This window comes from Lygodium microphyllum, chromosome 1 (genome assembly GCF_053477565.2).
Source record: "Lygodium microphyllum isolate KBCC chromosome 1, Lygodium_microphyllum_v1.1.10, whole genome shotgun sequence".
NCBI classification, from domain to species: Eukaryota; Viridiplantae; Streptophyta; class Polypodiopsida; order Schizaeales; family Lygodiaceae; genus Lygodium; species Lygodium microphyllum.
In genome coordinates this window covers 84,258,048-84,402,226 of record NC_141135.1, presented here as the reverse complement: position 1 = coordinate 84,402,226, position 144,179 = coordinate 84,258,048, and the positions used below count along the sequence as shown (strand labels likewise).

Below are 144,179 nucleotides of genomic sequence, written 5' to 3'. Positions count from 1 at the left end.
TTGATGAACTTGATTCTCAACACTCCCCCTCTCAAGCTCAAGTCAACTACTATACTCCAAGTAGCTCCTTGAAGTAAAAAAACTTATCTCTACCAAGTGATTTGGTAAATATGTTAGCTACCTAGTCTTCAATCTTCACATGAAGCAAATCTATATTTCCTACAAGTACCATTTCCCTGAGATGAAGTGATAATGAACTTCTATATACTTTGATCTAGCATGATAAAATGGGTTGCTAGCCAACATCACACTACTCATGTTGTCACAGTGCAATGTGACCTTCCTGTCCATCTATATACCCCAAGTCATGTAATAGTTTCAAGAGCCAAACTACTTCACATGCAGCTAAGGGTGTACCTTTGTACTTTGTCTCTATGCTAGTAGAGAGAGAAACTCTAGGCTACTTTTTACTACTCTAGTTGACCATACTACTTCCAAGACTAAAAGGATAACCAGTAGTTGATCATCTATCATATGCACAGCTAGCCCAATCAGCATCTATATATCTTATCAACTCAAGTGGCTTTCCCAACTCATAAAATAGCCCATAATTAGAATTAGCCTTTACATACTTCATAATCCTCTTGACTACATCCAAGTGAGGTTCTCTTGCTTCTGCACAAACTCACTAATTAGCCCTATTGGGGATATCTAAGATCAAGATGAGTAATGCTAAGATAGAGCAGTCTATCCCCCAACTACCTATACATTGTAACATTTTCTATCTCACTACCAACGTCAACTCCAAGCTTTACATTTTGATCTAACAGTGTTTCCATGGGCTTACAATCCATCATTCCTTCCATACTTGATCAGCATATCCTATGCATAATGTTTTTGTAGTAGCCAAATTCCTTGAGGTGCAGTCACTACCTGAGTGCTAAGAAAATATTTCAACTCTCTCAAGTCTTTTGCTTTAAACTATGCTTGTAACATGGATTTAATTTCAATAATACCGTATGGTCATCATCTTCTATAATGATCAAGTCATCTACATAAATAACCAAGACCACATACCCTGTCTCTATTTGCTTAATGAATAGACTATGATCTACATTTCCTATCTAAAATCCAAGTCACTATAAAGACAAGCTAATGTAAGCATTCCATGCTCTCGATGCTTGTCTAAATCCATAAAGTGCATTTTTCAACCTATGGGTAACCAAGGTGTACATAACCCTTAGGCTATTCTATATACACTTCCTCACCAAATCTCCATTCAGAAATAGATTTTTGACATTCATTTGCCAAAAGCTTCCATCCCTTAGATACCACTAAAGTAATGACACTTCTCATAGTTGCAATTTTTGTAACTTGGCTAAAAGTCTCCTCATAACCAAGATCATACTACTCTACATATCCTACCTGTTCTTTGTATCTCTCCGGGGATCCATCTACTTTGCATTTCACTTTCTAAGTCCATTTACAACTAATGGGTGTTTTGCCTTCCCAAAATCTAACCAAATCCCAAGTTTCATTTTCAGCCAATGATGCATATTCCTCATCCATGGTTGTACACCAATTCTCATCACCAATTGCTTCATTGAACTTCGTAGGCTCTTTGTGACCCATCACTTTAGTCATGCAAGCAAAGTGTTTGGCTAAAAACCCATTGTGAGTCAGTATATCAATAGGCTTTTAACTCTCCTTGACCTTCTTAACTATGATGCACTATGTGATTCCCTCTCATGAGGTGGTACATACCGGCTTTGCCTAACTCTAGGTGTAGTAACATATGGTATACCAAGTTCATTGTCAAGACTATCACTGCTAGGTGATGTTGAGGATCAAGCTGTTACAAGACATTTCACAGACATAAACCACGCAGCCAAAAGGAAGCACAGAAAGACCAAGGAAGCCCAAGTCAAAAAGTGAATGAAGAAGCTCATTTTTTCCATGCAAGAAAAGTGGAGGAGAAGGCAAGCTCAGAACAAACATGGGAGACCTTTGAATATTCTAGCAAAGACGATCAAATATTCTAGCAAGGTCCTCTCAAGGATGAAGAAGAACCTCCGAGGGCTCTCGCAAAGAAAGTGCGGGGCGTAATGTAATTCATTTTATGAGAGTGCCAAGCTCTCTCAGCTACTCAAGGATGAAGAAGAACCTCCGAGGGCTCTCACAAGGAAAGTGCAAGGTGTAATGTAATTCATTTTATAAGAGCGCCAAGCTCCCTCCTATGCAAGTTGTAAAGTCTAAACAGACATAGGTGAAGGGATAAGGCAACTAGAAGGGAGTAGGGAAAGAGGACCTTGGCAAGATGTCTAGTCATGTAAAAAAGGGGACGAGTGCCCAAGGGATTTAGGGCTTGTATATAAACCTGAAAAGTGAATGAGGAGCTCATTCTTTGGTGTATGGCAAAAGTGGTCTCTTCTTCTTCTCTCCTTCTTGTTTGCTTATGTGTGCTCGAGAGAGGGAGTATGAGGGAGTGAGTGTGTGAGGGTGAGGGATCTTGGAGAAGAAGCTCTCCATTATCTCCTCTCTTTTTCTTCTCTTCTCTTGTCTCGCACCATGTGGCTATAAAGGATGGAGCTTGAAGGAGGAGGCTTGAGCTTGCTTGAGCTTGCATCTCGAATCATGGAGCTACCAGCTTGCTTGAGGGAGGAGCTCATTTGAGCATCAAGATAAGCTCACTACACCCTCATAGGATTGAAGGTGCATCGGTAAGTGAGAGATAGCCATTTGTGCTCACTTGAAATGCTTGAAGTAATAAGCACTCCGTGGGTCTTGACGGTTGAGCATGAGCTGCCACTACATTTTGGTTTTCAAGCTTGAGTACTTGTGTGCCTCGAATTAAGTGTCAAAGTAGGGCTTCATCCCCGAACCAGTGTTTGAGATAGGTAGGAGATTTGGGGCTTTTAATCTTTAAAACAAGTATTGATTTTTTATGAATAGACAAGTAAGAAAATCATTTCAGTATTTGGGTTTTTTTATTTTTGTTGCATTTAGAATAGGATAGGATCAAGAAATTGAAGCGAAATGCTTTAGGGTTTCTATTATAAAACAGGCACAAACAAGGAAAAATGGGAAAAAAGAGCGCTTAAATGTGTTAATGCCACAAGGGGAGTGATCGAAGAGGTCAAGGCTGAGCAAAACAAGGGTTTGAGATCCCAAAGAGCAAGGGGAAAGCTCATTTTTACCTTTAGCAGTGAAAGAGAGAGCTTGTGTGAGAGAGAGAGACTTTGAGCTTCGAGCAAATTGATTGGCTTCCACGAAAGTTTTTTGCACTTATCAGGGTATGTGGAAACCTTCATGTGTATCTATGATGCTGGGAGGCATATCTCACGGTGGATTCCATGCCACGGTGGATTCCGTGAGGTTTTATGGTGGATTCCGTAAACTTTGTTGACCAAGTCTCATACACAAAGTGGATTCTTTGTGCGAGAAGTTGATGGGGACGCCTATCCTTTTCGGGCGTTTCATTAATTTAATGTATACATGGGTGATTCCATAGCGGGTGATTCCGTAAAATACATATTAAATTAATAAACGTTTATGAGTTTAGAGTGCGCACTCGTAATAAATTAAGGTTAGGATTGATTTCTAACAAGTTGATTTATTTATGTAGCTGAAGACTGCTAGGTATTCACTTTTGTCGGTTTAATTGTATTATTTTACTAACGATTGTGAATGCTTTAGTTGATGGTAGAGATAGCAGCAATGGCGGAGGAAAGCATTGGAGGATAGCATGTATTCGAGTTATCACTTATGTTTTGATGGGCGCATACTTTAGGCATGGCGCCTATATTTTGTCGCGCCTATTTATTGAGGTGTTGGATATTTATTTATTATTTTGTATGTGCATGGGCGCACGACTATGATATTTATATTTGGACATTGTATTGGGTACGCCTGACTCTTTGGGCGCCTGCCCATTAGCTTTATTTCTATTTTGTGCTAAAGCAAATTCAAAAGCCAAAAGCGTGCTATTTTGTAATTTGGGCTATTATTTGAGCTTGAAGATGATTAATACATAAAACACATACTTTGTGGAGCGCTCACATAAGGCATGGGGGGAGATTGCACCCAATTGGTCTCTTGTTCATGTCGTGCGTGCTTTTTACCTTGAGTTTTGTGCAAAAAACAGAGTTCTTTTGTTCTTGGGGACCTTCCGGACATTCACTATGCGAGCATATGGTATTCGATCTGCGCACCAGCGGTATCAGAGCGAAGCTGAGATCTAGAGCTTCCAATCGCTACCCATCTTGTGCGAAGGCGGAGCTCCTAGAACGATCGAGTTCTACGGTCAATCTCATCGCGAACGGTCGATACGGGTGGATTCCTGGCGGTCAAGAACCTCTATTTCCAGCCTCTGATCATGAAGGACCGGCCTGCAACAGCAGAGGACCACTCCTACATCCTCTTCTCCAAGTCGTGGATAAACAGAGATAAGTCTCCAAATTTCATAAGCTTAAAAGCTTAAGTAAGCTTAATAAGCTTAGTTTAAGCTTAGAAAAGCTTATATTTTAAAAATTGTCAACAAAATGGCGGCGGCAAGACATGCAAGGTGGCGAAAATTCCGCCGAGGACATATTCATGTCCTAAAAATCATCGACTGGGTGAGAAGCTAAAAGCTTCTTAGTAAACTAAGTTTACTAAGGCTCTCCAACTCTTCAAGTTCAAAGTTACCTATCCTGCAAGTTTTGTTAGTCATCAATCACGTAAATCTACCAAGTTGATCAAGTTTCGTAAGTCTGCAACTCTGCAAGTCTGGCAAGTAACCTGAAGTCAAAACTAACTTGTGCCCAAAACTCCTATAAGGACTGTTCCTGCGCAGAAGTTTCGAATTGCAAAGTTGTTCCTTGGAAGGTATTGTTCGCATACGCAGACTTGCTGAACCAGTTTCAGCACACGCAGAAGGTCAAAATGCAAATTTTTCAAAGATTACAAATTCGCAATAGCCAAAGACGAAGATTGTGAAAGCCACACACAAAAATATATAAGACTTGTACACCCGATCTTGACCTATGCTCATCCCGCTAATTGGATTTTGAGAGTGTGAGGTTGTTTGAAGTTTTGCAGGATGACGGAATAAAATATGGATGATTTGATGGGGCTGAAAGCGATCTTCTTGAACCTATGATGGAGCAAAAGTTGGATTTAATTATGTTGCAGTTGGACGAAGAATGAAGAGCCTGGCAAGCATTACAAGTTCAATTGGCCAATTTACAAAGATCGACTACCGACAAAGAGGAACCACAATCTGAAGATCTTATCCAACTTACCATCGATGCGACTCTCGAAGCTCAATCCATCCGCAAAGAAACAAAGATAAGTAAAAGAAATTTCAAATTCTATATTTTCAATGGCACTTGAGATGGAAAAACTGTTCTTGCATTCACTAGTTAGTTTGATGATTACTTTCATGAGGAAACATACACAGAAAAAGATAAAATCAAGTGTGTCACCAATCATTTAGTGGATAGAGCATCTCTTTGGTGGACTGTGGTTCGTAAAAGTATAGATTGTCCCACTACCTGGGAGAGTTTCAAGAAGAAGTTTATGCAGAATTTCCTTTCTCCACAATTCCATGAAAAAGCCATAAAGCAATGGGACCTTCTTCAGCAAAGAGATCGTGAGCCTATTCCTCAGTACATCGAACGCTTTTGGAATGCATTACTCCAGTTACGCATGCTTGAAGACGTACCTAAAGCGACTCACAAGCGTAAGTATATGTCTGGATTACTTGGGCATTACTACGCTGAAGTCAATATGTTCAAGCCTGCAACTCGTGAAGATGCAATTTATTTAGCTCATGACACTGAAGACAAGCTTCGAGGAAGAGACAAGCGTCCACAACAATTTCAAGCCAATGGTAACTATGGATCTAAGCAATTCAATTCAAATTTTAGAAGATTTAATCAAGGTCGATTTCCTTCATCATCTTTCCGTAAGTCTTGGGCAAAACCATCTACTTTACCATCGAATACCAATCAAAACCCTAAGCCAACTTCACAGCCAAATCCTAATATTCCTAGACTTCCTGCCATTGCAAACAATGTATCTAAAGCCAAACCTATAGTGTGTTACAAATGCCACTAACCTGGACATCTAGCAGCCAATTTCCAATCGAAGAAGCCACCTGTCCATATCAATTATCTTGGAGCAATGGAAGATGAAGAACATGAAGAAATGCCTAACTTTACGGAAGATGAAGACGACATTCCTACTCCTTCGGATACTTTACCAAGTATATCAACTCCACATTCTTTATTGACAATGAAATGTTTAGTGATGCATGGAAAAGAAAAGATTATTTTGCATGATGATGGTAGTACTCATGATTTTATTTCTGCAAAGTTAGTGAAAGAATTGAAATTACAAACTATTCCTATGCATTATCGCATTAAAGCAGCATTCTTAAGCACAAGGTATAATGGAACACAAGAGGTGCACGATTTAGAAATTCAAATTGGTGAATATACTGAAAGAATGAATTTTCTAGTTGTACCATTACAGTCCAGTGATATTATTTCAGGTATGCCTTGGCGTCATCAGCATAATCCTGATATAGATTATTCCACGCATTCAATTAATATTCATTTTCAAAGAAAACATATTACATTGTATGGTATGCATGCATCTAATGCTTTTCCACTGCTTTCTCATACTCAAGCTAAACGTGCATTATGCAAAAGTAGTAAATCTTATCTAATTTGGGTGAATGAATTGCAAGTTAAAAGAAAACATATGCACCCTAGGCATAAAAAATTTCTTGCACAATTTAAAGACTATTTTGCAGAAGATCTACCACCTGGTTTACCTCCTTCACGTCTTGAAGACCACAAAATAGATTTAATTACTGGTACACAACCACCTTGTAAAGCACCATATAGGCATAACTAGATAGAGCAAAAAGAAATTCAAAATCAAGTTGAGGAATTACTAAATAGAGGATTGATTAGACCTAGTAGTTCTCCATTTGATGCACCTGTTTTGTTGGTAAATAATAATAATAATACTTATCGTATGTGCATTGACTATCGTGCTTTAAATAAGATTACTGTAAATAATAGATATCCAATTCCTAGAGTCGATGATCTTATGGATAAACTGCAAGGTTCTGCTATATTTAGTAAAATAGATCTTAAATCTGGTTATCATCAGGTGAGATTAGATAAGTCTGACATATTCAAGATTGCATTTAGAACACCATTTGGTCATTGTGAATTTTTAGTGATGCCTTTTGGATTGACTAATGTACCTACTACATTTAGTAGAATGATGAATTGTATATTTTTGAAATATCAGCATTGTGTTATTTTATTCTTTGGATGATATTTTGGTGTTTAGTAAAAATGAGAAAGAACATTATGAACATCTGTCCTTGGTTTTCAAGTTGTTGAAAGATAATCAATTGTATGCTAATCCGGAAAAGAGTGAGTTCTTTAAAATAAAAATTGAATATTTAGGTCATATTGTGTCATCAGATGGTATTAAGGTTGACCCTAAGAAGATAGAAGCAATATTGAACTGGCCTATACCTAAAAATGTGCATGAGTTATGATCTTTTCTAGGTCTTGCTAATTTTTACAGAAATTTTGTGTGAAATTTTTCATTACTTGCTTTGCCTTTGACTAAACATGTAAAGAAAGGTATTGTTTATCATTGGTCTGATAATCAACAAAAATCCTTTTATTTATTGAAACATGCATTAACCCATGCTCCTGTATTACAATTGCCTGACTTTAATAGACCATTCTTTTTAGTAGTTACTGATGCTAGCGGATCTGGAATAGGAGCCATACTTATGCAAGATAATCATCCCATAGCCTATTCTAGTTGTAAACTGAAACCTTCCGAACTTAAATATTCCACATATGATAAAGAATTATTAGCTGTGGTACAAGCTTTAATACAATGGACACATTACTTAATGAGTTCTGAGTTTATGATTAAGACTGACCAACAAAGTATTAGACATTTACTTAGCCAACCTCAAATATCTGACCGACATATCAAATGGGCAGCTTTTATTCAGAGTTTTCATCCCATTATTCAATATCAACCAAGTAAAGAAAATGTAGTGGCCGATGCATTAAGTAGAAGACCCACCATTCATAATATCTCTATTATATCATTTGATTCTCTAACTCCTATGAAAGATACTTATCATCAAGACTTTACTTTTCATGCTGATTGGAATAAATTAGTTGGAAATAACTGGATTCCTATTGATTCATTGTCTTATAATGATGGATTCATGTTTTATGAAAAGAGATTATGTGTTACAGTTCCATTTAGATCTTTTGTTTTGAATGAGATTCATTATCCTCCATACCAAGGTCATAGAGGTATCATATCTACTTTACGTACATTAACTAAAGATTTTAATTGGCCACATATGGACACTGATGTATCTAACTTTGTTTCTGAATGTCTGATTTGTCAAAGAGTTAAGAGACATCATGGTAAACAGTATGGATTACTTATGCCTTTATCTATTCCATCAAGACCATCGGAACAGATTTCTATGGATTTTATTACTGGTTTACCTAATACTAAAGCTAACCATGACATGATTTGGACTGTAGTAGACAGGTTTAGTAAACAAGCATATTTCATTCCATGTAAGAAAACTTTAACAGCATCTCAAGCAACACAACTGTTTTTGAAAATTGTTTTCACTAATCATGGATTACCAAAAGTTATTATTTCTGATCGTGACTCTAGATTTTGTAACAACTTTTGGATTACTTTGTTTGCTAACCTAGGAACAAAAATTGATTTCTCATTTGCATTTCATCCTGAAACTAATGGACAAACAGAAGCCACTAACAGTACTATTTTAGATCTTTTAAGTGCTTACACTATTTCTAAACCACAGACATGGGACACACATTTGCATTTACTACAGTTTGCATATAACAATACACCACACACATCTACAAAGAAAGCACCGTTTGAAGTGATTTATGGTCATAGATTGTCTACACCTGTTGCATCTTTATCAAATAGAATTCAGAGTGCTGATGATATTGCTACTATGCACACTACTATTTTTGATGAGGTTAAAGACATGATTTCCAAAGCCCAGCAATCATATACCAAACAAGCCAATAAGAAAAGACAAGCAATGAATTTCAAAGTTGATGACTATGTTTGGTTGAGAATAGAAAAACGTAGATTACAAAGTGTAGATAAACACCCAGTTGTGAAATTAGCACCTAGATTCTACGGACCATTTAAGATCATTCACAAAATCAATGACAATGCATTCAAGTTAGAATTACCACCTCATTGGAAAATTCACAACACATTTCACATTAGTTTATTACAACCCTTTAGAGGCCAATTACCTATACACCCTGTTTATGAAAACCCACCTTTGTTAGATGAAGAGACTGAAATACTTGAACCTAAAGCTATTCTAGATGCTGACTTTATGACCACTAGAACTGGCCGAAGATATTCTAGATATTTAGTCAAATTTAAAAACCATCCTATAGAGAAAGCCCAATGGATGCACGCTAGAGACTTAAATGCTTTCCCCACTCTATTAGCTTCACATTGAGCTAATAGCAATTGAGGTCAATTGCTATCCCACCCCGGGGGTATGATGCCGGGAGGCATATCTCATGGTGGATTCTGTGCCACGGTGGATTCCATGAGGTTTTACAGTGGATTCCATAAACTTTGTTGACCAGGTCTCATACACAAAGTGGATTCTTTGTGCAAGAAGTTGATGGGGACGCATATCCTTTTCGGGCGTTTCATTAATTTAGTGTGTACATGGGTGATTCCATAGTGGGTGATTCCGCAAAATACATATTAAATTAATAAACGTTTATGAGTTTAGAGTGCGCACTCATAATAAATTAAGGTTAGGATTGATTTCTAACAAGTTGATTTATTTATGTAGCTGAAGACTACTAGGTATTCACTTTTGTTGGTTTAATTGTATTATTTTACTAACGATTGTGAATGCTTCAATTGATGTGTAGAGATAGCAACAGTGGCGGAGAAAAGCATTGGAGGATAGCGTGTATTCGAGTTATCACTTATATTTTGATAGGCGCATACTTTAGGCATGGTGCCTATATTTTGTCGTGCCTATTTATTGAGGCATTGGATATTTATTTATTATTTTGTATGCGCATGGGCGCACGACTATGATATTTATATTTGGACATTGTATTGGGTACGCCTGACTCTTTGGGCGCCTATCCATTAGCTTTATTTCTATTTTGTGCTAAAGCAAACTCAAAAGCCAAAAGCGTGCTATTTTGTAATTTGGGCTATTATTTGAGCTTGAAGATTATTAATACATAAAATACATGCTTTGTGGAGTGCTCATACAAGGCATGGGGGGAGATTGCACCCAATTTGTCTCTTGTTCATGTCGTGTATGCTTTTTACCTTGAGTTTTGTGCAAAAAGTAGAGTTCTTTTGTTCTTGGGGACCTTTCGGCATTCACTACGCGAGCATATGGCATCCGATCTACGCACCAATCTACCCTTGTATTTTGGAGCTCCTTGCATGTTGGTGTGGCCAAAATTATTAGCTCTAGTCAATTATTCATCATCGTTGTTTGCATGGCACTAGAATCAGACATGGTCCATATGGTCTGATTCCCAAAATGGAACAATCGAACATCTAATTCTATTTGGACACTCAGATTTCCTTGACCTATCCGATCAGACAATATTTGTTCGATCCCAAAAATCAGACCACCAGTCCGATCGGATATTCACCCTGTCCAATTTGGATGATCGGACTCTCAAAATCAGATCAATTGGGAATCAAACGGGACTTGAATTGGACAAGGACCATTGGCCACTCGGACCATTCAAAATCACACGGATCACAATCGAACACCAGAATTAGACAATTCCAAATCGAACACACAAAAATCAAACTTCTGATTCTGGGGATCGGACACTATCAAATTGGACCAAAATTTTGATAAGGGAAATTGAAAAATCTAGCACATCTTGGACAAGGCAGAACACTCCCATAACTGCGGAAGGCTCCGAAAGCCTTACAAGCGCAATTGACCTTAGAAATCACAGTCGGACGGCTAGACACAATCAATGATAGTCACGCCAGCTTTTAACCCCATTTTAGAGTCGTGAACTAAATCCCAAACTCCCATTTGACCTTGATCGAGCTAAGTAGAGCAGCATAGACCCTAGAGACCAGAGAGAGCAGCCAATGACTGAGTATAAAGCCCTATCCGATCAGGAACTTAGATCGGAGTGTGAAAACTGCATTTATTATCTTGTGTTCGCACCCACATTGTTGTCAACACTTGGCGTGCACTTGGAAAAACTGAAAGCTTGATTTTACAGAGTGCACAGAAAAGAGCACCATGCACACACTAAGAGAATATAAATTGATGATTGTTTGTAAATAAAAAGGAATACACTCATACTTAATGAATAGAATGAACCCACCAATAGGAAACGAGCCTCAAACCTAGACGAGTGATCAAGCAACCATCATTGGTAGGTCCAAGTGATAGACATAACATAGAAGGCCAAATGCATTGAAGGAGTAACACCATTGGGAGTGTGACGCTGCCAAGAACTTGATCAACCTTATTGACAAATTGGTGGAGTAGGGGACCGCTAACATGGCAGAACCTAGTACAAACTGCGAAAGTGAAGAGCTCGACCTAGGAGATTTCCCTAGTCAAAATCCAGCAAATGGTGAACAAATACGACGCACAAACCAGGCTAGATTAGAAGACATCATACCGGACCTCGAGGAGGAAAGAAAGCTAGCACGGAAAGCCTTGCAAAGCATAGTGGCATACAACCAGTGGTAGTAGCAGACTAGGAGATTGCAGTAGGACATTGAAATGTGAGAAGTCCAGTGTGTGCTAGCCCTAGAAAATAGAAACGAACAGGATTGAATGCAGAGAGGGAAAGAGAGTTAGAGGCTGATCTTACACTAAATGAGCTTCTCACAAAGCAACTCTTAGACAACACACCTTGCAGAGCAAAGTGGAGCAGCTCTAGCGACTATGTTGCTAGCAAGACTAGGAATCACCCCGAACTCTAGGAGCCAAACCAAGATACCTATGGTTGCTAAGAAACTCGACAAATATCAATGTGATAATGACCCTTACAACTTTGTGGAGAAATTTGAGCAAGTATGTGAGGTGAAGAGCCTCACGGACCCTGCTTAGCATGCACAAGCTTTCAGACTTTGCCTAAGGAGACAAAGCATGGATGAGGTACACTAGTTTATGGACAATGTCAAATGCAATGACTTTAATACCCTCAAGAGTCTCTTCATCGAGAGATTCTTTAAGGCAGGGTACTCTAACAACCTCATCGTTAGATTGATGAATATCAATCAAAAGGACAATGAGGATATCTGAGATTACGTCACCCATGTGTGGAGTCTCTTTTAAGAGAATCCTAGCCCGCAGAGCGACCTAGTGAATGAGTGGTCTCCACCATGTTCATCAATGGAATCCAAAGTGAAGAGCTTTGCAAAGCCTCGATGAGAAACTCAAACCTACAAAGGCATGTGCTAGCTAGGGTCTTTGAAGAGGCCATACGAGTGGATGACCAACTTAAGGAGATACGCTCTAGGAGCTCGAATCGAGAACCCTAAAAAGGGCAACAACATCTAGCGAACAGTCTGCAAAAATGAAACTGGAGCTAGCCAGACTACAAGATATGATAAGAAGACCCACGTGCCCACATGCCCAGTGCGTGTATTGTGGCTGAAATCACCTTTCAACTGAGCGTCAGGATACTAGGTCCCAACCTTGCGCCGACTACGGTAGGCCACATTGCCATGCACTATAGACTCCTGAGGAGACTCCCATACTCACAACCTTACAACTAGCCTTACCTAGGGAATAGGCCTCTGAATTTCTTTGGAAGAGGAGCCCCGTTGGCACTTTCAGCACCAAACAATGCAAAGCCATCATCCCTAGGATGGAGATCAATCCCACATGTATACCTAGGCTACCTAGACCTGCGTAACCCATCCACCAAGCGACACACCAGCCCACTACATGGAGGAACCAAACAATGAGGAGCCTTATGTGAGCCCCTACATTTCAGATGACAAAGAGGGCTATCCAGTTCTCATGGACTATCGACTAGTGCCAGTGATGGCGTTAGGAAGAGGGAGAGGGAGAGGCTTAGGAGGGTAGACCCAAGAGCCGATTTCTTCTTGGACTTGTGGTCACCTAGAACACATCTCTTTGCATTGCCCCGAGAGGGAGCAAGCCAAATTGAGACAATACTGATCTCAGATGCACTAAGTGTGGAATCACTCACCTGTCTTTTGCCCATTGCCTTAGGCAGACACCATCCTCTAGCTTAGAAATTGTGCCATTAGTTCCATTGGGACTATTCAGCGTCCAAACACTCAACGGGGAGGCCACACCCATCCCATTGCATGTTATGACCCACACACAGACAAAGCAAGCTGTCATATCATTGTCAGGGCCTAGTAACCTAGATGCAACCTCAATCTGGAAGAAAACGTGTAGGCCTTAAGAAAGAAGAAAAGCAAAGTGAAGGTCACATTGAAAACGAAAAGCGCAATGACACTGCTTGTCGGAAAGGAAGTCACAAATGCTGAGTCTGAGACTATTGAGAAAGGGAGCACTAAGGTAGGGGAGTACCCCAACCCGAAGCGCCGATTCAAAGCCATAGAAAAGGTCAAAGAGTGGGTGAGAGAAGCCCAGGAACACCTAAAGGATGTTAAGCCCATTTTCGAGGATGAGATCGATGATCTCTCTAGCATAAGTACACTAGTCTCCCCCATAGGACTAAGAGATGCATTCATACCTCAAATTGTGTTGCTTAGACAGAGCTTAAATACCACCAGCCAGCAAACCAGTCATGGCCATTGGCCAAGAAGCACATAGTTAGAATAAAGGTAAGCGGCTAGCAATCTCCCCACGATGCTATTGACCACCCCTATAACTTTGAGCCTAGGAGATCTACTTAGGCAACATTTGATGCTATGGTAGGAGCTAAAGGAATGGGTGGAGGGATCGATGGAGCAAGCTGTTGTTGCTGACTTGCAAGACCACAATGTAGTGGCACAAATACTAAGAAGGTAAAATCATAAATTTTATTTCACATAAATAGATAATTATATATACCTTTATTAGTTTGATATACTTCTAGTACTACAAGCATACTATTGTATATAGGGTTACCTATACAAGATAACCATCTATCCTTGAAATACTTGATGAATGATGCTTCATCTTTTTATTTTTCATAAAATTTTGATAGTAGAGCATGAGCCTCATATATCCTGGCATTCTCATGTGAAGAAGGTGTACCTTGCATATTCATAATGTTGCTAAGTGCTGTAAACATATCAGCACAAACTTGAAAATCATCCACCTTATGCACAAGGTTTTTTAGCCAACTCCTTCTCATGTGCCATATACATAGATATATAGGAACATCACAAACCTCCCTGTGAAAATACAAATGTATAAAACTACTTTGTGGTTAACCATGAGGAGAAAACACAACAAATGTAATTGTAGAAAGAAACCTTACTGAATAGCATCAATTTTTGCTTGAGCATCATCCATCATAAAAGCATTTGGTTCCCATGACTTGTTATAGTCCAATACTCAATTTCTTAATGCAATTAGCCATGATGTAACTCACATGGTACAAAAAGAGGACATAATGGTCCATGCCACAAGCACTCCATTGCAAAAGTGATCAAACATAAGAATTGTATAAAAATGGAAGTGTAAAGAGAAGCTAAAAAATCAAAGAACTTCAAGATAACATAATTACAAATTTAAAGCTAAGAAAGAACAAGAAATATAATACCTTATACTTATTAGTTTCAAATGTCACATCCATTGCTAGCAAGCTATTATGACCATACTTACTAAGCATTTGAAGTTGCCATGTTGTTTGGATACCCAATATTAAAGGATTATCCCCATCACCATAAGGTTGATAAAAGAAGGTACTATCAAGATTGGCTAAAGCCTAGTTATGGACACTTTTTGCATAAGTTCAAGTAGTCTCTTTAGAGATAACACTTCTAACTTCTTAGCAACATTTTTATATCAAGAAGTGTCAAGAAAGTGTCTCTTATGGCTTGGAATGTGCCTACAATAGTACTTTGTCGAATCAATTGAATGTGTTGCATTAGTACCTACTAGGGAGTGAATCCCTTAAGCAACATTTCACAAATCTAATCCTTCATCCCATAAGGCAGTCATGGTGCAAATGTAATTTGACGTGGTGGATCTAACATGCACAAGGAGCCATGAAAAATGTCTCCAACATGATTTGTATGTTAATATTGCACATAATTGATGCTAGTGATCCATGGCCATATATACAGCTGTGATAACACAAAGTGGCATATACATTCGCATGCTCTTTTGCGTGAGACAACACGCCTTCTATTTATTAGTCATGGCTTTAAAGGTTTATCCCTCAAGTCCTTCGGTCCATATGCACACCAATACCTATAACACATCCAATAATTTTTTTAATGAAAACAAAGATTCAATACTTCTATGAAAAAAAAATCAATATTTTTGTAACATGAGGCCTTATAGGAGTAAATTTTCTTATGCTTTTAGCTCCTTAAAATTATCATGCTTTGGTTTGCTTAGTGACCCTTCTTTTTTTTTTTGGGCCATTGGACACGAAAGTTTGTGGGGGCATCAGGCCTTTCATTTTCACCCTTAATAAAATTGGCAATATGGTCCATGGTAATATAAGTTATATTCATGATGCCGTACTTGGAAGAGGTGTCACCACTAACTTCTCCCATTGTAAGGATGAGACATGTGAAATTGCACTTTCATGCATGGCTACATTTTTTAAAAAAAATGTTTTAATATTCTGCTTCACAAATTTTGAGACAATTTTATAGTTGTGGGATGCAATTATTTAGCTTTTGTAGAAGAATTTTTTGTATTAAAAAGTTAAATTTTCAAAGAACAACATTATTAATAAAACATTTGCAAAGTTGCACTTAACCATGCATTATGCAAGTTGAGTTATAATAATTTTTTATCAAATCATAACAAATCCAAGATTAGCAATGATGATAGCTCACCTTAGTACTCAAAGTAGATGGCTCACAATGTGTAGACATAATAAAAATATTAAATATATTTTCACAAGAAGTATACAATTTCATAGATAAGATTTATAAGATCCATGCTTAGTGATATTCTAGCCATGGACCAATGACTATCCAAACATATATACTTCTCTTTTCAAGGAAGAAGGTTCCAAGGCAAGGAAGAGGATTCGGCCCTAGACCCCTAAAAAATGATCTAGCCCCCTTAGCAACTACACATGATAATGGTGCCCCTATTAGTTGGATTAGTCTTCCTTAGACTATGTAGCTTCCAATCTTGTGTACATAGCTATAGTTTCCACCCTTTTTGAAGCTTCTCTTTTCCTCTCAAGTACTTGTCCTCATCAACCAGTTTTCATACTTGTCATAGTACTGTAGCTCACCACTTTTTATTTTTGTTTACACTGTATATCCATTCTCATCTTCTTATTCATGGAGTAGACATTCATGTTGATGTTGAGTAGCTAATTCAACTTGAACTTAATAATATTAGGCTACTTTTCCTGTTACAGTTGCAATTCATCTACTAGATGAGGGGAGCACTCGAAGGGAGGATCTTGATGGTCCATTGCTACTTTTGAGAGGGGATGAGCGTTAACCAGGTGCTTGGAAAAGGGATTAGTGGTATGAGGACTGGCAATTCAAGAAGGATGGATGGGGTTAGATGGGCCTTTGAAGAGGGGCATTGCATTAGCTATTGAATTGCTACATATTTGCTCAAGCTATACTATAAGACACACATAGAGAGAGAGAGAGAGAGACTACTATGCATTATCTAGGTTAAGGGCCTCGATTGATGTGTGTGTGTGTGTGTGTGTGTGTGTGTGTGTGTGTGTGTGTGTGTGTGTGTGTGTGTGTGTGTGTGTGTGTGTGTGTGAGATCTTGTCAAGAATCGGTTGCTAGTACTAAATGAGGGCCCCACCACATGATGATGAGCAGCCACAAGCTTGATGGCAATCTCCAATGATGAAAGGGAACGATGGGAGAGATCTCATGGTTGAGGGCAATGTAAGGGCCCATCGCCACATAGGCATAGTGATGCCAGGAGGCATATTTCACGGTAGATTCTATGAGGTTTTTACATGGATTTCATAAAACTAAAGGCATATTCCACAATGGATCCTGTGAGGTTTTTTGGTGGATTCCATAAAACTATATGTATTTTTCGAGGCTCGTACACAAGGTGGATTCCTTGTGTGAGAAGTTGAAGAGGATGCCTGTTCTTTTCGAGCGTCACATTAATTTAATGTGCACGTGGGTGATTCCACAGTAGGTGATTCTGAAAAATACATATTTAAATTAATGGACATTTATGAGTTTAGAGTGCACTCGTATTAAACTAAGGTTAGGACAGAGTTCCAACCTATTTAATTATTTTGTAGCTAAAGACTACTAGGTATTCACTTTTGTGGGTTTTATCTTATTATTTTCTAACAATTGTGAATGCTTCAGTTGATGTGTAGAGCAAGCAGCGGTGGCATTGGGAAGCACGGGGCGATGGAGTGTATTCAGATTACCTAAAAGAATGATTATATTGATGGGCACGCGCCTTATCACTAAAGGCATGGTGTCAATATTTATTTAGGTGTGTTTATTTATTAAAGTACTTGACAAACATTTATTATTTTGTATGCGCATAGGTGCTCGGTTTAAATATTTTATTATTTGACATTGTATTTGGGCACAGCCTGACTTTTGGGATGCCAAAACACTTTACTCTTTATTTGGGCAAAAGCAAACACAAAAGCCAAAAGCATGCTATTTGTAAATTGGATCACACACAAGGAATGGGAGGAGGTTGCACCCAATTGGTCTTCTTGTCTCTTGTCATCCAAAATCTCTTTTTGTCTTTATGAAGCTTTTGTAGAGTTATTTCTTCTTGGAGACCTTCTAGAGTTCACTACGCGTGCATACAACATCCGATTTGTGCACCAGTGGTATCAGAGCGAAGCTAAGATCAAGGGATTCCAATCGCTTACCATCTTGTGCGAAGGCGAATCTCCTGGAACGAACGGGCTCTATAGGTTGCCTCACGGTGAACCATCAATACCAACATGTTCGTAGCTGTGAAGAACCCCCCTTGCTGTGCTGTCACAGATCACAAAGGACCTCACCCAAGAAGTAGAGGACCTCCTTTGAAGATCCTTTGTAAGTCTTTGGTATAATAGAGAATAGAGAAGGAAGATTATTAATCTTGGAGTTAATAAGCTTTATAAGCTTAAAAAGAAGTTAAAGCTTCCAATTTCAACGACGAATGGTGGCAACAAGTACTAAACAATGTCGACTAGGACTAAAACACACCGCCGTCCTGCAATGATTATTTCAAATAGTTAAGCTTTTTCATTAAAGCTTAAAAGTTTTGAGCCTTACTAAGGCTAAAGACTTAATCTTTAATCTCCTTCATAGTGGGTGTTCAAATCAAGCTATTCCTGAACTAGTTCCAAAAACTCCAGCAAGTCTCTGTTCACACTTGCACTTTGACAGAGTTAATTTCTAGCAAGTAGGCTGTCACACGCAATCTATTTCTCGCTTAGAAGAAGACCTTAGAAAAAAACCGTCATCAATTTCTGTATCCTCGAAAGAAGAAAGATTGTAAAAGCAAAGTCATTTTTTAAATTGTAAATCCAAATTTGAGCTACGCTCATCCTCCTAACAAGATTTCGAGTGTGTGAGGTTATTTGAGATTTTGTAAGATGTCCAATCAAAACATGGAAGATTTTATGGGCGAAGGTGATTTGCCAAAGCCAACTGTGGAGCAAAAATTGGACCTAATCATGATGCAACTTCAAGAAGAGTGAAGAGCACGTCAAAATTTGCAAGCACAACTAGCTACACTTCAACGATTCACTGTCGATCAAGAAGGAGCACAACCTGAAGATGTATTTGACGTACGATTGATGTGACACTCGAAGCACATTCTCTCAGGAAAAAATCCAAGATACATAAAATAAATTTTAAATTCCATACTTTTAATGGGCAATGTGACGGAAAATTTGTTCTTGCTTTCATCAGTCAGTTTGATGATTATTTTCATGAAGAGCAATATGCTGAAAAAGATAAACTTAAATGTGTCACTAACCATTTAGCAAATAGAGCATCATTATGGTGGACTGTTGTCCACAAGAGTATTGATTGTCCCTCTACTTGGGAGGCCTTTCAAAAAAAATTTTTACAGAATTTTCTTCCACCTCCATTCCATGAAAAATCTATCAAACAGTGGGATTTTCTGCAACAAAGAGATCATGAATCCATTCCGCAATACAGTGAGTATTTCTGGAGTGCCTTACTACAACTTCGAATACTTGAAGATGTTCCTAAGGCGATCCACAAGTGCAAGTATATGTCCGGTTTGCTTGGTCACTTCTATATAAATGTGAATTTGTTCAAGACAAAGACTTTGGAGGATGCGATTTCTTTAGCACATGATGCTAAAGATACAATTTGTGGACGAGAAAAGTAACCGCAATAATTTTCAAATAATGGTAACTTTGGTACAAAGAAATTCAATTCTAACTTCCGAAGATTCAATCAAAATCTATTTGTTCCTTCTTCTTTCCATAAACCTTGGACTCGACCCCCTGCTTTACCATCAAACACAAATTCAAACCCTAAGCCTTCTCTCCAGCCAAATCCCAACATACCCAAATTTCCAGGCATTACCAATAATGTTTCCAAAGTAAAGTCTATAGTTTGCTACAAGTGTCAACAATCTTGACACTTAGTAGTGAATTATCAATCCAAGAAGCAAGCTGTTCAAATCAATTACTTGGGAGTGACAGAAGACGAAGACCATGAAGATATGCCAGACTTCACTGAAATGATGATGATATCGATGATGCTTCAAATACTTTACTAGGTATGCCAAATCCTCATTCATTATTAACGATGAAATGTTTTGTGCATGGTCAAGAAAAGATTATTTTGCATGATGATGGAAGCACACATGATTTTATTTCCTCAAAGTTGGTAAAAGAATTGAATTTACCTACTGTTCCATTTTATTATCGCATAAAGGCTGCATTCTTGGGCACTAGATACAATGGTACACAAGAAGTTCATGATTTAGAAATTAAAATTGGTGATTATGTTGAGCACAGAAATTTCTTGGTTGTGCCTTTGTAAGCTAGTGATATTATTTTAGAAATTAAAATTGGTGATTATGTTGAGCGCAGAAATTTCTTGGTTGTGCCTTTGTAAGCTAGTGATATTATTTTAGGAATGCCATGGCATCACAAATATAATCCCAACATAGATTATTCCACACATTCCATGAAAATTTATTCTAATGGAAAACAAATCACATTACATGGATCGCACATCTTTGATAATTTTTCCTTGCTTAGTCATACACAGGCTAAACGTGCATTGAGAAAAGGTAGCAAATCATACTTAGTATAGATGAATGAAATTGAAGCTAAGGAAAATTAGATGCATACTAGGCATGCACAATTTCTTTCTTCTCAACCACCATGTAAAGCACCTCATAGACATAATCAAATTGAACCAAAAAAAATCCAAGCATAAGCTGTTGAACCGAGGACTCATTAGGCCTATTAGTTCCCCTTTTGGTGCACATGTTCTATTAGTTAAGAAGAAAAATAATACCTATAGGATGTGCATTGACCATCATGCCCTAAACAAGATCATTGTTAAGAATAGATATCTGATTCCTAGGGTAGACGACCTCATGGATGAACTACAAGGAGCCACTATTTTTAGCAAGATAGATCTCAAATCTGGATATCATCAAGTACGATTAGATAGAACAGACATTTTCAATATTTCATTTAGAACTCAATTTGGTCATTAAGCTCTTTCATCCTCTTCTTCCCTACATCTTGATGTAAAAAAGCTTGTAATCGGATCTCATCAAGATGTGCTAGGGAGGCCAACCTTTCTTGCAATGATTCTTCTTTACCGAAAGAATGGTTCAATGCAAACCACACAATGGGAAACTCAATTTCCAAGGAAATACACACTCTTCCATATATCAACTTAAATGGGGTGTGGCCTACTGCTCTCTTGAACATCGTATGATAAGCCTAAACAACCACATGAAGTTTCTTGTCCCAGTCACGCTTACCCATCCATGGTGATATGTGTCCATTTTGCTTCAGGAATAGGAAGGGGTTGTAAGAGGCCAGTGGCGGGCCTAAGCATGTTGTCCTTGTTTTGTTGGCATGAAACACATTTGTCACAAAATCTTTGACATCCCTCCATAAGCCTTTCTAGTTAAAGCTCTTGGCAATCCTATCATATGTTTTGAAAACACCCAAGTGACCAATAGTAGTGGGGCAAGATCAAAACTGACCAACAAAGTATCAAACATCTTCTTACTCAGCCACAAATCTTTGATCGTCATTTTAAATGGACTGCTTTCATTCAAAGTTTCCATCCACTTATCCAACCTCGTAGAGAAAATGTTGTTGCCGATGCACTAAGTAGAAGACCAAGTATCCATAATATTTTCGTTCTATCTTTTGATTCTCTTATTCCTATAAAGGATACCTATGACCATAACCCCAGTTTTCAAGCTGATTGGAATAAATTAGTTGCTAATAACTAGATTCCAATTGATTCTTTGTCTTATTCTGATGGATTTATGTTTTATGAGAAAAGATTGTGTGTCATTGTTCAATTTAGATCATTTATGTTGCACAAAATTCATTGTCCTCCATATCAAGGCCATAGAGGTATTATTTCCACTTTAAGAACATTGGTTGAAGATTTTTACTGGCCACAAATGGAATTTGATGTTTCTAACTTTGTCTCTGAGTGTTTAATTTGTCAAAGAGTCAAGCGACACCATGGTAAGCAATATGGTTTGTTAATGCCTTTACCAATTCTTGAACACCCATGGGAACATATTTCAATGGATTTTATAACTGGTTTGCCTAAAACACAAGCTAATCATGGTATGATTTGGACTATAGTAGATCGATTTAGCAAACTAGCATATTTTCTACCGTGCAAGAAAACATTAACTGCATCTCAAGCTGCATGATTATTTTTGAAGATTGTTTTCACTAACCATGGTTTGCCAAAAGTTATTATTTCTTATTGTGATTCTAGATTCTGTAACAATTTTTGGACTACTTTGTTTGCTAATTTGGATACTAAGATTGATTTCTCATCTGCATTTCATCCTGAAACCAATGGGCAAATAGAAGCTACTAACAGTATAATTCTAGATCTTTTGCGTGCATACACAATTACAAAACCACAAACATGGGATACACACTTGCATCTACTTCAATTTGCATACAATAATACACCCCACACAGCTACTCAAAAATCACATTTTGAAATCATTTATGGACATAGATTGCCTACACTTGTTACGTCATTGTCAAAAAAAGTTAAAGTTGATGATGATATTGCTAATGCGCATGATACTATTTTTGCTGAAGTTAAAGATATGATTGCGAAAGCCCAACAATCATATACTAAAAAGCTAATAAGAAAAGAAAAGCCATAAGTTTCAATGTTGATGATTATGTTTGGTTATGCATTGAAAAGAGAAGATTGCAAAGTATTGAGAAACATCCAGTTATTAAGTTAGCACCTAGATTTTATGGACCTTTCAAAATAATTCACAAGATCAATGACAATGCATTTAAATTAGAACTACCCCAACATTGGAAGATACATAATACTTTTCATATCAATTTGTTACGACCTTTTAGAGGCCAATTACATGTTCACCCTATCTATGAAAACCCTCATTTGTTAGAAGAAGAAAATGAAATACTTGAACATGAAACTATTCTAGACATTGACTTTATGACCATTAGACTTGTCTGCAAATATTCTAGATATTTGGTTAATTTTAAAAATCATCATGTTGAAGAAGCCCAATGGATGCACGCCTGTGACCTAAGTGCTTACCCCTTCACTACTCGCTCCACATTGAGCTAATAGCAATTGAGGACAATTGCTATCCCACCTCGGGGGTATGATGCCAAGAGGCATATTCCACGATGGATTCCATGAGGTTTTTTGGTGGATTTCGTAAAACTAGAGGCATATTCCATGGTGGATTCCGTAAAACTATATGTATTTTTCGGGGCTCGTACACAAGGTGGATTCCTTATGCAAGAAGTTGACAGGGATACCTATCCTTTTTGAGTGTCAAGTTAATTTAATGTGCATGTGGGTGATTCCGCAAAATACATATTTAAATTAATTGATGTTTATGATTTTAGAGTGCACTTATATTAAATTAAGGTTAGGACAGAGTTCCAACCTATTTAATTATTTTGTAGCTGCAGACTGCTAGGTATTCACTTTTGTGGGTTTTATCTTATTATTTTCTAACAATTGTGAATAATTCAGTTGATGTATAGAGAAAGCAACAGTGGTGTTGGGAAGCACGGGGTGATGGCATGTATTCAAATTACCTAGAAGAATTATTATTTTGATGGGTACGTACCTTATCACTAAAGGCATGGCATCAATATTTATTTAAGCACACTTATTTATGAAAGCACTTGACAAACATTTATTATTTTTTATACGCATAAGTGCTCGATTTAAATATTTTATTTTTTGACATTGTATTTGGGCACAACTCGACTTTTGGGATGCCTAAACACTTTACTCTTTATTTGGGCAAAAGCAAACACAAAAGCCAAAAGCATGCTAATTGTAAATTGGGCTATTTTTTAGCTTGGAGATTAATAAATTTATAAATACATGTCTTGTGAAGCACTCACACAAGGCATGGGGGGAGATTGCACCCAATTGGTCTTCTTGTCTCTTGTCATGCAAAATCTCTTTTTGTCTTTATGAAGCTTTTGTAGAGTTCTTTGTTCTTGGGGACCTTTCGGAGTTCACTACGTGCGCATACATCATCTGATTTGCGCACCAGATAGGGCTTGAAATATAGCTTGGAATCTTTTCTTTTTCCATTTTAATTTAAGTGTCTATATGTTATAGGCGTTAAGCATCGAATTATCATAGGATTTAAGCCTTGATGACATCTGAGTCTTGTGCTATTTAGGCTCCTTGTCCATTCAAATGCTATAGGCATTAAGCCTTTTTTCCAAATTACCATGGCGTTGAGTGATCCAAATTTTCATGGCATTTGAGTAATTTGAATTAGCATGGCATGAGTGATCCAATGCATTAAGCATTCCGTCTGAATCTAAATGGTATAAGGAATTAGGCCTCCATGTCAAGAGTGCTAAATTAATCAAGGCATGACACCTTAACATTGATAAAAGCCTTAACATTGGCACCATGTCTACCTGACCTCGAATAGACCAAAAGGCACTAAGCCTTGCCTTTATGACCCGAATACAAGGCATCCAAGCCTATGCCATCCCATCTAAATTATCCTAGCATTAAGCCTTTTGTGATGGCATCTAAATGATCATGGTGTGGCATTGAGCCTCACACTAGTTTGAATTAACTAAGCCCAACACCTATCCAAGGTGCTACTAATCTCTTGAGTTCCATTATGGAGACATAAACATATGGAAGGCCAAATTTCTTAGATTTGCTTCATTCCAACCAAGTAGTCAGCCACCAAGGATCAACACCCTTAGCTTGATTTACTCTCACATGTCATCTCAAGATGGGGGGCTCATATGCTACCTCACATTGATTTGGGAACTACCCAACCCACTTTGAGTAGTGACAACCTCTTACCGAGATGATCCCCAACTAGCACATAGGGCCCTCCTCTAGCTGACTTGGATATCCATCATGAGGAAAGTAAAATATCTTCCACCTAACTTCAAGGGGTAAACCATACCTTGAATGGATAGCTTGGCACTACCTTGAGTTGGGCAATACTATAACCCTTGGCATAAAGACATATGCTAACCAATATAAACTTACGCTATTAGAGCAAGCCGTAATAGAACCAAAGGAATGAACTTTGCATGCCTAACAAAGGTGCCAAGAATTCAAGAATTCTAGAAGAGGAGTAAGTGGATGCACCCTAGAGTGAGTATATTCCTTCCATGGATGCCAAGTCTTGCATCTTTCAACAAAACCTAGAGTTGACTAGTTAGCTCACAACTACTCTAGGCTAGCAGATTTCTAAAAAGGCAAAACTACCTTGTGCAATGAACTTTGGGACATGTGTTGGGGGATCACATGAGAAAGGAACCTAGGACATGGGACTTGCTAACTATCATCCCATGGTCATAAACAAGAATTCATGATGCTGAGAGGTAGGTGAGAATTGAAGCCTAAGGATTTTAGGAAGAACCCAAAAAGGTGAGATAGAAGCTCTAGGGAGTGAGAACCATAAGAAGAAGTGAGGACAAAGAAATAAAGAAAGCTGCATCTACACTTAGGAAGATGCACACAAGGCTTCATGCACAAAGGAAAAGCAGGACTAAATTGTGAATGAAAATGTAATTGCACAAAAATTCATTGAAATTTTTGATTGAGAATTCCTAAAAGGAAAAATAACATTGCATTCATTCACTTTTCTTGGGAAAGAATTGAAAGTTTGCTTGCACGTTATTCGTGGTTAATTACACTTGGTAAGAAAGGAAATTTCTATTGTGATAAGGAGCATGCATATGTGTTAGGTCATTCAAAAACCAAGGGGGGAAAGGGGAATCAACCAATCACTAGAAACCAAATCCAAAAGCCACAAGAAGTCAAACCACAAAAATACTGAGACAAGGGGGAAAAGATTACAAAAACAGACTCATGAAGTACATAAGTCAAGTGAACTCTAGTGCAACAAGCACCTACACAAAGTGTCTCTTATAGGAGAAATCACTGCTCTATCGAGCCTTATCAGCATCATTGAAACCCTAGTTACACAAGAACAAAAGTGACCATGCCAGCATCAGGATCAAATGCTAGCAACCTAGGGACGACCCTCAAGAGTTTCCAACTAAAATCTAATAGCTCCTGGCATAATACAAGCAAAAGACACAAGATGTGTATGCGGGTAAGGTTGCACGTTTCACACAAGTGCAACAAGTCAATAAGCAAAGAAAAGGGGACAAACTTAACCAAATGCAACACTTCTTGGCATTCATAGGGTGCTCGAGACCGGGGGTTAATGTTGACATAAACGGGTGCTTGAAGTAGACCTCACTTCAACCAAAATCCTAACTATGAAAATACAGTGGACAATTCAACCAACTAGCAGAATAGTGTTGCACTAGTTGCCTCAATCCTAGTTGAATTAGGGATTGTGCCCAATTCCAGAAGCTAGACTAAAATCCCAATAGTCACAAAATAAGTTGAGAAATACATGGTAGGAGATGACCCATATAATTTTGTGAAACAATTCAAGCATGTTTGTGAGAGTCCAATAACCTCCATGACCCTAATCAATGTGCATAAGATTTTGGATTGTGCCTAGGGGAAAAGGGACAAACTTGGTTCACTAGTTCACCAACCTAGACAATGCCAAGTGCAACAACTTTGACACATTGAAATACCTTTTCATCAAGAGGTATTCTAAAACAGGGTACACTGATTACTTGATTGTCAAAGCGATGACGTTAGTCAAAAGGACAAGGAAGAGATTTGCAATTATGGCACCCATGTTTGGAGCCTCTATAAGAGAATTCCGATGATGTGACTCACCATCCGAACAAGAATGCAATATCCGTTGTTTTTATCAATGGAATACATAGTGAGGAGCTCTATAAAGCACTGTTGTGTAACTCAAGTTGCAAAGGGAGGTGCTAGAAAGGGTCTTTGAAGAAGCAATATGTGTGGATGACTTACTGAAGAAAATAAGCTCAAAAGCCATTCAACCACAACAAGTGCCACTTCTAGTAGTAGTGAGAGAAGCATTGTTTATATTGGACAAACTATCCTTGACACTTAGGGCAAAGGGAAGAGTATTGACCAATCACAAGAAAGTATAGACCTCAAACTAGAAGTGGATAAGCTCCAAGAGGAAATTTGAAGACCTGTGTGACCTCATGTGCAATGCATCCATTGTGGGGGAAACCACACTCTAGCTGAATGCCTTGACCCTAGGCCATGCACTTGCACAAACTATAGTAGCTATGGGCATGAAGCAATACATTATCAATAGCCCCACCCACTACCATTCTATCCTAGGAACATGTAGTTCAATTTTGGGAGAGGGGCTTCACTGGCCTTTCCAACCCCTAGTGAGTAGAGATCGAAACCCCCTAGGTTTGATATTAATCTGACAAGAATACCTAGACCACTTGGACCCATCATAACCCATCCATTGAGCAACATCCCAATGCACTTTGTGGAAGAACAATTGGATAAGGAGACATACATGAACCCTTATATCACCTGTGACGAAGAGGGTAACTCAATCTTAATGGATTATAGACCAATGCTAGTTATGGCTTTGGGAATAGGGGATGAGATAGAGGTCTAGGAGGAAGCCAAGACCAAGAGCCACTCACCTGTTGGACATGCATTCATCCATGACATATTTCATCATGATTTCTTGAGAAAGAGTAAGCTAACAAGGATAAAGTAGATTTGAGATGCCCCAAATGTGGTGTCACACACTTATATGCTAACTTCCTTAGGTAGAAACCTTCCACTAGCTCGGTAATTATGCCATCTAAGCAGCTAGGATTCTTTAACATTGAAACATCGGAAGATGATGCCACCTCCTTAGCATAAATCTTGCATGTGGTTACAAAAAATAAAACCTTTTGCTTATCTGTAGGAGATAGAAGCATGATGTACATAAAGAGCTTTCTTTGCATAAACTTGGATAGCACAAGAAGTGAGTTTTCTTTCATGTTTATGGGCTGAAATTGATAGGAAGCAATAGGATAAAACATAGCAGCATGTTGTCCATTGTGTTGAAGAGCTTCAATCTTGCATATGGAAGCAACTATTAGTGGAATCCTTCTCTCTATCACAGGGAAGGATTGAGTACCATCAAAACTAAAGAGTAGAGTGGATTTGGAGTAGCAAAGAGGGCTTTTTATGGTATTGTAATAAATTGTTATAATAGGGTAAAGTGGTACTTAATGCCCATATAGGTTTTTGTTAGGATATTATGCTTTCTATCACTTGGTATGATGTTTGAATGATAGATACTACCTCTTGCCATAGAGTTGCATTATTAAAACATGAATTTGGGAGCCTATGTGTTAGTACAAAGCCTATTTATAGCAATGAATGAATCTATGTTAGGGAATTAATTGAGCTATTGACTTAGTGTTTGGGCAATCATCCCATCAAGTACATGTCATTAATCGAAGGGATTTGATTGGCTTCATACAATGTGTTCGGATTTTGTAATTCCATAATTGGTTATTCTTGTTAATCTTTTCTATCTTTACTCTCTTCTTGCCTAAACCCTTGAGGTTAAGATATTCTACCTTACACCCCAAGAGCATGGTTTCCTTCACTTTGCTTGTGTTTGTTTCATCACATGGACAATAATCTCTTTAGTTTCATCTTGTACCTTTGGGGTGACCTTTCCCTCCTTTCACACATATGATTCCATATGCCTTTTACATTCATTTAGCCCCTCTTGGAGTCTCTCCATGATTTCAAACATGTCTTTCTTCACTATTTCCAATTGTTTTTTGCATTATGTGAGTTCTTTTCTCAAGTTTGTGAATGATGACCAAGTTTCCTTCATGTAGCATGCCCCTTTCAATGTCCTCTTTCCATGACACAAACTTGAAAGGTGAGAAGGATCGAAGCTTGCATGGGAGAGCTATGGCAAGAGAGCAAGAGAGAGAGAGAGAGAGAGAGAGAGAGAGAGAGAGAGAGAGAGAGAGAGAGAGAGAGAGAGAGAGAGACTCACAACTCACAATGTGGGAACTCCAACACTCACAATGTGTGACCAGTCTTCCCTTTATTCATCTGTCACTAAAAGAATAAATAATAAAGTGATGGTGACGGGTGTCGGTCGCCTGCAGTGTGCAGGCGCGAGTACTGTCAATGTGGTAATACATGGGCGGCTAGGTGGAGGTGACTTTACCCCCAACAACCTCCCACTTAAAGGCGAATCTGCCCCAATGAGAAGTGAAAAAAAAAAAAGACAGTACAACATGTACACATGTACAACAGGATGAGGAAAGACATCATCTCATCCCACACCCATCAATCTCCTAAGGAAGACAAAGTGCTCCATAAAGAGGCTTTTGGTGAGCAGATCTATAGGATTCTGGTCAGTCGAGATCTTGACAAGGTCAACAGACTTGTGTCCAACAACCCCACATATGAAGTGATACCTCACTTGAATGTGTTTCATCTTTGCATGGAAGACCGGATTCTTGGCTAACTGAATAGCACTCATAGAATTCGAATGCAGTGTAGGGATAGGATCAATACCAAGGTCATGAACCAAATGACCTAACCATATGGCTTCCTTGCAAGCCTCAGTGGCTGCAACATACTCGGCCTCCATGGTGGAAAGAGTCGTATACTTCTGCACCTTGGACATCCAAGAGACATCACCTCCAACATAGGTGAACACATAGCCACAAGTGGACTTCCTACTATCTGCATGTCTTGCATAATCAGAGTTAGTGTAATCCACAACTCCTGTATCTTGGTTGCATTAGCATATGCACATATCTCCAGTGCCCTTCAGGTACCTCATGATACCATTCATGGCATCCCAATGCTTCTTGCCAGGTGTAGCCATATAGTGTGCCACAATACCAACTGCAAAGGCAATATCTGGACGAGTGGTTATCATGGCATACATAAGAGTGCCCACTACGGATGCATAGGGAATATTGGCCATCTCGGCCCTTTGCTCATCTGTCTACTACTAAAAATCGGCTTGTCATACCTTCACATAAGAAGGCAATGGACAGCCAATAGGCTTTACATCTTGCATGCAGAAGCGCTCAAGGACTTTATGAATGTACTCCCTCTGTGACAAGTAGAGGAGTCCCTGTTGCCTATCGCGTCTAATGCACATACCAAGTATGTGAGAGGAAACACAACATTACCTTCATCTCAAAGCTCTTCTTGAGTTGAGCCCTACGAGCATCTAGCTCATCATGAGCTTTCCCTACTAATAGCATGCCATCCACATAAAGTACCAAAATAAGCAAAGATCCATCACGAACTTTCTTCATGTACAAGCACGGATCCAGTATTTAATGATGCTGCCCACCAAGTACTATCAAAAAGTGCATCGAACCAGGATGATTCAACATGAAAAATACATGACAGTCTGGAGATATATGCTTGCTGTAATTTATGACAGCAATGTACAATGAGAGCTAATAGTAGGCAAAACCCAATATTCAAAGTCAATCACTGATTGTCAATGCAAAACTAGCATCAAGCGGACATAAATAAGCATGTAATAGTCAAACTAACATGAGCCAACACCCAAGCATGTCAAAAATAGTCCGTCAATAAAGCTAGTACACCCCCAATCAACAGGGCAAAATGTACATACTACTGCCAATACCTAACACAAGTTGATGTCTTCTCAGTGATACAAAGCCGAATCAGCCCAAGTACATCTACACGGACCAAGGCATATCAACCATACATCATCCATAAGGAGATCCCAGTCTCAAGTATCCAAAAGCTCAAGTACATAACCCGCATGCTCAATGTCTGTCAAATGACAATGTACATAAACTCTCCCATTGGCACAAAAGCTATAATAGTCAAGCATCCAAGCTCAAACAAGGCATGTAAGAGCACCAGTGATGAAGTATCCAAGGTCATACATCAAGAAGACATTCGAAGCATATAAGTGGTCAAGGATCCAATGATAGCATCCAATGTCATGAAGACAATCCCAATCAATATCTGAGGAGTGATCAGAGCTCGAAGGAGTTAGATATGGCTACCAAGAGCGAGAACCAATGGTGTAGGGATTCGAATGAATGCTGAAGGAGTCACAGACCAAGCTCAAATGCTCAAGCAACCATGCTTTGATACCAGTTGAAAGTTGAGAAGGATCGAAGCTTTCACGGGAGAGCTATGGCAGAAGAGCAAGAGCGAGAGAGAGACTCACAATGTGGGAACTCCCACAGTCACAATGTGTGACCGGCCTTCCCTTTATTCATCTATTACTAAAAGAATAAAAACAAAACTATGCATAAAATTGTCCTTTCTTTCTGCCTTACATTTGGATATAGTATCTATTCCATATCAAATTGCATGGCCTCCTACATGGTATTTATCATATCATCTATACATGTTCTCAATTGGTTTTGAGTGATTTCTAGCTTGATGTCATGCATTTGGCAAACCTCATGCAAATCTATTCTAATTGACCAAACACCTAGTATTGTTGCTTAAAAATCTGAATACACAAATCTTATTTTATTATAGGGATGTGTAACTTTTGTCCTTTTTTGTAGATTCCATAGAGAGAGAGAGAGAGAGAGAGAGAGAGAGAGAGAGAGAGAGAGAGAGAGGAGAAAATCTGTGATATAAAAGGGGTAGTGAGAGAAAAAGAGGGAGAATCTTAAGATTCAAAATTACAATATGTGGCCAAGGGATGCTCATTTGTGGTTATTGCAAAGTGGCCTAAAACTCTTTGTGCTTGAAAAGAGTGTTAGCCTAATGTTAGAGAAGTCATGTTAAATTTTCATTTAAAAATTTTCTTTACAAACCTATAAAAAGATGTAGCTTGTATGAGGGTCCATTGCCACCTTGCTATTTTTATGCTAGGCACTTCGAGCCTAGGCCTTGCTAGTGCTTTTCACCAATGTTCTCTCTCTCTCTCTCTCTCTCTCTCTCTCTCTCTCTCTCTCTCTCTCTCTCTCTCTCTCTCTCTCTCTCTCTCTCTCTCTCTTTTCCACTCTCTCTTATTTCTCACTCTCCTCTCTCCTCTCACCCCTCTCTCATCTAAATTAAATAGACAATATATTTAACTTTAGGGAAAAAACCACTATAAAAGTTACACAATTTTTGTATTAGAATTCCAAGTATTTAAGGTTAGACAATCCATAAATGAACATACAAAACTTTATACATAGAGTATTTGCATTGTAAATTGAACATGAGTGAGATCCTCCTCTTTCACAATCTTCCATAAATTGTCCATTATTTTTCCCTTCATCCTTTGTTTAGTATCAAAACACCCTTAGAGATATGCTTGACATGGAGTAATAAGAGACTATCTCGATTGATCAAATACAACTTCTGAAGCTTGCAATAAGTATGTTATATGATTAAGCATAGTGACAATGGATTTATACATTGGATTTTGGCAATAACATACATGCTAAGAAGCACGAAATTGGAGTCCATGGCTTACTCCCTCATACATGCATAAAGTGAGGAAAACGGTTAGAGAAAAAAGTTTCCATGGAGTAGGGTATTCTTGAACTATTTCATATCAATGGTGAAGCTTTGTTATCCCTTGAAGACAAGGTGCATGTTGGGATCTATGGCGAGGATCCATGTTAGACCCATGCAAGTGCAGGTGTTAGGGCCCTCTTGAGCATGGGCATGCAATACTACTCCTCACTCCCTCTCTTGCAAGGTATTTCACATCATAATATAAAACTACGAATTCTTAACCTTTATTTTATCAAAACACACACACTCACACACAAAGGAATAAAAATCTAAATAAAAGGCCTATATGTGCACATGTAGCACAAATCCATGCATATCGTTTTATTTAGTTTCAATTGTGCACAAGGAAACTCACAACTCAAAGCAAACCACTTCTCTATCCATAATGGTAATCAACTTGAGCTTCAAACCTATATGGGAAAAAAGAAGAATATAGGAAAAGAGACTTGTTGCTCTTCTCGAAGCCCAACCACTCCTTGGATTTCACCAAGATGTACAACATAGTGTTCATGATTTTTTTTTTGATAATAGATATAAAAATCTTTAATTGAAAATTTTGGAGAGAATTCTGAGTAAAATTATACGTATTTGCCATATAACTATTTTTTTAAAGTTGAAAGTTTTAAACTTTCTATTGTACATTTTGAAGTTAGTCTTTAAAATTTTGTAGTCATTATAAATTAGGTCTTGGTTTCTTATGAACACTAAGGATGTGTCTCGAATGGGTGCCACACATGCCTAGGTCCAATACTGCTCTTTTGTGTCCATGTTGAAGTTTTGTAGGGACTTGACATCACGCAAGAGGTCTGTCCACTTGTTGCTAGCAAACTAGGCATATATGGGAGCGTTCTACCACCTTTTCTTGTATATTGTCAAGATAAGAAGTAGTGGAATGAGCCAAACTCGAAGGGAGGGTATTCCCTCTCTAAGCAAAGCACTCACCCATAGTATTAAAAAAGCTTAGGGGAGAGTGTCTGAGTTTAGGAAGGAGCATTCCACATTTGCTAAGTCTTGCTAATGCTACCATATATATATATATATATATATATATATATATATATATATATATATATATATAGATAGAGAGAGAGAGAGAGAGAGAGAGAGAGAGAGAGAGAGAGAGAGAGAGAGAGAGAGAGAAGGTATGATCTAGAGAGAGAGAGAGAGAGAGAGAGAGAGAGAGAGAGAGAGAGAGAGAGAGAGAGAGAGAGAGAGAGAGAGAGAGAGAGAGAGCATACCTTCTCTTAAGTAAGGTGCCAATGCCAAGACAAGTTCCTAGGAGAAGGAAGCCCGAGCAACATAGGTGATGGCGTCAGGCTATAGACATGTGGAACAATGGTGTAGGCCTATGGAAGCTAGAGATAAGGGGAGATGTTGGCAAGGACAAGGCCTTTGATACATTTTCATTGCACTATTCTTGTAGTGAAAGTCAACACAACCATCAAATCTAGGGACATAGCTCCGCATGCTCTTGTCAAGAAAGCCATGACAGTAAATACCACCATCAAATCCAAGGACATCTCGTTAAGAGAGCCATGACTATGAATACCACCATATGGGAGTGATCTTTCTTATTATCATATAAGGCAATGGCAAGGACAGGGTCATTGAAGTACATAGCTATCTCACCCTCTGTTGCACCTCTTTATTCATCTCTTGGCATAGGGTAGAGGGGCCAGTCATAGAACTCTTAACTTAATGCATGATGCTTTCTCTTTCTCTCTCATGAAATTTTTGTAGTCCTCTTACTTCAAATATGTTCACAATATGAAGGTGACGCAACAAAATAGTTGTCTGCTCTTGCGATGAACCGTGACGTTGCACTGAAGGTCAAACATGAAATCACGTCAAACAAAATGAGGCTTTCAATATAGAACATACTATGGCAAAATATGTTACTCCACGGGTTTAGTGTGACGAAATAAGGGTTTGAACCCTCATTCTTGCTCAAAGGGAGTGTCCACGTTGCAATAAGCCAACCATCGCTCACACATGTTTGTGTTATGAGTAAGTGCAAAACGTTCTATAACTCATCCTTGCTAGCAAATATGTTCCATTATTGGCATATGTTCTACAATTGACCCCTTTACCCTAGCTTTGGTGGATGATAAACACACCCCAGGTATATGTGAGAGAGAGAGAGAGAGAGGTATGACCTAGAGTAATCTTTTAGTCTTCTGAGTTTTGTACTCTTTTAGTCATTTGATATAATATAATTACTCATTACCCAAAAAAAGATATAATGTGCGTGTTGTAGCAACGCTTTAAAAATATAACTCTTGGTGTTGCTCTAGAGAAAGGGGAAGAGTCTAGAGAGAGTGTGTGTATGTGCGCGTGGTGTCTGTCTACTCACCTTTGCATTCCAAACCTTTCATTTTGTGCCACATAGGCTTGGGGCTTTTCTCCTTGGTTCGGGGGGGTACCCAGCCAAAGCTTTAAATGGTACATAGTAACACGTAGCCGTATCATTCTTGGTTTTTGTAATTTCTTGGTGTTATTGGTCGGCGCCATCCTGTACGATACGAGTAGCTCCCAATGACGCCCTCATCGTCACCTTCATTTGCTGATCCATCGAAAACGACGCCCATGCAATGGAAGGTACCAGCAGCACTCAGACAGATTACTTGCTAGCCATAAAAGTAATCAGCACAATCGTACATAGCATTCAGACTGATTAAGACACCAGATTGTATCTCGTTAATGGTGCTGACTAGCTGCCGCACTATGCATTGATTATGCTGCTTACAATCCAAATATTTGTATCTCACTCGCATTACTGTCACCCCTAGAGGTACTTGAGAACGAAACACAGACTGTGGAGCCAAGATCAGAAGCAGCGTGCCAGCCAAGCCCATGCCGCAGCCATTAGTAGAAAAGAGAAAATAAAGGCTTTGGAACGAGAGCGCAGAGCACGACTCCAACTGTAAGCTTCCTGCTATTGCTACCCTAAACTAATAATGTACAATCCACACACACACACACACACACACAGGTGTTTAGGATTTTTATGACTGGCCAGAAGGCCTGATGTGAATGCTTTTATTTAATTTAAGCTTCTTCACAAAAAAGAACCACGTGTTTAGGTCTCTAAAAAGCCAAGATGGCTTATGAGACAAAGAAGTGAGTACATCTGACCATGTTGTCTGGACTCGAGAATAACAATGACATGGAAAATGAAAATGAAGTGACAACAACTAATGTCCACAGTCCAGCTGCAAGCATAGGTTACTATCATGTACCAAAAAATGATCAATCGGCTGCTGTACTCTCCTTAGGGTGAGGATATTTGTCATGGAGTGATCCAAGACAGTGAGTCCACTGAGAGGAGGTACTCATCTCCATTGGTGAGTGATGATGGCTTGGATCCGCTGAAAATAAGGATGCTGAGCATGGCATTGGGATGATGGGTGTGGTGCAAGTGTGACTACCTGATCTGTTGTGACCCTTTGACTCATGGATGGTGTGTCAATGCCGTTGTAGTGGTAGGGTCTTGCAAACAAGCTCTAGAAATTTGTAACACTAGCTCTGCCTTTGTCTTTGTCTTGCCCCTCAAAAGTTTCTCACTATGCCTTTGAAGCTTTAGTAAAAGGAGTCACAAGTATCTTTTGTCCTTGTACACACACACAAAGACACATGTCTAATGAAGGCCAAAATGACTTGTGAGACCAAAATGCTAATTACAATTAATATATGGTATGTCTTGTCATATGAGAAATTAATAAAACAAGAGAGTAGATCTTAATACATCTATAATGGCATCTCTTGAGATGATGCTATGCTCGGAACCTTACATAATCTTGTAGGCAACACCTATCAACAAGGGGGTGGGGCCTCCTTGTGGTTTTGTCCATGATTACCTGGGTGGTCCTCTATTTGTGAGAGTTGTGTGCTGTCCTATCGACTCCAAGGTTGGGTTAGTGAATCTTGGTGTCTATGGAGCTATTGAAGATGAGGCCCGAGGCATCTTTGATTGGGGAAGTCCATGATCTAGCGAAGGGTCTAAGGAATTGCTATTGTAAACAAAAGGCACTTAGAGGATTGGAGACGTAGATGAGCCGATGGAGTCAGAGCAACTTTGAGAGTGTGTTTTGCCCTATACAGATCCCAAATGCAACAAATGATCCATTCTTGACGCTAGAGGGAGGAGGTGAATATTGATAACTGAGCGAGTAAAAGCTACAAAATGCAATAGTATTGGCACTGCTAAAGTGGAGGATTCTCAATGAAGAGTTAAATGCAGCAGTGGTTTGGGTTCCAAGGCAATCCACAGAGCGTTGTAAAAATATGCTAGGGTTTGTATTGAGGAAATACGGCATGTACGACTAAGACTGAAACACAAAGACTCAGATGGAGACAAGCAAAACTCAAATTCTAAATGCAAAATGCAAATGCAAAAACTCAAAACTCAAATATAGAGAGAAGAAACCCTGAAGTGAATGAATGTTATAAATGAATGTAAGAGTGTACAGAATCTGTGTAACTTTTGTAATATGCCTATTTTTTTTTTTTACAAACCCATTTTGCTGTGGGATATATTTGCAAAACTAAATTGTCTCTTTATCCCATGAGACCTTAAGAAGCTACTAAACTCGTTAGAGAGATACTCTCCCTCTCTATGTGATCTCAAGCACTTAACTTTCAAGCGTGTTTTTGTTTCAACATCCGCCTTGAAAGATTTAAAGTGCTCAAATACGTTACTCTTTTTTTTCATAAAATATACCGATAGCTTCTTTGAACAATCATCAATAAACGTGACAAAGTATTTGTTTTCGTCAAGATATATATTTTGTGTAGGCTCCCAAACATCTGTATGCACAATATTAAGTATATTTTTGCTTACATCTTTGTTATGCGAAAAGGGTTGTCTTGCCTACTTACCGAATTGGCATGCTTTACATACTTTATGAAATTCTACAGCAGGCAACCTTGTAACCAATCCTTTGGATTGCATTAATTTCAACCTTTGTACATTTGCATGTCCAATACGTTTATGTCATATTTAATGTCTGCAACCACTCCTTTTCCTTTGATATACATAGCAACATTCATTGTAGGAATTCCAACATCTAAAGTGAATATGTGGCTTACTCTACTTCCTTTTGTGACCAATCTGCACTTATCATTAAAGTCTTCTACGAAACAATCTTTGGCATTACATCGAACCAGTAACCCTTGCTTTGATGGCATATGTAATACATCTGTTAGAATCTTTGTCTGGCCATTATGCAAGGACAAGGAAACCTTTTTAATATGTGAAATTGGGTAGCATGAATCATTCCCCATCTATACATAACCCAGATTTTGTAAGTCTTGCATTTCTTCAAACTATTCAACATGACTGGTCATATGATTAGATGCACCTGAATCTACATACTATACATCATTATATATCCCCTTTCTTGTAACAACATTCATTATATGCTGTATAACAAATAGATGCTCATTTTTATTTTCATTTGTCATGAAGATGATGTATAATTTTCTTGCTGTAATTTATCACTATGAATATCATCCCTCTTAGTATAACAATGAACTGCAATATGACTTGTTTTACTGCAGTAATGACAAACAATATCAGAATTTTTAGAATCTCTATTCTGCCACCCACCTTTTTCTCTAGAGCTCCCCCTATCTCTAAAGTTTCCATAGCCTCTTGAAACCTGTATTTCACTAAATTGATAATTTAACTTGTTTTGTTGGTATGTCCCATACTACGATCTCTCAAAGAGGATGTAGAGAAACATAGAGATGAAGCCTGTCAATTTATTTCTGCATCTTAAGAAGATAAATCTCTTGTAGACAAAAAATGTGCATAAAACAATAGCTTTCTCTTGCTACTCAGACCGCCAATCTGATGCTTCCGTTGGCTCCAAAAGGGGGGTAAAATACTAGGACACTTGGTCAGAATTCTCCCAGATCACTCCTTTTTCTTCCAGTTTGGAGCACTATTTGCTGCTTGTAAACTGCATCGCGCGTTGTGCGATTTCGTCAATCTTTCTTTTTGCATAAAATCCCCAAAAAATGGTTGAAAGCCACTTTTTTTTAAAAACATGTCATTCTATTTTAGAAGTTTTCTACAGCTTTTGGATATTTACAAGAAATAATATCTAAAATATTAAAAAAAAGCTAAACTTTTTCAAAAATCTAGTAGTTTTGAACCATTCACACTACGGACACTGACACTAATGACTAATATGGCATTGAATCTCTAGATCAATAAGAAAGCTGAATGATGATGCACTCTAGAGTTTTTCACATTGTGTCTGCGTAGCGGTACGACATCCACTCACTCTTAACCTACATATTCTCCAGCATGTGCCAAAGTCTTATGGATCTGCAGTGTTAAAAGAAGTATCATTTGCCATGTCAATGTCTACATCTTCTATCTCTTTTTCTTCCATAATCTCATGTTCATGCTCAGTATCCAACTCCTTCAATTCATATGCTGAAGACTCCTTATATTTAAAGAGCTTGATATATTTTTCAGACACTGGAATCCTTAGAGTTGTCCCATCCATCTCATTTAATGCATAGGTAGCACTGTAAAAAACAAACCTTACCACATATGGACCAAACCACCGCTTTAACATCTTCCAACTGGCACTTTGTTGATTTTTCAAGCTGCTGTTATAAACCAGTACCCAGTCCCCTTTTTGTATAGCTCGTGGTCGAAGTCTGTGTCGCTTGTCAAACCTCTTCTTGTTCGTGATCCTTGTAATCTTCAGCTTTTTCATGGCTGTCTCAATGTCTTTAAGTCTTCTTTCTAAGTGTCTAATGCGTAGTACTAGTAACTCTTCTCTATTTAAACCCTCTTCCCATGGTAGAACACTCCAAGTAGCAGTAGTCTTCTCAATATGCATGATTGGATTTTGTCCATACATTAATTCAGTAGGCATATAACTTGTAACTGTACTATGAGTGGTCTTATCAGCCCATAAAGCAAAGGGTGATATTCTTGGCCACTCTTTCATTCTATCCTTGTATGACATTGCTAATGCCTTTATGATAGGCTGATGACCTCTTTCACTTCTGCCATTTGCTTCAGGATTGTAGGCTAAAGTTAAAGCCAGCTTGATATCCAATCGTGAAAAGTGTTGAGATATCGAGCTTCACTCGTGATATGCCAGGGTGACCATTGTACATTTATGTCACCGACGTGTCAGTTGCAGATGCAGTTGGTACACCGCCCATGAATAATAGCTACATGATAGCTATCCTTATCTACTCTAGTTCGTGGCTCAGTTAGTATGCCACCTTAGTTAGTTGAGTTTGGTTTGAGACCCATATATAGGGTTCTTCTATTTCTTTATACTAGAGTTCTTTTGGCTTACACAACTAAGAAGAGGAAAACTATTTTTAGTCTCCATCTCTATGTGTATTCCCCCATTGTGCAAGCAAGAAAGCTTCAAGTGAGACTCCTTCCTTTTCTCCCACTATCTTGACATGGTATTAGAGCCTTGTTCGTGGTAAAGAGCTCAAGAAAGCAAGCCAAGCTCGCGGTGTTCTGGTAAGAGAAGCAGTGTTGCTTTCATTTTCTGTTTTGGGAGCAGATCTCTGCAGGTAGCACAGCCGGAAAGTGCAGGAGTGCATTGTCTCAGGTTGAGACGCCCTTCGCGGTGAAGCAAGAGGGTTGACCCTGTTTTTTTGATTTGAGGCCATTTCGGGACCTGTTTTGGAGGCGGAAGTTTTCTGCACGCACTCAGGAAAAGGCCCAGTTTCATGCTGTGCGACCACTGTTTTACAGGTCGGTGAAAAGTTACCATAGAAATTGCATCGTATGCTTGTGTGCAGACATTGGGAGTTACAGAATCATCCTTGGTTCCTGTTTATGCAAAATCGTCACTAGGAAGTGACTGTGTGGTCAAATACCACTTTTGCTAGTTTTGCAGATTTGCCCTTGCGAGGGTGAAGCTGTGTTTTTTGCAGTGACAGAACTTTTGCAGTGTTCTGTAATGGCATCTGATTCTCTTTCACAGATTCTAACTGAAAAGCTTGACAAGAACAACTTCCAAGCATGGAAGTTTAGAATGATGAATTTTCTTATGGGAAAAGAATATTGGGAATTTGTTGCAAGAAATGAAAAAGAACCAGTTCTTCCTGATGTTCCCAATCAACAGCAAATGCAAGCATTCAAAGCATGGTATGAGAGAGCCAGGAAAGTTATGTACTGACTGTCTATCAGTATTTCAGACTCTATGATTGTGCATATTCAGGATGCAAGTACGCCAAAGGAGGCATGGGATACTTTGTCAAAAATGTATAGCACAAATACGCAAGCCAGGAAAATGCAGCTCAAGCAAGAGTTGCACAATGTGCAAAGAGAAAGTATGAGCATTAATGACTACCACATGAAGGTGAAGAAGATTGCAGATGCATTTGCTTTCATTGGGTCGCCAGTGGAAGATGATGATTTAGTCTCAGTGACCTTGAATGGTCTAGGAAAGGATTATGCACAGTTCCGAACATCCATTTCCGTCCGTGAAAGATTTCCTGATTTCGAGGAGTTGATTGCTCTTCTAATTTCTGAGGAGCAGAGAAATGGTGGTGCATCTTCTTCAGGAGGAACTTCAAAAGAAGCTGTCTTTTACTCAAATGCTGGAAGAGGTAGAGGCAGAGGTAGAGGAGGCCGATATGGAGGCCGTGGTAGAAATTAGAATATGAAGCAAACTCAAGAAAACCAGTCCTATGGAGGAGGACGTGGTAACTCTAGAGGCAGGGGGAGCCAAAGAGGTCGTGGTGGATGACAAAGAGGCCAAAATGCAAACAGTAATGTTGAATGCTACTACTGTGGTAAAATGGGTCATATGGCTAAAGACTGCTATAAAAAGCAGAATGACATCATGAATGGAAAACTGCAACAAGGAAATTATGCATCTTCTAGTAGACAGGGTGATGACAGAAATGAACATTTGTTTATGGTGCAGCACATGAATAATTCTGTGACAAGTGCAGAAGAAAGCAACGATGTATAGTATGTTGACTCAGGTGCGTCAAACCACATGACAGGTCATGCAGAATGGATGGAGGATGCAAGGAAAATGGAAAAACCAGGATTTGTGGAGACTGGTGATGATACTGCACATCCTATTGTGCAGATTGGAAAAATTCCTTTGTCTATGCAGGATGGTAAAAAGAAATACCTGTCAGATGTATTTCATGTCCCGAATATCACCAAGAATCTGGTTTCTGTTGGTCAAATGATTGAGCAGGGCTTGCAGGTCAGATTTAATCCTCATGGATGCTTTGTTGAGGATATGAAAAATAAAGGTCGCTTGATAGCAAAAGGAAAGAAGAAGGGCAGAATGTTTACGTTGGATGCAGACATGCCTGAATTGAGTGCAGCAATGTTTGCACATGGGACCGGTGTAGTTGCAGATATTGATATCTGGCATAAACGCATTGGTCATGTTAATGTACACTCTATGTCCAGCTCATAAACTCTCATAAAACTCTTGCATCACCTGTTGTTGAGAAGCCCTATCTCCCAATACAGGTATTGGAGCTCCTTTCTTTTTCTTTGCATGCTTCCATAAATATTCGTCTTTCAAGAAAAACCCATAAGCTTTTCTTTTAATCCTTTTGAATTTAGCGTCAGACCACTCAGCCTTTTTTGTCACGAGGTTGAGATATTGGCTTATTTTCAGCCAATCATTCTCATACAACTCTTCCAAAAATTGTATTCTCACTGAAGCATAACATTGATGATGCTTTTTCTCTCCTACCCATCTCTTTTCCATGGCTGTAAGCTCTCCTTATTGCTGAAATTCTTGTTACAACAGTTATACTTGCTGTATTTGCTGTTATGATAGATGTACTTGCATTAGTGATAGCTGAAGCTCTTTTCAGGTCTGTACCTGTAGTAACATCAGCTGCATACTCATTCCCTGTTGTGATAAAGTCGTTTTCAGCACCTATCGCATCATTCTCTTCATTTTCCATCAACTTCTCTTCATCTTCAAACATTGCTCGTGAAAGCATGTCAACCACGGGGTTCTCTCTACCTACAATATGCTTGGATATATTTGAACATGTCTCCCGTATTCTGCTTACGGCATCAATTTTTACTGGTGAGGGCTTTCTTCCATATAGTCCACACGTGTGCAACAACTAATACTTTCTCCACTCCAAAAACCGACTTTTCTCCTGACAGAGTCAAATGCACTTATTCAAGATGGCTCAAAATCCTATCACAATCAATAATATGATCAGCTACAAATCTTCTACATCCCTGCTCACTCAGCTCTTCATTCTTCTCATGGATATCACACCCTTTTATCAGCACATCATCAAGAAAGGGTAAGGTCAACTGAGGATATACTCCCTCAAAACTTTATGCATAGCATTCATCATATGCGCCACTGAATTGGTTGCTCCTTGTGGAAGCATACACATCCTAACCAATCTAAGCAATGTCTTCATGATAGTGATATCCCGGCTTTCTAATGCAAGGTGGAACTGATCATATCCTGAATATAAATCTCCCATAGAGCAAATGGCCTTGCATGCAAATGCTTCTGCAAATTCATTCACTATTGGGCCTGATTCAACATTCCTTATGGTGACCTTATTAACTGGTTGTAAATCTTGTATAAACCTCAAAGAACTATTCTTCTTTGGAACAGTAAACCACCGATTCGAATATGGAGCTGAAGAGGACTCCAAAATCCTCATCCTGATCTTCTTGTTCAAAAGCTTCAACAGCTTAGGCAAATATGCCCGAGGTATTGGAATAGGCTTTAAATTCCATAGCATATGAGATACTGTAAAGATCACCATAGGTGCACTGATCAACACATCCAATTTCATCTGGTTTAAACGCAAAGGCTTTCCCATACCTTACCAACATCTGCAAGAAACAAGTTTTTTTTGCAGGCAAAAGAAAGCTTGTATTACCAATTTTAAGATTTTGTAAAGTTTTAGCTGTAAATTTATGTCCTACTCCATGTGGATCCTGCAAACTAGGCTGTTGACACTTTTTCAGCCAACCCATCACTTTCAAGTGGTAAAGGCAAAGCCATAGGCTTAACCTTCTTTGCAATTATTTTATACTTTGTATCCACCCTTGCTTTACCCTTGCTTCAGCCCTGTTTTGCAGCCGATAACATTCATGCTCAGCAAACTCCTGAATGACTTCATACATCTCTAAAGTATTAACATAAATAATCTCTTTTTCTACCCTGTTTTCAGCATTAATTTCTGCAGAAATTTCAGCCACTGTATCAACATCAACCAGCCTTGAAAACAGCCCAGAAATACCTTCATTTGCAGCCATCAAACAATGTCTTCATCAGCTCTTTTTCAGCCCATCCTACTTATTTCTTTTCAGCCCTGCACATGACTGAAATATTCTCAAAACTGCTAAGACTACATGCTGTCCATTCCTGCAATCTAGACACAAATACAGTTTTCCAATTTCTTGGAGACATAATTTTCTTCCTAGAGACACTGCCATAGCCTGCACTTACAACAGTGCTGTCTAAAAACCCTTAAACTCTCGTGCATTAGGTGGCATAGGCCCCCTTTCGGAGCCAACGGAACCATCAGATTTGTGGTTCAATAAGTAGCAGAGAAAAAGTTAATGTTTGGTGTGCGTTTTTGGTCCATCACAGAGCTCCAAGAGATCTAATGCTTGGAGATTGCTTCCATGTAGTCTTAGTCAAGGATTTTGTTTATCTTCTCAGGTTCTATCAATACATAATGCTTTGATTCATTGAGGTTTGTCTTTATCTTGTGTACCTCTTGTCTATTCTTTTTCTTCACTTCTATCTTCTATTCTCTACTTCCTTCTCTCTCTAATCCCCACTGGTGGATACGACCTTTCGACTAAAACCCCTTCGACACCGTAGCCCCACTAACAGCTCTCCTACACCTCAAAGAGGATTGGCCCCAAGATGCGAAATACATATATAGAAGACATTCAAATATTCTTCACTCTTTTAATGAATTGTTCCATGAAATATAGTATATTCCTTACTAAATATTCCCCAAAGAAACCAACCACTAACCCTACATCTCGTAGCCTATCCCGATTGCGGGGATGATTCACATAAACAGTGAGAAACTGTACTGTCTTTGTATTGTTTTTACTCTGAACTCGAGTATACGAAGATCCATCATCCAAGGCTTTTGTTTTCAACCTTGATTCCGAAATATAGGGCTGCCCTAAAATCACTGGATAACTACATGAATCTTGCAAAAAAAAAGATATTCATCCCTAACATTTCTAATAGTCGCAGGTACATTTGGACAAGCTGTATAAAGATCCCCTGATGAATTGTTTGTTGCTCGCATGCGCCATTCAAGATCTATATCAATCGGCCAACCTCCATTCTTATACAAGCTACGTGCCATAACATTGATTTTGGAACCATGATCCAAGAGAGCTATGCAAGGCATCTCTCTTTCTTCCACTTTAACAATTGTTTCTGCTGTAGCACGAGTCCAATGCGTTCGTGAATAATGACTGCTTGGAATAAAATGAGCATCGTCTTTTTCATATACTTGTTGATGGATATCCCCATTATACATAGCCTTCTCTCTATGCTTACTGCTGCCCATAAGACCAATTTCAGCCACAAGCTTGCTATCTACACTCCCATTTAACCCATTTTCAACATCAGCATGCTTCAAATCAGCATTACATGCATCATCTTATTCCCTTTGAAGTTGTTTCTCTATGTCTTTGTCAACCTGCATCAATACTTGCAAAACTTCACCATCAAACTGTCTTTTTCGTTTTAGCATATCAATGATTGTATTATGAAATTCATACTTCACGATTCCAAGAACTTCGCCAAGTGTGAATTCCACTCTACTGCCAAGTATGTGATCTTTCAAGATCTTTTTAAGGTTCGTGGCAGTCTCAAGATCCGATTGTAACTTGTAATCGGGCTGCTTGCGTCTTTTCTTCCCTTCTTGTTTCTTCTCTTGAGATGAATCCCCTTCATAACATGCTCAAGTATGGCTTTTTCAGCATCTTTCTGCTGCTCCATTTTACTTCGTGTTATGTGTTTAGATGGGCCTGAAGAGGAAGGACCAGCAGTGTCCTCATCTCTTTTTCTCTTTTCTTCCACAAGAGCTTCTTGATTATGAACCTCAGTCAAATATGCATAGGCTGAAAATGAAACCATTGGTGCACTCCATCCTGTTATTCCGTGTATACTCTGACTTGCATAAGCCAATTCAGACTTTATGTTTTGCCTTTTTCCATGCAATCTAATGCCTGCATCCAAACGCGAGATTTTGCTTCAGCCATGCCTCCTTTACGAGCTTCTTTGGTTCTTTTAATTCTCAACGCATATGTGGCTGCATCTATGGTAAAAAACGTTGTCTTTGTTGCCATCTCTTCCAACCTTTTCTACATGCCACCATTTTCAAAATTTGGCTCTATTGAAAGAACAGTTTTTGTTGCATGTATTTTGTCATCTTTCCAAAAGACTAACCTTTTCACTTTCGCTTCACGGTAGGCTATACAATCTCGCTTTTCATGTTGTAAATTGTCACACCAAATGTATCTCCTCTTGTATCCTTCTTTGTACGGTCTTTGGGATGTTACACGACCCTTCCTGTATACCTTAACATCCAACTTTTTGACATTTGCATAGATTTTGTCAAATTCAGCCTCAAATCACGCATGCCTTTGATTGATTCATCCATAGCATCACCTTTAAGAGCTAGACCAACAAGTATAGCCGGTTGTTTTGCCATAGCCATAGGCACCTTGGTCGCAATTAGCTCCCTTTTGAGCATTGGCAGGTGTGGTGCTTGTATCCCATCTTAATTTTATCTGCTCTCTTTTTACTAACATATGCACTGCCTCAGTTACATTAGCCTAATCTGATTTCAGCCCCGTTTCAGAAGAGGCATCTGCTAAACGATCAATTAGCTTCTCTTGCAAGACAAGATCTGTAGCCTTCAGAAACAAATCAATTTTTTGACTCTCCAATGATTGCTACTCATCGGCATCCAATTACGTATACCGACTTTCAAATTCACAGAGAAAAGCTGTAGCAGCCAACCCTTTATTGGGATTTTCAATCCAATCTGTAAATACATTTTTAGTTACCAATCCTATATCTTCCAAGAAAAACTCCTCTCTCAAAGCTTTCTTAAAAGCTGCCCAATTAGCATATCTTCTATGTAACTCATTAATCCAATCATACAATGTATGTATGGCCAAACCGGAGAAATACCGATTCCATACATATTGCGATACCCCATGAAACAACATCTTTTCTTCATACAACCGAATGAAGGCCAAAACATTTTGACCCTTAAACTGCTTCAATTTCTGTCCCAATGCCTGCAATGCATTCACAACTAAGAAATTAACTCTTTCTGCTTCTTGCCGAGTTTTCCTCTGCTATTGTAATAACAACTGCTGCTGTTGTTGCTGCAACAAAGCACTCATCTGTTGTAATGCATCACCACTACTTGAACATGTAGAATCCCCCATCTTTACACACCTGCTACTGACTTTCATGTCGGGTTCACCACTGTCGGAGCTTTTGGGATTGAAAGTCTATCACGAGGGTAAGAGACAGTAGGGTGAAGGGAGATTCAGGGGGAGGAGTAGACGGAAGAAAATGGGTTTAAGGAAATGGAATATGTAGAAGAATACTCATAGAGATGAAGCTTGTCAATTTATTTATGCACCCTAAGAAGATAAATCTCTTGTAGACCAAAAATGTGCATAAAATAATAGCTTCCTCTCTGCTACTCAGACTGCCAATTTGATGCTTCTGTTGGCTCGGAAAGGGGGATAATATATCGGGACACTTGATCAGAATTCTCCTAGATTACTCCTTTTTCTTCTCCCAGTTTGGAGTGCTGTTTGTTGCTTGTAAAGTGCGATCGCATGTTGCGTGATTTCGTCAATTCCTATTTTTGCATAAAATCCCCCAAAAATGATTGAAAGCCACTTATTTCTTTAAAAAAACATGTCATTCTATTCTAGAAGTTGTCTACAGCTTTTGGATATTTACAAGAAATAATATCTAAAATATATAAAAAAAGCTAAACTTATCCAAAAATCTAGTATTTTTGAATCATCCACATTACGGACACTGATACTAATGACTAATATGGCATTGACTCTCTAGATCAATAAGAAAGCCGAATGATGATGCAGTTTAGAGTTTTTCACACTGTGTCTGCGTAGTGGCGCGATAATGTCCCCTTCTTGAACTTGAGTAAAATGCTTGGATTTGTTCACAATTTCTTTCAGATGAGTCATCGTGTATATTAATCTCTTCAGTAATCATAAGAGATCAACTCAACAAAATCTGGAAATGGCTTCCGTGTATATACAGAAGCGACAAATGATTTCCAAGCCTTCTTATTGTTAGGGCCACCCAAAGTAGATGAAACCAAATCATTATTATCAGACATTGTATCAATCGTTGCTAAAGTATATGTAGTGCTCCTCACCTTCAAAACATACTCATTGACATACATTTTTCATTTCTTCAAAGTATTTAAATCTTGCTTGAGTTGAATCTTTTGTATTTTTGTCAATGACTACAGATAGCCAATACATCACATTTTGTTTTTTGCATTTCATTCTTTTCATGCCTTTAATTCACCTATAGTCGTAGGGACACTTAGCTTTGGCTCATTTTCTTCACCTGAAATAAACTCATAAAGGCCCTTTCCAATGAGAAAGTTCGTCATACAGAACTTCCATGAAGGATAGTTGTTATTGTCTAGCTTCTCAATGATGGAATTTTAACTATTTTTTATCATTATTACAAAAATGATACAGAATAGCAAATAAGTCTTCTGCAACCTTTCACAACAAATACACAACAATATATCAAGCAACCTTTTCCATCGATTTCTCAATAGTACATGTAATCTACAACCTGTTTGCAAATATAACTTATGTTTGCTTATTGGCAAACACCTAAAAAATTACAGATTTAATATTTGCAACCTATACACTTACTTTCGGTTGATACAACCTAAATCACAATGTACCTTGAAACTGCTATTCGCAATCTTGCAACTCTAAAACAAGGCTTGAAACGGCCTTAGATGCCCAAAAAAGCAGTGGGAAAGCCCTAAAGGACCCATCTGCAGAATATACAGTGCTCTGCTCACACACAAATTTCACAACAATTTGAGATTTTCACTTTGCCTTGCTTCCAATGCCTCCACAAGCACTATCCAAGAGAAAGAGTGGAAGAATGGAAGAGCTTCTTATTGGTTGCTTGCTTGCCCGAATCCTTGCTTCTTCTTCTTCACTTCAGTCTTCAAAACTAGCCTCTCTCAGTGGCGCTGCTTTGATACCATGTCAAGAATCATGTGGTGGGGGGATTTGCTTGAGCCGTTGCGCCAAACACACACCATATATATAAGAGGAAGCTCACTTGAACATAAGAAGAGAGATGGAGGCCAAAACGTTTTCTTGCTAGTTTCTTTTTCTTTTTCCACACACAATACAATGTGCACAAAGTATAGATAAGATATAACATAAAGGAAAGTGGCATGCTAAGTCAAACAGTGCATAAGTGACTATACTAATCGATTGGTACTATAACTATGCAAGTTGTAGGTAAATGCACCAAACTAAATGTAATAAGTAATAAGTCAATGGCCATGTGAGGATCATAATGACTATCGATGTGCTAAGTGTAGACATGCGGACCTATCTAGCCAGGCGGTCTATCATTAATGTCTGTACATGTTGAGCTTGCCATCTCAACAAGTAACTACCGATCGGAGTGACAAAGTGAGAGAAATACCGAATGCTAATCATGAGTGTGAGGAGACTGAGGCGATTGCAGATGATGATATCTACTGATGTGGATGAAGTAGCAAAATATTGCAATAGAATGCCATAGTAAAACGTGGCCGTTAAATGCAGTAGTAGAACGCCACAGTAGAACTCCACATTAAAACATGGCAGCAGGACATCACAGTAGAGGAGCAGATGAGGTGATGGTAGTAGTCGCGAAGGTTGGACCACCACGTGGTGGGAGACTGATGGTTGAGATCTGCATACAAGGGTGAGAAACTTGCATGGAAGAGATGAGGTTGAATGGTGGGTAGCCTATCTATTTATAGATATTGAAGGGTGCTCCAAAAATTAGGGTTTTAGGAGACCATTGAAACTCTCTCGAACCGCGTGCCAAAATTGTGTTTTTCATTGATTAAGCGTGTTTTGGGGTTGTTAAAAAATGCTAATCAGCTGTAAAGTGTGTTTTAGCTCAACAAGTGCAGCCTAGCTGCCATGGCAATGCTAGGAATAAAAACACAGCAATTTAGGGATGACTGGGCTCGTTGGAGTAGAAATGCATTTGTCTAGGGAGAGCTTAATATCAATAGAAGCGCTAGGGCTGGATGAAGCTGTGCAATAACAAAATGTAGATCCTAATGAGGATGATGTTGAGGTAATGCTACAAATGTCGCGGACAGTGAACTATTCCACATATGGATCCATGTCGACCACTTTGAAGAAGCAAAAGGGAGAGATAATTACAAAGACAATGCAAGGGTTTTCACTTGGGTGACGAGGTTTTCAATCCTCCCAAGCACCTTATTAACAATACATGCATAGGGAATCGAAAATGTCCTTTCACAAAATGATCATCTTGACACAAACATGAGATGCTACAACTTACAAGAAGATGATGAAATATAGTAACTTGTTAGTAGTCATGGTCATCTGTTGGTTGTGAGCCCTATACTAAGTTAGTGAGGAACACTAGAAGCTCTGTCCAGCTCAAGTCATTTTGGTTTATTTTTTATCTTTTGTCTACTACCCCTATTTTTGGGCCTCATTCATGTTTTTGACCTAGAACATTGTCCTATAGGTTTTTAGGTCAGGCTTTCCTATTTATTGGCCTCAATTGTCAATTGTTCAACAATTACTTTTGTCATTGACTTCTCTGTCTCTCGCCTTCTCTCTTCTCCCTCATTGCAACTATATGTATAGCATATGTAGGGGTTGAGTATTGTATTAGCTTCTCTTCATCATTCAGCTGAGTTTTTCATCATCTCACACTTGTCTTTGGTTTCTCCTTCTACCCACGTTCATCCTCTTCCACTCCTCTTTTCACATGGTAACATTGCCATCAACCTTTGTGAGCTAGTTGCATGACACTCTTGATTTGCTTATTTCCCTTGACAGCCTTGTGTGTGCTATTGCTAAGACTGGCCTTCAAACTTGCAAAGGTTAGTACTTAACATACAAAAGCACTTAATTAGACCACAATTTCAGCAATAAACCACTTCACACAAGGGGAACAAGAATGCTCTTGCTCAGAGGTAAAGGACGTAGATTGGCCCCAAAGGTTGGTGCTCCTTATTGTATTTCGTTTCAATTACTAGAGTTGTTCATACTGAGTACAAAGTAACTGATTCTGATCTGAAACCATAAGTTTCAGCCATTAGTAGTTTCTAACCTGCAACTGAACTTGTTCTTTACAAATCAGTCTAGCCTTGCATGCTCACTGCATCACATGTTGTTCACACCAATTGGGATTAATAGTCTTCAGAATTGACTAGATCTGCCATGGACGCCTGAATTTCTGCCTAATTTCCTCAAAAAGCGCTTGCATGCAGAACCAGGAGTGATTTCTAAAGAACAAGTTCAAGAACAAGTTGCAGGTTAAAAACTTGCATACATGAAGGTGGCATAGTTAACAGAGATTTTTTCTGCTGCACAAGGCCAAAACACTCTAGATAGGGTGTTAAGAGACTTAGTAGATGGATCCATTGTACAGGGCCCTTTGAAGGTGAGACAGGTGGCTACACAGGCCCCAAGGTTACGAGAGGGATAGAGAGACAATATGGCAGAGCAGTAGAAGGTGATTACAAACAGGATGAGTAGATATTTGATAGCCCATTTTACAGAAGAGGAATTGTAGAATGTGGTTCTAGCACTGCCCTCAGGCAAGTGTCCATGGATTGGATAAGTCCTTCCTTTTGAGCTATTGGGATCTTATAAGTGCAGGCCTCATCTCAGCTTTCTAGGAGATTATGGTATCAGGGGTTATGCCAGAGAGACTTTCCAAGGGATTGATTCATCTCATTCCCATAAGGAAGTGGAGGTAAATTGGAGATCTCATAGTGGAGACTGATCACTTTGCTTGGAATTGCCTATTAGATCCTTGGAAAGATGATCAATCTGAGATCAGCAGCACAGGCATCTTGGATATCATCTTCACTTTTTGGGAGTCCTTAGCTTTGGCTTGATCTAGGAACTAGGACCTTATCGTGCTCCTTCTTGACTTTGAGAAGGAATATATACGACCACGTCAACTGGGAGCTCTTAGAGGGCACGATGCTGAGGATGGGATTTCCAAAGCAATGAGTCAAGGGAACAACGGCTTTGGACTCCTCAACTCATAGCAAGGTTATGACTGGTGGGGCACGAGGAGACAGATTCAGCATTCAAAGATTAGTTAGACAAGGCTGCCCACTAGCCCCCTTCTTATTCTTATTTGTAGGAGAGGCTATAAGGTCCCTTTTGAGAGATAGATCTACAGATATTAGAGGCATCAAGTTACTTATCCTTGAGTTTGAGGAGCTTCTTGATGTGGAGTATGTGGATGATACAACAGTCTATCTTGATGGGGATGAGAGCAACTTTAGGGCCTTTGTAATGGCCATGGAGATATTTTGTAGAGCACTAGGCACCTTAATTGGTGCAAGTCTTATGGATTTTGGGTATGCGATACTAGGTAGCTGGAGTGGCAATCGCATGAGGATTCCACATGGGTTCCCTGTAGGACTGCATTGATATATCTTGGATGCCATGTGGGGATTGATATTACCTCAAAATAGTACCTGCTCCTCTCCTCTTGAGCATAAGACAAAAGCTTCTTTATTGGAGCTCAACGAGACTCTCACTATTAGGGATAGTAGTGGTCGCCAAACAGGTCATTCTTGTGACTATGGTACAACACCTCCCATTGGGCATTCTCTTGGTCATACATTGGCTAGATGAAGTGCCTTATCAATAATTTATTTTGGTTTAGAGGAGACCAGAGCACAACCAAGGTGAAGGTTGCTTGGGATGTCATCATACAACCTGGATCTGGAGGAGGGCTAGGGATCATAGACCCAGACATTTGGAGCAAAGCCTTGATGGCTAAGCTCATTGTTAAGGGTTTGCTTCCAGGCGAGGAGCCCTAGAAGAAACTTTTGATAGGGAGGTGATAGGTTATGAAACTTGCACATGGAGGACCATGACAGCCCAACATCCATTGGATTTTTTAGGAGATTAGGATTAGGGACTAGGGAGAAGCTTTAAGGTCAGATTTGTGGTTGGCATTATCCGAGCATGGAGATTGGTATTACTAGGACTTCACGAACTACCCCCCATCACAAGTGGTGATGGCAGCCTCTTCTCTTCAATCACTATTTGAAATTAGACCCGGCCATACTCTTGGACAGAGGACATAATTATCATGGGGGAAGATTCTCTTTACAAGTTGTTGTATCAGTAGGAGATTGGTTTGCATCCTAGGAGTGACCATAGGAGACTAAGGGACAGAGATAATAGGGCCTCAAGGGAGCTAGAGTAATAATGAATGCCATGATGGAGAGAGTTCCACCAGATTGGCAAACAAATACAAGCACCTCTCAAACTCGGATTGATCTATTCTCTAAAGGTGACATTCTTCTTGCAGTCTTGGCAGCTGGCAAAGATGAGACATGTAGCTTTATGGTTGAGGGGAATGGCCACATGCAGTGAGAGGACCTTGACTAGACAACATTCATTGGATACTATAGACAGAGGATTAGAGTAGTGGCTCACTTCGAGAGGAAGTGGCACATCGACCCAGATCCAACCACTTTTTTGGTAGATGGATGGAGATATTGGGGTTATGAGAGGAGACCTCTATAGAGACTATAGTGGGATCTAGAGGAGTAGGTGTGGAGGGATCCATTCCTTGATAGACCCTATGATGTGGCCTTCTTTGGCTACACTACTAGGCCAAGTAAGGGAATACAGATGAGTAGGATTAGAGCACACCCAGCAATGACCTCCCTTTGGCACAAAAAAGGAATCTCATATGAGTTTCTACATGACTTTTGGAGGAGACTACATGATAGCTTCATACCTAGGAAGGTATCTTTCTTCCTTTGTCTTGTAGAGCCTAGCAATTGTCTTGTGGCTTGGATACATAGGGACCTAGTAGCATGCGCAAGATGCGGCGAGCTGCGAGCCAATGGAGACATAGAGACATTGCCTATGGGACTGCCCTAGAGCCCATGAGGTTTGGAGTAGAGCCCTCAAGATGATATTCTACAGTACAACAGAGACCATGGTGGCGACCTAGGGGGACTGTAGCATGGGTCACATATAGAGGCCTAGTGAGGGCAGCTTTGAGAGGACGAGGAAGAGAGGAGAGGCTTTTTTGTAGACATGGGATTTGGGCAATTTATTCCATACTGCCCCTCATATTTTTGGCACTAGTGTAAAAGAAGCCCCAAGTTATTTAAATGTGCAATTTCCATTGCACATTAAATAAGTAATTACTTTTGTGGTGCTCACTATTGAATCCTCTGTGTCTAATGGACTTGCCCATATCCTGCACAACTTGTGCAATGCCCTGCTTGCCCAAGGGGCTAGGAGTTAATCACGTCAATCTTGATCTTGGCAAAACACATCTTGGTGACATAACTCCCCTCTTGAAAAATTGCAGGTGTCCTTGGTTGCATGTAATTGCAACCAAAAGGCATCCAAAATTGAAGCACATCAAACCAAATAACAATTGCAACATCGGCCACATTTAGTTGTTCATACATGTGTTTCCCACTACAGTTACCAATATATTGCAAACTATAATGATAAATGATAACTGCCATATACAGTACTACATATGGTACTCGGTGCCCAAATCAACATCCATATGTGACTGCCAAAGAAGAGTGTGTACATAATTCAATATAGAAGTCTCAATGCTGCAAACAATATCTTGGATGAATATATAGTATTATCAATCAACTTCTATATTTCACCACATTGTCAAAGGTCTTAATTGGATGTTCGAGGGTTCCAATGCAAAAAGCCTGAAATTTTAATGGAGAAATTTGCAGAAATCAGGCTCAGATTGGAAAAGCCTCAAATGCATGTGAACAGCCCTGAACAAAGCAAAACTTCAATAATTAAAGTTTAATTGAACTTTTATTTTGAGCTTATCGGGTTGATAAGATTTGATGGCTAATGATGATCGAGACATGGCAGAGTAGCTGTGGTGCTGGTCAGACTCATGTGGGCAGGATGATCATGATGCTGCATCAGGGTGTGTGCCTGGATATGCATGGGTCAACGATCAGGGACAAGCGGTGAGATGAATGCTTGTGAGACAGGCTGCAGCTCATCCTTCCAGGGCTGCACTGAACACGTCAGGTGTATCATGGAGAATAGGGTGCAGGGCACATGTGCAGACAAGAGGGGCAATACTACTACTACTACTACTACTACTACTCCTGCTGCTCCTGCTGCTGCTGCTGGAACTAGGCAGTGCTCAAGCAGCAGGAACTAGGCAGTGCTCAGTTGATGAAGGGCAATAGATTTGGGGATTGACAGTCAAAGTGGCATTGTAGTGGCACAGAACCCAGTGTTTCATGCACGTATGAAACACATTGAGATCCATTATCACTTTGTCAAAGAGAGGCTACATGCTGGAGATATTAGCCTTGTCTATTGTCCTACCACCGGTAATGTGGCAGACATCTTCACCAAAGCTCTTCCTCGTGACAAATTTGAAGCATTTCGCAATGCTTTAAATTTGATCTCCTTTGGTGGCGGATGACCCTTGTATTTTGATCACTCTTCATTCTAGGGGGGTTGGTTGGGTTTTACTCACGCCTACGCTCATAGAGGAGTGTCGGTGATCTCTACTAGGACATTGGGGCACTTTTTACTCTCCGTATGAGAGGTTTTTTCCCCAGATTTATTCCCTTTATTTTATGTGCCTATGTTACACAGTTTTAGGCACTTATCGTATTTCACACACTTCGGGTGTGAACACCCTCTTACAACCCTAAGGTTTAAGGGTTGTACTTTGTACTTCCACCTTACACTTCAGTCTATTGCATTGGGTGTTGTGTTTTCACTCTCCACACTGTCTACACTCTTAGCTGAGCTTCGGTCCACTCTTGTTTTCACAACAGTGGGGTCGAAGCTTAAAAGATAACTGCGCTGTCTTGTCTAAATCAAGCGGTAGTACCTATGGGAATTTGCATAGTGAAGGGAGCGAAACAATCTCCTTTGGGCAGTGGGCTATTGAAGTAATCACTGGAAGGTGAAAGACAGCTATTGAGAGAGCGGACTATAGTCCTCTGATGCCGTCAAAGATATGGAAGATGAACACCAGTTGTTGAGGAAGCGAACCATAGTCCTTTGATGTCGGGGAGTGACTTAGGTAGCAAAATGCAAATCCAGAGTGTCGGAGTTGTCAAATGCAGGGAGAGCAGCCCAAATGCTGATGCTAGGTGGATAATGGTGATACTAGATGATGGAGCATGAGCCGGGATGCAAAAACACATGTCCCAACAGCCACTATGATAGACGAGTGACACCAAGTGATGGAGGAGAAACCAGGCTGCAAAAATACAAGTCCCAATAGCTTTTGTGATAGGTGAGTGACGCCAGGTGATGGAGGAGCCAGGCTGCAAAAACACAGGTCGTAACAGTCCCTATGATAGACCAGTAATGAAATCACTGATACGCGGTGATGGAGACTGTCACCAGAGGCTAGGATATTGACACCAAGCTAGAGATAATGATGCCAGGCAAGGAGGAGATCTTCACACTGAAAAACATAGGTGAAGGTGGAGCCTAATGGAAAAGGGTGTTGACGCCAGTGATCCAAATGCAAGGCTTGATGCTAGAGTAGGGCGCCTGAAGCAAAAGAGGAAGGGTGAACCATGAACTGCAATGTTCTTTTGAAGGGATGTGAGGGTAGTGGAAGGGGCTAGTGAGAGAAGGAAAGGGTGTTTGATGGACGGAGGGGTGAAGAATGACTGAAGAGTGGTAGGATTGGCGAATGAATGAAGTGATTGCCTATTTATAGGCATAAATTGTCTAGGGTGGCATACCACTATGTGGGCGCCCACTGAAAAAGTGGCCAAAATGTGGACACCAGCCCTTTCTGGGGCTGTTCGTGCAAAACCCTAAATGAAATGTGTGAACTGAAGAAGTGGTTTCTTAACACCCCCCCGCTTCTCTACATCTTTCTCATAGGGCCCATACTACAGGTCCTTGCATAGCCATGATGGCTCCTTTTGTTCAAATGTCTATGCTTCCTTCTCTTCCTAAAGAAGATCGACTTGATGGTGTGAACTACTCTCTTTGGTCATGCAAGGTGTATTGTATCCTTGAAACCTTTGACTTATGAGACTTTGTTACTACCCCACTCCCCTGTCCAAGATTCCTGCATTGCTTCTACAATGGACCAAGCAATCTTTTGACATTAGCTAACTCTAGAGTGCAATCTTTTTTGTTTAGGACTCTACGATTCTGTCCTTGTACATGTGCATCGACTTCAGATCTTCCTAGCAGAGGTGTGAACAAAAATATCATGTTCTAGTACCTTTGCGTTAATCGGCATCTATTGGACATTATCAGGCTATTTTTGCTTGCCCATCTACCTTTGTTGCTACTTATCTGCCTCCACCACCTCCTTCCTATTTCACTTATTCGACACCTCATGGTTCTTCCTCCTCATGAGCGAAACATGCCTTTAATGATAAGACTTGTTTTAACGGGTCAAACTTCACTACTTGGTCAAACTTGATGAGACATGTCCTTGACTCTCAGAACCTATGGAACCCCAACCTAATCCAACACTTGTTCCATTTGAGGTTGTTTGCTCATGGAAGGCTAGAAATGTCTCCACTATTGTTGAGGTGATGCAAGGTCTATTACTTGAATCTCATTCACAGCTTAAGCATTTTGACAATAAAATCAAAATTCCAATCAAAATCAATTACAAAATCAAAATCAATAACAAACTAGTGAGACCCAAGGAAACTCCTAGTTATCTATAAAACCGGAGTGGCAGAATGTAATGAAGAAAAATTGGTATTGCCAACATTGTTTGAAGGCTAGCCATTTTGACAAGGAGTGTCAATCAAAGGCAAGAGGCAAAACACCAAAAGCTAAGACTCAGACCCCCACCCCTTAGTTGGAAAATCCCTAGTAGGGGAGGTAGGGTGGGTCTTCAACACCCTTGGAGCTTGTTTCTATTGATCTTTGTGGACCGATGAGGACGGAGTCCCTTCGAGGGAGCTTGTATATATGTTGGATGATGTATACTATGTTTCCCAGCTCGGGGTAAACTTGTTATCCATTCAGTAGCTTTGCCGATTGGGTTGAGTAGTCTTCTTCACAGCGACCATAGTCAAGGTCCTTGACTCTTAGACTGGTTTAGTGATTGCTTGTGGTGAGGCACAGTTTAGTGGCATGTACCACACGACACAGTTCTTTTTGAGCCAAGAGTCAATGGCTTTGAGCTTCACCGCTTCCAGGATTTAGCGCTACACAGGAGCCTATGAGCAATGAGCGTCTTTGGCAATCTCACTTAGGACTTCTTGGATACGACTCTCTTTAGGAGTTGTTGGGTCGATAGATGGTTGATGGTCTTCCTCGCTTGAAGCTATCACGGGATGCTTGTGAAGTTTGTCAACTTGGGAAACAATATCGTAACCCATTCCCTTAGCAGTCTACACATAGAGCTAAGATGCCTTGTAGATTGATTCATGTTGATCTTTGTGGGCTGACGTTCATCACCGCCTTGAATGGCACATTATATTTCTTTTTAATTGTGGATGATCATTCTTGTTACATGCGGGTGTACTATCTCAGATGCCTTCACATATTTTTCTGCTTGGGTACTATTGGTGTATAACTAGATTGGTTGTTGTGTAGGATGCATGAGGAGTGAGAGTGGGGGCAAGTTCACCTCCCATGAATTTTTTGAGTTTCTACAGGGGCATGGTAATTCACGCTAGCTTACATCTACCAACTCCCCTTCATAGATAGGAGTCGTAGAGGGTAGAAACTGGACCATCATGAACATGGCACGCTCTATACTCTTCATAGTAGAGCTTTGTGAGTGCCTTTGGTTTGAGGCTCTTGACATTTTGGTGTACATTCTCCACCAATGCCTAACTGCGGCTGTTCCTCAAAGGACTTTGTATGAGGCATTCTTTGGCTCTTGGCTTGTAGTTTTCTACTTTAGAGTCTTTGGGAGTTGTGCTTACATGTGCACCCTTGATGATAAGATAAGAAAGCTCACTCCCCAAGTTGATCTCTTAATTTTTATAATATACTCTTCTGAATCGAAAGCCTATCATCTGTTTGATCCTCAGACAAACAAGGTGATCATTAGGAGAGGTGTAGTGTTTGATGAGAGGGACATTGTGTAATCTTCTGTTCCAAATTCTTTGCCATTTCCTCACATTGTTCCTTTTGAGATCATGCCTTTTGAGTTGGGTCTACTATTTGCTCTTGACCCACTAGCAAATTCTTCAGCTCCTAGGTTCCCTCTGTGAGACCCGTTACCTCGTTGGTACTAGTAGACCGTACGGGATTTGGGGATTCTGCCACGAGATTTCACTCCGGAGGGACCTAGAAGATCTGCCTAGCTTGCACCTCATGCTTCATTTGCATTGCTGTTTACAGCTGATTATATAGCGCATTTTGAGCCAGATAGTTGGCAGGAGGCTCTTCAACAACCCCAATGGCGAGAGGCCATGGAAAAGGAGCTAGAGAGTAGTGACCGAAATGAGACTCGGACCTTGGTGAGTTGTTCGAGCCGCAAGAAGGTCATTGGAACAAAGTGGATTTTTAGGACTAAGCTAAAAGTTGATGGGACTTTAGACAAGTATAAGGCTTGCCTTGTGGTGCAAGGGTTTCGACAAAAGCAAGGTATTGACTATGAAGAAACCTTTGCTTCTATTGTGCAGTTGATATCATTTTGTTTATTGGTTGTGGTAGTTGCTCATCATGGTTGGTCGCTCTATCGGATGAATGTCAAGAGTATCTTTTTGAATGGTTGTTTGGAGGAGGAAGTCTATGTGGAGTAGCCTCTGGGATTTTCTTTTGTTGACTAGAAAGACAAGGTCTTTCACTTGTGAGAGTTCTTTATGGGCCGAAGCAAGCATCGCGGTCTTGGTTCTAAAAGATGGACAAGTTCCTTAGGACTCATGGATATCATTCTACCCCTTATGACCCGAACTCATATATTTATACAACTTTAGAGGGGGTCAACTATATCCTGTTGTACGTAGATGACTTACTTATCACAGGCTCATATTCTACTACCATATGAGAAATAAATGCCTAGCTTAGTTCTACTTTTGAGATGTTTTGGGGATGGAGGTAGTATTTTTGTGTTACAATAGAAGTACGCTCTTTTGTTAGTGGACTAGTGGTGCATGGATTAGATGCGGCTTGTGGCTAAGCCTCTTGATCCCACTATTCATCTTTCTAAGGATACCCTAGCCCTTTGACAAGCACATCTATGAGTTGGTGGTAGGGAAGCTTCTTTGGTTGATTCATTCTAGGCCAAATATAGCTTACTCAGTTAGTTTGCTTAGTCTGTATTTCATTGCACCTAGGATGCCACATTGGATTGCGTATCTTCATGTTTTGAGATATTTGCAATGTACCTATTTTTATGACCTCACTTATGGATTTGGTTTATGTTTGTAGGGGTACACTGACTCTTATTAGATAGAAGATCCTGACATTTGGTGTTCCCATGGTAGCTATCTTGTCACCTTGGGCATGACACCTATCTTTTGGGCCAGCTGTAAGCAGGAAACTATGGTGGCTTCCACGACTGAGGTTGAGTATCGGGCTCTTTTTTATGGTACCATGAAGGCTATCTACTTGAGGAGCTTAGTGGTGCCATTACACTTTTCATGCGACCCTCCCACTATTGCCTACTACAACAAGTTACAACCAGAGTGCCATTGTCCTTGTGGGAAATCCGAGCATTAGAACATGAACGTGGCATGTGGGGGTCCACTTCCACTTTCCTAGAGAGCAGGTTGAGTTAGGCATCATACGCCTAGAGTTTGTGTCTTCGTTCGGCAACTATGCAAACATATTGACCAAGGCAGTCAACCCAGGATTGGCTTGGATACACCCTTCTCTACTTTTGATTGACAGGAAGAGGGTGCTTCTCTCTAGCTTTCCCTTCTAGTTTGAGAGGGGGTGGCTTTCTTCGACAGGATGTTATTTATAATTTTATTTTTTAGACATTACTGTATATTGTACTTTGTATGTTTATGCACATCATTAGGATGACATGATTGTAATAGGGTGCTTGGGCAAGTGAACAATTCCCTTGTAAGGACACTATCTAAGTGGCACAATTGCATAGAATTTTGTATGAGTATGATCACACTTGCATACTTCCACTGCATTGGCATTTTGTTTTGTAAACATCTATCTATGCGCATTTATCTCTTTTCAGTCTTTTTGAGTGGTCGACTCTGGATTCATCATATTTGCAGCATTGCATAAGGCAGTCTCCCTTGCTTCCTTAGCTTTGCTAGCTTACTTCCGTACATCTTTTTTTGCCTCTCCACATACCCATCATATTTGCTTTACACTTTCTAGTCTCTTCCTTCGTCATCAACATCCAGTAGTGGTAGGGACAGCTTGCTTACTTGATGAAAGCCTTTGGGTTTGGCTACTAGTTTCCCGTCCATTACTGAATCAAATGCCACCTCCACTTTTTGAAACAATCATTGTAAAAACAAAAAAAGAGTTCTTTGTGGTTTCATCCATCTTTGTAGGCTGGTAGGCCATTGGGCAGCCGATGTTCACCCTTTGTCCAATGCCCTGGCCTCTTTGGGGTGACTACTTGGACTCCCTTGGTAAGATAACCATTGCCTCTCTAGTCTTGTTAGGCCACTAGGCAGCCACATTGTGTACCCTTTGTCCGAAGCCCTAGTTGCTTTGGGGTGGGATACCTTGAGGTAAAACACATAGACAAAAAATGCTTAAAAATTTGGGTTGGCTTTCATTTATAGCTTAATTTTTGGGAATGAGAAGGGGTATTGAGTTAATATAAGCATTACATGCTGAATTAGCCACTTAAATAGGCCCAAAAATGCTTAATTAATGAAAACCCTAAGTTGGTACACAGTTTGAGAGAGTTTTAAACTGGTGCACGGTACGAGGTTCCAAAACTTTTTATAAATAGGCATGTGGCCCTCCATTCAATCCAATCTTGTTTTTGCAAGTTTCAAGAGTTGTATCTTTGTTGCCCACATCCCGTTCACTGAGGACATCTCAGTTAGAGCTTCCCCTTGCAATTTGTTGCCTTGTGGTGCTTGATTCCAGCCTCCATTTCAATCATCTGGTTGTTGCCATCATTAGGAGTTGTCACCTACATCCTTGGTGCTTGCGCTTGCTGTAGTCATCACCTTTAGGAGTTGTCTACACTATTGCCATCATCCTGCACTTTGTGTTTGTTGAGTTTCTCTCCTCCAGCTGTCTCTATTACCTTCTGCACAATCTCCATTAGTCTGCACTTGTCGCCTTGGTGAGACAGTGTGTGTTTGCACCTTCCTAGTCATCTACACTATCATCAGGTATTTCTTCGTTTGTGCTTGCAGATTTTCTCTCTCCTCTCTGCGTGTTTGCATTAAATTCCACTTCCATAGTTGTGTTTGCTGGTGTTGGACTCTCAAAGGCTGCTTTTGCTGCGTTTTGGGATCTTTCAAGAGTACAACACACTCTCATGCTCAGCACCTCTGCCTCAGACCTTGAGAGACGAGAGTTCAGGGTATAATTTTCATTCATGCACAGTGTGTTTACTGCATGAGCATTGTATATTCAATATTCAGTCATTCATTTAGATTCCAGTGTGTTCATTGTCTCTAAGTTACCCTAACCTTAACTGTTTTCTTTTGAGTTTATGTTTTGCTGTACGCCTTCATTTATGTTTTTACGTTAGGATATTTCTTCACAGCCCCGCACAATAATCAGTTATCTAAAGTTGTGCTTGCTGCCTCGATCTTTGAAAGCTTGGATATTTTTTTGGTGTCTTCCATTGCCGCTCATATTTTAGGGACACCTGTGGTGGGTGTCATTGCATCAGCAAATGATGGGGGAACGAAAGTGCCATATAGGAGCTCAAAGTACTCTACTAGTTGGCAATACTTGACCGCTAGTCCAGGCAAGAGAAGGGTAACGAGATATCAAGGAAATCAGTCATAGAGTGTAAAGGCATCAATTGTGAAGCTGCTGTACCAAGGGACTAGATAGACAATACCTTTCGTTGAGATGGTTGGAGAGTTGTCAACCAGCTCATGTGGCACCTTTGTGGAAGTGAGTCGTACCATGAAGATGCCTTATCCCATTAGCACTGCCTCTACTATCCGAGAGGTGCCAATATGCGAAGTGGAGTGAAGCCAATCATGAAGTTGTGCTTAGATAGAGAATGCTCTATGAATTTTCCAAAGATCATGGTCTCCTCTAGTTTCTTTTATGTGGTGCGGATGGACGAGCCGTTCCTTAGTGAGAGTGATGTACAAGGCGTTTTGCTCCAGCATTGGACTAGAGGTTTTCATTGCAAGCCTTCATTTGGAACCTTCTGAGAGTGCTGTGAGACCATCAAGGTGAATGCTTTTGCACAGGGAGGAGGAATTTGCATAAACTTGTATTCAGCTTGCGAGGGAGGCGATGGGAGAGGTAGTTGGATAGGGATGAGACAAGGGTAGTGAGACAGGTGTCCTTGACTGAGATCTGACGTACGCACCCCACTAGCACCTGTCCATCTCACAACTGCCCAATCTAGGATTATCCATCTCCATGATGCACATTTAACCACATGTGCACAACTTAAGTTGCAGATACTAAGTATCAAAGTGATAATAATCCATGTCCTTGTGACAACCACCGACACTAATGATCTGAGTTGCATGTTGGGGCAGACTATTGCAGCCTTGTATCATTCAATCTTCTCTCAATCTTGTTCCTTAGTTCTACTGCATTTCTTTTAGTCCCCTTCTCTATTCACTTTGTGTTCACTTTCCTTTTTGCTGTGCACTCTCACATGGTATCATTCGCCTTGGCATGAGCTAGAGTTGATCAAAGAGGAGTGTTTGTTGGTTGGCCAAGATTGCTGGGTGACATCATCCAGGTGATCGTGTGTGTTTCAAAGTAGGGCGGCCCATTTTCTAGCTGTTTGATCAGATCCAGGCTGTCTGCAACCTGTTTTTTCTGTTCTAGTCTTCCTTTTCCTTGTGTTTCACATTTCTGCACCCTGTCCTTGTTGGGTTTTTGACCCAGAAGCACTCTCCAAGTGCTAGGTGGGCCATCCTACGCTGCTTGCGATTTTGAGACAGGCTGTGCTTTGCATTAGAGTAAACTCCTCTTGCTGCATTGGATCAGACCACCCTTGCAGCACAAGGCTGCGTTTTTTGTCACAGCATCTCCTATTTGGATTTTTGGAGCCAAGTGTCTTCAAACAGCAGCTTTTTGACTGATTTGCCTTGGATACTCCTCATCCAAGCTGGTTTCATGTGTAGGCAGCAGCAGCTCATCTTCCACATCAGTAGCCACTTCACTTGTTTTTTGTATATCTTCTTGAGGCATATGGATGGCAAATCAGTATCATTGGCAGGATTGTGGATTGGGACCACGAGGATTGTCAAAGTAATGTTTGAAGGTGTTCTTCCATTACTTTAGGCTTCAAATCTTTAGTAACACAACTTATTCTCCATCAAAAGAAATCCATCTTTGATAACATAAGAGTTTACCTTTTTACCAAGACATAAACTTTCCCAAATGATTTTAAAATCGTCATTAGTAATTTAATCATTAATCGTTAATTCTTACTTGAAAAACTAATTATGCCAACCTTTTATTAAATTAGCTAGGCCAATTTGTTATCCAAACAATCGTGAGCATTTAATAGGCCTTGAACTAGCATTAATTAATTAATTAATGCCTGGTTCCTAATGTCTATATTGACATTAATGGCTAGTAAAATCGTCTGGGGCAAAATTAGACACTAGGTACCACCAAGTATTTGACTAATATAACTTACTACAACTTTTACGTTTCACACCCATTGACTTCTCAGGGTCCTTGGCATGTCATTGTGAAATGACTAACTTACACATCACATGTGCATCTCACATTTGCACATCTAATTAACAATTATTCAAATGCTAAGTAAGGTATCAAAATTTCACATCCTTGTGACAAAAAGCCAAGAGGTTGGTTTACATAGATCTCCTTCTTTAAGTCGCGATTCAAGAATGTAAACTTGACACTCAACTGGTAAACCAGCCATCTCCTATGGTTGGCAAGAGCTAATACTATCTAACGGCAGCCATATGAGTTGTGGGTGTGCAAAGGTATCATGGAAATCAACATATGGCTTTGTGCAAAACCCTTGGTAACCAACCATGCCTTGTGCTTGTCAAGTGTGCCATCAATGAGATGCTAGTCTTAAAGACCTACTTGACTCCAATCATCTTGCAACGAATGGGTTGAGGCACAAGATACCAAGTGCCATTCCATTAAAAAGACTTTAATTTTTGATCCATGGTCTTTTGCCAATGATTAGATTGTAATGCCTTCTTTATTGATGTGGGCTCTCTATCTTGCATGGCAGAGGTCATCAAACCATAGTTACTACAAACACGCTCAGTGGAATGTGCTTGGTTCTCTGAGATTGCCATGGGCCACCTTGCAGTTGCCACTTCTCGAGATGCTCCTCAATCCGTGTATCATGGAGTGTCTTACAAGCTCAATGAGGAGGATGCGGATACTCCCCTTGCCACTTTGCCTCTGTTGAAGTCTCTGGAATACCCACATGTAGGGGCGAGCCATCTCAATGATCAATCACACTACTATTCTTCTACTCCAAAATACCATTCTCTTGAGGAGAGTTCATGCTAGCATTGTCCTGATGAATCTCTCGATTTTCATAAGATTGAGCTAATTCATTGGAGACAAAGTCTCCATCTTTGTCAGATCTCACTATCTTAAGCTTCCTACCTAATGGTTTTCCTTGAAGATGAGCCAATCCTTAAAATGTAAGAAAGCTTTAGATTTTAGTGCCAGAAAATATGCCCATGTCATCTTGTGGTAATCATGCGCAATCAACATAAAGTAAAGATTCCTCTTGAGCAATTGTGTCCTCGTTGGTCCACACAAATCTATAGAAACAAGCTCCAAGGGCTCTTTTGCTCTTCTCAAAGTCTTTCTGGGAATTGCATCTTTATGTTTTTTACTATGGATGCAAGATACACACGGTGGATAACTCACCCCAACATTAGATAATCCATGCATAAGCTAGTCACGGGCTACCTTCCTAAGGTACTTGAAGTTGAGGTCGTACCAAGCATGCCATAGCTTGGATTGAGACTAAGAAGTAAGAAGAAGAGAAGTAAGGGCTCAAGGACTCTGCACCTTATAGGCACCAGTCTCCTCGTGCCCCTAGCAAAGCATTTGTCTCTTTCCATCAAGAACCTGAAAGGAATCCCTGTTAAACTCAATCGTGAGGCTAAGTCCACAACTAGTGCTCATGGAAAGGATATGATAGCCCAAGCCTAGAACATAAAGAACCTCCAAAGTGTGAGCACCACCATATCCATCCAAAAATAGTTGTATATGACCCTTACCTTGTATGGGGCAATGCAATTTGGAGGAATCATGTGGTGGGAAGCGCCACTCTCTACAATCCGCTGGAGTCTATGGGGCCATCAACATTGCAGTAGTACGATCCTATAAAACGGGTTCAATAGCCTCCAAATATGGAAATACTGTTGATGAAGGACCAACCACTGCTCTTGAGTCCTTGGTAGTCTTCTTTTCCTTCTCCTTGGTGTCCTTTTTATCCTTGTTAGGACAAAATTGTTTAAGTGACTTGTCTACCATTGATGTGGGTAAGTGGACTCCTTGTCCTTCTTCTTCTTGTTGTCCTTCTTTTGCTTTTTCTTTCCCTTCTTTTGGGAAACTTGACTCATAAGAGTCTCAGATTTCAAGGAATTCATATCCTTCAGTTTTTCCTCTTGGTCTAAGACCATAGGAAACAACTCCTCTCATTTAAGGGTCCTCATGCTCACTAAAGCAATCAAGGCGGAGTAGAATGCATTGAATCAAGGGGGCAGCTGCGGTAACAAAGTGATTGCCATATCTTCGAGAAGATCGGCTTGCCAACATTTTGAACTTGGATTTGTAGTTGGCGAAGCTTTTTCACATGCTCCCATATGGAAGCGAAAATGCTTGGATTCAAAATTTGCATTTGCATCTCCAAAGAGACCCTCTTCATGATAGTCATAGCGTTATAGATCTGATTTAGTTTGAGCCATATCTCTCATGCATTGATGAGATGCTCAATATGGCCTATTAGAGCTGGGGCATATGAAAGAACAGATGCGAGCATTCAACTTGTCCCAGTGGGCCTGTACCTTGAACACCCCAAGATCCTCGGCTGACGGACAATCAATGGCCTTCATCATGAGCTTTGCCAAATCATAAGACTCCAAGATGGCAAGCATCATCACCTGCGCCAAATGCGGTACTTCTCCCTATCTAGCTTTTGATCTTGTGGAAGAGCCGGTAAGATGAGGGCCTTTTGGTCCATAATTGCCTAGAACTCCACATTGATTTTGGAAGACATGGCTCTTGAACCCGCACAAAACAAAGGGTAGAACCCTTTGACTTTGAAAAGGTAGCTTTATAGGGCTTCCTCTACTCCTCCTTTACATGCCTTAATTCCTAGAGGCCATTGAAAAGCAAAATCTGCTGTAAAAGGCTGAAAACGCAGCCTTTATTCCATTGACAACAAAACATGTACACAAACATCAAACTCCCTTCCATCCCATGCATCTCCACTTGCTTTAGCCTTGTGTCAACGTGCAGGCCTCTTGCTCGCCCTTGAAGGCTAAAAATGCAGCCTTGGTTTTGTGCTGGAAACTGCTCTTCAGATTCACCCATGATCAATCAGCCCTTCTACGTGTGAAGAAGCTGCTAGGGTTTTCATCGAGGAAACATAGAGTGTTTTTTTTTTTGCAAGGTCATAAATAAATCATGTATACAAGCCTCTCAAGGCGGTTTGGGGGGGATGGGGGCAAGAAGCCATGGGGGCGGGGGGGGGGGGGGGGGGGGGGGGGGTGTATCGCCATTCGGTGCTGCCTGCTTGCATCATGAAGAATAGGTCTTGGCCGTCCCAAGTTCGCATGAAGTGAAAACAGAGCTCCTGACGAGCTCGAGACTTGCCCTGCACCTGGTCCCATTGGTCGCGGAGGGAGTGGATGATGGAGGTCCAGAGCTTTGCCAAAGTCGCATGTCCTGAAAGTCTCTCCCTGCCAAAATCCTCCTAACACCATGCCTTCCAGATGTGCCATCTAGTAAGGCTCCCTACGATCTCCTATACCTCAAAGCGGTCTGTTGTGGGCTCCAATACTTGGCGGATGGGTAGAGCCTCCAAGCCAACCAGTGCGCACGACTGAGCCTCAATGATGAAGATCATGTCCTGCATCCTAGCCTCATATAAAAGGTGACGGCCTTGGCTGACTGCCTGCCAGCAGAAAGCTCCCCATGAGATACATCCAAGGCTGGGTGCTATACGCCAGAGGATGCGGCATGCTCCTCTCCACACGAGCTGTGCTGCCTCCTCACACGACCAAAGGAAGTGCTTTGGCGTTTCCAAAAGCTGATGTGTGCAGCGTTTACAACCTCTATCCTTTTGCATTTGGTCTAACCAACTCCCCACCGCCAGGTCTCCATGTGCCAACAGCCATAAGAAAAACGATAACCTCTTCGGCCTCTAGCTGTCCCATAGGCGGCGCTAGAAATTCCGCCGGAAAGCATCCATGATGTTGTGCTCCACCTAGTATCTGCTACGCGAAGGCGCCCAATCTATGTCCTCCTGCATCAACATGTGTTTGCCAACCCTGGTTGTGTACTCCAGGAACGTCGATGGGTTCTTGGTGACCGCAGTGGCTGGCCATAGCCACTCTCCTCCTACTTCAACTCATCAAGTGGCCTGGTCTTCCATATCCAGAGGCGCCACTTATGGAACTCCTCCTAGAACACATAACGGTCCAGATGCCATGTCTTTCCCTGAAGGCCAACCACCCGAATCCTCCTCCACGGAAGGACAACTATCCCCTCATCCTATTGCCCTCTGTCAAGGACTAGACGCCCCCCCCTTCTGCACGGTGAAGAAAGTCTTATTATTGGGGTGCCGCCCACTTTACTTGCCACCTGTAGGGGGATACCTATTGGTGAAAACTTAGCGGCCCATACCTCACCAAGCTCTGTCGGCTCTTGTATCGGGGGGTCGAGCCACTCCTGAGTTATCGCTGCGTCAATCTCCCTTCTCCTCAATTCAACTCCTCTTTGGCAACCTGATGCCCATTGCAACACCTCCTAGTTCACTATCCTGTACACCTCCCGCCATGTCTTGATGGTACGAGCCGGGCCGGCCTCCCAACCAGCCCATTGGATGTGGGGGCGCTTGCCAATCTGTACCCCATCCCGATCTCTGACCTGGGGGTTCCAGATCATGGGTTGGTGGTCTATCTCCTCTTGGCAGCCTGGGGGCCTCTGAATTAGGGCCTTACAGAGGCCCTGCCACACCGAAGTAGGTTACGGAGGAAGGATGATTTGCAGGGCGTGATCTGGGCCGTTGTGGAGATCCATCTCAGGGACAGCCTCCAATCACTACCAAGCCTTGGTCTATACTCTTGGAGACCCTCTTGCAATAGAACTTTCCATGTCTGCCCTCCTGGTGTGAGACCGCGGACTACGCTTGCCTAAAAGGGAAAGACTCTGATACTTTGGGTCTATGATCCCAAGCACTCCCTCTGACAATGCCGGATGATGGTTTCTCACACCACCTTGGCCCGGGAGTCCTTGGAACCGTCTGACCCGGCCCAGAGAAAATTCCATACTAGGCGGCGAAGCTGAACTACACAAGATGAGGAAAACCACCTAGAGCTCGGTTCCGTAAGGAAACCGACTGACTTTTGCCAATTGATTTTCGCTCTCGTTGTTTTGCAGTGCAAAACACCTCGAGAGCTAGTCTCACTCTTTCCAGTATCAGCTCATCGTCCTCTATGTAGAGTGCTATATCATTTGCATTCTCCGAGTCTAATAGCTTCATCTCCTCTCTCATCGGAAGTCCGAGGCCACATAACTTGCTCACACGTGACCTGAGGAAGTGAGACATCGCCTCTGCAAAGAGTAGGAACAGATACGGGGCTAGAGGACAGGCCTGTTGGACTGATCACTCTAGCTGAAACTCCTCCCCTCGCTTGTCACCTATGAGAATCTTGTTGGTAGCCGATTTGTAAAGTGTGGACATCCTGCAGATCCATGCCTGGGGGAAGCCCAACCTCACCATGGTGCCCTCTAAGAAGTCCCAATCGACCGTCATAGGCTTTCTCGAAATCAAGTAGTACCGCCAATTCCTAATCACTGTGCTGGGCCCACTGTGTTGCCTCAAAGAAGGTGAAGAAATTATCTAGGATGCTCCTATATCCTGGACAAAGCCCATCTGTGTGTCAACACGAGGTGTACCAAGCCGTCGCTAGGAGGATTTGTTTGACCACCAGGGCTCGGCCCGCTAGGGAAAGGCGAGCCCAGTAGGTCAACTTTCGCCAAATAGAGTCGAGAACTGGAAGAAATTGCTGGGCAGGAGTGATGTTGAGTCCCACCTTGAACCCAAGGTAACGGATGGTCTGCCCTCTGCACACCCATCTAAATCCCAAGTAGACGCCCCAGTCCGTGCTAGAGTCTAGGTCCGTAAGGAAACCAATTGACTTTCGCCAGTTGATTTTCGCTCCCGTTGCAGTGCAAAACACCTCAAGAGCTAGTCTCACTCTCTCTAGTATTAGCTCATTGTCCTCTATGTAGAGTGTTGTATCATTTGCATTCTCTGAGTCTAATAGCTCCGTCTCCTCTCTCACCGGAAGTCAGAGGCCATGTAACCTGCTCACACGTGACCTGAGGAAGTGAGACATTGCCTATGCAAAGAGTAGGAACAGATACAGGGCCAGAGGGCAGCCCTGTTGGACCGATCTCTCTAGTTGAAACTCCTTCCCTCGCCTGTCACCTATGAGAACCGTGTTGGTAGCCGATTTGTAAAGTGTGGACATCCTGCGGATCCATGCCTGGGGGAAGCCCAACCTCACCATGGTGCCCTCTAAGAAGTCCCAATTGACCCTGTAATAGGCTTTCTCGAAATCAAGTAGTACTGCCAATCCCTGACCACTTTGTTGGGCCCACTTTGTTGCCTCAAAGAAGGTGAAGACATCGTCTATGATGCTCCTATCCTGGACAAAGCCTGTATTTGTTATGAATGATGTCTGGAAGCACAGGGCGGAGTCGCCTACCAATCATCTTGCCCAGTACCTTGTAGGCCACTAACAACAGGGTGATCGGCCTCCATTGGGATAGCTCCAACCGGTCTCCCCCTTTGGGGAGGAGAATAATAAGACCTGTTGATAGATGGTATCTGTCTTGAGTTGAAAATCTCTTGGAAGGCCAGCAGTAGGGGGTTCTTCACCACCTCCCTGTAGGTAGTGAATAGGGCCTTAGAAAGGCCATCCTCTCCCGGGCATTTCTGCCCGTCCTATGCAGGGGTCTAGGAGGGAGTGTCTCATCTCCTTTGTGACGAGGGGCCGGATGTACTCCTAGACCTGCTGTCTACTTTGTTGTCCTCTGGCTGAGGTTGTCTCCTGCTGGAAAAGGCATCTGTATAGTAGTTAGTGGCAATCTCCATCACCTCATCTGGGCTAGAGCGAATCCTCCCATACTGATTCTGAAGGCTGCGTATTTGCTCTCCAAAGGTGCGGGGCTGATGCACCTGGAAAAGCTCCCTGCACATTGTGTCTCCCTTCCATGCCCAAAAGGTTGCTGAGGTGTGGAATGAAAACTCCGAGCGCTTGTCCATTAGGCCAGCGAGGGCTGCTCTTGCGTGCACCTCCTGCGCGTGGAGGATGGGATCCCCTGGTGCCTCCTGTAGTAGCCTCTGTGTGACTTCTAGGTCGTGCTGGAGTGCTTTCTCCTCATCCCTGCTTTGCTGCTTAGCCTGTAGGGCTTTCTCCTTGCAGATACTGCTCGACTCGGCTAGGACCTCTGCAACCTCCTTTGCGATCCGGTCCCTCTTGCCCCACTCCCTAGTCTAGATCTGCTCAATCTGTCTCTTCACCTCCTCCCTCCTGTAGATTGAGTCAAGGACCCGATAGGATCTTGTGTCTAGGGCAGAGGTTGGGGGATCAAGTGTCAGGAGAACCGGGCAGAGATCAAACAAGGTGGTGCCAGCTAACTGCCCTATCTGGCCTCCGCGAGAGCATCTCCACTCTCCCACATAAAACCTATCCAGCCGCTCCAGCAAAACTCCGCCTAGCTGTCTATATCCCCAAGAAAAGTCCAATGGCCTCCCCCTCCTGTGGAAAGTTGGGTCTCTCCAAGCATCGCATGCTCCTAGTGCTAGTAGGAAGACCTCTCATGCCTCTTGCTTCTCCCTAGCCATGCCTTGTGTCTCTGCCTTGTTGGTCCTCTAAGGCCTCCAGGTTGTTGAAGTCACCTCCAACAATCCAGGAGTCCACCTCTGGGAGTCCTGCTACGATCTCCACCCAGAACCTGTTGCGTGCCCTAACCTCAATAGGGGCATAGACATTGAGGACTCCAAGGCACGAGTCCCCAATATCCAATCTGATCCATAGAACCCTCCCTCCCTACCACAATTATCCCGTGGTCCCGTACATAGGCAGTGAGGCTCGGGTCAATAGAGGTGCATACGTCTCCACTCCTGTGCCGTGGGCACCAATGGCGTGCTCCTAGTAAGTGTGCGAGCTGCCTGGGAGTATCTTCCCTACCCGCTGGGCCTGGGTGGGAGTGAGCTTGCACTTCTACAAAAGTAAGATGTCAATCCGTCCTGCAAGGGCAGGCTGCAGCTCTTGCTGAACAATCAATTTCCTGGAACCACGTGCCCCACTGTAGTGGAGGCTGTTCACATTCCAGGATGCAAGATGTAAACTCATAGGGAAACCTGTGACTGACCGAACAGGCATCTGTTCGGTGTGGAAGCTCTTGACAAAGAAGAGCTATGGGGCATACGAATACGCTTTGCTGTGGGCCTGGATGGTGAACTCTGTTCCCCCATGGTTGTACATTGGTAGAAATAGGCTGCTTGTACAAGGGGCCACTCGATCACATCCATCGAAGCTCTCACTACAGAGGGGCTCGAAAGATAATACTTAGATGTGGGACCTCAGCCCCAACCCACCAGTTGATGTCCATCATGCAACTTGGCCAGTGTTGGGAGAAGAGTGCTAGTCCTCCTTCTCTTATCCACCGGGAGATGTGGTTTGCCACTTGACTCTTCACCTCCTCCTCTAGTTGTGTCATCTTCCAACCTCCTGTATGAGAGGTCTGAAGGAAGAAAGCATAGTTTGGTCCATTCGGTGTGGTGCTTGTAGATGGACCTTGCCGTGCCTTGACTTGCGTACCACGAAGATTCCCACCTCCAGAGGTAGTGGGAATTCTCTGTGCTCCGCAACTCTCAGCTAAGACCATAAACCAGTGTGAAAAGACTCTTGTGGTAGTAGTTGTGCCTGTCTCGGGAAAGTGTGATGGGCGGCATGGACAGATGTGTTAGTAGCTATGTGGGGAGGGGAAGGACCTAGGCTATTGGTGAGTGGAGGATGTTGGCGTATGGGGCTTCTCACCTCCTGCGGGGGGATGGGGGGTCACCTGTACTGGGTGGGGATCAAGGGGACTGATCGATAGGGGGGATGATGGGGAGGGGGAGAAATGAGGGATGGTGGGGTGGTCAGAGGCACAAGGCGGGTGTGGGGGGGGGGGGAGGCTATGGGCTAGGGTGGGGGGGGGGGGAGGTTGTGGGGGATGAGTGCCCTCGGGTGAGGTGGCTTGAGACGCCTCCGTGGGAGGTGGATGTGGAGTCTTGTGGTTCTGTCGGGTGGGACGACGAGGGGAGGGCCGCATGGTATTCTGCCGGGGGGGCGATACTCGCCCACCTGCTCCCCTGTTGCCGTGGCTGTGTTTGAGGGGGTGACTACGGCCCCCCCTGCTGTCTCCCTGTCTGTCGTCTTTGGACCCGTGTAAAGCCATCTGCGTCCACCTATGGGCCTGTCGACGAAGCTGCCTTGGCTCCGAAGCGCGTGCAATCTACTGCTTGATGCTCAAAGTCATGGCAATGTAGGCATTGCCTTGGCTACCCACTCACAATAACCTACTACTTGAAAGAGTGTCCTCCTGCCTCAATCTCTAGAAACTGTGGTATATTATTCGTCTCTTTCACTGCCACCCGTACCTTTGGGACTTCTGTAGTTGTCATTGCGTCCGCGAAGGAGGTGGGAAGGACAGTGCTGAAGAGTCGTCCAAAGTCCTCCACTAACCGGCGATACTCTACTGCCAGTTCGGGGAAGAGTAGGGTGATTGGATGTCTAAGGAATCTCTTGTGGAGCGCAAATGCCTCCATTGTGAAGCCACTGTACCAAGGAACCATGTAGATGACCCCCTTTGTGGAAGCATAGGGTGAGCTAGCCACTAGCTCACGGGCTGCGTCTGCTGAGGTGAGTCGTGAGTCGTACCATGAAGATCCCTTGACCCATGGGAACCGCCTCTGCGATCTGCGCTGTGCCAATGCGCAGCGTGGAGTGAAGCCAATCCCGAAGCTGAGCCTTGGACGGAGGGTATCTTACAACCTGACCAAAGATTGTTGTTTCTTTTAGCTCCAGCTCTGTGGCATGGACGGCTAAGAGCTATTCCTCAGAGAAGATGACGCCCAAGGTGTTTGACTGGGGGGCACTCATAGAATGCACCGGGGTCTGACCAGAGGTTTCCATTGCACGTCCCTATTGAGAACCTACCAATCTCATTGCTGTGTTGCCAGAGGGGGGAGTGTTGTTGCAAACGGAGGGAGCAACGCGGGGGAGGGGGTGGGGGGGGCGATGGCGAGGAGGGGGGGGGGAATGTTGATTTCTGGCGGTGGGGGAGATGCTCAACTCCATGGATGGCTGGCTCCCAATGGGAATATGCGGGTGGGGCCTGCCGGATGGGGCCGCAAGGCGAGGGAGGGGGGGCAGCGTGGGGGAGGGGTGGAGTTATGGGCGTGGGGCTGCGCAGGGGTTTCTTGGCGGTCAGCAGGGTGGGTGTGAGAAGGAGATTGCTTGGCGATGGGAGGAGGTTGCGTGGCAGCCAACAGGGCGGGGGGGGGGGGGAGGAAGCGTGAGAAGAAGGAGCTGATGAGAGGGGGGAGTAGCGCATTAGGAGGGTGAGGGGACGCAGTTGAACAGGGGGAGGGGGGGGATGGTGGCCAGGAGGGGGGAGGGGGGGGGGGGGGGGGGGGAGGCGCGATGGCACGACGGGGGGTAGGCATGATGGCAGGTAGCAGCGCGATAGCAAGGAGCGTTTGCTAAATGATGATTACCTATAATATTTCTGTTGAAAAATATTACGTGCATGCATGAGTCTCATGCAATGACGATGCCGGCATTAAAAATACGGACGGTGCGATATTCAAATTGTACACGACGTATCATGATCTCCATTGGTAGAATCAAGACTAAGGTTTAAAGAAACCCGCATATTTTTATATGAACCTCCTCTTGGGAGGAGGTCAAGAGGATAATTGATTAATTTATGGCAAATTTTTTTAACCCTTCTTTCCCCCAGCCGAAGGCTGTGCTGGAGGAGAGGGAGTAGGCGGGGATGACTCAGCCCTCTTTCTGGAGGTCATGGGGGGAGAAGGGCCATGCAATTGGCCGCGTGGGAGAGAGAGGGCTCCTCTCCCTAGCCTGTAAAAACCCCTGTGGGGGGGGAGTAAGGGGGAGGAAGAGCGTAACGCTGCAGGCCGAGAGAGAGAGAGAGAGAAGGCTTGAAAGAAAGAAAGCTGAGGAGGAGTGGTGGGGCTGATAGTCGTGAAGAGGAAGGAAGGACGACTATAGAAGCCGCCATATTGCTGCGCCGGGAGGAAGAGGGAAGCCGCTAGTCAAGTTGAACGCCGCCACTAGCTGCCATCCGAACTGCTGCCGGTTGCTGTTGACGCCGCCCTTCCACGTATTGGTCTTCCCCTTCATCCACGTGGTCTTGCATCACGACCAGAAGCTTCCTGGAAGCTTCTTTGGAAGCTTCCAAGGGCCCCTTAGAAAGCCCCCCTTCCTGTGGACTTTTCATAAGTCCTTCCCAAGTGGTTTATAACCACCCCCCAACCCAACCCCCCCCCCCCTGTCACAACTCTATAGAAACAGAATTTGTATCCTTTTTCATTAATTTGTCTATATAATGATTTATTAAATTTATTTCATTTGCACTAATTAGATATAAAGAAAAGTGCATTGGAGCTGGCCACTGATGAGTGGTCACAGGCTATGGTGGACCCACGCGGTGGGTTAGAGAAAAGATAGTTCACACTTCCACCTATATGACCCGATTGGGCGCCTGTGACTAGAACTCATGCATATCAGGGTTAGACTCGCACATAGAAAGGATTGATGCCTTGAAGTGTGGGCTAGATCCACCAGAACAGACAGTTACAATCAACAAGATGGCATGATCATGAAATGCTTGTATAATGTGCATGTGTGGGCTGAAAGCTTGAAATGCACATTTCTTTGCATAGGAAAGTCACATGAAGATTCGGATACCATTTTTGCGATGTACACGGAAAAAGCTTTCATATGATACCCATATTGGGGGGGTCCCTAAATTCTAGGAGATCCCTAAATTTTAGGAGGTCCCTAAATTTTAGGAGCCTCGAATTAGCCTAAAAATGCTAGTCCTAAAAAATAGGGATGTCATTCTAAAAATAGTAAGTTCTGTACTCTGACTGTGCTTACTAAATTTGGTTGTTTCTATTCTTGACAGTATTCAACCCAAAAAGGAAGGCCAGAAAGAAGAGACAAGTGTCAAGACACTTGTCACACAAGTTTCCAAGTGTCCCACCACTTGTCACATCTCATGACATGTGGCTGGACACTTGTCTTGTGCTACTCCACTTTCCCCTTTTGTACTAGCTCTCCCCTCTCCTATAAATAAGAGCTCGTTTTTCTTCATTGAGCATCATTTTTCTTTGCTGTAAACTCATGAACAGCACCCACAGATAGCCAGAAACTGGCCCTATCCATCCCCATCATCATCCCCCACTTCTCCATTATCAAATTCCTCCATATTCCCTCTTCTATCACTGTTGTTTTACAAGACAGCAAGCTTGTAAATTCATTACAGCACCTCCTTCTTGAGCTCTTTCTTCCATTTTAGCTACAAGAAGCAAGCTCTATCCCTGTACTGCTGATCAACGATGGAGAAAGGCTGAATTCCCCTTTTTCTTCTCTCATACTGTAAAGAAATCACTTCTTATCATTGCATAATAGATAATGCATGTGTGTTTGTACATCTTTGCATGATCTTGTGAGAGTGAGAATTACTTCTTCTCACTCTCAGGTTGATTGTAACTGAGCTCTTCCCTAAGGGACTTGGGTTGAGCAGAAATACATTCCTTCGAGGGGGGGGTTGCCCATCTTCAACCCTCAATCTTGTCTCCATTACTTTTACATTTTCATGGCTGTAATTTTGTGAGTAATTTTCACTTTCAGCTTTAAGTGTTCATTCTCTTTTATATTAAGTCTCGAAAACAAGCGAATATCATAATTGTTAAGCATACTACGTTGTTCGGGGCGTTTACAGTGGTATCAGAGCTTTGGCTCGGTCCTCACCCCCAACACTGGTAGTGCTTACAACTATAAGTTTGTTTGTTTTCAGCCCTTGCACTGAGTGCGTGAGCATTTTTTTTTTTCTTTAGTCTCAATGGAACAATCGAGTGCTATCCTTCAAGCCATTCAAAGTCTTAGAGAGGAGAATCAGCAAATTCGTGAGCAACTTCTCAAACTAGAAAAAGTTGAGAATCCCAAAGAATTCAAGGAAAGAAGCCCATCTACTTCAAGGAGACAAAGCCATACCAATGAAAGGAGCCGATCAAGAAGTCCAACTACTTCTAAGAGGCAGTCCCATTCTACTTCAAGACAAAGAAAGAGATCGCGTCGAAGCTCATCCTCTTCTTCAAAGTCATCTGGCGCCTATTCTGATGGATCCTCTTCTAGTAACGAAGAGTCACACCCTTCTCGTGGAAGATCTCATCATCGTCAAAGGCGTCGACATTCTTCGCCCTTGTCTCCATCTTCATCCCCATCAAGCACTTCATCATCTTCAACCTCAATATCCGAGCATGGACGAAGGCATAAGAAGAAGAAGAAGACTAAGTCACTATCTCAACTTGAAAAGAAGATCAAGTTCAGTATGTATGATGGTTCCCGAAATCCTGATATTCTTCTGAAGTTTATTCGTCAATTTCAAATTTTGTATGGTCGTGACAAGTATAAAGAAAAAGAAAAGATTAAGTTTGCAGCTTTACATTTAACCGACTTAGCCCATACTTGGTGGACGGGGTTGGAATATGATCATGCTACCCCAAAATCATGGCGGTCCTTTGTTCGCCTGATACAAAGCCAATTTCTTCCTGTTCATTTCAAAAGAGATGTAAAAATGGAATGGGATCGGCTTTGGCAAAGGAAAAATGAGTCACTTGGTGACTATACCAAGAGATTTTGGGAGCTACTTTTGAAGGTCCAACATTTCAAGAAGATCAGCAGTTCGGAAAAGCTTAGGAAGTTTCAAGGAGGTTTGCATTTTAAACTTCGTACTGCTCTTAATCATTATCATTGTTCTAGTCTCAGGGAACTCATTGACCATGCTGAGACATGGGAAATGGAGCACAATGGCAACAAATCATTCCAAAAGAATGATAAGAAGAGAGTAGCTGATGATGAGGAGTATTCAGCCCCAAATGAAGAACAAAAACAGTCGCAAAAGCAGCCATCAAATCAAAAGAAGATGAAGCCCTATGCACCTCCTAATGCTCCTCAATTTCGCTCCAATCTATACCCACAAGCAAAGCAACTTTCCGAAGAAGAAAAGCAACGCTTCATGAAATAAGGAAAGTGCTTTAAATGTGGACAAATAGGCCACATAGCGAAGCAATGTCCAAATAAGGGACAAAGCAAGGTTTCTGACAACAAGCCTAAGTCGCCAGTGAAAATCAATGCTATTAGTGATGTAGTTGCAAACACAACTCACACTCCAGAGACGCGCAAATTATTAAAAGCTTGGGGACAGCTGCAAGGTAAGCAAGCACTATTCTTGATAGATCTTGGGGCGAATGAAAATATCATTTCCTTGCAATTAGCTAAAGAGCTTGGATTAAGGAACGAAGAGATGGACACTCCGGCAGAAGTTCGCCAAGCTTTAAATGCTGATGAAGGTGACACAGTGAAGACTGTGATACCCTACATTGGCAAGCTCAAGTTTCAAATTCAAGGCTACAGTGACGAAGATACCTTCTGTATCGGAGACCTTGATGGTTGCGATGTGATTCTTGGCATGCCCTGGAATCATAGAGTAGATTCAACCATCTTCTCTCAGAAAAAGAAGGTAGAACTCACCAACAAAGGCAAGAAGTACGAGATCCAAGCTGGAGTTTCTGGAGACACCATACCTATGAGCAACTTCAGCTCTTGGAAAAGTATAAAGATTGTTTTTCGGAAGATCTTCCTTATCAGCTTCCCCCAGAAAGGCCAGAAGACCATATTGATATTATCCTGGGCAGTTCTCCTCCTAATATAGCTCCATACCGTGTGAGCCGTCCTCAACAAGAAGAAATCAGAAAGCAAGTCGAAGACCTACTCAACCGTGGGCTAATTAGGCCAAGTAGCTCACCATTTTGTTCACCGGTTCTTCTTGTTCAAAAGAAAGATGGCACATTCAGGATGTGCATTGATTATCGAGCCCTCAACAAAATCACCGTGAAGAATCGGTTTCCTATTCCCAGAATTGACGACATTTTGGATCATCTAGGAGGCTCAAAGGTTTTCAGCCGCATTGATCTAAAGAGTGGTTATCATCAAATTAGGGTAATACCACAAGATGTACACAAAACTGCTTTCCACACTTCATACGGTCTTTATGAATTCTTGGTGGTTCCTTTCGGATTAACCAATGCACCAGCCACCTTTAATCGAATGATGGAGCGCATCTTTAGAGAGCATCGACAATATGTCGGTACTTTCTTTGATGATATTCTTGTCTTTAGCAAGAATGAAGAGGAGCATCATCAATACTTGGAAATTGTTCTACAATTACTACAACAAAATCAACTCTTGGTAAATGGTAAAAAGAGTGAATTTTTCATGCATAAAATAAATTACCTTGGGCATGTCATCTCTTTTGAAGGAATTCAGATGGATCCTGAAAAGATCAGGATAATCCAAGAATGGCCTCATCTTCGTGATGTACATGAGGTGCGATCGTTTCTTGGCTTATGACCGCCGCTTCATCAAGCATTTTGCACATATGGCTTCTCCACTTCATGACCTTACAAAGAAGAAGATCTCTTTCCAATGGAAGGAAAAAGAGAAGGCAGCCTTCACAAGGCTGAAAACAGCTCTTACTTCTGGACCTGTTCTTATCATTCCAGATCTGGTAAAACCATTTGTGGTGGAAGCAGATGCTTGCGGTGATTGTATTGGTGCAGTGCTAAATCAAGAAGGCCATGCCGTAGCCTTTGAAAGCCGCCGTCTAAATGATGTGGAGAAAAGGTATGACATTTATGAAAAGGAGCTCTTAGCAGTGGTTCATGCTTTAAAGATATGGAAACATTATCTTTTAGGCAATGAATTCCTTATTAAAACCGATCATCAAAGCTTGAAGTATTTCAAGACTCAAAAGCATTTGCAAGAGAAACATGCAAGATGGGAAAATTTCTTGTCTATGTTTCATTTTCAAATTATGTACACTCCAAGGAAACAAAATGTAGTTGCTGATGCACTTTCTAGAGTGCCTCGCATTGCAACTATTACAGTGGCTCATCATGAAGATTTTCAAACGATGAAGAATACTTATGATGAAGATACTGATTTTGCAGCAATTTGGTCAAATTTACAACAAGGAGATTCTCATCCAGATTATTCCATCAAAGACGGTTACCTTCTCATGAACAATCGCCTTTGTGTCACTCTTCCTGTTCGACAAAAGGTGCTTAAAGAAAGTCATGAACCCCCTTATGCAGGGCATAGAGGGAGGGCAGCCACTCTAAGTGCAATTGAGCGCTACTTTTATTGGCCAACATTACGAAAAGATACACATAACTTCATTGAGGCTTGTCTGGTATGCAAAAAATCCAAATATGATAGGCAGAAGATTCCAGGATTGTTGCAACCTCTTCCAGTGTCCAAAGATCTATGGGAATCTATCACAATGGATTTCATCTCAGGTATTCCAAGAACACCTCAAGGTCATGATATGATTTGGGTCATAATTGATAGATTCAGCAAACAATCACATTTTATTCCATGTCATAAAACATTGAAATCCGCACAAGCTGCAAGACTTTTCATTCAACATATCTTCAGATTACATGGTATGCCTTCTGAGATCATTTCAGATAGAGACTCCAAATTCACAAGTAACTTTTGGCGTGCTTTATTTGAGAATTTGGGAACCACTTTAAAGTTCTCAGCTTTTCATCCTCAAACTGACGGCCAAACAGAGGTGATGAATCTCACTCTTTTGGATATGTTGAAAGCTTATGTTAGTGAACATAAGTCACAATGGGAGAAATATCTTCCATTATTGGAGTTTGCTTACAACAATACAGTGCACTCATCCACAGGGAAAGCTCCAAATGAAATAGTACAGGGTAAAGTGATTCCTCCTCCAATTATTCGCACTAAAGATAAGATTTTTGATGCTGATGAGTTTGCTTCAGATTTAAAAACAACAATGGATCAAGTTCGAGCCACTATCAAAGTTGCGCAAGAGCGACAAAAGAAGCAAGCAGATAAACGAAGAAGACCTTTGGCTTTTGAAAAAGGTCAATATGTCTTGCTAAAGTTTGATAAAAGCAGGCTCAAACAAGGTTCTGGTCAAAATTCATCTTTTCCAAAGCTCTCCAGTAGATACTTTGGACCCTTCAAAGTGATTGAGAAAATAAATGAAGTTTCTTATCGACTTGAGCTTCCTACTCATTGGAAAATACACAATGCTTTTCATGTAAGTTTGCTAAAACCTTACATAGGACCAGAACCAAAGGAACCCATTACTGAAGATCCCCCAGAAGTTGAAGAAACAGAGCAACTCTTGGAACCTGAAAAGATTTTGTTTCTCAAGGATCGAACCACGAAAAGTGGCCTTGTGACACGAAAATTCTTGCTAAAATTCAAGAATCTACCCACCACAGATGCACAGTGGATAGATGAAAAATTCATGAAGGATTACCCAAATATTCTACAGCAATATCAAGAAGCTTTTCAGCTGAGGACAGCTGAATAAAAGCCAGAGGGCTGTCACAACTCTATAGAAACAGAATTTGTATCCTTTTTCATTAATTTGTCTATATAATGATTTATTAAATTTATTTCATTTGCACTAATTAGATATAAAGAAAAGTGCATTGGAGCTGGCCACTGATGAGTGGTCACAGGCTATGGTGGACCCACGCGGTGGGTTAGAGAAAAGATAGTTCACACTTCCACCTATATGACCCGATTGGGCGCCTGTGACTAGAACTCATGCATATCAGGGTTAGACTCGCACATAGAAAGGATTGATGCCTTGAAGTGTGGGCTAGATCCACCAGAACAGACAGTTACAATCAATAAGATGGCATGATCATGAAATGCTTGTATAATGTGCATGTGTGGGCTGAAAGCTTGAAATGCACATTTCTTTGCATAGGAAAGTCACATGAAGATTCGGATACCATTTTTGCGATGTACACGGAAAAAGCTTTCATATGATACCCATATTGGGGGGGTCCCTAAATTCTAGGAGATTCCTAAATTTTAGGAGGTCCCTAAATTTTAGGAGCCTCGAATTAGCCTAAAAATGCTAGTCCTAAAAAATAGGGATGTCATTCTAAAAATAGTAAGTTCTGTACTCTGACTGTGCTTACTAAATTTGGTTGTTTCTATTCAACCCAAAAATGAAGGCCATAAAGAAGAGACAAGTGTCAAGACACTTGTCACACAAGTTTCCAAGTGTCCCACCACTTGTCACATCTCATGACATGTGGCTGGACACTTGTCTTGTGCTACTCCACTTTCCCCTTTTGTACTAGCTTTCCCCTCTCCTATAAATAAGAGCTCGTTTTTCTTCATTGAGCATCATTTTTCTTTGCTGTAAACTCATGAACAGCACCCACAGATAGCCAGAAACTGGCCCCATCCATCCCCATCATCATCCCCCACTTCTCCATTATCAAATTCCTCCATATTCCCTCTTCTATCACTGTTGTTTTACAAGACAGCAAGCTTGTAAATTCATTACAGCACCTCCTTCTTGAGCTCTTTCTTCCATTTTAGCTACAAGAAGCAAGCTCTATCCCTGTACTGCTGATCAACGATGGAGAAAGGCTGAATTCCCCTTTTTCTTCTCTCATACTGTAAAGAAATCACTTCTTATCATTGCATAATAGATAATGCATGTGTGTTTGTACATCTTTGCATGATCTTGTGAGAGTGAGAATTACTTCTTCTCACTCTCAGGTTGATTGTAACTGAGCTCTTCCCTAAGGGACTTGGGTTGAGCAGAAATACATTTCTTCGGGGGGGGGTTGCCCATCTTCAACCCTCAATCTTGTCTCCATTACTTTTACATTTTCATGGCTGTAATTTTGTGAGTAATTTTCACTTTCAGCTTTAGGTGTTCATTCTCTTTTATATTAAGTCTCGAAAACAAGCGAATATCATAATTGTTAAGCATACTACGTTGTTCGGGGCGTTTACACCCCCCCCCCCCCCCCCTCCGGCATGGTACTCTGCCGGGGGGGCGACACTTGCCCTCCTGCTCCCCTGCTGCTGTGGCTGTGTTTGAGGGGGTGACTATGGCCCCCCTTGCCGTCTCCCTCTCTGTTGTCTCTAGACCCGTGTAAAGCCATCTGTGTCCACCTATGGGCCTGTCGATGAAGCCGCCTTGGCTCCGAAGCGCATGCAATCTACTGCTTGATGCTCAAAGTCATGGCAACGGAGGCATTGCCTTGGCTACCCACTCACAATAACCTACTACTTGAAAGAGTATCCTCCTGCCTCAATCTCCAGAAACTGTGGTATATTATTCGTCTCTTTCACTGCCACCCGTACCTTTGGGACTTCTGCGGTTGTCATTGCGTCCACCAAGGAGGTGGGAAGGACAGTGCCGAAGAGTCGTCCAAAGTCCTCCACTAACTAGCGATACTCTATTGCTAGTTCGGGGAAGAGTAGGGTGATTGGATGTCTAAGGAATCTGTTGTGGAGCGCGAATGCCTCCATTGTGAAGCCACTATACCAAGGAACCATGTAGATGACCCCCTTTGTGGAAGCATAGGGTGAGCTAGCCACAAGCTCACGGGCTACGTCTGCCGAGGTGAGTCGTACCATGAAGATCCCTTGACCCATGGGAACCGCCTCCGCGATCTGCGCTGTGCCAATGCGCAGCGTGGAGTGAAGCCAATCCCGAAGCTGAGCCTTGGACGGAGGGTGTCCTACGACCTGACCAAAGATCGTTGTTTCTTTTAGCTCCAACTCTGTGGCATGGACGGCTAAGAGCTATTCCTCAGAGAAGATGACGCGCAAGGTGTTTGACTAGGGGGTACTCATAGAATGCACCGGCGTCTGACCAGAGGTTTCCATTGCACGTCCCTATTGAGAACCTACCAATCTCATTGCTGTGTTTCCGGAGGGGGGAGTGTTGTTGCAAACGGAGGGAGCAACGTGGGGGAGGGGGTGGGGGGGGGGGAATGCTGATTTCTGACGGTGGGGGAGGTGCTGGACTCGACTGGCTCCCAACGGAAACACGCGGGTGGGGCCTGCCGGATGGGGCCGCAAGGCGAGGGAGGCGGGGGCAGCATGGGGGAGGGGTGTAGTTATGGGTGTGGGGTTGCGCAGGGGTTTCTTGGCAGTTAGTAGGGCAGGTGTGAGAAGGAGATTGCTTGGTGATGGGAGGAGGTTGCCTGGCAGCCAACAGGGTGGGGGGGAAGCGTGAGGAGGAGGAGCTGATGAGAGGGGGGAGTAGCGCATTAGGAGGGTGAGGGGTTGCAGTTCAACAGGGGGAGGGGGGGAATGGTGCGATGGTGGGCAGGAGGGAGGAGGAAGGCGCGATGGTGGCCAAGAGGGGGGGGGAGGGGGAGGCGCGATGGTAGTTAGCAACGCCATAGCAGAGGGCATTTGCTAAATGATGATTACCTGTAATATTTCTACTGAAAAATATTACGTGCACGCATGAGTCTCATGCAATGACGATGTCAGCATTAAAAATACGGACTGTGCGATATTCAAATTGTACACGACGTATCATGATGACCTCCTCTTGGGAGGAGGTCAAGAGGATAATTGATTAATTTATGGCAAATTTTTTTAACCCTTCTTTCCCCAGCCGAAGGCTGTGCTGGAGGAGAGGGAGTAGGCGGGGATGACTCAGCCCTCTTGCTGGAGGTCATGGGGGGAGAAGGGCCATGCAATTGGCCGCGTGGGAGAGAGAGGGCTCCTCTCCCTAGCCTATAAAAACCCCCTATGGGGGGGGGGGGGAGTAAGGGGGAGGAAGAGCGTAATGCTGTAGGCCGAGAGAAGGCCTGAAAGAAAGAAAGGAAGAAAGCTGAGGAGTGGTGGGGCTAATAGTCGTGAAGAGGGAGGAAGGACGATTGTAGAAGCCGCCATATTGCTGCGCCGGGAGGAAGAGGGAAGCCGCCAGTCAAGCTGAATGCCGCCACCAGCTGCCATCCGAACTGCTACCGGTTGGTGCTGACGTCGCCCTTCCATGTATTGGTCTTCCCCTTCGTCCACGTGGTCTTGCATCACGACCAGAAGCTTCCTGGAAGCTTCCAAGGGCCCCTTAGAAAGCCCCCCTTTCTGTGGACTTTTCATAAGCCCTTTCCAAGTGGTTTATAACCACCCCCCAACACACCCCCCACCCCCCCCCCCCCCCCCCCCCCCCCCCCGGGATTTAAGCACCCCTTCCCGTGGGGTTCCACCCAAGTCCCTTAAAGTTCACCTTACTCCAGAAATTAAACCCTTTTCCCCCCTTGGTTTCCCCAAAAGTCACCTACCTTGGGTTTTTATAAAAACCCCCTTCTTGTGGATTCGCACTAGCCAATATTAAAAACCCCGTTTTCATTGGCCCTACAAAGCGGTTTTTACAAACCAAGATAAGGGGATTTAAGCCCTTTCTCCCCCTTGCATTCCACAAAGTTATTTTACCCCTTTTTCCGTGGATTCCCACATTAGCCGATTTTAAGTCCCTTTCCCCACTGAATCTCCTTAAAGTCCTCTTTATCCCTTGGCTTTCTTTTAAAGCCTTCCCATGGACTCACATAAAGCCATATTAGCCGGGTTTTAACCCCTTTTCCATTTCAACTCCCACAAGTCATTTTACCCCGGGATTTTTCTTAAGGCCCCTTTCTGTGAAGATCAAATTGTATTCCCTAAACTTCTACGTAAAGAAGGGGAGTTCATAAGTTCCCATTTCCAAAGCCCAAATTCCGCAAGAAGGTGCGTTGGTCAAGGAAGCCCTATTTCAAAAAGGGAATTGCGCGTGCGAGGGAGACGGACCAAGATCATAAGTCTGCGGCCAAGGCAAGAAGGTCGAATTCGTGATGGCCCCTAAAAAGGCACAAGGCGCAACCACAGGAGAATCATCTCCTAACATCCATGTGGACATTTCACCACCAGTCCAGGTTTTCTTTCTATTTTTGATTTACGTCGTAATATTGTAATTATGCATGGTTAATTCACGAAAGTAAGATGCACTTTTACGATTGAAAAACATTGGCTATCTTAGGGGAAATAACTCACAATTGATGAATCGGTCATTTGTATTTCTCAAAGAAACAAACGAGAGAAGGAGATAAGATGTCTATGCATTCTTAACAAATTGTTTTTATGCATTACAAAGTAACGATTTTTAGATCAACTAATACCATCATTTCAAAGTCGAAATTATTGTAGTACACTTCGATTATGTATGGAAAGATTAAATTGCATGTTGCATTATTAGACATCTCTTTCTTCGCAAGGAGTCATTAAAGAAGATTGCTAACAACCGTAGGAATTTGCAAGGCATGGAAATGATTCTAGGGTTGCATGAAGTAGATTAAACTCTAGTTAGTTGGCATAAAACTCAAATCAATTACGTAAGTAGTTACGAAAGGTTGTGTAATGCTCATTCAGCATACGAATAATTCATTTAGAAATGAAAAATTAGGCAAAGGTTGCATGGTTCGTTTTAACATAAACCCTAAAAGCTTAGTGGCATGAATCTTGATTGCATGTTATAGAAGGATCAATAGGAATTTTCCCATAACTTAATATACGCTTTGATCTTAACGAGAAAAGTTAGGGACTGTAAATCTAATCATACGTAGGTAATAAATTGTGTGCTTACGAGGATGGTATCGTAATGCAACTAGTTTTTTCCCTATTTGATCAAGACAATATCTTCATGAATAGACAAGTAAATTGGTTTACCCTAAACACCTTAAACCGCGAAGAAATCGCTTAGAAAAGATTAAATCGATGCAACATATCCCAAAGTGCTAACTAGGGTTTAGCACGTTGAGGACGTGATCTAGTCGCACTTATTGCCAAGTTGAAAACTCTCATACCCTAAAAACCTGTCCACATTCACGGAATGCAGGGACAATAGGACATACTTGCGAGAAACGATCTAGGGTTTCTACCCTAAGGATTGCTCGCTAAAAAGATGAAACTCGGTTTGAATTTGGAACCCTAGGACCGACAATGTCGGCCTAGTGCAATTAGGAACGGATTGTTATGAGGACATCCTAACCCTATTTCCTATCTAATCATGATTCTGTGATTAGAAGATGTCGTTCGATGGGTAAAATAGTCCCAGATGCGGCGCTTGTGTAACAAGTTGCAGAGTCGCATGATCTTGTGGTTTGACCACAAGAGAATGGCCAATTCCTCGGAATAAGATTGGCAGATTCTTGCGCAAGTTTATCTTGCAAGAGGATGAGTAGTCATTCTGACATAGCACATTTCTTGAGAAAAGTGACCAAGATAAGGGGATTAGATAATTGCTTGGAAGCACAAGACCAATCAATAATTTGAGCAACATACTTACTGTTAATAGAACTTAAGGTATTGGTTAAGTTGGGTTAATAGGGTACGGCCCTAATCCAAGGACATACGGATTAACAAACAAACCCTTGGGGATCTTGCCGAGTCACAATTGATCCCGGATTGAATGCTGGATGCATTCGGAGAGAAGGATTCACTTCTTAGCAGTTGGCCAAAATAACGACCATTGAAAATGATTGTGCTTATAACAGTTTAGAGAGCACTGTTTGCTTTGTTTTCTCAAGGAATTAAAAGATGAAAAGATATCTAATGCTTCAGGTTGAAGGCCTGAAGGGAGAGGTAGTCTCAGTTACCCCCGACTGTTTGTCTAACCCTAACCAAGGGGGTTGTTAGCCGTGCCGGGAAGGTGGAACAAACCCGCCGCGAGAGGTCTCTCCGTTGAGCGCTACTTGAAGCAGGAGGACGCTTAGGTACCAGGGGGGCTCTGGCCGTAAATCCCTCGCCTTCCGGGTCCTACACAAGAGGCCAACGTGACTCAAGATTGGATCTCGAGGCCCTCATACTAGTCTACGAGCGGAATCTTGGATTAGTAATTCCTGTGGATTGCTGGATAGCCTTCGGGCGGATTATGGATAAGCCTACGGAGTGGACTTTATAAATGTATTTCAAAGATAAATATGATAAGCTGTTGAAAAGGAACTTGTTTGACATTGCTTTTCTATGTCAAGTGCTATGATTACGTGAAGGAACCGGTGCCTAACGGACTAATTAAGGAAGCTATTTGATGCATGTCCAACTAAATGTGATAGGTAATTAGACAAGTAAAACAATCTGAGGAAAGTGCGGTGGATGTGGCCATGGGTCCGTCCTACGGATGGGTGGTCCTGGTTGGCCGGGAACTTTTCTCAATCATGATGGATAGCAAGAAGATTGTTCAAGGAAATGAACAGCAAGGGCGCTGACCTAGAGTCTAAGTTATAATAATTCCAATTTACGCTGTTTTAGGGGAACGGAATGGGGCTATGCCTTATGGCTGAGAGGTTGAGCTTTTCATCCCTCCTGTTTCCCATTCTCCTTGAACCAAGTGTAGCGTAAATCTGCTTCGGCCTTGGCGTTTCTGCGTAAAGTAGTTTGCTTGGGGTTCGATGCTAGTTGCCATTTAGGAAATGACTATTAGGGAAAACCCTGATTCAGGTCGGATCCTGAGTGGAAACGGCCAGAATACTTCTACTACGTGGCAGACACGGAAAGTCCTAGATCGTGAACTCCGTGACATTCCATGGGAGTGCCGGGCGGAGCTTTCTAGACCTCCTTTCTGATGGACTGCTAAGATGTGTCCTGAAGGGAACAGGTGGACGCGTTACATTACCGGAAACATAGTGTATGACCAGGAGAGAAACACAAAGACATAGACGATGACATGTAAAACTCAAACCCTAACTGCAAAAGGCAAAACTCAAAACTCAAAACTCAAAAACACAAACACAAACAGAGAGAGAAGGAGAACTCTGAAGTGAATGAATCAATGCAATGAATGAGTGTAAGAGTGTAGAAAATGCTCAAGACTAGAGTAGTAGAGTATCGGAGTGTGATGCCCACTGGAGATGGATCCGGAGAGTTATAACCACTAGTTGGAGATGAGAGAGTGTTGAATAATGAAGGGTAGCGGGATGGTCACCAAAACACAGCAGTTGGAGGCCGAAATCTAGTAAATGTAGGAGTGTGCCATCAGAGAAGGCTGAAAATTGATCACTTGAGGCAAAGAGTTGTCAGGCGACAAAAAGAGAGGTGTTTGCTGATGTAGAGAGCCTACTTGAGAGCGAAAACGCAGATACTGCAATAGTCGTCTAGTGGGAGAGATGGTAGTAGCCCGTTGCCTAGCACTAGATGCTGAAAACGCAAGTTGATCAGGTGCTATGATGATGCAGCAGATGGAGACCTCCGGACAGCAGGGTGATGGCTAGATAGTGATTGGTTGCAATTGGTGATGGTTGGACAGTAGATGGTAGGTGGTTGATGGCTGAAATCTGCATGGTAGAGTGAGAAACTTGCACAAAAGGATGGGCTGAATGGTGGGCAGCCTGTCTATTTACAGATAGCGATAGACCCACCCAAATTAGGGAGAGAGTGCAATAGAAGGACATGAATACAAAGAGAAAAGAAGAAAGTGACAGCAGGAAGAAGGAAGAAGTCTCACTGATAGAAAATGAATGCTGAATACAACACTGTGAACTGATTAGTCCGTGCATGTAGCTCGAGGCGTGAGTGAGGGCACTAGATCAAGTTGAGAATGATGATGGCAGCAGTAGCAGTGGAGATGGAGGAGAACGGCAGAGTCGAAGGAGCAACTTGCAGAAGATGCATGTGCCAAATGAGGAGGGTCCTCTATGAATAGTTGAATATCTCCAAATCTGGCTGGTGTGCTAAAATGGCCTCTAAATCTGGCTGACTTGCTAAAAATAGCCTGTGACTGCAATAAATGCAGTCCGACTGCACATAAAGATCTGGAAAATCTTGATGTGGCATCTTGGGCAGTCAGGCATTGGCAAGGGGTGAATACCGGCTGAGAAACATAGGACAAGTGCCAAAAACAGAAGAAATGCACACTAAAATGCTACAACTCCCATGTCTCTGTTAGACTTTGACAAGAGCTCACAACCATGAGATGACAGATTGAAAACCCTAAAATATGCAAGCTAACACCCCCTCTCAGATAATGGGAGTGTCTAAAGATCCAACAATCTCATGTGATGAAATATGGAAGCCCTTGGGCAAAAGCTTCATGGAGACATCTGTTACATTGTCCTCTATAGGACAGGAAATCACGGATAACTCCAAATTCATGATCCACTCTTGAACATAATGGTATTGAACCTCAATGTGCTTCGTATGGGCATGAAACATAGGTTTCTTAGCTAGAGCTAGGGCACTTTGGTTGTCCACACGTAGCTAAGTGGGTTATGTTTGGGAAAAACCAATCTCTGCTAACATCCAATGGATTCACACTGCTTTCATAGTGGTAGAACAAAGGGCATGGTACTCTGCTTTTGTAGAAGAAAGTGCCACAATAGGCTGCTTCTTATTGCTCCACGATATAGCTCCCGATCCAAGGGAGAAAGCAAAACCTCTTGTAGATTGTGTCAAATCCGCACCACTTGCCCAATCAAAGTCACACCATCCAAAAAGAGTGTTCCCCTCTCCATACATGATCCCATAGGATTGAGTCCCCTATAGATAGGGCAGAATGCACAAAGCGGCTCCCCAGTTTGCCTAAGTAGGAATCTTTATAAAGAAGATAGCAAAGCTACCCCAAAAGAGATCTTTAGCCGAGTGTGGATTAGCGAGATCAAAGAGCCAACAAGGCACCTTTAGTGGGTAGCATTTGGAAGGGGATTATTTGCTGCGAATAACTAGGACTCAAGGTCCAAGGGGCAAGAAATAGGTCATCGGCCATACCAAACTTTGAAAGTAACTATGCTGGGAAATAAAGATGCCCTGTGCCATTTGATAAATCTCCAAACCAAGAAAGAAGTGTAGGATCCCAAGATCCATCATGTCGAACTCTTATTGCAATATCTCATGAGTCCAATCAACCTTCGGTCCTTGTGTGAGTCACTCCATGTGATAATGGGGTCATCAATATACAAGATGACCAACACACACCTATTACTCTCAACCTCGTAATAAAGGTTGGGGTCATGATCCGAACTATGGAAGCCACTCAGTAAGAAGAAGCAATCAATCCTTTGGTACTAAGCTTGAGGGGCCCTAGGCCACAGAGGGCCCTCCGCAACCTGTAAACATGGTCCTCCTTCCCCCGCACAAGAAAACCAAGAGACTATAAGTCATAAATTTCCTTCTCCAAGGTGCCATTTAGAAAGGTCGACTTCACGTCCATATGATCAACTGGCCAGTGATGATGAGTGGCTAAAGCCAAGATAGCTCGATATCCAAGAGATAGATTCCCTTTTGTGAAGTTAAACACATACCCTATATGGACTTCCTGCAATCTGCATGTCCAACATAGTTTGCATCCGTAAAGCCAATGACAGATGCCTTTTGCTTATCAAAGCAGATGCGCAAATCCTTGGTGCCCTTGAGGTATCTCATAATACATTTCACTGCTTCCCAATGCTTCTTGCCAGGGTTTGATTATGAAGAACCACATGTATCAGAAGACCATCAATTAGATCTTTGGAGGCCATAGGCTCGTTAAAGATCACATCCTTGCTCACCTTGATCTTTCAAGTTTTCAAGTTATAGAGGTGATAGCCCTTTGTGATCGTCTTGTAGCCCACGAAGATAAGCTTCTTTGACTTGGGGTCGAGTTTGCTTCCTCTTTTCTTCTTGTCCACGTGGACATATGCCTCGTACCCAAAGATGTAAAAGTGGGATATTGAAGGCTTCTTTCCAAAGAAAACCTAGTAGTGGTCATATCTTGCAAGGCCAAAGTAGGAGACTTGTTACGGATAGGTATCGCGGTAGCCATTGCCTCACCCCATAAGGAATGGAGAAGACTCTTATGCTCCAATATCGATCGGGCCATTTCAAGCATAGTTCGATTAGTGCGCTCCACCCATGGTTGTTAGGTACGAAAAGTACGATATGGTACGGTACGATAAAATCTAGTACTAAATGGTACCTTAAGATTTTTTAAGGTAGGGTATGATAAAAATATGTTACTCTATCCTAAAAGCAACTCAAACCTAGTTCTTTTTGACAAAATAAGGTAGAGAAATTGTTTAAATCGCAAATAACCTAATCTCATGGGAGAATCATATTAGTATAAGGAGCATTTAGCTCATCCCAAAGTGCAGCTCGAACGGGAAAAGATGTATCCATTAAGTTGGTACCTTATGGTACTAATACGAAGGTATGGTACCTAAAGTATGGTATAGTATGAAACCTTTCGTACACGTGGTACTAGTGCAACTATGGATCCACCACACCATTCATGGATAGTGTATTCAGATGGTACTACTCCACTTGAATATTGTGATCCTTCCAAAATTGAGAAAATAGGTTAGAATGAAACTTGTCGTTGTGGTCTGCTCATACACCACAAACTTTGAAAGAAGTTTACATCTTCGCAAACACCTTGCACTCGTAGAACTAGGAGTACGCCTTGCTCTTGTACTCCAAGAAATAGGGCCATACATAATGACTAAAGTCAACAATTAGCATCAGGTACTTGGCCTTTCCGAGGGAAGTGGTGCTCACAGGTCCAGGAAGGTTAGTGTGTATCAACTCAAGCCGTGTCGAAGCTCTCCGTGTGGCGACCTATGGGTGAGGTTGCCTATGCTACTCGCCCCTTAAGTAACTAGGGCAAAGAGTGTGAACGGGAGGAAAATCTGAAAGGTCCTCTATCATTTTTTTCCAAGAAGTCCATCGAATAGCATCAAGATTCAAATGCCCATTACTAGCATGCCAAAGCAGTCCAAGCTCATGTGAAGACCGTGTCGTGTAGCAAGGGTTGTGAGTGTGTAAAGTCCACCCTCTTGTGTACCTGTCCAAAGAGCAACGCCTGTAGATGCATCCTCCACTGTGACTGCATCTTGGGCGAATATGACTCGGGCACCTAGATGTGTAAGACCATGGACAACATACAAAAGGTTAAAGCCCAAATCTAGTACATAGAGGACTTTGGCCGAAGAAGTATGCTGATCAGGTAATAGTGGAATGGTCCCCACTCCATGCATGGGGACAAAAGAGTTGTCACCAATAGTGAGGGAGTCCCCTTTGGATCTCATGTCTTGAAACCAATCCTAGCAATAAGTCATGTGGAAAGAGGCCCCACTATCTACAAGCCAAGGCTTCTCCTTAGAAGAAGAAGCAAGTGTTTTCCTCCACCCTAGAAAAACAAGTGTACAAAGACAAACTCTATGATAGCGGGTGTCACCTTTGAGTCCTTGGACCCCTCCTTGGGCTTCAAATGGGGGTACTTTTGCTAGCACTTCTCCTTGGGATGAGTGCCCTTGTCACAATGGGGACACTTAGGCTTCATCTTGGAATCATCCTTCTTGTCTTGTTGTGTCTTAGCTTGGGGCTTCCCTTTTTTCTTTTCTCCCCCCAAACTTGCTGTAAAAGTCTTTGTGGAGCTGGATCCATTGGTACCTATATCTTCGAGTTGCTCGTCTTTTGACTTGTGTAGAATACATTGAACTTCGGAGATGGAAGCTGAGCCAATAGAAGCATGGCCATGCCCTCAAAAGATGTACTTTGTTTGAGAGATGCAAACTCATCTCTCATGTCCTCCAGTTTGTTGATGTGGTCCTGTATGGAAGGAGGATCATCGACACTGAGCATCCGAAGCTTCTTCTCAAGGGATATGTAGTGAGCAAATTGATGGTAGAGAGATGCTAGCTTCTTCCAAGCCTCCATAGCAATCTTCATTTTGCAAACATGCACTAGGATAGAATCCTATAAGCTCATACAAAGAAAGGATCTAGCTCAAGAGTTGAGCCAATCACATAAAGTGGCATGATCCATCGTTGATCCCACTTCGGGATCCTCCATAGGGCAGGGCAAGGGGTGAGAAACAGACTCCCAAAGGTCGCAGGTGTCGAATATAAACTCCACCTTACATAACCACAATGAATAGTTGGAACCATCCAAGTGGTCCTCCTTGGGCAAAGAAGGAAGTGCGTGCACCTACAAAGAGGGTGCCATTGGAGGGATCTTAGGACCTTGGTGATGGATCTTGTGTGAAACATGGAGGGAGGAAAGAGGAGAAGGTTGCCGTACAAATGGACTTGGTGACATCCATTCTTAATCTTTGCGAGAACTTGTGTGATAATCTCTCCACTTTCAAAGGAAGGATGAGAGACCTCATCCTTTGAATCATCAAATCCTTTAAACTAGTGATAAGACATCTTCAATGACCCGCAAAAGAACTAGAAAACCTGTGTTTGCTATAGACAACCCCTCGAATAGTGAAATCAGCTAAAGTTCTTGCAAGAAATGATGTGGAGGATCCACTTGGAGGGGAGAAACTATTGCCTGCACCAAAGATAGCTGCATTTTCAGCAAAAAGCAAGCTTGGACTGTTACCTAGGCATGTGATGGGCTGTGTTTCAGCAACATATGGGTTGGTAGGGCTGTGTCAGCAATCTGAGTAGTCTCCTCAATACTGATCACCTCCGTCACCCATGTTCTCTCTTTTGGTGATGATACCATGCGAGAGTGCGCAATGCAAGAAGGACATGAACATAGAGAGAAAAGAAGAAAGAGACGGCAGGAAGAAGAAGGAAGAAATCTGTACTGACTGAAAATGAATGCTCAGTACAACAGTGTGGACTGATCAGTCCCTGCATGGAGCTCGAGGCATCAGTGAGGGCACCAGATCAGGTTGAGAATGATGATGGCAGCAGCAGCATTGGAGATGGAGGAGAATGATGATGGCAGCAGCAACACAGGAGGCGGAGGAGAATGCCGGAGTCGGAGGAGCAACTTGCAGAAGATGTGTATGCCAAGCGAGGAGGGTCAGCTATAAATAGCTGAATGCCTCCAAATCTGGCCGACCTGCTAAAAATAGCCTATGACTGCAATAAATGCAGTCTGACTGCACATAAAAATCTGGAAAATGATGACATGGCATCCTTGGCAGTCCAGAGGTAATCAAGCATTGGTAGGAGGTGAATATCAGCTGAAAAACATAGGAAAAATGCCAAAAACAAAAGAAATGCACACTAAAATGCCAGAGCTCCCATGTCTCTATTAGACTTTGACAAGAGCTCATAACTAGGAGATGATAGACTAACAACCTTAAAATAGGCAGGCTAAAATCTCAATTCTAGATGTCAAGGCCAAAGGTGGAAGAGGGGCCTGATGTTGGTCTTCATGTGGTGCTGAGAACCATGATGAAGATGAGGATGAGGATGAGGATGAAGCATCCCTATTGGAAGAGCAAGATAAAAGACACTGCCATGATAGCATTAAGAGAGATGTTGCACTATCTACCTTATGAGGGGAAGCCTCCATGATGGTAGAAGAGCAAATCTCCTAGAAGGATGAAACCATGAACGGAATGGTGTGCATCCCATGTCTCCAGCCCAGGAAGGACTGCTTCAAACTTGCATGTTAGCCCTACGTTGAAATACAAATCCTGTGAAAGAAATCAAAATTTGCAAAATAGAGGTCAGTAGTGAGATGCTTCAAAGCAAAACAAGATAGAAAGGGAGAGCTAAATAGAAGACAATTCAATGATTATGTATGAATGAGTGAATGTAGCGGAAGAATAAAAAATAAAAAATTAAAGATAAGGCCACCATCATGTATGTCCATTAGCAGGTCATTTTTACCAATAAAACGCCTAACGAGGTGAACTGGTCCTAGATGAAGGTGCAGAGGATGACCTAGGAATGGATGCAAAGAGTGCAATGGGTGGAGAGCTAGTATACCAATTAACTAATCCTTCAAGGGTATTGCAAAAAATAGGTTGTTGAGGCTATCCACGTGCCACATGTCGGTTGAGGCAGATGGAATAGATGGGGGCAACAACAGGAGGTGTAGCCTCATTGGATTGTACAAGAGGAGTAGAGATAGTTGCTGCAGTTTGTTGGGGTTTCTTAGAAGGAAGACCATGGGCCTTGGTACAACACTTCTTGTCCACATGGCTTGATCTCTGGCAGTGTGTGCAAAACCTATTTTTCTTAGGAAGTTGTTGGCAAATGGGTTTTGGTTTCTTTGGTTCCCTTGGAGAAAGGGATATCACCCTTGTTTAGACTTGTCTCTGCATCTTGTGGATTCTTGTCACCTCTAGTTTTCCTTTGCAAAGAAGAGGCAACCAAACCCCTCTCTAAATATGAGTATGTGGAGGATTTCTTGTAGACTTGATGGTGTAGTCTTGCATAATGCAAGAATTGACACTTGAACTCATAGAAGGTCAGCTATCAGTGCAATGAGATAATATGTTGAGTGAAAGGAAAGTATTTTTCAGGTAGGTTATTAAAAAAGAACGTAACTTGATCGTTGTTTGACTACGGAGATCTAGTGGTGGCAAACTTAGCAAGTAATTGCCGATATTCGGCCAACTTGACTTTCAAATCATCCCCTTCCTTAATGGAAAGCTCCTGAAGTTCAAAGTTGAGAGTGATATGTCGCGTGTGATCTTGTGTCGCATAGTGGTCAATGAGATGACTTCAATGCTCACATGCTAGAGGAAAATGCTATAACAACTAAGAGTGGAATTGAGGAAGCAACCCCTACATTAACTCAACATTGGCTGTGGTGTTGCGGGCTCTCCATTGATGGATGTGCTTAGGGTAAGCTAGTTGAGGGTCTAGCATAGACTTGAGACCAACGATGAGATCCCAAAGTCCCTGAGATTCAAGCACTTATTGCATGAAGTTCGATCAAGTGGTGAAATTTGACCCGTTAAAACGTGTCTTATCCATGAAGGCACTCTTGGCCATTGCAACAGGAGTGGCAGTGCTAGGAGATGGATAAGGTTTGTAATAGGGGTAGGGAGGATAGGGATAGTGGAGTACACTTGGGAATGAACCCCAGAGTGCCCACCATGTATGCAAGAAGTGTGTATAGTGGATCCAAATGTGGGCATGGGTATGGCAACCGCATGAAGAGCCCATGGAGTAGGGATAGAGACGTGGGGCAGAGGATGGAAATCCTTATGTAGGAGTGACCTAAGGAATATGTGATGATGCACCATAAGTAGAGGATGGAAAACCTTGTGCCTGAAAGGTTGATGAATGGGGATGTGAGTGTTTGGGGGGAAGTGAGGGGGATGCCCATCATAGCCGTCCCCGGGTGAAAAGAAGTGCTCACTTTTGGGTATGTGGAAGACAGTGTGTTAAAGGGTGGCATTCCCCCTAATGTACCAAGGTGCAAAAGGGTAGTGAAGTGAGGGTGGATAGAAGATGGTATGGAGAAAGAAGAAGTGCTAGGAGTGGAGATGGAGGATCCAACTCCTAGTGTGTTGGATGTGGAAGTGGAGTGTAATCCTAGGGATTGGAATGAAGAAGAGAGGAAATCGAGGTGTGGATTAGGAAAGGGTGGGATGGGAGGAATTTGAGAAGAGTGGTTTACATGCTCAAATGAAACAGAAGATGCAGATATATGTGATGATGTTTGCTATGAGAGCTCTTTAATGAAGTTTACATATAGAAAATCATTTGGATCCTGCACACCAAAAGAAGAAACAAGAGAGGTTTTTGATTCATATGACTCAAAGGGAGTATGAACTTTGGGCTTGGTTGAGATGAAGAAGATGGGTCGCTAGTCGTCCCAAATGTCATGTCCTCCATGATCGGAAGGTGGCCAGCCTTACCAACCTACTAGGGTTTGTATTGAGTGATTGAGGAAACAAAGAGTGTATGACCACAACAAAAACACAAAGACATAGTTAGTGATGTACAAAACTTGAACCCTAAACGCAAAACACAAAACTCAAAACTTAAAATGCAAAAACAGAAACACAAATAGAGAGAGAAGGAGAACTTTGAAATGAATGAACCAATGCAGTAAATGAATATAAGAGTGTATAGAATGCTCAAGGGCAGAGCAATAGAGTGTTGGAGTGTGATGTCCATCGGAGATGGATCCCGAGTGCTGTAACCACTAGTTGGAGATGAGAGGGTACTGAATAATGAGAGAGTGATGTCCACCGAAGATGGATCCCGAGTGCCATAACCACTAGTTGGAGATGAGAGAGTGCTGAATAATGAAGGGCAGCAGGCTGGTCAACAAAACACATCAATTTGAGGCTGAAATCTGGTAAATGTAGCAGTATACCATTAGAGAAGGCTGATAACTAATCACTTGAGGTAGAAAACTGTCAAGCGACAACAAGAGAGGTGTTTGCTGATGTAGGCAGCCTGTTGGACAGCAAAAACGTAGACACTACAGTAGTCGCCTAGTGGGAGAGATGCCAGTAGCTTGTTGCCTAGCACTTGATGCTGAAAATGTAGGTTGATCAAGTGGTATGATGACGCAGTAGATGGAGACCTTTAGATAGTAGGGTGATGGCTGGAAACAAGCAACCTAGGACTGGATGGTGATGGGCTGTAATCGGTGATGGCTAGACAGTAGATGGAAGGTGGCTGATGGCTGAAATCTGCACGGTAGAGTGAGAAACTTGCATAAAAGGATGGGCTGGGTGGTGAGCAGCTTGTCTATTTATAGATGTGGATGGACCCTCCCAAATTAGGGTTTATGCAACTCTCTCGAACTGCTCCCTGTTTTAGGGTCTTTCATTAATTAAATATGTTTTGGGGTGGTTTAAGAGGCTAATCAGCATGTAATGCATTTTTTAGCTCAACGCTACATTTCTTTGATACCATGTTAGAGTGTAGTAGTGAATGCAAAAGTGTATGATTGGATTGAAAGAAAAAATTGAACACGGAGAGAAGAGAGTAGAATGTTGAAGATGTTAGAGTATGAATGCTGAATACTGAAGGAGGATATGAACGATGGGCTGTTGGAGTATCACCAGTCAAAGCTCTCTTTCACCTACAAAAAAATTGAAGTCTGAATGTGTGTGATGCTGGATAGACTGGCTATAAATAGCCAAGAATAGAATATTCAAATATAGCAGGTTGGCCAGCTGGCCATCTGCATCAGCATGAATAAAATAATAATAAAAATTTGAAAAATTCTGTGATCACAGCCAGGCTGCCCCATGACACCTGTCCGCCCTGCGTGCTCTGCCTGATCTGTCCAGGAAATGCTGGCCAAATCTCTAACAATGATAGATCATTTGGTGGATTCTGGTGTTGTGACTTTTCTTGAGTTGTTAGTGGAGGTTTTCACTCACTAAATAGTAAAGGTGCTAGCAAGGTTCTTTGGGTTCTACTTTCAAAGGTGTCAGTTGCCTTAGAAAGTAGAGGCAGATAGTTCTTGTTTCTTTTGCTTCTCACTACGTTTTGCATTTTCCTAAAACTCTTGGATGTTTTGTTGGACTCCCTGATGAAATTTGATTACTCATTAAGAGATGTTTAACTAAACCCATTTCAATATGCTACATGCTTCCACTGGTATCATATGAAGACAATAATTGTTTCATGTGTTTTCTGCATAATTAATGCTCTTATGCTTGGGGTTGTAAAGTATCACTGGTGGTTAATAATTGATATTTGAATCAATGCCAGAGAGAAGGGAAAGTCGGCCACATCTCAGAGGCCTGAATGGGACTCCAGCATTTTTGTTCCCACTAGTGATGTTGATGGACCTTGGTCAAGCATTCCAGATATAAATGCCGTAGATTTTCCCTTGCCAAAGCCTCAAGATTCAGATAGTAGCATATCACTGTGGCTGGGGAGCCCCAGAAGCCTGGCAGGCGATGAGGAGCCAAGTGATGAGAAAGGAAATATATCAGAAAATTCCATACAGCTGGAACAGAAACCATGCTTAGGAAACAATAACCTGGCAGTCTTTGTAATTCCTTCAAAAGATGCATATGGGAGAGTATCAAATTCCAACCGTAAGCACAATGACGGTCATTATAATGAGACCTCAACTAGAAGTGTGTCCTCAGAGAAATTTTGTGAATTGGTGTCAAATGGTCCAGTTTCACAGGCAAGCATTACAGATTATTTCTTCAAGTAGAGATGCCCTTTTTTTCTGTATTAAGAAATCACTTTAGTTTAATGAAATGAAGAGCTTCTTCTTGCTTTTCCTAGGAATAATTTTCTGCCTCTTCATTTAGCTCAGTGCTGCTACCTAAACTTCTATAACAGGAAAAGTCAAAGTGCCATTTGGAGAGATGTAATGTTTCAGACACAAGAAGTTGTCTGGCCGTTAATTCACCTGGAAAATCACTCAAATATGCAAAAGATGAAGGAGGACTCCCAAAGAAGCAAAAACATTTGGCCAAATGTGTGGATCAATCAGAGCTGTCCCAGAGGAGAGGTTTCAGAAAGTTTACAAAAAATACATGCATCACACATCAAGATGGAAAAACTCAGAAAGAACCGGTTTCATTCTCAGCTTCACACATAGCAAACAGATCCAAATGCTTCAAGGCAGGACATAACGGTAAAGATAGAAATCAATCAGAGTTGCTTTCAAGAACCATTAGTAGATGCCGAAAACTTATTCATATGCATCAAAATGTTCGAGTTGCAAATAAATGCATGCATCTTTCTGGGCACGATGCAATGGTGGGGTGCAGTTCATACTACCCAACCAAGCGGAAAGCTGATACTTTTAAATTACATGACCAGAATCTACGTATGCCTGGAAAGAGGCACCAGAAAGTAGCTATGACTACAAGTACATACAATTTCAACACTGAACAAGTGATTTCTGAGAATGGTCGACACATTTTGAATCAGGGTGAGAGAATAAAAAAACCATTATTAGAGGCTGTAGTGACAACACAAAAAGATAAGCAGGACTTTGCCAAGGCTCCATATGACCATACACGTGAAGCTATTAGTGAGAGAAAATGGGTTACATTATTGAAAATTTTGGCTCAGCAACTAGTTAGTCGACTTGATGCTGCACAGATGTTCCTTAAGCATAGAACTTCAACAGTGTATGATGAGAATCACCAGTATCTTGCACATGCCGTTTCAATGAAAAGGACCTTCAACAAATTTCAGAAAAAACTGAGTACTCTTGAAAGAGCATTAGACGATGTTCCTTCACAGGCTCTAAACAAGAGTGGCTGTTATATTGTTTTACCCACCAAGATGAACCTGAATCGTAATGCTGGATTGATCAGTCGTATGAAGCAAACAAGAGGGTCTGAAGACTTGGCCAAATCCATGAAAGAACACATGCAGATTAATGAAGCAGCTGGCAAGCAATTTGCAGAGAGTCCTAATCCCTTCAATGATGTTGACATGACTACTTCAACATCAATGCCCATGATGCCATGTAGTCCATCTCTGAAGTCAGTATGTGGAATCTTACATGCTGAGAAACAGGACACACACAATACAACAGAGGAAGCAGGAGATGGCATTGAGCCAACTGAAATACTGAAACAAGGTACTTAACTTCAAATAGATCATTCGCCTCAAGCCCATTTAGATGCTTGTCTTCAGCCAGTTTTCTAGAAAGAATAGAAAACTTATGTGTGCATGCAGCTGCTCCTTGCCATGTCTGTTAGGATAATGGTTTCTCAGTCGTTGGATTTTACTTCTTTCAAGTAAAAGGAAATCCTATCAAAACAGCTTAGCAAATATTAAAGTTGAAACACAGTATTTTTCCCCTTAACAGAATCTTTTTTCTTATCTTCTGCTAAAACCGTTGGCAACATGTCTATGCTCCTTATTAGTAATTGAAGTACAAATGCGGATTTCCTCTCATTTGGACCTGGCTTACGTGGATTTATGCTGTGCAATACATGAGTATACATCTAGTTTTGTGTACTTAATTTCTTAGAGCTGCAATTAGAATGTGTAACATGTCTTCATGAATGTATGATATGAATATTAGACCAGATGGATTCAGCATTGCCACAGAATATGAGGGATTCTGGATGATTTCAGTGTTGATACAGAGAATTGATGGTCTGGATGATGTGAAATTAAATGCTGCAAGAGAAGAATTAGATGATAATTCCAGAATGTCATGCAGGAAGAAACAATACAATTATGCCAAGAATAGATGGAGAATCTGTAAATGTGCTCTACAGTCTTACTGGCAGCTGCACATGTAGAAGTTGCTGCTAATAAACCCATTGATTGTTCAATCCAAGCTAACATGAAGAAACTGAAAATTTCCTACTTTTCTAACACAGAAGCAGGTATCAAATCCAGTATAGACCAGTAAAGGGAATCTGCAGATTTGCAGTGAGCTTCAAGGGCCAAAATTGTACATGCAAGAGAGAACAATCTGCAGTCTGAAAAGGGTTATTTTGGTTCTATTGGTTGTACAATCAAGATGCTCGTTATATAAATTCGATTTGTGCATGGGTTAGCAAATACGTTGTGCATAGAGCATATACTTGATCTTAGGTTATTTCATTTCTATTGATTGTACAATCAAGATGCTCGTTAAATAAATTTGTTTTGTGCATGGGTTAGCAAATATGTTGTGCATAGGGCATGTACTTGATTAAGATAATTGCATCGGGTGTATCAATCGACCCACAAAGTGATGCACTTAGAAGCTGATCCTTACGATTGTGTGCGCATGAGGCTGTATAGTTGCAGATGAATACCTAGGAAAGAAGGGCTCTGTTAACTGATGCAGCTTGAAGTTACTGATGAGCCTGAGAGGGGGAATTAATTAGACGTGCAATAAAGAAAGAAACAGTGCATGAATCATCTGAAAGGGATCATAAGGGCTATGGAACCAAAACTGATTAACAGAGCAAGTCTTATATGCATGCATTGTGAATGGAAGATGGGAGTGTCACATGGAATGCAAACATTTTCACTCATTTCCACCCTCAGCTACTCCAGCTATCTGCTGATGGGAGCATCGCATGAAGAGTATGTATTATGGAAGCAAAATATTCATTCTTGCAAATAAATGCCCATTGGAGATGGTCAATTCCAGAGGTAAGAAATCTGAACATGGTAAATCTAAAAACAAGGCCAGAGCAGAGAGACAAACATGCAATTTCATGCATTTTTGTCTGCACTATTTGAAAGGTTATTATGATTTCACACTTCCAAGATCCTTGCAACAAAGTTGAATAATACTCAGGTATTCAGTCAAAATTGATGAGTATAAAGAAAGATGTTCCATATTGTGAGTACTCTCTCGACTTTCTTATCAAGCTTCCCTCAGATTGATTTTGTCTTCATTATGGCTGTATCAGTTCGTAAGACTCTTCCCACCTTTGCAAATCAGGTTGCACAAGAAATCTTGAATCATTCAGATTCCAGTTATCAGAGCGTGAGGGTCCACCAAAAGAGAGCATGAGGGGGCTAGGTAGACCTTGATATCAGAGAATGCCAAAATTGTCTTATTTGAGCTATGGTACTCTCAATCATGAATGTTTTTGCTGCATCTTTTCTGCTGTTCTGACCATAATCTGCTCTCTACTATTTGCAGCCGCTGTTAATAGGTCCTTCCTAGCACAAGAATGACAGGTAAAAGATGACTCTGAGTTTCTCTCTCCAGCAAAATCTGCTATTTTTAAGTGTTACTTCTGTCCAGGCTTGCCACTACCACAACTTTGACCCTTGGTGAATACAAAAAACACAACTCTGACCGACATTGCTTACTCGATTAGCAGTAGACATGGTATGCCAAGAGTATGACCTGTTTGATATGTGTACAGGCCATTGAAGGCAGGCCTTTTTATGGGCTGCAGTTGGATTAGCAGTGTGGACCTGGTATACTCGTGCACCCCTCCACCATGCCACATGGCACTCCTGCCACAAGTTTTTCCCTTTCTTGCAAGGAAGCCTTATGCTTACCAGAAGGATCTGCTGTCTATGATCATGGAGTTGCCTAATACTTGTGGTTGTCTGAGTCCAGGTTGAGCTATAGCTTGGACGCTGATGTTCTTCCATTGAGCTAAGCTAGTGGTGTCCTAGCTTATATTTAGACAGTGGATGATGCATGTATTGAACACATTATCTGTTGACAGAGAGGAACCACTTTTGATGAGAATACCGTTATTCTTTAAAAAGAAAAAACTTATGCACTTTCACACTACTAAGCCCAACAGTTCTGTATCTGTGACATAAGCTATCATGACTATGATCTGTTCTCTTAAACTTACCAGTGTATACTTGCTCTATTGTAGCTTACTACAACATAGATGCAAAAAGCCAAGCTAACCATGACTACATGTCTGTGCACCATTGCTTAACATCTCAGGCAAAGCTAAGCTGCCAGGAAAATAACCATGAATTGGGTTTGTTTTCCTAAACTGAACTGTGTGTACTTGCTTCATTGTAGCTTATTGCAACATAGTTACGAAAATGGAAGAATTGCAAAGTTTCACTTGTCAAATGTACTTCTTGCACGTCATAGATATTTTGTAAAACATTCGTTTGAAAGTAGTATTTCATTTTCTATAGTCTGTTCATTCTTTGTTTGCTGTGAATTGAATTCAGTTATACATGTCTCATGTGGTTTTGATCAAATAAACTGTGTCCAGAGCTTGACACAATCACAAAGCCTTTTGAAATGGACAAATTGAACCCAGAAGTTGGATGGCATTGTTACAAGTGGGATCAACACTTCCTTGACCATGAACTTCGGGTACTTACTGAATAATTATTAAATGTAGAGATGATTGCATACATGCTCATGGGAGGATTTTTTCAATATTTTGTAAGAGTAAACATTGATCATTACAATAAGCAATTTTTTTTCTCAGCTTTGATTTGAAAAGTCACACCTTAGCATTTGTTTATTTATATGCAGTTTGTTAATTTGTTCACAGTTAGGGTAAGTACCATACCATGACATTTCATAGCTGTGAGAATTGTTCACTTATTTTATGAGGAGCAAAAGTTGATCACTACAATGATCCATTTGTTTTACCAGCTTTGATTGAAAAATTTGCATCTTGCATTAGTGAATCAATCCACACTTTCAATTAGTACAATACTTTGGTACTCTGTAGCTGTATGCAAGGCATGTTTTAATGATTCATAGTCAGATCCCAATCAACAGTCTAGGCTTAGGACATGCTTTGCAAGCGATCTTTGAAACAGGAGGTTATCATGCATTATGATCTTTGAAACGGGAGGTTATCATGCATAACCTGAAGCATCACATTTTAGTAGAAGGTTTCATGTATCTGCAGCATAAAGTAATGAAATCAGCCATTGCTGGTCACTAGTCTCTTACTTCTTTAGCCATCTTCCCCTCTTTGGTGTCAACTAAGCTTAAATTTGGTAGTATGGCAGCTGGCTTTCTCATGGGTGCTTTTCATTATTTCTTATAGCATGCATAAGCTACAACAGCTGCAACTCAGTTACTTCACTGATGTGTGAGTGAGGGCCAAATAGAGAAAGGTGCGAGTCATAGGTATATTGATGAGGAGATCCAAGGGAGTATATCTTATTTCATCTCAGACCACAAGCTGATAGTGATTCAGACTTCTGACTTTTCTGGACCCCAATTTCTACAAGACGTTATTACACACGGGAGCTCATCGGTAGCATTATTTCATGGTATATTTGGATGGCCAAATGTAGACAGTCTTTGACAACCTCTGCTTCAGAGAGCCCCTTGCAGACCAAGACAAATATAATTCATACCCACCAAGTTAGATTAGACAAGATTTGGGGTGATTTGGAGAGCATGCAAAGGAGGTATGAGCTCTTAGCCATTTGGTATTCAAGCATTTTCTCGTGTAGCCAGCCTGGCCTCCATTATTTTAACTTTTTGTTTTGTTTTCGTTCAGATCATTTGTTTTTGTAAAACCTTCATTTTCGTATGTAATAGAATAATATAATTGTTTTGTCAGGAAAAAAGTGTGTAACTAGGGAATAAGTGGGTGCACAATTGAGTTGAATATAAAGGTTAACCATGTGTACAGAGATTGGATGCTGAAATTAAGAAAACAAAATCTAGGATGGCTCAAAAGCTTATTTTGTCCCATCCTCATCAAGGAGAAGTCAATTCTACACCTTCAGTACCCAATCATTTAGACCATGTTGATGATGACCAATCTGTTTCTTTTCAACCAATAACCATGGAAGGAAGAGACATTCAAGACCCATTCAGAGGGACTCCTGATGTTAAAATAGAGATGAAAAACATAATCAATGAGGATCTGAAAGGCAAGGGTAATGTTGATGTCTTGGTGAATGAGCTTCCTCTCACAGAAGACTATTGTGCCAAGTAAGCATTGGTCATGTCCTCGATTTTAGATGAATATTGCAGGTTTTAGTACAGTAGAAGTCAAATGTGCACATCTGACTGACTTATTTTTGCTGGAAGGAGCCCTAGCTTGGCTGAAATAGGCACAGAAGTACTGAACAAAGAGTGCAAGGTGCTTGCTGAACCTAACAGGGGTGTGGAATGTGGCTTGTTCACTACAAATGATACCCGTGAATATGCTGCTTTGTCAAGCAAAACTGCTGGCAATGAGAGTGCAATTCTTACGACTCCTCAAGCCATTACCAATGGTGATATCTCTGAATCGGCATCTACAAAGTCGTCACTCTGTCTCTCCAGTCCTTATGTGATGCCAGTAAATTCACGGGTAAGTGTGCACATCTAAATTGTTTGAGGTTACTGTCAATAAGGTTGCCCTATTTTTCACGCATTCTACTTGATGTCGCTGCTCATATAGAAGAATGGAAGTGGTAGCCTGACATCTTTCACATGTTTCATGGTTATTTGTCATTCAAACAGTGGATGGCCAGTAGTTCACCAGATTCACTGAATGTTGATATCAGAAGAACTCATGAAGTCTTTGTCAACATCATGACGGACACACTTATGCAGGAGCTGTTAGAGGAAGTACTGTCAGGTAAATCTGACTGATAATCACCATTTGAATCATGTGTACAATGAACCAGTCTCATTATCAGAGACAACAGACTGACCAGGCCTCATCTGTCTTCAGAAATAGTTGTTTATGTTCAAACGTCCCACCAGTCGCCACACTGTGGGCGCTCAATGGCATTCAGGACTGAATTTAATGAATCTACAGACATTGATGGGTCATCGCCAGATCATTCCAACTTCACTTGCAAAGTCCTTTGTACTGAGAATTCTGAGACTGAGCATGATTCGCCACAGCATAGAGGCATGAGGCTGGTATTGAATGACGATGTGAGTGACGGAGTGCTTAGTCCCTGTGTCTTCAAAGATGCCATGGTGGCCAAATGTAGTAACATGGAGAAAGTGACTGATAGAAGCTATATGGAACCTTTCAAAAGCACTAGTAAACGCCTGGTTGAGAAGTATGTGAATGATTTAGAAGGTTATGGCGTGTTGGATTCTATGAGGCTTTTGGAATTATATGCTTTTGATGGATCTATTTCGTCAGTTTTACAATTCAATACAGATCTTGTGAGCAACTTGGAAGATCATATCCATGGAAAACTGTTGTTTCATGCTATTTGTGAGTGCCTCGAGAAGCATTTTTCCCAGTTCACTCTTCCAGCATTCCTCCTTCTCCTTCGCCCATGTGTTGCAGGTCAGCAATTAAAGCAAGTGTTGATCAGCAAGGTTATTGAGCATGCAGATGCAGCTTGTGAGGGAGGGTTTAGTCTTGAATACATTTTACAAAAGTCTTTGGATGAGGAAGACTGGAAAAAACCGTTCAATGAAATGCTAGAAATTGTTACTGAGATTTCCGAAGGCATTTTGGTGGATGTTGTTGAAGATTTCATCATGGATATAAGTAATAACAGCCAGCTCCGAGTAGATGCTTGGCCTGCGACTACATGCTCACTGCAGCTCATTGAGTCTTGCTAATCAGACCGCCCACACACCTGATGTTACAGAGAATGGCAAGACCACCCAAGCACTGGATGTCACCCACAAAGAACGGCTCAAAACCATCATCGTGTCGCAAGATCATGAGTTCTGCGATTGTGAATGTTGCCCATTCGCCCGAAGAGAAACTGCTAAAAGGTAACTAAGATTATGTTACTGAATGAAAGTGATACCTAAATCGAGCCGGTATTGGGGGATTATGATGGCTATAAGCAACAAACAAATCTTAATGCATGCTTGGCCTCTTGGCACTAAGTGCTTTAGCTTGGGTATATTAATCAAACCAAGGGTATGTTGAACAAACCAAGGCTAGAGACTAGAGAAATATTTATTAGCCTTGCATTTGCAATTACAGCTTGTTGAATCTTGTTGATCAGACAAAGACAAGACCATCCCCACACACACAAAATATGACTCAAGTCACCACCAGAGATAGGATAACAAGTTGTAAGACTCAAAATTTTATCGATATATTCACCTGAACATAATAAGCTGCTCAAACAAAGCAAACAAATTGAAATTCCTCAATAGTGGCACCAAAAACTAGCTGGTTTTGTGGATCTTATCATGACTATTAAGTAACAAATAGAGCCTAGTCTCTCTCTCTCTCTCTCTCTCTCTCTCTCTCTCTCTCTCTCTCTACTACCGACTACAAGTTTCACTCATCAGTTATATATCACTCATTAGTCACTCCTTGTGTTTCAGATTGCCCCTTTTTTTCTTCTTACAAGCTTTCGGAAGCAATCCTTATGATTTATGGAAAAAGATATGTGATCTTTGTGACACATTTGTTGTATTAAGTTCTTGCAACATGATCAAAACCCTATATAGGGTCATTGACCTTTATAGTACTTTGTTAGGCTATGTGCCTATAAGTTTAGAACATAGATCCTATGCATTATATGATGCTAGGTCACATTTAACCTAATACATGTGAAACAAGAGCATTTCATGTAAGCTTCTTTAAAACTTTCTTTTATCAAATAAAAATAAATGTCTAGCTTCGGGTGAAATTCGACACATTTATTTGCAAAAGTATGAGACATTGCATTTTTAAAGTATAGATAGAGGTAGGATAACAGGTTGTATGACTCGAAATTTTATGGACATGTTCACCTGAACATAATAAGCTGCCAAAACAAAGAAAACAAATTGAAATTCCTCAATAGTGGCACCCAAAACTAGTTGGTTTTGTGGATCTTATCATGACTACTAAGTAACAAGTAGAACCTAGCCTCTCTCTCTATTACTCACAAAGTTTCACTCATTAGTTACATATCACTCATTAGTTAGTCCTTGTGATTCAGATATCCTTTTTTCTTCTTCTTACTAGCTGTTAGAAGAAGGGTTGTGTCAACGTATCACATACATTTGTCTTGGAATATGATAAGAACCATAGGGTCATTAACCTTCATAATGCTCTATTAAGCTGTGTGCCTATAGTTTTAGAACATATATCCTATGCATTATATGGCGTTAGGTCACATTTAACCTAACAAGTGAAATAACAACATTTAATGTAAGCTCCTTTAAAAGTTTCTTTTATCAAATTAAAAGAAATGTGTAGTTTTAGGCAAAATTGACATATTTATTTGCAAAATTACGAGGCTTTGCATTTTTAAAGTATAGACAATACGAGTACAATGGAAAATGATCGCACATGTCCATAAGCATTGCCATTTTGGTGTAGTTTTTCATTCGTGAAATTTTTTCATGATTTTTTGTTTGTTACATATGTTTGACGGCTTTTTGTATGTTCCTTGGGCTTGATTGTTGCTTCTTGTTTGGGTTGGATTGTCTTGTAGGCACATTAAATAATTTGGAAGACATAAGTAACACAATTCAAAACCATGTCTTTGATTTGATAATCCGAGAGAAAATTTTGATAAAAGTATAGGTGTGCTTTTAAGCCAAGTATGTTTAGTGTCCAAATTATGAGTAAAGGGTCTATGATACTTTTGTTAATGTACTCAAGATGTTAGAAAACTCTCTTGAGAATGATCCAATATGAAGATACGTCAAGGACAAAACCTTTGTTTGTCCTTGGTGGTGACAAATCAAAGAGTACACCTTTATAGAAGTATCAAAGTTAGTTCCCATGGACCATATGTTATTGTAAATCTTAATTTGCATAATGATCTTGTGATAACCTAGAGATAATTGATGAGGTCATTATTGTAAACCACAACAAAAAACATGACTAATGATGATCAATGTTGGTAGGTATACATGACATTTTCTCCAACCTTAATGAGAGCAGAGCTTCACCATGGTCTCCCACCCTCACACACTCACTCCCTCACACTCTCATACTCTCTCTCTTAAGCACAAGCTCAAGTAAGCAAGAAGAAGAATAAGAAGAAGAGGAGAGCTACTTTTGGCCACACACAAGAATGAGCTTCCCATTCACTTTGCAACTTTATATACAAAACCCTAAATCCCTTTAGGACGGTCATTTTCTTATCCCCTTTTTACATGGTCGGTCATGGCCTAAGCCCTTTTTCCCCTTGTCCTCCTATCTTCCTAGCTTCCTTTCAACCGACTATCTACTTTTACAATTTGCGCGGCGGGTGAGAGCCCGATGCTCTTAAAATAAATCATGGTGCGTTTTGCACTATTTTACAAAAGTATTGACTTGTATTTTTTCTTGTGCACATTTCTTATTGATTTATGACTTTTTTGCATTTCTTGTGTTTCCATATTTTTCTTGGCATGCCTTCGTCTTCCGTTTACTTTTTCCTTGGCCTTGTTTTCTGCTTTAGATTTTTCAGATTTTCCCATAACAAACATAATCACCACATATAGACTTTTAAGAATTGGCAAGCATTTGAGAAACCAATCTTGACCTTGAAACCCTTAAGAAGATGATATCCTACCATTCAAAATAAATATACTAGGCCTTAGAAAGAGGATTAGATGAAATTCAATATCTTCATGATCACAATCTGTGGGCTTTCACTCTAATGTAAATCCTTTGGCCGTTAGGGTCAATTTTGAGGCCAAATGAGCTTCTAAATAATTGGATTAATTCTTAATCACATCTTAGGTAGATAAAATAGGGGAAGAAGGATGCTTGTTTTTCTCTAAGCTTAGGGACAAATTAGAATTAAATAACGATGGTAACTCTCTCCTACATACTTTAAATTTTTATTGCATTTTTATTTTTGGGGTTAGCTTTTTCAACACTTTCACTTTTCTATATTTGATATTTTTTGTTGATGTATGTAGTTTTTTCTCTTCTTCATTATCTTTCTACTCTCAATATTTCTCTTTCTTTGTGTTCATCTATACCATTAGAAGAAGACTGAGGTAGACTTCCCATTGCAATAATTAAGAAAATTGCCAAGGCATTGTTTTACACATGAGCACTCATTTTCTTTGTACTTGCATTTGTAATTAAAGCAAGAGAACACCATATTGGGGAATATGGAAATTTTCCGTAAGTTTGGGACACGTGGTCAAATATTTGGATTTGTCATAACTTGAACACTAACTCTAACTCGAGCGCTCTATAGCTCAATTGTTTCCATTTTTCAAGCACTTTCCAATGATAGGTCATATCATACGGTTTTGAGAAACTTATGGGCATGTTATCCAAGTGCCACCTTTTTAGTATTCAAAAAATGGGAATTGGGAGATTCCCAAACTTACTAATATTGTGTTAGAGGCAGTTTGATCTGTGGGTAAATGGATGTTTATATCCAATAGATCCAGTAATAGGCCACCCATTCAAATTCCAAACACTTCATTGTACAATTAGGTTTATTAGAGATGGATAGAATGGGTTTTTGTAATCACTTGCATTCGAAAGCAATGTTCATAATATGACCAAATGAACCAAATGCTTTATCACAACCACTGTTCTTGGAGGAAAAATTATAGAAAACAAATAGAAAATTAGTTGAGATAGATATAAAGCTGCAATTTATAAAGGAGGAAATAGAGAAGCTTAAACACTAGAACAAATTGCAAAAGGATCAAGTGAAAAAATTAAAGCCTCATTGATATCTATTAGTTTCACATTTAAATAAAGGCAATGCAAAATCTTAAAATTTAGCATTAAAGAGCAAGATCTTTAATTGAAGAATAAAAAAGAATATATCAAAAGTTGACCTTGAAGTTTTACATTTTAAAAGGTGAGTAGCACATCAAAACAAATAAGACATTATCAACTTACTTAAGGATTCAACTTCAAGCTCTCTACACAAAGATGTGTGGAATGAGATAAGCAAAGATTTTAAAAATATAGTTGAATCATATCTTACTCACTTTTTAGTATATTGAATTAAAAAATATTTGGATGAATCTTACGAGGGTGTAAGTTGCAATCATGTACATTTATAATATGACTCCAAAGAATATGGAGGGGAGAGTTATCTTTGCATCAAAACTAGATGAGCCACAAATATTAAAACACAAAAAATGAAATGTGTAATTTGTATTGCACTCATAAACAAAGCTTTATAACATGTAAGGGATTTATCATCTCAAGGCAAGGCTTTGAGCATTTAGTCCAAGAATGATTTATAGTGGATAGGTGCAATGTAAGTGCCTAATGAGAGCCATGAAACTTTGAAATGGCTTATCCATTACAAAAACATCCCAAGCATTATTGAATCACAAGATAAAGGAGAACTACTTGAGATAGCATACATTGGGTCATTTGATGTGGAGTGGAATTCAAGTGCTAATTTAAAAGCCTTGAAATATATGTTTGGGATCTTTGATGGAGCAATGATGACATATCTATACTAGGGTAAAAATTAGGGGCGAATTTTAGCCCAAAGGCTATTTTTAGAGGTTTTTTTGGTCACCGGGCTAAAATTTTAGGCTTGAAAACTCAAAATTTTAAAACATAATCTGACCTAAAGTTCGCCCAAAAATAGCTCAAAATAGGGTTTTCTCTTAACATTCATCCAATTTTCTAAACTCTTCAAAATTGATTAGCCAACCCACCTATCTATAAACTAAAAATCTAGGGGTCCCTTATTTTTTACCCTAATCTATACTTGTATTGCATGGATAAATGACCCTCTTGGGTTGGTCTCATACAAGAAGCCTAGGAGTTACCCCATCACAAGACAAAGTGCTCGGGGAAGTTACTATATGTATATCATCTACATCACATGCGTTCACGGTGAATTTTTCATAAATAAAACATAACCCTTTTCTATTCAATCTGTAAATAACCTCTTTATGTTATGCAAGAAATGTATACAAATGGTATTTTAAAAATACCTTATTTTGAACCCATGTGATGCACACTTATATTCATGAGTAGCTTACTTGAGACAAAGTGAAAGGTGGAGCAAGAGATGAAAGTACAAGTGGAAGCAAGAAGATGCGAGAGAAATGATGGTTTAAGCATGAGAGAGTAGGATGGTATGTAGTGACTCCAAGAATTAGACTATGACTTGCCTTTCTCTTATTCTGTTATCATAGAAAGAATAAAGAATAAAGTGGCAGTGGGAAGCAGCTATCACTAGTAGTGTATAGGTATGCAGGTAGTTAGTATAAGTAAATATATACAACTAGACATAGGTGGCAACAACTTCCCACTTAAAGGTGAATTTTCCTTTGATATGGAGAAAACAAGAGAAAAGTGACAAAGTACAATGTATACATAGAAGTATAATAAGATGAGGAATAGATGTTATCTCATCCTAAGCCAATCATCTTTCTAAGGATAATGTTCCATTGGGAGACTTTTATTGAATAGATCTACATGATTCTCGTGAATTAAGATCTTGACAAGTTCTATCTTCTTATCCTCAACTATCTCTTTGATAAAGTGATAATGGATTTCAATGTGCTTAGTCTTTGTATGAAAGACCAGATTATATGCCAACTAAATAGCACCAATAGAGTCCAAATGTAATGTAGGATTTATAGTCATACGAATGTTTGCATACCATATGGTCTCCTTGCAAGCCTTAGTGGTTGCAATGTACTAAGCCTCGGTAGTAGATAAGGCCATGCATTTTTGTACCATGGACATCCAAGAAAAAACACCTCTAGCAAAAGTGAAGACATATCCAGATATGAGCTTCATATTGTCTGCTTGTCATGTATAATCAGAGTCTGTGTAGCCCGTGACTATGATATCTTGACTAACCTTCACATGGGAAGATAATGGACAGCCAATACGTTGACCACCCTTTATATGGAATCAATCAAGGACTTTATGAATGTACTCCTTCTATGACAAATAAAGGAGTCCCTTAGTCTAGCGATTGCACATAATACACATACCAAGTATGTGAGAGGCATGTCCTATGTCCTTTATCTCAAAGCTTTTCTTGAGTTGAGTCTTCAAAGCATCCATCTCACCATGAGCACTCCTATAAGCAATTAGCATGTCATCAATATATAACACCAAAATGATAAGGCTATCACCATGGGTCTTCTTTGAATAAAGATATAGATCGATATCACTGTGGGAATAACATTGGGAATGCATAAATGCATCAAACTTATTATACCATTTCCTAGGTGCGTACTTAAGTCCGTAAAGACTCTTTCTCAACTTGCATACAAGGTGTTCCCTGCCCTTTTCCTCAAAGCCCTTAAGCTGTTGCATATAGATATTTTGGTGTCGGTCCCCATGTTAAAAAGCCATCTTAACATCCATCTAGTACAAGAGTCCAGATCCATCTACGTGTGTAACTAAGACTAGTATCAAGTGAAGGGTAGTCATCTTGATAAGACGGGAGAATATCTCATGAAACTCAACTCCCTTTTCTTATTTAGAACCCTTGGCAACTAAAGTGTTTTGTATGTTGGCTTAGGGCAACCAAGGGTGCTCTTCAACCTATACATCCACTTGCACAATGGTGCGTGTGAAATTAAACTGCCATAAAGAAAGGGTTTATGCTATATAATATTATTGTGAGTATGATAAATTATGGAATGCTATACTTTGAGCACTTGGGAAAGGAGGCCTTGTAATATCAACAATCCTCTCCAAAGGAACATATACTTAATTTAGCATATACTACATAACTATTATAAGTAAAACTCCTAGAAGTTAGTGAAAAGCTAAAACAATAGGGCCCAATAAAATGCATAATATATTTCCTTGGTTTAAACTTGCAAGTGGTCAAGAGTAGCAATTGATAATATACAATCTATCGATGCATCTTGGTGATTCAAAAATCTCATAGATCAATAAGAAGAAACTAATTGTGGCCACATCAAGTTATAAAACAAATTAGTATAGAGCATCCTTCATGGCTACAATGTGTGCTTTTCTTGAATGCATATCAATGACGTGGGTATTGGGCCAACTAACTTCACTAACAATGAGAGTATACTAGTAGATATGCAAAGTCTAGACCTGCATACTTATATAAAGCACATTGAGATGCATTATCACTATATCAAAGGGAGACTTCCTATAGGGATGATAAACTTGGATAGGATGCCAATGTAGAATAACACTGTAGATCTATTCAAAGAGTATGTCTCAAGAAGTTTGGAGTTCTTCTCAAAGCTTGAGGCTTATTCTCTTTTGTGGACTAACTACAATTCATAGAGTTGGGCGGTTCCATTTGAGTTTAGTATCATCTCACCTACTCATCCCATTCACTAATATTGTTTCCCATCTTATGATAACAATAATGTAAGCACAGATAGGAACACCAAGGGAAATTTTCCCTCTTTAGGATGCGTCTTTATCCCATGCATAAAGTTATATCCACATCATTAGTGATATTCTTATTGCTATTGTTTGTTCTTAAGCTTATTGTTCTTGTTGTATGTGTGTACACATGCATGCGCACAATCCAACAACCTTAATTATTACGTCCTTCAAAATCATTAGGGGTACCTTGTTTATACATAGTAGCTTTCTAACTATTGAATGAGTGATGGGAACACAAGAGAGTTACTCACCACTAAGTTTGGCTCCAGATGATATTGTTAGCCATTATAATTTTCTCTATTGGACATGGACAAAGTTGAGGGGCTACTTAATGTACTCGTGTTAAAGCCACATTATGTTTTTGATGAACTAGTGAAGGAAGAAGTTAAATGATGTGGCGTTGGTGCTTTCGTGTTTACAACTAGGACATGCTGAAAACATGTTGAGTGAACCTTTTATAGGGGGGGGGGGGGGGTCTCCTCTCTCTACTCAAATAAAGATTCAAATCTAACACGGTTCACAACCAATCCTCATGCTCAAGGATGTGAAAATCCCATATGATGAAAACCAAGTTAAAAATGCACCTTGTTTTTGAAGGCCATTATAAAATTCCAACTAGTATTTTAGAAATCCAATTGGTACGATAACATTGTCAACTTCATGCAACACATATGAGCTGTAACATCTATCCTATGACATTGGTGCACGCATATGCACACGTGTATGTGGTGGGATAGGGATGGGGCATGAGATATCTTTGGGTAGGGGTATGAGCATGAGATGTTCGTTTGGGTTAAGCCTGCAGCATGCACTCAAAGCACATTGTCTTCTCTAGTGTGTACTCAAAGCACATTTTCTTCTACAATGTGTACGTCAAGTACAATATCAAAGGGGTGAGAGCAATGTACAGATTTCCACTCGGTCAGGATAATGCGACAATGCACTCACGCTTGGGACAGCTCTTGATCTCTGGTCTACTTGGGTGAGCTCTAGCAATGAGGTTGAGAGAGAGAGAGAGACATGGATAGATGATGGATAGATAATGTGGGCTGTGGATATATCTCAGCACGGGCCCCACAGATTTTGACGGGTTCAGCCCGTACCAGGTAATTATGGGTCTCACGGATTAAAAAGGCCCCTAAAATGAGGTTTGGTCTCTCCTCGACTGACTCCCTCGACTGACTGCCCGGGTTTCGAACCTTGTTCCGTGTCTGTCATAGGCAAACCCTCAGAACCATGCGCCCGCGTGAGAAGACGTTGTCAAGCTTGCATTATCCAAACTAGCGTTCCTGGCGCGCTTCGCGCGCAAGGAACGCTATCCTGCTTCGCTGCCGCGAAGCGGGGTGCGAGGGAAGTGAAGCTGCCGTGCTATCGCACGGCAGCTTCACATCCCTATCGCACAGTGGATAATGCTATCACAAAAACATCGCATGCTTTACTCTCCTCTATATTGCACGGTAGCTTCACTTCCCTATCGCACAGTGGATAATGCTATCACAAAAACATCGCATGCTTTACTCTCCTCTACTCACAACCCCTCTATCTCTCATCCCATTTACACCTCCCCCCTCTATCCACACTCACTCAATCACTCCCAAATCAATTGCATTCAATGGAGTCGAATGCACTATGTCTGGAACATCTCTCTCTCTCTCTCTCTCTTTCTCTCTCTCTCTCTCTCTCTCTCTCTCTCTCTCTCTCTCTTTCTCTCTCTCTCTCTCTCTCTCTCTTTCTCTCTCTCTCACATGTATAAAAGACCAAATATGCATTTGCATCAAGGAGTACATAGACTCATATATACATGCAATGACCATGCACCAAACTTATAGACTTGTATCTATACTTGCTCTGCAAAACTTTTAGAAACAACTTGTATCCTTGGATGTTACAATGAGAAATAACATTCCTACGGTGAAACAAACCACAAATAAAAGATATATGAGCCACACCACAAATTTAAGTTTGTCCAAGCATTGCATGCAAACTCCCAGTATTAATAACCCACATAGGTGAAGCAAAGCCCGAAACCAAAGTTTCTTCTAGAGACTGCACCAATAACCTTGCACCACAATTTCAAGTATCAACAAACCACAAAGTGTCACTCCTTGATTGTGCCTATGCATCTACATCCAAATGTTACAAAAAAATTTACAGTTCCCATAGGGTCTAACCAAAACAAAGCTTTTCTTTCTTTGAGAAATAATTGGAAAATTTTCCACTCTCCAACATAGCATGGCTAGGCAAAGCAAGTCCGATCGCCACTCTTCGTCTTGTTGATGGTACAGGGGACATAATAGTATTTCCGCTCTCCAATATAGTATGGCCAGGCGAAGCAAGTCCAATCGCCACTTAACATTAAAACAACAACACCTGCTATGCGCAATAGCTAGAAGTAGCTCTTCATGATCATTCGACGTTACAATCAGAAATAACATTGCTACGCTGAAAGGAACCACAAAGTTTAAGTATATCCAAGCATCAAATACAGATAGGTGAAGTAAAGCCCAAAACCAAACCTTGCTTCAGAGCCGAAAAATTTGTACCATAAATCCAAGTATCTACACCTATGATAAGTAGATATAGATACGTATCTACATCCAAACGCTACAAAGATGTTGAAACTTTTCATCGGGCCTAACCAAAATGAAGCTTTCTTTTCTTTGAGGAATCACTGGGGAAAATTCCATCCTCCAACACAGCATGCTTAGGAGAAGCAAGTCCCATTGCCACTCTTCGTCTCGGTGATGGTACAGGGGACATGATAGTCTTTCCTCTCTTTCTTGCACCTAAAATTTTAAAAGCTCACAACGTAAATATGAACATATCCAACAATATTGACAAAGATCACTTAATATTGGAATAACAATACCTGGCTTAACACTTGCAAACCCCTTGGCAGGCATTGTCACAGCTTGATGTAGCGTCACAAAACAACTGAGATCCTTAAATTCATACGCCGACCACCCCCTTGGTATTCTATCAGTGTGAGATCGCCGAAACCTCTTGTCTTGCTCAGCTTCACCCATATGCACTCGAAAGCATTGAGTATACCCACAATGCACCACCTCAATAAAGACTGGAAGTAAAATCTCTATGTTGACATCATCATACAAACGCTCAATGACCCTTGCAAGCGTTCTTCTTATAATATCATCCGTTGTCACTGCGCGCAAGTTACACTGCAGTTCCTTCTGATACTCAGAAGCTGGATAATAACCCCAGCTTGGAGTAGGCATCTGCAAAAGTCAAGCAAACACTTATATACAGTGCAGGGAATATATACTCAATTACGATCGAGTATATGCCAACCGAATACAGCTTTGAGGCTATCTCACCTACACACCAAGCAAGGACTACGAAGCCATCAAAATTCAATAGATACATCTCTAAAAAAATGCAAGCATATCTTCCACTCTCCAAAAAACTCATCTCCGTATGCATCTTTGCAAAAAAGCAATGCACCTCATTGCATCTTTTGAAGTACCTCCTTGTACACAATGTTCGTCGTGACATTCACAGTGCTTCCATTCTCATCTAATAACACCCTCACACCACATGAGGATTTCACCCTTGAAAATGCAACATACAACTGTCCATGTGTAAATACTGGTGTCTTTAAGTAAAGACCAACAACAGACAATGTCTAGCCTTGCGACTTATTGATTGTCATAGCAAAGGCCAATCGAATAGGAAATTGCCTCCGCCTCATAGCAAACGGAAACTACAAGGTGCCAAGAATAAAAGTGATCCTAGGAATAAAAACTCGCTCCCCTACATTTGTCCCTGTTATTATTTCAGCATCTATCACTTTTTTATTGAATGCCTTACACATCAACCGTGTACCATTACACAAACCTTTTGCTGGATTTAAGTTCCTAAGCAGAATAATAGGTGCATTCATCTTTAGCAACAATAGATGGGGAGGAAATCCACCTCCAAGATCCAGTGTATTTAAATACTCTACAGAGTATAAAAATGAGCTATCACCTGTCTCTGCAATTGAATCCGCACTATAGTACTGTATAACTTCTCCTGGCATCGATTGCAATGCACAATGATTCAAAGAAGCCACCTCTGTATTCCGTGCTGCAAGTATAGCACGCTCACTAAAATATGCCCCAAAGTCTCTCACCACGGATACTTCACCGTACACACTATTAACTAAGGTTTCAATAGAGCACCCTTTCAATACCATGCTAGATGGAATATGTAACTTATCACAATTCTCCGTAATACCCACTCCATCCCCTATCCCTTGAATCCAACCAACAAATCCATTATCCATTACACCACCAATGGTTGACATTCTCATATTCCCAGAAAACCTTAGCACCTTAACATACTGCCATAAATGAGAGCAACATAGTGCCGCATTAGCAATATCTTCACGAGAGCCCTTCATCACGACGTGCAAGATTTGCCTAAAATCACCCCCAAGCAAAGTAACCTTTCCACCAAATGGTTTATTACAGCCCATAATATCTCTTAAAGTTCTATCAACAGCTTCAAATGCAAACCTGTGCATCATGGGAGCCTCATCCCATAAAATAAGGCTCGTTTGTCTGAGAAGTTGAGCAAGATCGCTCTGAACATGAATATTACAGGTGGATCGATTACATAGATCCAATGGAATTTTAAATCTTGAGTGAGCAGTACGACCGCCCTGCAGAAGCAAAGCAACAATGCCAGATGATGCCGTTGCCAATGCTATATGACCATCACTGCGCAACCTAGCAAGCAAACACTTGTAAAGAAACGTCTTTCCAGACCCACCGGGACCATCCAAAAAAAAAACATCCCCAAAGTTTCCACCAATGGCACCCATAACTGCATCATATGCAACCCTCTGTCCATCATTCAACATTGCCTCCATACAAACACAAACTCTACGTTGCTCCAGTATATCATATGCATATTCATCTTCTAAAAGAGGGTTAGCACACAACTGAGAATCTGTTCGATGAGGTTCTGGCAATCCATCAAAGTCAGACAATCTTCGCCCATGCTGTCGCAAAAGATCCTGAAGATGCAATAAAGCCCTCTTTGATGCCTCTTGTTGTAGAACTGCAGAAGATATATGCACATGCTCTAGCTGTAACTTATACAAAATATCCTCCACCATCGGTGACATAAACCTATCCCAGAGCTGACCAGGCTATGCAGGCTCACAGAAGACCAAAATTGCAGCAAACAAAGCACGCAACTGGGCACCAACTTGTACAGATGCAGCCTCTTCCAAGCACACAACACACTCATCATCACCCTCTAACATGCCCTTTGCAATGCAGGCTTCCTTAAAGGTGTTGTACACCACGTTGCCAACAGTACGCAAATCATCAAAAGACATACATCCTCGAGACACTGTCAAGAGCATTCGCAAGTAATAACACTCACCAGATGTGGGCGGCACAAAGTATATTCGACCACACATATTTCCACGCTTTCTCTTCGTCCATACCTTTCGTTGTGCATTCCACACCCAATACATCGGGAAGTCTTGATACCGTATAGCTCTAGCCTCTGGATGAACACTATTGCACACAAACCATTCCGTAAGAGTAGTTTTCCTGATATCTTCATTCTGCATAACATGTGATATATTGTCTGTATCTTGAAACACCACATAATTCTCACCAGGCAAGTGCACCTGCAACCGCTGTATATCAGGCTTCTCATTGTGCAATGCATAGTCATATATTCGCCAACACGCTTCCGAAGCAGAAACATACCGTGCATCTAAATAACTCTCGATCTCATCTACTTCACGAAAGGTCGTACCATTTAACCCTGAGTTTCCAATAGAAAATTTAATCGTTGCACGATCATGTCCCTTGTATATATACTTATACAAATACTTGACAGCTGCCGCCATTGAGCATACCTCAACATTTATATGTGCATTGTATTTTTTACTCAAGTACGGATTGTATGGAACAATCCATCGATTATCAATAGCATTACCCTTTATTGTGACTGTCTTTCCATAATCTCGTCTTCTATAAACAGGATAGCCAGAGCTATCAACATTTGTCACATTCACAAATCTCCGAGGGAATTTTTTAGTGCATCGACCATTGCGCATGCAAGGGCTCTTGGGATTCATTACACCGCAAGGACCATGGACATTGCATTTTGAGATAGTTTCAAACAAAGCTGAAAACTTTTCTCTATCAGGAAACTCAGCACAAACAAATCTATCATAATGGCATGCTTCAGAGGGTTTAAAAGGGTGCTCCAAAATTAGCAAAGTATGAGAATGTGGTAGCCCCCACTTTTGAAACTCAATCACACTAACATAGCCTGCAACATTTCCAAACAGATTCCTTTTCAACAATGTATGCATCATATCAGCATGTTTTTTATGAAATACCCGAGCAGTCAAATCCGGACGATCATAAGCAGTCTGTCCAGGCAACAAAGCATTAGTTATCTCTAACCACTTTGGATTACATGTCATCATTATAAACAGATCAGGTTTTCCCTTACTTCGCACTATAGCCATGGCATCCTGATACAACTGATACATGTGTCTTGGCCCACCAGTAAAAGAAGACGGCAAAACCACCCTTTTACCAACAGAGGCACCAATAATCCCCATCGGCCCATCATCCATCACTCCCACCATATCTGCTAAGCCCTTATAAACTTCCGAGCGTAAAACTGATTGATTTTGACGACACCAAGCTAACCTACATTGCTCTATACTACAATAAGCATCAACAATAAATTGTTGCAACAATCGGCCACCCCGCAACATGCACACCTTAGTGTCCTCACGCACTTGTAGTCGAAATGCATAAAATTGCATCTGAGTAACACAGTCCTTATTAGATAATCCATGTATATTAATTGGAACATTAACACCACTATAAGGTACCTTTACATGCCAACCATCATCACCCATAGGAAAAAGAAGGACATATAGCATTGGCATATATGCCCTATGCAAGTTTGAAATACCAATACATCGTCCATCCCGACTATAAACATGTATGTCTCGACGATCAAGAGTATTCTCATCGCCTTGTCCTGGCATGATAGCCGCAACCTCAGTTGCCACTGGAAGTGAGTATTGTCTATTAGCATGTTGAACCCCAAAAATAGTCATTCTCAAATCATGCAAGGGATTATTTTGCAATTGCATACCCACGGATCTAAAAGCTTGTGCATATGCATTGTGTTGATGCATCATAGACTGAAGCTCCCCAAGCAAGTTTGGCAATAAATTAGGCATAACATCCAACCGATTAGATAACTCATGCTCAGTATCATAAACATAAAGTTGTGCAAATCTTGGCCTTTCCTGTCGTTGCACATTAGGAATCAAAGAGCCTATACGATGATAAATAGAGCCATGCACTCTAAAGGTATAAGAATTTCCCACAACAGGCAAAAGCTCATCAACATTGGCACCAAGTGACACAAATGCAAGAGCACTATTATATGCTCGTATATTATTTTTAAATACTCTGCTTTGAGGATGCATACCATGCAACAAATCATGCAATAGTTGTGGTGGATATTGCAACTGTGGCAACATTACTTTTCCATTTCGACAACAATGTTTACCGAACAAAACTGACCCCTGCACTTGAGCCTCACATCTCCACAATTTAGCCGAACATCGCTCACACATCTCAGAAAGACTCCCCATGGAATGCACAATCGGGTCTTGAAATAGCAATATTGTAGTTGCAGGATGAATATCCATTGCAGGCAAAGCATGTAAAATGGAGCAAAAACCTCCATTTCGAGCACTAAAGGTCGGTACATTATTGACACGTGACTCATTAATCACAGCATTTCCTAAGTTCTGGTGATTTTCAACATCACAATTATAATCATTAGCAAATTGCTGCTCAATCAAGTTGTGAAGTCTCTCACGAATCAAGCTATCATGATTTAGAGCCCCTCCTTGCAAAACGTTCCGGCACTCAACTATAGTAGAACACATCTCTTTATACCCCCTCCGGTCATGTCTTGCCATTTGAGCCCTATGCCTAGCAATTTGTCGTCGTCTATATCGTGTAGAGTTGAGTCTATGCCTATGAATACGCAACACATAATCCCTGCTAGTTCTCTGATTATTTAATCCCATATTATTTGGATTCTCACAGAGCCTGCACATCAAGAGAAAACATGCATTATTTCAAGGAGAGTCTTGATTGGGAATAGTATATTTTTAAAAATACTTAAAAGCAAAATCAATCTCGAATCACATAATCCAAAAAATACTACGACAATTTAAATCATCACAATCCTCCTACGTGCAAGGAACAACGATAGTCAAAATTAGAATCATCATATATTTTTATATATTCTATACAATTAGATATATCTAACCCAAAGAAAAAAAAAAGCTATATACAACCGACGCATGATCCCCCAACCTATAACTCAAACCCAAACATTACTCTTCAACATGAATGCGCAATAAACTATAAAGCGTTAGGATTTTTAAATCAAAGAACTATTCTCTATAGATTGCAAGACATAATAAGTATTTCTATAGATCAAACCTCAAGAAAGAGACAATATACTTAAAAATAAAAATGTACTTAATATTTACAAACTCTTGAAAAGAGAAAAAATACACAATCTTATTATGATACATAGCAAGTTCCTAGACATTGAAACATATTTTTCGGAAAATATTACTCTTTGATACGTACTACATAGCAAAAACCAATGAAGTTTCTCTCTAGATTGCAAGACATAATAATTATATCTATAAATAAACTACTATAGATATAGATCAATAAATCGAACCAATAAATTAAACCAAATACTGGAGAGAGAGAGAGAGAGAATATTACAATTAGACCATAGAATTCTTACATTAAAACCATACAGAGAGAGAGAGAGAATATCACATCGTTACATGAAAACCAATATAAGCTTCACAAAAAGGAAGCACACATCATTACAAAAAAAATATTGGTCCAAGCACTTCCAAGTAAGATATAAGCAAGACGATAATAGATCATAAGCCTCAGCCAAGCAAATCCTCCTCAATTGGGACCGTTTATTTGACGACTCAATTGTTGTAGCAAGGCATTGAACCTATTAACATTCATTTGGAACTGCAAAAACGGTAGTCGACAACCCCTCTGGCAAATCATAGGCTCACGATCATCTCCATGCCCCCAAAACGATGCCCACATATCATTCAACAACAAATTCATCAACCTACTTCTCTCAGAGACAATTGCTGAAAGTTCTCTTACTTCACCGCCCAAACCACTCGACACTTGTTGAAGAACACTCTGGGTGTGCTTTGTCTCGCACACAACACCATATAAACCCTTAGCTTGTTCATGCAACTCTGCAGAGTAAATAGCAAGTGCATGATCGACACGTGTGGATAAACTCGTCTGCAATTCCATCAACTCATCCATCTTGGTCTCGAGGCTTTTAAACTCCAAAGAACTTGAAGCAGCCTTTGTGTTTCTTCGGATCGTTGATGTCCTTGTGAATTTACTAACATGGCCTCCCTGTTGCCTCGCCACTTCTTTCATCTTTCGCACATTAACTTTATTCACTCTATTAAACTCCACATTTTGGCTGCAACAAAATACACAAATGACTATCTTCCAAAAAAGAACAAAATAGCTTGGTGAAAATACAATTATTAGAATAACAACTATCTCCCATACCCATGCGAACGACTCCAAGCAGGCAAGCGTCGAAGAGATGATGTTGTCGCTGTTTTCTTTGATTCAACCAAATCAATTGCATTCAATGGAGTCGAATGCACTATGTCTGGAACATCGTCCATAGCTTTGCTTTGTTCCATGACGACTGCACGAAACTTTCAATAGAGTATAAGAGTCCCAACAGAGAAACCTCAAATCTCAAATCTCAAAGCCATTGAAGACAAACACATTTCCAACTGAAAACCCTAAATTGAAAGTGTGTTGGACTCCAAGACAAAAGAACAGTCATACACGAACACGTGTAAATAATCATGCATGGGTACACACATACACAGTGCTCACCAAAATCCAATTAATGATTCCCCTCTTCAATGGATGTCCATTCATCCACATGTACACATGACACTCACCAAATATATAGCCATGCCTTACCTCCTCTCTCTCTCTCTCTCTCTCTCTCTCTCTCTCTCTCTCTGTGCAAGCCCTACTAATGGATGTTCATTCGTTTAGATCCATACATAGATCTTGGCAAAGGCTCGAACGTGTTAAAGATCCAAAGATGAATACCAAGGTGAAAATATGAAAATCTAAACTATCAAACTGAGATCAAAAATAAAAAAATCTTAATAATTTAGAAGAGATAGACAATGTTTATTAAAATGGAGGTTTTCATCAATTTAAAAAGTCTTTACACAACTCATTTAAAAAGTCTTACAAAGATTATATATATCAAGTATGTAGCAATTTTCAATTTGAAAGAGATAGACAATGTTTTTCAAAATGGAGGTTTTCAAGGATGTGCTTATGCAACGGCGACTCATCCAAGTTAACATTGTCAAAAACCTATCCAGATAAACTTTGAAAGAAGCAAATTGCATATCAAGGGCAATGCTCTCGAGTGAAAGGGAATGAACCCACACGGTGATTCATCTGGGTTAACATTGCCGAAAACCTATTAAGGGAAACTTTCAAAGAAGTAAGTTGCACATCAAGGGAAACATTTTCATTCTTGTGAGCAATTAACTCACATACGCCATCCTCTATACGACCAGCACTGTCAATAAGATCTTTCATCTTCTCATCATGATCATCCAAGGATCCAATACGTGGCCAATACTTTCGAACATGCTCATATATCTCGCCCATGTAACCCTTGATTTCTTCCAACTCATCATGTATCCTCACCCCATCACAAAGGTTCCCTTCGTATTTCTCCTCCAAAATTCTCTCAATCCTCTGTAGACAGCTATCAATGCTTTCACCAAGAGAAATCGAAGCCCTTTGACGTCGAAACAGTGCCTTCACTTGCTTCTCAAGCCCATCGAAGCGATGAATGAATCTCAAAAAACTAACAGAACTTTCATATCCTCCAACATGCCTAAGTGCACGACGAATTGCTTTCCTCCTTATAACCTCTTTCCCTTTGCACACATTCATTTGCACACTGGGAGCGCACTGCACAACATTTGCTACATACGCATTTTTTTCCTCCATGCTGCGCAAAACACATACGTCAACATCCAAGTGCATATCAACTATTCTTTTCTTATCTTAAAAATTAAAAACAATGGAAGATCCTAGATGACATTAGATTAACTTCCAATGCATTAAATTTAAACATACGTGCATTAACTTCCAATGCTCAAACAGTGAAAGATCGTAGATGACATTAGATTGACATTAGATTTATCCCACACAGGACTCAAGTGGGTCTTCAAGATGCATTTGGATTAGATTTCAAGCAAATTCTCATGGCTTCCTAATTGAGACATTAGGCTTTTTGTCACAATGAATGTATCCATTTTATAATGAGAAAAGTCAAGGATCAAAGCCAACGCCACAATGACCAATGAGTTGGTATTTTAGGTGGTGCACCTAACATTGCACGGTGCACACCAACTAATATCCTTTCTTAGAAAATCATACCCCACCCCTGCCAATGAAATTATAATTCACACACTAAACAATCTCCTAAGTTTAAAAACGTCAATAACGAATTTTTAATGCCATGAAGGGCTACCACATCCATGCCAACCCCACAGATCGCAATGAGTTGATCTGAAGGATAGTTGTATCTCTCAACAATGAAAGTCACGACCACGAATAAGTAAATAGTAATATAATTAACAATAGCTTTCTAACTTGAATAATGCCCTACGAATTGCAATCAATGAGACAAAGGATAGTTTTACCCACATATCCTAAAACGTTTATCTTGTCTAATCTAAATCTAAATAAAATAAGACCACAATAAATTACAAATTATAAACTAACAATAAATAAACTAATAAACAATACAACAACAACAATAATAATAATAATCATCATCATTATCATTATTATTATTATTATTATTTATATATATTATAATTAATTAGATAAACTAATAATATCCAAACAATAATAAACTAATAATATCTAAATAAAATCTAAATCTAAATAAATAATAATAATAACAACAATAACTCTTAACATCTAACTAATCTAAACATCATCACCATATCATTATCATCATCATCATCATCATCATCATCATCATCATATAAACTAATAAACTAATTAGTTAGATATAAATTGATTAGATATTAGATTAGATAACAATAAACTAATAAAACTAATTAGTTAGATAACAATATTTAGTAATCTATCTAATAAACAAACAAACAAACTAACTAACTAATAAATCTATCTGATAAACAAACAAACTAACTAACCAACTAATAAAACTAATTAGTTAGATAACAATAATCTAATTAGATAACAATAAACTGATAAAACTAATTAGTTAGATTAGATAAAGATAATAACAATAAACTAATTAGATAACAATAAATAAACCAATAAACTAATTATCAAACTAATAAACTAATTAGTAAACTAATAAATAAACTAAGATATTATTTTATTATTTAGATTAGTTTTATTAGTTTATCTATCTAATCTAATATCTAATATCTAATAGTAGTTTATTTATTAGTTTATCTAATCTAATATCTATCTATCTAATATATTTAGTAATCTATCTATCTATCTAATAAACAAATAAACAAACTAATCAAATTAGATAGATAACTAACTAACTAACTAATTAGATTAGATAGAATCTAATATCTATCTATCTATCTCATATTTAGTAATCTATCTATCTATCTAATAAACAAACAAACTAACTAATTAGATTAGATAGATACATAGATAACAATAAACTAATTAGATAACACTTAATAAACCAATAAACTAATTATCAAACTAATAAACTAATTAGTAAACCAATAAATAAACTAAGACTAAGATATTATCTTATTATTTATTTTATTATTTAGATTAGTTTTATTAGTTTATCTATCTAATCTAATATCTAATTCTAATAGTAGTTTATTAGTTTATTATTTATCTAATCTAATATCTATCTATCTATCTAATATTTAGTAATCTATCTATCTATCTAATAAACAAATAAACAAACTAATCAGATTAGATAGATAACTAATATCTAATAGTAGTTTATTAGTTTATCTAATCTAATATCTATCTATCTATCTAATCTAATATTTAGTAATAATCTATCTATCTATCTAATCTAATAAACTAATTAGATTAGATAGATAACAATAAACTAATCTATCTATCTATCTAATAAACAAAAACAAACTAACTAATTAGATTAGATAGAACCTAATATCTATCTATCTATCTAATATTTAGTAAAGATTAGATAGATAGATAGATAACAATAAACTAATAAAACTAATTAGTTAGATAACGATAAACTAATAAGATAACAATAAACTGATAAAACTAATTAGTTAGTTAGATATAATTAGATTAGATAAAGATAACAATAAACTAATTAGATAACAATAAATAAACCAATAAACTAATTATCAAACTAATAAACTAATTAGTAAACTAATAAATAAACTAAGATATTATTTTATTATTTATTTTATTATTTAGATTAGTTTTATTAGTTTATCTATCTAATCTAATATCTAATAGTAGTTTATTAGTTTATCTAATCTAATATCTATCTATCTATCTATCTAATAAACAAATAAACAAACTAATTAGATTAGATAGATAGATAACAATAAACTAATAAAACTAATTAGTTAGATAACAATAAACTGATAAAACTAATTAGTTAGTTAGATAGTTAGATTAGATAATTAGATAAAGATAACAATAAACTATTTAGATAACAATAAATAAACAAATAAACTAATTAGTAAACTAAGAAACTAATTGTGTTAATGTTATGTTATGTTATTGTTAGATAATTAGTTAGTTAGATAATTAGATTAGATAAAGATAACAATAAACTAATTAGATAACAATAAATAAACCAATAAACTAATTATCAAACTAATAAACTAATTAGTAAACCAATAAATAAACAAAGACTGAGATATTATTTTATTATTTAGATTAGTTTTATTAGTTTATCTATCTAATCTAATATCTATCTAATAGTAGTTTATTAGTTTATCTAATCTAATATCTATCTATCTATGTAATAAACAAATAAACAAACTAATTAGATTAGATAGATAACAATAAACTAATAAAACTAACTAATTAGTTAGATAACAATAAACTGATAAAACTAATTAGTTATTAGTTAGATAGTTAGATTAGATAAAGATAACAATAAACTATTTAGATAACAATAAATAAACCAATAAACTAATTAGTAAACTAAGAAACTAATTATGTTAATGTTATGTTATGTTATGTTATTGTTGTTATGCTGTTATTGTTATTATTAATTAATAACCAACACATTAAAATTATTGGTTAATAATCAACACATTAATTAATAATCAACACATTAAACTAATATCTAAAAATCTAAAAAATCTAAAAAATAAACTAATCATCAGATAAACTAATAAAACTATATAATTAGTTAGTCAGATAACAATAAACATAATAAAATAGTCATAATCATAATCATCATTTTCATAAACTAATGAAACTAATTAGTTAGATAACAATAAATTGATAAAACTAATTAGTTAGTTAGATAGTTAGATTAGATAATTAGATAAAGATAACAATAAACTATTTAGATAACAATAAATAAACAAATAAACTAATTAGTAAACTAAGAAACTAATTGTGTTAATGTTATGTTATGTTATTGTTGTTAGATAATTAGTTAGTTAGATAATTAGATTAGATAAAGATAACAATAAACTAATTAGATAACAATAAATAAACCAATAAACTAATTATCAAACTAATAAACTAATTAGTAAACCAATAAATAAACTAAGACTAAGACTAAGATATTATTTTATTATTTATTTTATTATTTAGATTAGTTTTATTAGTTTATCTATCTAATCTAATATCTAATATCTATCTAATCTAATAGTAGTTTATTAGTTTATCTAATCTAATATCTATCTATCTATGTAATAAACAAATAAACAAACTAATTAGATTAGATAGATAACAATAAACTAATAAAACTAACTAATTAGTTAGATAACAATAAACTGATAAAACTAATTAGTTAATGTTTAATTTAATGTTAGATAGTTAGATAGTTAGATTAGATAAAGATAACAATAAACTATTCTTAGTTAGATAGTTAGATTAGATAAAGATAACAATAAATAAACCAATAAACTAATTAGTAAACTAAGAAACTAATTATGTTAATGTTATTGTTGTTATGTTGTTATTGTTATTATTAATTAATAACCAACACATTAAAATCATTGGTTAATAATCAACACATTAAACTAATATCTAAAAATCTAAAAAATCTAAAAAATAAACTAATCATCAGATAAACTAATAAAACTATATAATTAGTTAGTTAGATAACAATAAACATAATAAAATAGTCATAATCATAATCATCATTTTCATTTTCATAAACTTAAACTTATAAACATCAACTCATAAATTAAAATTATTAAACATTAACATAAAACATCAACTCAACATCAACATTAACATAACATAACATAAACATAACATAACATTAACAATAATAACTAACATAAACATAAACATAACATAACATAATAATTAGATAGATATTAACATAAGTATTAACATTAACATTAACATTAACATTAACATTAACATTAACATTAACATTAACATTAACATTAACATAACATCAATAAACTAATAAACTAATCTAAATCTAAAAAATAACAATAAACATAATAAAATAGTCATAATCATAATCATCATATTCATAAACTTAAACTTATAAACATTAAACATTAAACATTAAACATTAACTAATAACATCAATCAACATCAACATCAACATTAACATAACATAACATAAACATAAACATAAACATAACATAACATAACATAATAATTAGATAGATAGATGTTAACATAACTATTAACATTAACATAACATTAATAAACTAATTAGATAACAATAAATAAACTATAAAAAACTATAAACTAATAAACTAATTAGATAGATAACAATATAAACTAACAATAAAACTAACTAATTAGTTAGTCAAACAACAATAAACAAATCTAAAAAATAAATTACTTAGATAAACCAATAATAAAACTAATTAGCTAGTTAGATAATAATAAACATAATAAAATAAAATAATCATATCATATCATAATAATCATCATTCATCATTCATAATTTCATTTCATAATTATTTATTTAGATTAGATTAGATAATTATAATTATAATAAAATACTCATGTTATCTATCTATCTATCTAATCTTCTAACTTCTAATCCAACTAACTAATCTATCTAATCTATCTAATAATAACTATACCTAATAACTAACAATAATAAATATAAATAATAATAATAATAATAATCATAATCTATCTAATAATAATAACTAATAAATAAATAACTAATAATCTAATAAATAGATAACATAACATCAAATCATCAAATAAACAAACATGCCTAACATTAACATTAACATTAACATTAACTAATAAAATCTACATTAACATAACACAACAATAACATAACATAACATTAACAATAATAACACAACATAAACATAAACAACATAACATAAAAATAATAATAATAATCATAATATATCTAATAATAATAACTAATAAATAAATAACTAATAATCTAATAAATAGATAACATAACATCAAATCATCAAATAAACAAACATTAAACATTAAACATTAACATTAACATAACATAAACATAAACATTAACTAATAAATTTAACAACATAACATAAAAATAAAAATAATAATCATAATCTATCTAATAATAATAACTAATAAATAAATAACTAATATATAATCTAATAAATAGATAACATAACATCAAATCATCAAATAAACAAACATTAAACATTAACATTAACATAACATAAACATTAACATTAACTAATAAAATTAACATTAACATAACACAACAATAACATAACATAAACATAAACATAACATAACACAACAATAACATAACATAAACATAAACATAACATAACATTAACAATAATAACACAACATAAACATAAACATAACATAACACAACATAATAATTGGATAGAAGACATTAATTAACAATAACAATAATAACATAACATAACATAAAAAACATTAACATAACATTCACAACTATCAATCAACATAACATTAACAACAATAACATAAACAATAACAACAATAACATAAACAACATTATTAACATAACAACAATAACATAAAACACTAACATAACATAAAACAACATAATAATAATAATAAAATTAACATTTAACATAAACAATAACATAACATAAAACAACATAATAATAATAATAAAATTAACATTAACATTACCATAAACAATAACATAACATAAAACAACAACATAATAATAATAATATTAACATTAACATCTACATATTAACATAACACAACATTAATTAATAACAAAACTAATAATAAACATTAACATCTACATATTAATATAACACAATATTAATTAATAACAAAAATAATCTTAACTAAATAAAATAATAATAACTAATAAATAAATAAACTAATAAACTAATAATAACTACTAATAAAAAACTAACTAATAACTAATAAAAAACTAATGCGTCAGCGGCCGCGGGGGGGGGCGGGGGGGGGGGGGGGGGCGGGCGGGGGAACTGGGAGGGCCGCGTGCCCAGGCGGCCTCGGGGGGGGGGAGGGGGTAAACCCGTCAGCGGCGCGAGGGGAGGGGGGGGGGCGGATTTCGCCAGAGGGGGGGGACGGGGCTGCGGATTTTGGGGGTGAGGGGGGGGGCAGATTTTGCCAAGGCGAAGGCGAAGGCGTTTTCGAAGGCAAAGGCGAATGGCATCGGGCATCGACTTGGTGGGGGGGGGAGCCAACGACTGAGAGAGAGAGAGAGAGAGAGAGAGAGAGAGAGAGAGAGAGAGAGAGAGAACCTTCTCCTTGCGCGCGATCTCAACGCTTCAACGCCTCAAAGCCTCAACGCACGATCCAACCTGCACAAACACTGAACAATGAAGAATCGAAGGCAGCTCGTAAACCTTGGGTATATTTATCATGTATCATCCTCATCATGAGAGAGGGAGGAGGGGAAGACGTGGGGGCATTAAAGCCACCATTGCATGCAATTCAAATTTTTCATGCGCATGCAATTCAAATTTTGGTTGGAGGTTCGAGAGAAAAGTAGAGGCTTGGAAAAGAAGTGGAGGTTCGGGAGAAAAATGGAGGTTCGGGTATTTCCCGAACCTCCAACCAAAATAATAATGTAGTATAGATGTATTATTCAAATAAATATAAAAATTTAAGCTACCGGCAAGTCACCGGGAAAGAACCGACACGTCTGCGAAAATCTAGGGCCCATACTGATATTTATCTTCAGCATGATTGGATGATGAGTCAGGCGGTAACGGAGATCCAGAGCTCGATGTCGTGGGCGGTGATGGCGGAGCGGATGAGGGAGGAGAGGCGCCCCCACAGGGCATGGGCCAGGAGGAGGGCCATCCTGAAGCGCCATGGCAGCCATGGCCTCAGCAGCCGAGCAAATAATATCATGGTCATCCTTCCCTTCTTCCTCCTGCAGCCGAGCAAATGATATCAGTAGCCTCTCATCATCATCATCACTCGATAGGATTTGCGCTTCTTCTACAGTCCGCCATTGGTCGGCGGTTGTGTGTTCATCGAGAGAGAGAGAGAGAGAGAGAGAGAGAGAGATGATCCAGCTCTCGCATTTGCAGAGAATTATGACTCTCGTAGAGGAGAGAGAGAGAGAGAGAGAGAGAGAGAGAGAAAGTGTGTGTGTGTGTCAACTCATGACGCCCTCCCTTCCTCCTATCCTAACTTGGACGTCCCATCATCCTCACATCACGACACTCCCGTTGGCTTCCTCTCCCTCGCTTTAGCGGTAGGTATATCCTCCCTCTTCTTCCTTTCAAGTTTCTATTCTAATAACCCTTACGCTCAACATTGCACCCACACACATTGTGTCTCTTCCTCATTCACCTTGATGTAGACCAACTTGCCAAAGCTTCCATATCTCTACTCTCTCACACCTACAAAAAAAAACATTACTTTCATTACAAAAATATCCTACATCATTGCCCAAGAAAACCTTCCTTCCAATACAAGATACTTTGCATTATTGCCAATATGCCAACTATCTTCTCATTGACACCCTTAGTCATGTCAAGTGACTTCTATAAGCTTTTTGTGCACTTAGAATTATTTGTCCCTTATCTGTATCGTTTGTGCCAACATAGACAACTCCATGCCTTGTAAGGCAATTTAATTGTTAGTATCCTAGAACCAATTCATAAGGAATCGGGTGATTATTATGGTCTCAACACATATAGTTATGGATGTTGGCTATAGTAGTAGCCTTGCAATTGCTCACATTGTCTCACAAAATAGTAGTCTTGCTTGAGCTGGCAAAAGAAATCACATAAGACGGCCACGTGTCCCCCCGTGCCCCCCCTCCCCCCCCCCCACAATTGACCTTGCAAATTTTAGTCAAAAGATCACCTTAACTTGAGTCCACAAGTTTCATGATTCTTTCAAATAATTCAACCCTATGTGAGTACTGACTAAGATACCACTTCTAAACACAATTGTACATTCTTAAGCTTGCCTTTTGTTCTTTAGCATTTATGGTGACCCTATATTGCCTTTTATGATGATTTGAAATCCTCTTATAGAAAGAAAACTTGAAACATCGAGCACTCCTTGTAATTGTACTTTTCTCCCCCCCCCCCCCCCCCCCCCCACACACACACACAAAATAATGAACAGGCAATTCAAGATGAGGACATCCAAATAATTATGGGGAGAATCCCTATCCACTTCCAAAATATTAATTTAAAAGCCAACTTACCCATATTCTTTGACCAACATGATAATGCTCTTATTCTCATCATCATAACCATTCGTATCAATAAGTGAGCTTTTTGGAGGCTTGATCTTCTATTCCCACACCTTTTTAATCTAAACAAGTCCTTGGTTGTATGACCTTCACACACACACACACACACACACACACATACAGTATGAAACCCTAAAAAATTCTATTACAAAGCTAAGATGGCTCCTTTTACATGGTAATGTTTTACATCATATCCCTAGTTATATTTTGCATCAAGATAGAGAAAGTAGTTTAGAACACTTCTAAAGGGAGTTGCACTTTCTTAAGTTTGTACTTTATTTCTTGGCATTTATGATAGCCCCTCTATTGCCTTTTATGATGATTTGAATTTCCTTTGTCCTTTAGGGTGTGTGTGTGTGTCTCAACAATGAAGATGCAATTAAATAAGGGAATATCCAAATAAATTATGGTAAGGAGTCCCTATGCACTCCCAAAACATAAATACGAAAGCCAACTTACCCTTATCCTTTGACCAACATAATAACTAGGTGCTCCGCGCCTAGACTCAGCCCGGCGCTTCAAGTCGGGGTGAGCGCGATTTTGCCGGGCGAGGGCGGGGGCGGGTGCTGGACGTGTTGTTGAGATATCGAGCTCCACTCGTGATACGCCAGGGTGACCGTTGTGTATTTATGTCACCGACTTGTCAGTTGTTGCAGACGCGGTTGGTATACTGCCCATGAATAATAGCTACATGATAGCTATCCTTATCTACTCTAGTTCGTGGTTCAGTTAGTATGCCACCTTAGTTAGTTGAGTTTGGTTTGAGACCCATATATAGGGTTCTTCTATTTCTTTGTATGAGAGTTCTTTTGGCTTACACAACTAAGAAGAGGAAAACTATTTTCAGCCTCCACCCTTGTGTGTATTCCCCCATTGTGCAAGCAAGAAAGCTACAAGTGAGACTCCTTCCTTCTCTCCCACAATCTTGACACATGTGGCACCCGCTCCCGCGTTCTCTTTTTTTCTTGTGGGGGAGGTGGGGGGGCTGCCATGTGGCACCTGCCCCCCACCTCTCATTAACTAATAGTAAATATGCTCTTACTCTCTTCATCACAACCATAGGTGTCATTATGTAAGTGTACAAAAACAATTCAAAAGTGGATACATTGGGGTACTTGTTTTGATCTCATGTTCCCACACCTTTTTAGTCTAAACATGTCCTTGGCGGTAGGATTCTCTTTCTCTCTCTCAAAATATATTATTGCTTGCACACAATTCTCCTAATGAGAAGAACCTCCTATAAAATTCTATTAGAGAGGTAAGGTGACTCCTTTTACATGGTCTTAAGTCTACATTTTGCAGCAAGGTGGAATAAATCATTCAAAACAAGATTTCATCTTAGGATAGTTTTTTGTTCTATAAATCATTAGCATCCATAAGTCATCATTGCTATTTCTATTATATAGTTTATTTTTCTACATGTTTAACAATTTGCCCCAATATTAAAATGAACACAAAATATAGATTGAAGAGCACATTTTCACCTTAGATCCATTTGTTTTGTAAGAATGGTCGCAATTGTTAATTTCTATTAAGTCATAATTCTATTTCTCTCACAAAGTAAGGTTTTGTCTATGTTTCCACAAAATTCATACTTTAACATATGTTCAAGTATTTTTTGCTACAACTTGTTCTACATTATAAGCATGTGTGATAGTTATTTTGTTCTACTTATATTTGTAATATTGCCCCCTTTGTCAATGGCATGTATATGAGCCTAACAAAGATGTGCACTCACAACAACTAAGTAGGTTACCGACCTTGACTTAATCATGACATTACCACTTGCAAATATGTGGCTAAATTGTAAGTCATGGTGTTGCACTTGTAATCGTAGGTAGGATTCATCGGTAGTCACATTGCATTTGTAGAATTGTGATATATTAATAAGCCACTTGAAACTTGCAATCATAGGTATCAATTTACACTTGCAGATAGGTTTTCCAATCACTGTTACGAATAATGCCTTTCAAATCTTGAGTGGCTGGTCCTTCTACCAAGCATTAAGTTATATATCCCCTATATTGATAACCCTAGCTAGACTAGAGAAGGTAGTGTTTAGTAGTTGCTAGCACAAGTTACTAAGTAGGGCCATATGAACATTATTGGATTCCCAAATTTAGCTAGTTGAATGGCCTTCTAGTCCACATCATAGAGAGAGGTTGAGGCCTCAATCCAAAATGATCGAGCCGAAGAACTTTATACTCCTATGGTCTTCCTAACACCAATCTAATGACCAATCTAAAGAGACCACCTTGCATTATACAACATATTATTCTGAGATTATTCCCTACAACAATGTTAATATGGATTTTGACCAAACATGTAGTCATGATTAATCAACTCTACTCTTTGACTTATCATATTCACATCATTAAGCATAGTGTCATTGGGACCATTATCCCCACTTTCCATCCAACCTATCCATCATATTTGATTTTCTAATTAAGAGTCTTGATTACAAGCATAAATAGGGCATAAGAGCAGGTTGTTATAGGTTGAGATCAATTACAGGGGGTTAGAAGAGCCTTGCAATGATATTACAATAGTAATTTGGTACTTGTAGGTTATTAACCCTTTCCTATTAGTTTCCATAGCCTTTCCCCATAGGGATATAAGTTTCTTGAATGCTAATTGCATGCTAAAATATATTTATAGGTTGACTCAAGGTTAAAACAGAGGTCATATTGTCCTATTCTAGATAGGTTTGAAAAGTTGGCTCCAAAACATGATATAGGCATTCTAATGTAAATTAGAGGTTATACACTAGATACTATTGTCATCTTAAGACAAAAATCTATTAGCATTGGAATCAAAAGTTATTAACAATTTTTAAAACTGTTGGTCACTGTGGACATATCCATTAGTGAGGATGTTAGGACATATCAATTTGAGCCAAATCATTCAAACAAAGCTCTCAAATGACACCAAGAAGATGAATGAACAAGAATACATAATGCTCAAAATATTCAACATGGAAATGTGGATATTCATGCTTCACAAGGCTCAAATAATTACCAAGATAATTACCTAGAGTTGTCAAAAACACCATATTAGAGAATTTGGGAATCTTTCAAGTCCCACTTTCAAATAAGGGGTAAAGATTTGGCCATGTGGCTAAATGTTAACCCATGCTTCAAAGTGGGACTTAGAAAGACAAGCTATACAATAATTAGGGTAGACTTCAGTTTCAAGTAAGGGGACAAGATTTAATCATGTGGCCAAATATTAAATATATTGGGAATTCCCAAATTCTCTAATATAGTGTTCAAAGGAGTTGAATCACTTGAATGTGAGAATTCTTGGTGGTATGCATAAGCTCAATAAGTCAATGGTAAGTAGGTTTGATGAATTAATTCCAAAATTAACTGTTTGGGTAGTAACATGCATGATTCTCAACCCACCCATGATACTATTCCACCCCCACATAGCTTCATTCTATCCCCGTAGCCCAATTTGACTACTTTTAAAAAGAGAGAACCATCCTTATTGAATGATACTTTTCATATGTCTCAAATGCAAGGAAAGAATAAGGTGAGGCCACAATTCAACCCAAGGAATGATGCTAGGCAAGAAAAAAACCCGAGCATTAAAGATGATTATCATGGGTGCGATCCATTTTACAAGTCCTTTTACACTCACCGCTCTACTTTGAAAAGGGGAGGTAAAACCAATCATGAAGACAAGGATGAAGGAATAAGACCATTCCATGATCAAGGAAATAGAGACCACCATTAATTTGGTCAACTCTCTAATCATGGATTTGGGAAACCATCTCTCATGGATTGATAAATTAGGACAACCCTCCTTTAGACAAAGCTCATGGAGTAGAGACTCATGGAAGCAACCATCTTATATATAGACTAATGCAAATCCACCATCACCTTACAATGGAGACTACAAAGAGAAAATAATTAGTATCCCAAACTTCAAAGGTGACAATTCTTAATCAATAGAATGGGAGGAATGGATTTAAAAAAATGGAGTTGTATTTCACACTCTACTCTTGCAATGATGAAGCTAATATATACTATGTAGCTCTTCTTCTTGAAAGTTATGCTTGCATATTGTAGAGGTACACAACGTGTTACGAATTGCTTGATGGGGGGACTTGCTTTAGCTGTTGCGCCAAACACATACCATGCACATAAGAGGAAGCTCACTCAAGAATATAAGAAAAGAGATGGAGACCAAAATATTTTTCTTGCTGGTTTCTTCTTCTTTCACACACAATACAATGTCAACAGAGAATAGATACGATACAACATAAAGAAAACTGGCATACTAAGTCAAACAATACACAACTAACTATACTAATCAACAGGTGCTATAACTATGTTGGCGGTAGGTAGGTGCAATAAACCAATTATAATAAGTGATAAGTCAATGGGCATGTGAGGATCATAATGACCACCGGCGTGCTAGGTGTAGGGTGTGGACATGTCTAATCATGTGGTCTATCATCAATGTCTATATGTGTTGAGCTTGCCACCTCAACACTTCCCCTCAAGCTCAAATGTATCCGTGTGACTCTAAGTAAGTTTGAAAGATTTTGAAGCTTCTTTGCACCCAATGCCTTTGTGAAAATATTAGCTACTTGATCCTATGTGCTAACATAAATGAAGTTAATCTCTCCTACAAGCACTTTCTCTCTTACAAAATGGTAATGACCTTAATGTGTTTTATCCTACCATGGAATATTGGGTTCCTAGCTAACTATATGATGATCATGTTATCACAGTGAATGACAACTATACTATCTTTCTACACATCCAAATGACCCAATAACTTTTACAGCCATATCACCTCACATGGTCCCATAGTAGCATCTCTATACTTGATAAAGTAATTTTATATTACTTTTTGCTACTCCACATAACTAATGTACTACTAATGGAAAACATGAATATATTGGTAGATCTTCTATCAGATATGCTACTAGTCCAATTTGCATCTATGTATCCAAACACCTGTATATTCTTGCTTGCCTCATAAAAAAGTCCATAATGTAAAGTGGTGTTCACATGTTCCAATATTATTGAGATGTCAAGCTCAACATGAGCTGGTATCTACTATGCATCTTGGTGATGTGGTAAAATATTATTCACTGGCATGTTAGGTGATCAATATGAGGATACACTAGTGATTCTACAATTGGACTATACCCATGTAGTCCATCCTTGGTTGTTATGACACATTCATTGTGTCACCTCTTCTTTCCTGAGTGGGTTTACACTTAATGTCCATATGTACGTGCATTGTGGTACTTTCATATTAGTCTTTTATCATGCTATAGACTTAGTTTTTTGTGTGGGAGAAGAAGAAAGAAGAAGAAGAAGATTTTAGCCCTATCTCTCTGTGTTCTCAAGTCTCCAAATCCTTATACAGTTCCTCGTTTTGAATTCTGCTAATGAATACAGTTGAAACTTCTCTTTTAGTTGGTCGTTCGCATGTAGGGATTCTCTTGAAGAGACTCCTCACGTGGGTTACATAATCGCGAATGTCCTCCTTCTCTTTCTGCTTAACATTCATCAGTCGTACTAGCAGATTGTTGGAGTATCCAAGCTCGGAAAATCTCTTGATGAAGAGGTTCTTGAGGCCATTGAAATTGGCTCACTCTGCAGCGTCTAAGCTTGTATACCAAGTCCTACCCTTGTCACCTAAGCAAAGCCCAAATGCTTGAGAGTGTTGTGTTAGATCGCTGAGGCCATTGGCTTTGCAGACTTGCTCGAATTGCTCTACAAAGCTGTATGGATCGTCGTGGGGCTAGTACTTGTCGAGTTGCTTTGTGAGCATTGGGATTTTAGACTGGCTCTTAGAGCCTTGGGTTGCTCCTAATCCTGCCAGCAGTGATGTCGCCAATGCTGCGGCACTTTGCTCTACTGCGGTGTTGTCTAGCAGTTGCCATGAGAAGATCGCTTGAAGGATGAGATGTGTGACCTTGGTGAGCATATCTACTATAACCATAATAGAGTTATACCCTCCCTGAACTTGGGGTAAGCCAACAATGAAGTCCATACTAATGAACTCCCATTTCATTTGTGGAATGTCAAGTGGTTGCAATTTCCCAGGCATTTTAACATGCTCTGCCTTAATGCTTTGACAAGACAAATATTCCATGACATATTTGAGTACGTCTCCCTTGATCCTTTCCCTATAATAGCTCTTTTTGACCGTATTAAGGGTCTTGGCATAACCAGGATGCCCTGAGAAAGGGGAGTCATGGGCTTCCCAAAGTATCTTCTGCTTGAGAGTTTGGATTAAAGGGATACATAATCTTTTCCTAAAGTAGACAAGTCCACTACTGATGGAGAAATCTTGATACTTTGTCTTTAGCTTCAGGTCTTGATCCTTGATGGGGATCTCCCTTAGCATTTTCTGATAGACTGGGTCATGATATGCCCCTTCTTTTGCTAGCTCAAGAATCGGGTTGTTTGGCATTGATACCTTTGTGGCTAGAGACCTTGCTATTGATGGATCTTGCAAAATGAGAGAATTTAGAAATGCCTTGCGACTGAGTGCATCGGCAACCACATTCTCTTTTTCCAGGCCTACATTTGATTTCAAAATCATATTCTTCCAGATTGAGCTCATTCTGAGTGAAAATCCATTTAAGACTCTTGTGGTCCGTTATTAAGGAAAATTTGTTACCTAGCAAGTAATATCTCCAAATTTTGAGAGCATGGATAACAACCAACAGCTCCAGGTCATGGGTAGCATAATTCCTTTCATGGCTCTTCAATTTTCTTGAAGAATATGCTATGGGATGACCTTCTTGCATAAGTACACATCCTAAAGCAAGAGAGGTGGCATCAGTTACCACTTCAAACTCCTTTCTAAGATCAAGAATTTTCAGGATGGGCGTTGATACTAAGCTTTGCTTTAGTTTGTCAAAGCTGGTCTGTTCAGCAGGTGACCATACAATTGCTACTTGCTTCTTTAGTAGATCACTCAGAGGTATTGGAATCAAAGCATAATCTTTGATGAAAACTCTGTACCACCCTATCAACCCAAGAAAACTTTGTATTTCTTTGACACAAGTTGGTGTTGGCCATTCCAGAACGTCTCTAATCTTAGCTGGATCTACTGAAATTCCTTATGTTGATACAATGAATCCCAGATATTCAATCTGTTGCTTGAAAAATGCGCACTTCTTCTTCTTGGCATAAAGCTTGTGTGCTCTCATTGTTTCAAGAACAATGCAAAACTGGGGTTCATGATCTTTTCCCTGTTTTGAGTAGACTAGGGTATCATAAAAAAAGACGAGTACAAAGTCATCAAGATAGGGCCTAAAGATATCCTGCATTAACCTGTTGAAGGTAGCAGGAGCATTCGTAAGCCTGAATGACATCACTAGGAATTCGAAGTGTCCATACCTTGTACTAAATGCAGTCTTTGGAATATCTTCTTTTTTGATCCTTATCTGATAATATACAGATCTGAGATCTATGGTTCCATCTTTCTTCTTTTGGAACAACATTGGAGCTCCCCATGGTGAACTGCTAGGATGGATGTAGCCTTGGTCTAATAGTTACTTGAATTGCTCTTTCAGTTCGATAGCTTCTGGAATGGACATCTTATACGGTCTCTTTGCACTGGTGTAGCTCCTGGCACAAGTTTGATTTCGTGGTCGACTTCTCTTTGGGGAGGAAGTTCCGTCAAATCTTCAGGGAATACGTCTGTGTATTCCTTTAACCATGAAGGCTCTTCTCCAGATTCCTGATTCTAATCTAACTTATTCAGTTTAATTCGATAGATAGGTAGACCCTTTTGAACACCTTTTATTATTCGTGTTGCTTTTTCCAACTGTATTTTTGGCTTACTAGCCTCACCTTGAGTCGTGACTAGTTCCCCTTCAGAATTTCGAAAGGAGACTTGGCCCTTCCCATAGTGGATGTGGGCATCATTGGGTATTAGCCAATCCATTCCGAGTAAACATTCGTGGACGCCTAGGTTCATTACCCTGAATCTCACAGAAGTTGGCTTCCCATCCAGTAGGAATTTCACCTTAGCAGCTTGCCTAGTATAAGTGACTTCACAACCATTTACTAATTCCACAAGTAAAGTAGGTGCATCTATTGTGGTTATCCCTAATCTTTTTGCACAGATTGGTGAAATGAAGGAATGTGTACTGCCATAGTCAATCAAGTTTTTGAAGCTTTTACCTTGATATTCTGATGGAGTTTGAATCACCGAGAATTGGTGATTTGGACCCTTCTTGTGAAGAGTGGCATGAACCATTGCCCTCTCAATGTCAGCATCCATGGATGGACCTTCTTCATTGTCTAGCTCCTTATTGGAAACATTAGAGGTTCTCCCTTTGGCCATAATGGTGGTTCCTTGGCCATGAGCGGCTCTATTTTGACCTTGGAATTGCCCTTGGCGATGCCCTCTGCCAAGCTTGGGACACTCCCTCTTGAAGCGTTCGGGCTCATTGCAATGGAAACACCGTGGGTTGCGATCATTGCTTTGTGTAGGAACAAAGTTGTTGACATCATTGACCCTAAATTTCTTTCTTTGGCCCTGATTCTGACCCTCTGCTCTCTTAGTCTGAGCCTTAGTCATGCCCTTATTTCTGATCTTTGTAAGGCCAAATCCTGTTGTTCCTTGGTTTGGTCTGCACCTCCTGTATTATCGGAGCAGCTCGAATGAGTGCGTCTTGTAGGTCAGTTGGGCACATTGATTCCAATCTAGTGTTTATGGGTGGATTCAACCCAACACAGAATTTTGACACCTGTTGTGTCATATCCATTGGAGGTGCATACTTTAGGAGTGAAACGAACTTCGA

The 144,179-nt window shown here is 40.0% G+C and overlaps 3 protein-coding genes across 4 annotated transcripts; 1 reads left to right on the top strand and 2 right to left on the bottom strand.

Moving 5' to 3' along the window:
- Window positions 1-34,760: 34,760 nt before the first annotated feature.
- Window positions 34,761-108,522, top strand: LOC148041341 (uncharacterized). The gene is made up of 9 exons (XM_087678993.1): window positions 34,761-34,878; window positions 35,070-35,203; window positions 99,483-99,909; window positions 100,071-101,328; window positions 104,405-104,508; window positions 105,797-106,101; window positions 106,201-106,465; window positions 106,618-106,735; window positions 106,832-108,522. Exons 1-9 carry the CDS (start codon window positions 34,816-34,818, stop codon window positions 107,686-107,688), a joined length of 3,531 nt encoding a protein of 1,176 aa, XP_087535119.1. The 5' UTR covers window positions 34,761-34,815; the 3' UTR covers window positions 107,689-108,522.
- A 15,840-nt stretch (window positions 108,523-124,362) lies between these two features.
- On the bottom strand, window positions 124,363-125,147 carry LOC148041340 (uncharacterized). Its single transcript, XM_087684068.1, has 2 exons — window positions 125,008-125,147; window positions 124,363-124,915 (listed from the first exon to the last, which is right to left on the bottom strand). Exons 1-2 carry the CDS (start codon window positions 125,145-125,147, stop codon window positions 124,363-124,365), a joined length of 693 nt encoding a protein of 230 aa, XP_087540194.1.
- Window positions 125,148-125,787: 640 nt separating this feature from the next.
- On the bottom strand, window positions 125,788-134,244 carry LOC148041339 (uncharacterized). 2 transcript variants are annotated; one of them, XM_087688006.1, is made up of 3 exons: window positions 133,840-134,244; window positions 133,413-133,472; window positions 125,788-126,502 (listed from the first exon to the last, which is right to left on the bottom strand). In XM_087688006.1, the coding sequence occupies exon 3, from the start codon at window positions 126,499-126,501 to the stop codon at window positions 125,887-125,889; it is 615 nt and encodes a 204-aa protein (XP_087544132.1). In that variant the 5' UTR covers window position 126,502; window positions 133,413-133,472; window positions 133,840-134,244; the 3' UTR covers window positions 125,788-125,886. The 2 variants fall into 2 exon arrangements, with proteins under 2 accessions (XP_087544132.1, XP_087544138.1); XM_087688012.1 differs by having other exon boundaries at window positions 133,840-134,221.
- Window positions 134,245-144,179: the final 9,935 nt, after the last annotated feature.

What these genes read in the sequence shown, in the direction of transcription:
- LOC148041341 (XM_087678993.1), top strand. Translation starts at nt 34,816, where the DNA reads ATGACGCCCTCATCGTCACCTTCATTTGCTGATCCATCGAAAACGACG. An exon ending in CGACGCCCATGCAATGGAAG is followed by an intron (nt 34,879 to 35,069) that starts GTACCAGCAGCA and finishes TGTCACCCCTAG; the next exon opens with AGGTACTTGAGAACGAAACA. An exon ending in CGCAGAGCACGACTCCAACT is followed by an intron (nt 35,204 to 99,482) that starts GTAAGCTTCCTG and finishes AATCAATGCCAG; the next exon opens with AGAGAAGGGAAAGTCGGCCA.
- LOC148041340 (XM_087684068.1), bottom strand. Translation starts at nt 125,147, where the DNA reads ATGGAACAAAGCAAAGCTATGGACGATGTTCCAGACATAGTGCATTCG. An exon ending in GCTTGGAGTCGTTCGCATGG is followed by an intron (nt 124,916 to 125,007) that starts GTATGGGAGATA and finishes ATTTTGTTGCAG; the next exon opens with CCAAAATGTGGAGTTTAATA.
- LOC148041339 (XM_087688006.1), bottom strand. Translation starts at nt 126,501, where the DNA reads ATGGAGGAAAAAAATGCGTATGTAGCAAATGTTGTGCAGTGCGCTCCC.